The sequence below is a fragment of the Rhipicephalus microplus genome, chromosome 5 (assembly GCF_043290135.1).
Source record: "Rhipicephalus microplus isolate Deutch F79 chromosome 5, USDA_Rmic, whole genome shotgun sequence".
NCBI classification, from domain to species: Eukaryota; Metazoa; Arthropoda; class Arachnida; order Ixodida; family Ixodidae; genus Rhipicephalus; species Rhipicephalus microplus.
In genome coordinates, this window is record NC_134704.1 from 37,296,908 (window position 1) to 37,424,978 (window position 128,071).

At 45.4% G+C, this 128,071-nt stretch overlaps 4 protein-coding genes and 1 pseudogene across 7 annotated transcripts in view; 3 read left to right on the top strand and 2 right to left on the bottom strand.

Moving 5' to 3' along the window:
- Positions 1–677, top strand: part of LOC142817471 (uncharacterized) — a 2,871-nt gene extending 2,194 nt beyond the window's left edge. The window contains exon 1 of the mRNA XM_075894484.1: positions 1–677. This exon is cut by the window's left edge and continues 2,194 nt beyond it. Coding sequence (XP_075750599.1) covers positions 1–677 — 677 coding nt within the window.
- Positions 678–20,657: 19,980 nt separating this feature from the next.
- On the top strand, positions 20,658–51,401 carry LOC119173916 (atrial natriuretic peptide-converting enzyme). Its single transcript, XM_075895219.1, has 10 exons — positions 20,658–20,946; positions 24,131–24,254; positions 25,249–25,410; positions 31,588–31,827; positions 37,018–37,140; positions 39,607–39,717; positions 41,956–42,090; positions 43,688–43,807; positions 47,931–48,053; positions 48,692–51,401. Exons 2-10 carry the CDS (start codon positions 24,179–24,181, stop codon positions 48,718–48,720), a joined length of 1,119 nt encoding a protein of 372 aa, XP_075751334.1. The 5' UTR covers positions 20,658–20,946; positions 24,131–24,178; the 3' UTR covers positions 48,721–51,401.
- On the bottom strand, positions 48,585–69,846 carry LOC142817730 (sodium/potassium-transporting ATPase subunit beta-1-interacting protein 3-like). The gene is made up of 7 exons (XM_075895220.1): positions 69,438–69,846; positions 69,109–69,246; positions 68,938–69,018; positions 67,270–67,464; positions 65,379–65,439; positions 50,897–59,044; positions 48,585–49,286 (listed from the first exon to the last, which is right to left on the bottom strand). The coding sequence occupies exons 1-6, from the start codon at positions 69,489–69,491 to the stop codon at positions 58,584–58,586; spliced, it is 990 nt and encodes a 329-aa protein (XP_075751335.1). The 5' UTR covers positions 69,492–69,846; the 3' UTR covers positions 48,585–49,286; positions 50,897–58,583.
- A 373-nt stretch (positions 69,847–70,219) lies between these two features.
- On the top strand, positions 70,220–71,270 carry LOC142817731 (COMM domain-containing protein 2 pseudogene; annotated as a pseudogene).
- A 2,345-nt stretch (positions 71,271–73,615) lies between these two features.
- Positions 73,616–121,384, bottom strand: LOC119174706 (uncharacterized). Of its 4 annotated transcripts, none has more exons than XM_075895221.1 (13): positions 121,263–121,384; positions 113,846–114,148; positions 111,917–112,008; positions 104,039–104,120; positions 101,211–101,395; positions 99,903–100,068; positions 95,561–95,989; positions 94,654–94,772; positions 93,611–93,715; positions 93,318–93,414; positions 85,760–85,873; positions 82,895–83,085; positions 73,616–82,083 (listed from the first exon to the last, which is right to left on the bottom strand). In XM_075895221.1, the coding sequence occupies exons 1-13, from the start codon at positions 121,264–121,266 to the stop codon at positions 81,931–81,933; spliced, it is 2,040 nt and encodes a 679-aa protein (XP_075751336.1). In that variant the 5' UTR covers positions 121,267–121,384; the 3' UTR covers positions 73,616–81,930. The 4 variants fall into 4 exon arrangements, with proteins under 4 accessions (XP_075751336.1, XP_037281636.2, XP_075751338.1 ...); XM_037425739.2 differs by having other exon boundaries at positions 111,878–112,008; XM_075895223.1 differs by lacking the exon at positions 95,561–95,989 and having other exon boundaries at positions 111,878–112,008.
- Between the last annotated feature and the right edge of the window lie 6,687 nt (positions 121,385–128,071).

The window sequence follows — 128,071 nt, forward strand, 5'->3', positions numbered from 1 at the left end:
CGGCCCTGCAGACCCTGGCCAACTCCCGCCGTGCCGGACTGACGGCCTGCCTCCTGAGAGCCAAGGTTCGCGCCCTCACCGACACCGGGGTGTCCGTCTCCTTCCACTGGCTGCCCTCCCACGTGGGCATCGCTGGAAACAAGAAGGCGGACACCCTCGCCAAGGCTGCCCACCAGCCTGGTACTCCCTACTCCTGTGCCGTGGCGGCCAGGGACTATTCACAGGCCCGTCTCAAGAGGCTCCTCATCACAGTCCACCCAGACCCGAGGGTGGCCAGCGGGCGAGGACCAAAGCCTCTCCCAGAGACGGGCCTCACCAGGAGAGAACGGGCCTCCCTGTTGCGACTGCGGACTGGCTGCGTGTGGACGGCGGCCCGCCGCCACGCCAAGGGACTCTGCCCCTCCCCGGCCTGCAGTCGTTGCGGAGACCCAGAGACCATCGAACACCTCCTCTGTGCCTGCCCTGGCTTAGCACAGGAACGCTTGAGGGCCTACGCGGCCTACAGGAGACAGGGTCTGCCCGTCTCCACCCTGGAAAACCTGCTGTTCCCGTCTCATCCACATCCAGCAGCACTCCGCAGCCTGGCGGAGTTTGTGGAGGTCAGGAATTGCTGCCTACCGCTGACCCCAGGAGCCCTGCTGCCCTTGCCCTTGCCGACGGCCTGCTGCCTGCGCTGAAGCGGACCGGACATCCCTCCTACACACCACACACTATTTCTCCTATCCTCTTTCATCCCCCTCTACCCCACCCCAAAGGCACTGCGCCGTGTCGCCTGTAGGCAGACAGAAATTAGGTGCCTTCTTCCTTTTCCTCATGAACCACTAACAACAACGGTTGGGGGCCATGACTAGGTGAGCTCCTCTCTGCAGGTGCCCATTGGCATTAGCCGCTGCCCGGGCGCGCTGGACCAGGGCCTTTTGGCTGGCAAGGTCCGAGCAGTCGAGCAGGGCCGCCTCTCAGTCCCCTGGGTGGGGATGGGGTAGGGGCGTGGGGGAAGGTTCGGTGTTAGCCGACATGCCCACACCATGTAAGAGACGTCCGACAAACCTTCCACACAGTATGGGCACCTCCCTGAACACGCAGGGTCGAAATGTTTCCGATATTAACATCTGGGGTCCATCGAGTGAGACAGTTGGGACGCCACACTTACTTCTTCATTTTCTCTTTGTTTCAAGGTGCTTTCGAAGCATCGTCATCTGCTTAATAATAAACAGTAACGCGCTACGTGCGTTTCCTCCTCGACGTATATACGCGAGTTCTGCGTGCCAGCCGTCGCCAGATGTATTCATCTATTTATGAGCACGGATCTCTTCGTCATGTTCGATCATACCGTATACAATACGCGCAACATTTCCGAAGGGGCGCACTTTACGCGCCAAAATCACTGTTTCGTATTTCGCACCAAAAGGTATATCCAAATCACACTGACAAATAATAAGCTTTAGCCTTATTTTCGCAGCTGGAACGGGCTTTTTTGTCCCTTTTCTGACCTTTGCAGCATACGGTGCTTTTATTAAGTGGTCCGTTGGATGGGAAGCTGCATACTGCAGGAAAGTCAACTTAAATTCGCGCTTCCTTCAATGCCAGGAACGACGTTTCCCCTAAGGACAGGCACAGCTCAGGAGCGGGGCCAGAAATTTATGTTCATGCGTGCGATTGTATGTGCGTGTATATATATCAAAGTGAAATTGAAAATTTTCTGGCAGGGGGTTTAAAAATCCCCCCTGCCCCCCGCTTGCTTCGTCGGTCTAAAATGGTCTAAAAGTAATTGTAAGGTCCGCCCACAGCCCTCGCTCTCCAATCCACATAATATTTGCCTAGGACCCCCGATGCACTTGTATTCACTAATTTCTGTGACGTCAAGCACCTTTGCCGAGCTTCATGTAAGTGATTTTACCCAGACAGAAATATGTTTCTGCCACTAATTCTCGGTCGAAAATCTTGAACTTGCCGACAAATTTCAGCAAGGATTCCGACATCACTCTCGTGGAAACGTAATATGAGGAAGACGAATTTTTAATTATTTTAATATGCGCTGTACTTAATTAACCAGCAAAAAAAGAAAGAAAGAAAATGTTACAACGGAAAACAGCTGACACAATTGTCTCACACAGATTAATGGTGTCTGTGTTTATTCTCGGCTGTAATCGACCACTGTATCGAAAGTTTTTTTTTTCCCGTTACAAGGATTTATCTTTCAAATATGAAAGCCCTGCATGAACGATGCGAACCTGACATAGAGTGAAAAGTTGCGGTGCCGTTAGGTTCAGCCATATATGGAGAACCCTGACCACGCATATACTGGAGGAACTTAACAAAACATTAATGCGCTATCAGAAACCCGGCTTTAGACTCAATATTGATTGTTTAAACGCAAACAGCTGGTGTAGTTAAAGCAACTTTGCGCGCATTTCTCTTGAACGCCTTGGAAACAAGCGCAGAAACGGAATGCGGACAGCGCCGAGGTGTGTCTTTCTATCTTCTTTTTGCCGGTGTCGTTTTTGCACTGTTTATAAGGTGTTCCGATAACTATTACCAACCAATACTATTAATAATATCTGGGGTTTTACATCCCGACACCACGATGTGAGAAAGTTTGACTGTCCGGTGTTCGTTAACATGCACTGTCATATCACATTACTTGCCTCCAGCATTTCGCTTCGATACAAATGCGACCGCCGCAGCCGGAGTCGAACCCGCGACCTTCCGTTCGGCAGCCGATCACCGTAACCGGCTCCGTGCACCGCGGCGGAAAACTAGTATACTAACTAGTCCAGCTTTCACTTATACTACTGCTTAAAGAACCCCAGGTGGTCTAAATTTCCAGAGCCCTCCACTACGGCGTCTCTCATAATCATATAGTGGTTTTGGGACGTTAAACCCTACATATCAATCAATCAATCACTTATACTACTGTGCGCGAATTAAAGTGCGCTGCACCGAACTGCTTCAAGTAAAAATAAAGAACACGAGAAGAAAAAAATTACAATAAAATACTAGCTTATAACTCTGTAACAACGGCACTGCAGGCTGTTGACTGAACCCGACTGTGCGCACACACATGCTCACCCGTGCCAGCTATATATATCCCGATTGGCCATGGACAGCTGCGGGCTATGGCTTGTTTGCAAACTTGCGCGTATATGCAAGTCGAGAACTCTTCGAATGAAACGAGACTGGCGACGCTCATTATGAATGCGTGTAGCCGTTTATTTATTGCCGAGCTCGCACGGGGCCTCCAGAAGTAGATTGCGAATCATTAACGGGAAGCAAGGTCGGGCCGAAACGAGAACTTCCTGCGAGTCGTCCCTTATCTGGACTCGATTAATACAAACTTACACACCCTTAGGCTCGGACGCGTAAAGAAATAAATAAAAAAGAAGGGGCAATAATTATAGTATACTTTGAAGAGGTGATAAAGACGGGAGGATGAAAAATGATAATTAAGTTTTAAGTCGAGGCGGGCATTAATAAAATGATAATCCAAAGCCGAAATAAAAGCTCGAGTGACTGTCGGGAAACGAACACCATACCATGCATGCTTGACGACCACAACGGTGTTGCCATTTGAAGAGAAAGAAAGGGTGTTGTCGGAGAGGAAAAGTAATTCAACGTGGGAGCAGCAAACCACATCAACTAATGAAAGAAAGAAAGAAACTCGCGATCGAGTGTCGAAGAAGCGAGAAAGGCCTGCCTTTTAGGGCGGAGGGGAACTTAGTTCACGTTCAGACGCTGAAAGCCGCCGATTAGGACGTCCACGACCATGAACAGGTTCCCACCGAACGTGCACTTTAGATATCAATATTGCCGGAACGGCGCCTCGGAATCGACGTGTGTAGCGCGAAGCTTCAGCGCGATATCTTCGCGTGTGGCACGTATTATACATACTATGTAAAAAGATTTCGACTTCCTCAAAACCGACGTCACCCCGTTGCATCCGTTCGTACCACTCGGACTCATTTTGAGATGTTTGCTTTATCGCGGCCTCCGTTTCTTCGGATCCGTTTTGTTTTCTTCCTGCTTTTCGCCCTCCCTCGAAGAGTTCTGCTTCGCACATTCGAGAGTGGTGAAGTAGCGCGCGTGTGGTCCTTTAAAAATTCATTTTAGAAAACGTTACGTTCGGACAGCTGGAATTGACGAAAAATAGCGAGATGGCAGTCGAGAGATTCGATCGCCTCGGGCGCTGTCCGTCCGACCGACCACCAAGAGAGAGACGAAAAATGAACGCCCGTCACACGCGCCGACTTGATGCGCACACCCGACCAGCACAGAACTTGGAAGGAGTGCACGCATACAGCGGCTCTCTGACAAATGTACGTAATATTTATAGCTGCAGGAAAGAAGACCGCCCCGAGCCGCACTTCCTGCTGTAACGAATCGCATAATGAGGTTCGTAAACGCTGCCAGCGTAATCGACTCTAAAAGAAACCATTCGTTCCTTCTTTTATTCTGGAGGATCAACTTGAGACCGAATGGCATCGCCAGGAGCCTCTGACACATTGAGAACGCTGAACTAGATAGTCGACACGGCGGAGTTAAACCTGAATTCAAGCTCTCTGCCGATTGCTGAGGAGATGTGGCATAAGGTCGGCCTGAATTACATCATGCACGCCACCTTGCCACCTCTCTCGCGAAAAGCAAGCCTAAGGCAGTCATCGATTCTAAAGGTTTGGGGAGAGAGAGAAAGAAATCAAGGAAGGGGAAAGGTATTGAGAGGACAAGCAGACCAGCGCGTCGGGATTGCCGCTCTGAAGAGGAAAATGGAAACTCCGAAGTAGGAGCATGAGACAGTTATCACCTTGCGAAGAAATGCTCAAGCTCTCCAGGGCGTATGTGGCAGACTAGCAGCGCCATCCTATTAGGTGCGTGCACAAAAAAAAAATGGGGGGGGGGGGGCGTTCTTTATCGCATTAGCACTGCGTGCCGATACGGGCCTGAGTAGGATGTGGTCATTTCTTCAAGTTTTGGTAAATGCATAGGCGTGCGCATGGGGGGGGGGTAAAGGGGGGGCAACCGACCCCCTAATAACCTAAGAGGAGGGTGCGAAAAGTAGGCCCCACATTGACACATTAAGGGGACGATGCAACACGGGGAAGGGGGATGGGCGCGAAGTCAATCTCGTACAGTGACATAATGACGACTTAAGGGTCTCCTTTATTGACATAATAAGCTTCTCCCCCCCCCCCCCCCGAAGGGGAACCCTATGCGCGCCTCTGGTTACACGGAAACAGCTCGACCTACCTAGATTAAAGGAAGGAAAATATGCGGAAAAGAACGGCAGCGAGGTTAACCAGCCTATAGGCAGCCGGTTTGCTACCCTGCGCATGCGATGGGGGAGATGAAAGATAAAGGAGAGAGGGAAGACAAATAAACGCAGCACATTAGGCAGCACACACGCGCAAACTCAGTCATAGTCCAGTCTTGTCTTTCGTGGTGTGAGACATTGCTGTTACAGCCGTTTGTTCAAGTCCGTGTCGCGTAGGAATTTCAACGGTGCTTTTGTCGCCTTCTGTTGCAATGTCATCTCTCGGGCACTTGAAAGAATAGTGTACACAAACATTTGGCTGTTACTACATGTTATGTATAGGCCTTAACATATTTTACATAAGTGTATTTAATGTAATACCTAATCTATCCAATGGTATGTATGTATTCTGTATTCATAATGAATGTCGTGATGCAAGGCCGTACCCAGGAACTTTTTTTTTTCGAGGCATGCTCAAGTGTAGAGTGGCCTAACTTGGGTGGCTGGTGGTCGATGTGAAGACTTGTCGATACCTTAGGATCACCCGAAAAGTTAAAGCGCGAAAAAAATTGGGGGATGTCTCAACTCTCTACTCCTCTGTAGTTACGGCCCTGTCATGACGTCTTTTTTACGCACCCCCTGCGTATCAACCTCCCAAGGGGTCCCTTAGTATAAATAAATAAATAAATAAATAAATAAATAAATAAATAAATAAATAAATAAATAAATAAATAAATAAATAAATAAATAAATAGGAGCCGCGAAACATCGCACCCTTCTCCTTCCCTTCCTCCTGCGTACACCCATGGCAACGCACACAGCTTTACGAGCACTGGAAGAACTATTGGTGGTATCCGATGAGCAATCACTGAGACGCGATTTGCATGAAAAAAGAGCCAAACTGCGCACGTGCTCTCCACATGTATGAAAGGCGCGATTGAGATGAGAAACAAAAAGATCGGATGCACCTGAAGATGAGCTCGACAAAGCGCTAAGTAACGCCCGGTCAAGCGGTGAAGCAACGTCACACTGTCGTTTCATTCCTAAAGCCAAGCGGAGGCGAAATGCTGGCGATAAGGGCAAGCTCTGATCACCGCACATTTATCCGAAGGGCGCGGTGCCGTTTGGTTCGGTTTGGTTACTCCTATCACAACGTGCTTAGGGGGCGTTGATCGGTGAGATGATCCCGAGAGAGCTTTCAGGGTGTGGTAACTGATTTTGAAGGTGCCAATAAATCCGTTTGTTTTGGCGCGGTTCATGAATTTTGGACGAGCAACACAAACACAACGAAAACAAGAACGTCTATGACATTCACGATCATAGAGGTTCTTCTTTCTTTTTCATGTCTGGGCTGCCTGCAGCGAAAAGCTTCGTGACTGTGGAACATTTCACGGCGAGAACTACGATGGAAGAGAAGGGTAGACGCCAACCTCCCCTTAATGGCATTCGTTTAAATGGTATCTCTGAGGAAAGTAGTAACATACGAACCAGGACGAAATTCTCGATGACGTCTGCAATTAGTTACACGACAAGCAAGCACGAGCTCAGTGACCGATGGTGCCAGGAGAATCAACAATATTCGTTGTCAAAGAACACCCGTCAATAATGGGAAGATCCGAAGTGCCCGCATGCACTTGGCTTTACCAGGGCGACGACACACGCGAACTAATACCGAGAAACGCCGTGGAATTTAATTGTTATATAATATTGTGGTACGGCAAGCTATAGAGGAACCCTGGCCAGGTACTTGATTTCGTAGACACTCTGCGGTGATTTCATAAGTGAGCTATTATAGGCATGCGTGCAAGGTATGCGGGGGGGGGGGGGGGTCGCTTTATTTTTGCATTCACTGCCAAGCTTCTTTTGCTCGAACTTAACGGACAGGGAGGGGGGGAGGGGGATCACGATAAGTCTTTGCCCCCTGCCCTTTAAAGATGAGGAGCCTTGTCCACGCCTGTGACGTGAATTACGTGAAGAGTTCTTAACCGCATCCAAGCCATCCAGAAGTACTTAGGTCAAAATGCCAATTTTGTAGTGGAGCCGCAAATTCGGTCAACGAGGAGTAGACATGTCCGACTCATATGACAGCTCGTACACACTATAATAACGGGAGACTCTGTTTCAAAGTCCAGAAACCAGCGTCCGGCCGGACATAATCGGTCACATCTTTGGCATCCTTATATAATGTGTCAACGACCGCCGTACCTATCGGTCTCTTCGGCACCGCTTCGCAAGGTGATGACAAGGGCCTAAAGCTTGCTTGCCGAAACTGGTTCAACTTCGAATAAACGGTCACCTTCCCGAAGGAAGCTCGCGGAATGGGGTGCTAGCCTCACATGCCAGCTTCTTCGACATGCATGGCCGCAAGAGCCGGCGCGAGCTGTGTTGTTCACTTCCGGCATAGCCGCGGCAGTGAGCTAGTCTTCGCAGCTAAATCTTGCAGACCGATAAAAGCAAAGAGAAACAACCGCAGGACCACAAGCAACCAAGACGACGGCGCGAACAAAGGTGCCGTGTATACCCCAGCTTTTTCATACATTATACAGGAGATGCAGTGCAATAAAAGTCCGAGTCGAATTCCGCGAGAAACAATGAAGCAAACCAAAAGAACGAGAACGAGGGCCAGAAGTAAGCCGGTGGTGCATCTGTATACCGCATTCACCGACTGGCAAGAAATTACGACCGGGAGAGAAGCACCCAACCTGCGAGCAAGGTGGCCGGGGCGGTTGATTGCCAGTCCGTCGGCGTCTGCCGCACGAGGCCGAGTGTGCAGCGCATTTTAACAACGCCGCCACCAGCACGTGATGATCTGAGAAGCCGCAAGAGCTGCGGTGGCCGTTCCGTCAGCAACAACGGTGCGAGGCCATGGATCTTCATTCCTGAGAGGGTATTTCAAGCGGACGAGAACCCCGGCAATATTATGCGACGTGTAGGCTTCTTTTGTACGCGAATATGATTGCACGAGAAGCATCAGCTCAATCACGAACTTATACCTTTTCAGGGATACCTTCGTGGGCACCGCCATAATCATCTGTGGTCCATTGTGAAGAGCGAAAACCCAAACATGGAGTAGAAATGGAGACGGCACAGCACTTCTGCTTCACTCTATATATGTCTGGGTCCTCGCGCTGTTAGCCACAATGAATCTGCGCCAACTCGCTTAACTTTTCATCTTGCATCCTCTGTGGGCTGTAATAGGTGTGCCCCCCCCCCCCAAAAAAAAAGCACTGCCAAGGCGGTGACGTCAAACTTTGTACTCCCGTACACAGCTCAGCACGGTGGCGTTTTTTCTCTCCTGAAAATTAAGCCAGGAATTTGCGTTTGAAAGATAGTCATTGGCCAGCGCTAAACGCCAGCGAAAGTTCTGCAAGGACAATGGCGACAAGACCAGCAGACGGGGGACACTCCACGATCCCACCATACCGTAGAAAATCGCCATTTTGTACGCTCTAATTGGCTCAGATGGCTGGCGGCCCTCCCTTATTGGCCCAAAATTATACGCATTTAACAACGCGGAGGCATATACAACAATGTTACAATCCTTGGCCGACTTTACTCCCTTTGTTCCGAGAAAGCACCTCACATCCACAGGGCCTCATTATAACCTCCCCTACAAGCCGACACACATTGAGGACTGTGTATAGCGTCCAATTAATGCGTTCACTTTGCGCCACCGCACAGCAGCATATGCGCATTCACCGTAGGTGCGGGGGGAAGGGGGGGGGGGCACCAGATTTTTGACTGAAAAAAATTAGGGAAACGAAGCCCACCCTTCCCCCACTTTTATCTTCTTCTTTCGGCAATAGTCACCGTCTGCAGCACACTGGGAAACCATCAACTCATGCGAATTCGTTACTTCTAGTCAAAAATCCTTTAATTTACAAGGAAATTTCCCCTGCGCTTCTGTCGTGGTCTCTCGTGTCTCACGACCACGCGCTGTGGGTTCTCTGCAATGCAGGGCGCGCTTTGACCTGAGCCATTACAGGGAAGGCTATCGCGTATAGTATGGGATCTACAACGTTATAGCCCTCTGACGTGATTTTATTTTGCTCTGCCTGGCCTGAAATTCACGTAAATGATGGCGAAAGTAACGATAAGAGCCAGTAAACGCTCTACGGACCAATCAAACGTATTTCCTGTTTTAGGCAATTGTCATCGGAATGGGATATACTTGAGGCAGACGTTCTGGCAGGTTTGTTGTGCCATGGCAGTTCATCATCATCAGCCTGACTGCGCTCATTGCAGGGCAAAGGCCACTCTCCCATGTTCCTCCCATGTTTATTTATTTATTTATTTATTTATTTATTTATTTATTTATTTCGCGGGCATCTGTAGTAAGCAGGAGAATACTAATATCTAACAGACAGAAATTTAAAAAAACTTTCTATACAGACGTTTAGCGAACCGTTTCAGAAGTTATTTCAATAAAGTGGCTTAATTAGGCAATTAATGAGAAGACATAGAATAGTGTGATGCAGTCTATGCAATAGTCAGCAACATGCAACATGGTCGCGTCGTCACTGAGTGTGCTGGCATATTTTTTAAAGTCTGGCTAGATAGCTGGGGAACCGTGTATAAGTTCGTGACAGGAAATTGGCGAGCACTGAGTTTTCAGGAAAGTAAAAGCAAGCGAGCAAGCCAGACGACAATTATCGTTGTGTCTCATAAGGACGCCCCAAAGTGACACTGTGCTCACAGAGGGAACAATGAAAATTTACACCGTACAGGATGTATACTTCTCAAAATGACGCGTTTCATCCTGTTCAAATAGAGTAAGCATGCTCCAGAGAGGCGTACAAGCATTCTCTAACATGGAGTTGGATAAGCGACTGTTCGTATACTCCCACAAAAACGAGTCGCCATGGTTCTTAAGAGTTTTCGGGCAAAGCAAATGTAGCAAGAGGCAACTGGTGCTGCAAAAGATTAAGAAGAGGGCCGTGAGAGTCAAACCATGCATCCGGGGTCGGATGTGGACCATGTGCAGACAGGAATCAAACTTGGCGTTATACTATTCAGATTTTCATTTTGTTCAAATTCATTAAAAGAGAACTTTGACGATTTCGGCAGTGCGCGTTTTGTAATCTTATTCTCTGATGATCATTATCCAAACTAGCGTACAACGAAGACGTGGACCGATGCGACTATTCAATGCCACTGCAATTACATTTGTAAAATGTTTCTTTCTTTCTTTCTTTCTTTCTTTCTTTCTTTCTTTCTTTCTTTCTTTCTTTCTTTCTTTCTTTCTTTCTTTCTTTTTTTCTTTCTTTCTTTCTTTCTTTCTTTCTTTCTTTCTTTCTTTCTTTCTCTGGGAAACTGCTCGCTAAACACCCAACTTCTCGCCGCAGCCAGCGCGCCCCTCTTCTGTGTGTACAAGCCTGCGGCCCCACATTCGGAGCCCAACAAAGCTGCAATTAAAGCAGCGCTTCATCGCCACGCTTCCCAATACTGGAGCCCGGCCGACAGCTTAGAACGAACGGCTGCGAGTACAAGACGTCACCGAAATGATCTGAGAAGTGTGCGCCGAGCCGCCAGTGGTTCCTCCGGCGCAATGGGCAATCAGCGGCGGGACCGAAGTCGGCCACGGCACATCCGAAGCGAACGGGAGCTCTCTTGTGGAGCTGTGCCCCCGAGCTGTTTGCTCTATACGCGCTCTGTATGGGTCCTGCACACGGAAACTCGTGGGTCCGGCTACGTGCGCGGATGACATCGCTGTCGGTGCTTGTATAAGTGTATGTGTAACTCCGTTCCCACTGACCCGATAATAGTACTTAAGCGTTGCCCTTTACGTTATCGAAGCGAATAGAACGAGGAAATATAGTGAATAAAGGGTATAGGAATAAACAGGTGATGGTTAACCAGAAAGAGTCCGGTTTTCTGTAAGTGAACGAAGGTAAAAGCACACAAAAAAGTTTCAAGAGATATAAGATGACAATGGAGGAAATATGGAAGTGGTAATAAGATAACTAAGTACTGCGGTTTTGAAGGTGTTAATCACGTCGTCCTGCGGCACTCGTTTCAAATATCCTAATCTCGAGTGAGCATGCGTAGTATGCATGCGAAACGCATATTAGTCAAACATTCTAAATTTAGTTTGGTTGCACTGATGAGTTCACGGACTCATCTGATCAAGATGCCGGTGTTCGTCAGCGTATACGCCGAGTTAACATCTCCAAACAAGCGTACGCGTTCTGTGCAGTGAAGGTGTTTTTGGAATGACTCGACACTACGCCGCACGGTGGTTGATTGATTGATTTGTGGAGTTTAACGTCCCAAAGCCACCATATTATTATGAAAGACGCCGTATAGTGGAGGGCTCCGGAAATTTCGACCAGCTGGGGTTCTTTGAAGTGCAACCAAATCTGAGCACACGGGCTTACAAACTTTCCGCCTCCATCGGAAATGCAGCAGCCGGGATTCGATCCCGCGACCTGCGGGTCAGCAGCCGAGTACCTTAGCCACTAGACCACCGCGGCGGGGCGGTAGTCCAACTCTCATCGCAGTAATACTTACGCTGTCCCGCGCGGTATCAGTTGCAGGAAACGCGTGGAACAGTGTACGCGGAGTATCTGCACTCGAGAGTCGCGCAATTTTACGTCTTCCTTTCGTGCTTTACTGTCTTTCACATCTTGCCGCCGGTTTTATGCGAACAAGAATTTTGCAGCGCTAGGAATCAGCCGCCATTTCCATAGAACTGGTGCGAAAAGAAAAAAAAGAAACAAAATATTGACGGAAAAACGACCATGACAACGCTACGCCCATCCGTGCACTGCCGCGTCCCCAGGTGAAAGAGTGGTCTCTTAAAGCACTCGCGCATCACCAATGCCTTGTCGGTGTCACCAGTTTAGTTACAGAGCCTCAATGTGTTTTTTTTTTTTTTCGAAAGTGAGGCTCAGACGAGCTCGGTGTACACTGTCAGAGCCCCCCCCCCCCCCCGGTCTCTCATACACATATTTCATTTCATCCTTTCGACCAAACAGCTAAACACTATAGACGGCGGTCATCATCGTTACCGGAAACCCCTAACGGTTTACTACGCGCCGCGTTAAACGCTGTCTCTCAGCACAAACAGTCACATACAGCGGGGTGGGGGGGGGCACGCAAAACGTCCGCAATTAAAGCAGACCGTTACCAGCGACCAGAGCCACCACTTCGGGTGGCCAGCGGTGACGGCCTCGGGCTGCTGCGGCAGGCAAAGGGGTCGTTCGCAACCTTTTGCACCGACGAGCGCTCTCAAGTTCAATGAAACGATTCTCGCGCACTCACGTGAGAGCTCACGAAAGAGAGAGAGAGCGGCGGTCCAAGTTCAACGCTCTCCTCGTCGGCCGTCTTAATTGGGCCCGCCGTCTATATGGCTCGACCCCGCCGCGGTAAGATGGGCGCGCACCTGCTGGGCGCCCTTGAGGCAGCAGCGGAGCCGTTTATGCGAGCGGCGGCCCACTCTGATCGTTTTCGGCGGGCCGCGGTGGTGCTTAGATGCGCGCGCTCTATGGTTGGCGACGACAGGCGCGCCTGCGGTCTGCCATCCCGGAAGCGCATTGCAGAAATGACCCCCACCACCACCGCAGCAGCAGCAGCAGCAAACCGTCAGAGGGCGCTTTCCGGGTCAGGCCGAGTGGGGAACGCGATCACGGGGTCGGAACCCCTTTTGTTCTTGTTTATTGGGAGGTGGTAATGGCGGCGCGCTCTGGCCGGGCCACCCACCCACGTCTTTTCTGTAGGACCGTTTGGTATGCCTCTGAACCGTATAGCAGCGTTTATACCACCCATACTTTTGAGGCATGGGCGTATGTCTACGTGTTTCTTTGCAACATTGGAGTGTCGTTGTGTGACGTCATTACATCTCGCAACGATAAACAAATGCTGGCGACGAGAACAAAAGGTGCAATAAACGCTGTCTGCAAGCGCGACATAAGTAACGTTGATTGTATTAATGGCGCATGCAGGCTGGAGTGCGCGCGAAGAGTCCCTCGGAAGGCGATCGTTCTCGCATTTTTACGAAAGAAGCGGCTACGCTTGCTCTTAGCGGGCTTGATGGAGCTCTTCGTGAGATACATGAAGATCTTGTACAAAATAACACGAAAAAAAAAGCGACGAACGGCAAGAGGGGAGAGCGACAAGCACTTGACGTTGTATTTTACCATGCTTCCGCGCTATTCTACCAAAGATCCCGCACTACCAACTGTACACTCCGAACCATCATCCCTTTATGCTAACGAAGACTTTATGGGGCACGTTCATGGGGCCTAAAAGGCAGGAACGTTCAGCATGAAAATCTGCAAAGATTTCTGGACGCGGATTAAAAGGGACGAATCAAGCGCAATCTATCATACAATGCAGTCAAATCTCGTTGTAATGAAGTCGTACCTGACATTAAAGTAAGCTTATTATACACGAAGATTAGTAATAAACGCACATTCACAAAGTCTTAAGGACAACACTGTTTCTCGTTAACTTCGTTATAACCATTCATTTGCTGTATTAGTATTCGTTATACCGATGAAGTATATATAAACATCCTGGAAGAAATCTACAGGGGATCAACTGCTACCATAGTGCTTCATAAAGAAAGCAACAGAATACCAATCAAGAAGGGTGTAAGGCAGGGGGACACACTCTCCCCAATGCTATTTACCGCGTGCTTACAGGAGGTTTTCAGAAGCCTAGAATGGGAACAGTTAGGGATAAGAGTTAATGGAGAGTACCTTAGTAACCTGCGCTTCGCCGATGACATTGCATTGCTGAGTAACTCAGGGGACGAATTGCAACTCATGATTACGGAATTAGACAAGGAGATCAGAAAGGTGGGTCTTAAAATGAAGAAAACAAAAGTAATGTACAACAACCTCGGAAAAGAGCAGCGCTTCGAGATAGGTAATAGTGCACTTCAACTTGTAAAAGACTATGTCTACTTAAGGCAGGTAATAACCGCGGAGCCGAACCACGAGATTGAATAACTGGAAGAATAAGAATGGGGTGGAGCACATTCGGCAAGCACTCTCAAATTATGACAGGTAGATTGCCACTATCCCTCAAGAGGAAGGTATATAACAGCTGTATCTTGCCGGTACTTAGCTACGGAGCAGAAACCTGGAGACTTACAAAGAGGGTTCAGCTTAAATTGAGGACGACGCAGCGAGCAATGGAAAGAAAAATGGTAGGTGTAACCTTAAGAGACAAGAAGAGAGCAGAGTGGATCAGGGAACAAACAGGGGTTAAGGACATCATAGCTGAAATCAAGAAGAAGAAATGGACATGGGCCGGGCATGTAGCGCGTAGACAGGATAACCGCTGGTCGTTAAGGGTAACTAACTGGATTCCCAGAGAAGGCACGTGGGTTAGGGGGAGACAGAAGGTTAGAGGGGCAGATGAGATTAAGAAGTTTGCGGGTATAAATTGACAGCAGCAAGCACAGGACCGGGTTAACTAGCGGAACATGGGAGAGGCCTTTGTCCTGCAGTTGACGTAGTCAGGCTGATGATGATGATGATACCGAGGTTGGACTATAAAATAACATGTGACCCGTGATGAGTATATGTGCCCCTTAAAACTTCAGCTCAAAGGTAGCACTCGTTTTGCATGTATCATGCCGTATAGGGATATGCTCAATATAATGATTTGTGGGGTTTAACGTCCCAAAACCACGATATGATTATGAGAGACGCCGTAGTGGAGGGCTCCGGAAATTTTGACCACCTGGGGTTCTTTAACGTGCACCCAAATCTGAGCACACGGGCCTACAACATTTCCGCCTCCATCGGAAATGCAGCCGCCGCAGCCGGGATTCGAACCCGCGCCCTGCGGGTCAGTAGCCGAGTACCTTAGCCACTAGACCACCGCGGCGGGGCGATAAGCTCAATATAAGAGACATGGTCGTCGCTATTGACCGTCATAAGCGTCAGCGGTGTCAGCACTAGTGATGAAAAAAAAAATCACGTTGTGATGTCACGCGTTTACGTCATCACATGAAATCGTCGCTAGGCCGTGGGCTAACGGGTCAAAGGCGGACCTCCCTCTCTCCTCTAGGCATCCCTCCCCGAGGGAAGCCTGGGGAGAGAAAGGGAGGAGCGAGTGTAGACTAGCGGACGCCGTCTGTAGGGTGGCTACCCTACCGTCTGCGTTTCTAGGGGAGGGGAATCGCAGGAAAGGAGAAAGTGGGGGAGGGAACGCGCATGCGCAGTGTGGGTGCTCAGGCCGCACACCAGATTGAGCTCGACCACAAGACGCTTCGCATCTAAAAGAAAAGGCCTCCAGTGCTTCCGATCCTGGAGGCACTGGAGGCCTTTTCTTATATCATTTGAGTGTCCAATTTGAGTGGCATTCAAGATCCACACGCTTGTCACGTTTTCGCTCGCTACGAAGCCTGAAACGTCCAACTGCGGCAGGGACGCGGAAAATTCTAGAAAATATAACTATACGCTACACCTGTCCACGGCGCTTGACCTTGTCTTGTGTCATTCAGGACAGGCGTGTCACAGTTTTGACGAACACTCGGGACCATTGTCTTTGGGCTGATCCGCGGATTGTTCCGACGACGCCGACCTCTTGAAGCGGTAAAATGTAACGGCAGTGCGGAAGCAAGTCGGCTCGACGGAAGCCATTGGATTCGGCAGCAATGCAAGATAACAATGCCACGCTGCTTCGAGCGACGACCGACGGAAAGCCGTTCGAGCTGTTACTGAAACCGGGCTTCCCTCCTTTATAGCACGAAGAGGAAACTCCAGAGGGACGATTAAACGCTCAGGTCATGGCGCGTCGCTGTGCCCACACACGAACCATTGTTCATTCATGGTTTTTCTGCCAGAAGGACCTTCCGCCGGTTCTTGATCCAAGGTAGGGGTCACCATACGGCTTCTCCCCGCATTGTACGCGCTACGCGAAGGTTGGGGCCACGGTGGTTGAGGCCTTGTCATGACTACATTTATTGTAAGGATGATTGAAAAGCGGCTTACATGGTTCTCTGGAAGTTTTGAAAGTTGAATTTAAACCATTTAAACCAAAGAAAAGAATCAAAAGAAAGGGGGAGTATCGTTGTCTACTGCCGTGCGAAAACGCGGAAACTCGACCCATATATATATATATATATATATATATATATATATATATATATATATATATATATATATATATATATATATAGAACTTGAAGGGAAGGCACGACAGGTCCGGGTATTTTCTATATTGAAATAACTTGAAGATAGCACATAAGAAAAGGATCGTATTTACTAACGTTTCGGCCGTGGCACGGCCTTCGTCAGAGTAAGAGCCGTGCCACGGCCGAAACGTTAGTAAATACGATCCTTTTCTTATGTGCTATCTTCAAGTTATTTCAATATATATATATATATATATATATATATATATATATATATATATATATATATATATATATATATATATATATATATATATATATATATATATATATATATATATATATATATATATATAGAGAGAGAGAGAGAGAGAGAGAGAGAGTCTGGCTAGAGTCTGACCTTCATCATCCTGATGAAGGCCAGACTCTAGGCCGAAACGTCGAAATAAATCACGTTGTGACCGCTCATGAAGGATCTACTTGGCCATATATATATATATATATATATATATATATATATATATATATATATATATATATATATAATGCCAAAGAAAGTATAGGGGAAGTTACTATACCAAATTGTAATGTAAATATTAACGAAGAAAAGTGGTTGAAAAGATGACTTGCCGTGGGCAGGAACCAAACCTGCGACGTTCGAATAACGCGTTTGATGCTCTACTACTGAGCTACCCCGGCGGCTATCCTCCCAGCCACTTTATTAGGTATGTAAGTGAATTTAAATGTGGGAGTGTCAGTCACCGCCATCTGTAGCCATGGTGGCGAGTGTGGCACACTCTTTATGACCCTGTGTGGCATGACGTAGCAGGTTAACTTACTACGATCTGGTAGCTGACCAATAGTCCCTCGGATACAACCTAAGGCCCCAAGTCTGCCAGTACGAGACCATCGTTAATCAATAAGGGAAAAAAGTGTGTACTTAAGGGCTCGTCTTTCCGTGTTTTGACACAATATTAATGAGATTTAACAGACAACAATGTCAAGGAAAGTATAGGGAAAGTTATTAGGTCGAATTGTAATGTAAATGCGATGAAAGAAAAGTGGGTGAAAAGATATATATATATATATATATATATATATATATATATATATATATATATATATATATATATATATATATATATATATATATATATATATAGTTGACGACGGAATGTGCACAGCATCTACCAATATTAATATTGTCGGGGTTTTACGTCCCAATACTATATTATTACGAGATACACCGTGAGGGCTATTTAGACCACGCACTTAAATCTGGCTTCTATCATTTACCCTCCACCTAAATGCAAGCGGGATTCAATCCCGCGAGCTTCGGGCTGGGAGTCAAGCACCAAATCCGAGAGATGGGCGACCAGCATTCACGGTTACGATTGGCGAATGATTGTAGCGTGATGAATGACACATATGGCGAACTCCAGGTTGTGGATACCGTTTAGTGACGTCAAACACAGCCGTGAAATTGTGCTGAGCAGTGTCAGTCTGCACATGGAATTTGGGGACACGTAGGCCGTGGTCCATATTGAGCTACATGTCCTCTGAACATCAGACATACGTCCCGTTCTTGCACCCAGATTATAGACATCACATATGAGCAGTTCTAGTCGTTGGCTATGAGGTTGTGACGTGCACAGCTGTCAAACTGTGTTAGAATAAATAACACCACAGCCACCATTCGGGGATCACAGACCGCAGCACAGATTTAGTTGTCCTCAGAACAACCTGTACATACCTCATGTTCTTGTACTCAAACAATGATTATAACATATAATGAATGCCACCTGATTAACTGTGACGTCACACGCATATGTGTCAAATTTGTGTTAATCGAAATGAGTACACAGACAGCATTCGGGGACACGCATACTATAGCCCAGATCGAGACGTGCCCTCCGAACAACCTACATACCTCGTGTTGTTCTTCCGCCAGTCTTGTCTTACACAAGAGGTCGCTTTTGCTGACGTCTGTATCACACGTTGCCCGAGCGGGATGACCCCTTCTGTATTAGCTTCTTTGCACGTGTTAAGGTACCTCTTATCGACACGTCTTCATATAGTCGAGACCCTCGTGTCCTCTTAACGTGGGGATCCGTCTCCATTATCTTACAGATGTAGCCCCAGCGTACGATGGCCGAACCATTTGTCTTTCCTCGTGAACTCCGACCCCGCGCCCTGCCAGCAACCGTGCGTGACTTCTGCTCGGATGTAATCGCGACGATCTCCATCTTTCTCTGTCACTCAACGCATCCGTCTTGGCAACCTCATTCCAGCACTCCGCTAGCTGAACGCCAGATCCGTTTGTTGTGACCGCGTCGCGATAATCGCAGCTTGTAAACATTGTAATTAACTCGGCTATTTCGTACTGTGGCAGTAACCACATGAACATGGGTTTCCGTCCAACTCTCTGCTTCAAACACGCGAATAAAATACTTGAAAACTATTTTTCGGCTCTCTAGCTTGGTGGTCTTCGCGGTCGACTTTCCTTAAAGCGTATACGGCTCTATGGCCCTACGTGAAATTAGCCGTATTTTTGATCGTTTAATTCACCGAATCTGTAATTAAAGGCCCCCAAACAGGCTTTTTTTGTAGGCATACATACTTCCTGCTGCACTACTGTCGTCATCGTTACCAGAATACTTTCTCAATCCTTACCTCAACTGTCGCCACCTGGGCAGAGAAACAAAATGAAGAATCCTGTCCTCAAACTCGAGCTCATTTTTGGCCCATTTGATACTTGCTATGTCGACGTAATCGTGGGTAAAAAAAGCATAAATTACACAATGCCATACGTGGTGTTGCCTTTGTGTTTTAACAACGCTTTCTTGTATGAAAAAATAAATTCACTACTGTGTCGGCAACAGCCTAAACCCGCAGTAAATGGACAGACGTATAGTCGCGGGATCAGAAATGCATCAGCTTAAACTAATCCTTCCAGCCATTGACCAATCAAATCGACAACGACGCCGCGACCAAGCACAACACCGAGAGGGATCCTATAGTTTGCACAGTTAACTGACTATCAGAGAAAACTACGCCGGCACATCGTCTTCTGACCGAGATCATCCCGACGCATGAGACAATGTATAGTGAGGTTTACAAAGTAGCAAAACACCATAATTCTGTGGCGCTATGACAAACGCGAATTAAGTCCCTTATTTCTATGTAGTTCTCCCGACGTGTCTTCAGTACGCCTTTAGCGCTCAATGCAACTGCAGGTGTGTGAAGAGCCTGCAACAAACGCCATAGGTTCATTAACAAGCACGCCTGTAGTGTACGCTCCGAACCGCATATACATGGGAGAGCAGTGAATGAAGCTCTCACGAGAAACACACAACATCGACGCGTATCGATGCGTAAACACACAGCAGAACCGCTGAGGTCTGCGAGTTCCCGCTCCGCTCCGGAAGGCGGCTAAGCGCGCAATTCGCGGTTGCAATAAGCAGAAACGGGGCCAACGAGCGAATCAAAAGTAATTAACCCGAAGCCAACAACAACGTTGCGATGGAACGGCGGCGTGAATTGGTCTCCTCCCACGTTCAAGCACCGCGCACACAACGCGTGGCACGCCGCACAATTATACGCACTATATACAAGAGGAGAACGAGCGGCGCATACAGTTCAGCCAGGCACCGCGGTCCCGCCCCTTCTTCCTGCGCGTACACTCTCCGTGTTGAACGAGGTAGGCATCGTTCGGAGCTGCACGCGGCGCAAAACGAAACTATAGCAAGAATCCGAGGCGAGGCCGTACGGCCCACGCACGCACCCGCGCTGCACTTGGCCTAATCCCTCTTGGGAGGCGCGAACGGGCCCCACGCACCGCGCGAATCCGGATCAAAGCGATGGGACCCCGGGGCACGGAGCCCCGTCTGGCGCGCGTTTTGTTTGAGTAGCGCCGCCGACGCAGACCGCGTGGTGCCCCAAGCTTCCATCCCCTCCCCACCTCAGGCACGAGCGCCAACATCGGTAAAGAACAAAAGAGCAGGAAAGGAAAACCCGTTGTTCTCGTTCCTTTTTATGCTTCCTCCTCCTCTCTCTCTTATCCCTCACACTTTTCGGCTGGTTCCTTCTTTCCTCCGGTTCGTCGAGAGGTAGCACCACCGATGAAGCTGAGGATCGGAGAAAGAGAAAAGAAGGAAGCGATAATGGTCTTCGTAAAGAGGGAGAGAAGAAGGCGCGCTCTTCGCAGCGACCGATGCTGCATCGGCAGCAGCATCAAAAATAGCGGAGGAACGCGCGGTGGTCTGGCGCGCCGCCGGAGTCTTCACCTCCTCTCCTCTTAAGAGCGGCCCCAGTGACCCGGGATGCGCCCGACTTTCGAGGGAGGGGATATTCGCCGTCAGTGGAGGCGCCTGCAGATCCTCATCACCTGCGCTCAGCGACCGAGCCTCAACCGGCGCTTGTCCCCTTGATCGCGTTCAACGCTCTGCGGGAGTTCCATTGACGGCGACCGCCACGCGAAGGAGCGAACGAAGGAAGTCTCGTCGGGGTGTCCGAGCGACCCGCCACACCGTCGTCGTCGACGGCGTCTGAGAGAAAACGACCAGGACTGACCGGCCGGCACGCTTCTTCGGAGGAATCTCTTCACGAAGTGAGTCGGTGTGACCAACAACACGCGCCCGCTCCCACGCTTCCCCCGGCGCGCGCCCCGTCGCGTGCCTGCGCTACGCGACGGTCACTTTCCCTGCATTGCGTGCCGACGTTGCGGGAAAAGCGAGAGCTTTGTCAGCTGCTGAAATGTCAAAATACTGCGAACGGTATGGGAAGAGTTTTCTTTTGCATTCCGATCGGACTCTATAGAGGAAGAAAAACAACTTTTATAAGGGGAATCGGCTTGAAAGCTAGATGGGTGGGGCCCCACGCCCAGGACCCCAACTGACCCGTGTCGAGCCGGACCTGGTCCAGAAGCAAAACTGCTATTCGGCCTAGTTGGAACATATTCATCTTGAAATGTTTGCGCAAGCACATGGGGACAGAGAAGAGAACACATACGGGCGCGATGTCCCCGTGTGCTTGCGCAAACATTTCAAGCTGGTCCAGAATGGCTATAGTTACGTACTTTCGGGTCCGAGCTAGCACAGAGAGCCTCGAGTTGTTCCAAAGTTTTCCATACTTGAAGCTTCCTGTTATGAAATCTTTTACTACAACCCCATGGCGTTGTAGAGGGTCGGTAGAGAGTCGCGACACCAACGTTGCTTGTTCGCTTGGTTGGTTGGTTTGTGAGGTTTAACGTCCCAAAAAGACCTGGGCAATGAGAGACTCCATAGTTGACGTTTTCGTCTTAAAAACAGCGACATGAACATTTGTCTGCATAAGAATACCAACATACCTGTAACCCAAGTAATTGCCGTAAAGTGCTCGACATCATGGAAATAAGAAAATTTGTTTCAATAGAACGATAATGGCTGTGGGTGTACCTTGTAGTTATTTTTAACGATAATATACGCGTTCGTACGAGCCAAGACCACCATATGATAATGAGACGCACTGCAGTGTAGGCCTCCAGACATTTCGACCACAGGGGGTCCTTTAACGTGAACTGGAGGGCCAGCAGCCTAGCAGCGCAACCAGTGGACCAGAGTGGTGGACCACCCCGTAAAAGTGTGAAGAAAAACATGGACCAATCTCGAATGAATTGAAAACTAAGATAGCGCATCACTAAGTGACGTGACTGCAACTGCTGCATTCGCTCGCCATCCGCCAGAACTCGTCATCACCAGTGCTGGTTAGTGCGCTGGCTTCTCTTGGCTACAGATGGCTAAATGATTGCAAGAAACTCTGCTTGATAAGAACGCAGAGGGAACTGCGAGCCGTAATGAGTATGATGCGAATATAGGCGAGTGCGCTGTTGCGAGATAGCGAAGTTCGGACAATAGCCTGAACGCAAGTGTTCCATTTAGTATGGTGAAGGCTTAGGTTAGGTGGCATTGTTATAGCGCGAAATCAGGAAAAAAAAAAGGCTCACCAAGGCGTGTGCCCTTTGACGTCTTTGTGTATCTTTCGTCCTTGTTCTGAGTACGCGCTATTACAGTCATCATGTTCCATTTATTAGCGGAGCCTTTTGTTACATGTATCTGTTCCAGCTTGATTCATTGATTTGTGGGGTTTAACGTCCCAAAACCACCACATGAGAGACGCCGTAGGGGGGGGCTCCGGAAATTGAGACCACCTGGGGTTCCTTAACGTGCACCCAAATCTGAGCACACGGGCCTACAACATTTCCGCCTCCATGGGAAATGCAGCCGCCGCAGCCGAGATTCGATCCCGCGACCTGCGGGTCAGCAGCCGAGTACCTTAACCACTATAGACCACCGCGGCGGGGTTCCAGCTACTGTTCCAACTGTTGCATTCCCCAAATATACGTCATCAAATGTGAGCGAACTGCTTCCCACACGTTGCGCTGCAGCGTAGTATGGTATATATAGTATACTATCGTATATTATAGTGTATTGTAGTGCAGTATAGTGTAATATAGTATAGTATACCATCGTATATAGTACAGTACAATATTTGCAAGAATCCATTTCGCAGACAGATTCACAACTGATCAAAACACGAGCAAAAAATTTTTAACAGCGAGGCTGTTTAAGCTGTCAGTAACGTGTTCCCCGTCATAAGAAACTGTCATTATCATCATCATCATAAATCGGCACGCGCTTTCTTCATTCTCTTGGCAGGGCAGATCTTGAGGATATCAGCAAGTTGTGCTCTGTCGTGTGCAAAACTCCATGGGTCGGCATGCGCCACAGGAGTGGGGCAAGCCACACTATATACCGTGTACAGTACAGCAGAGGCAAACAAAAACGAACACGCGAAAAAAGTGCAAGAGAGACATAAAGCGATAGAACGAGAAAAAAATGAAGGAATAAAGACATAAAACTATAAAAATAAAGAAAGACACATAGAGAGATAGAGATATAAAGAAAAAGGAAACGATACAAAGAGAGAGAGAGAGAGAGAGAGAGAGAGAGAGAGAGAGAGAGAGAGAAAAGAAGAAAATAGAAAGAAACATAGAAAGAGCGAGGTACTGTACGGTGCGAAGAACTTCATTTAAAGATCCGGAGAAGTGCCACCTCTTACACAGCGGGCTACTGCCACGTGGAAACAGCTAGACCTATCCGAACCGCCGCATCACAGGCTCTCTGGACAGCCCAAAGTTGATACTGATATTCCGAGCTCCTGAGAGCCCAGCTCCACTTCTGCTCTGTGAGGTCCTTATCCACACGTAACAAGGGGCGTCGCCAAAGCATGTGATCCATGCAAATCACACGTTCCCGCCGCGATAACTCGCGTTATCAAAACAGCCCTCATGTTAAAATCGGTTCGAAGAGCTTTTTTTCTTCTTTTATGTGTATATATATTTTTGCAACTAAATTGAATCGAACAGTAACCCATTTATCTAAACCAGAAACAAAACCTCGAAAATAATAAAACTGGTTTTACGCCTCCGTCTTCGCGTTTCGGGGGAAAAAAGATGCGGACTCTTGAACATTAGACAGTAGCCACTCCGACGAGGATGCTAATGGAAGTGCTTTGGGTACGACTTGTCCTATCGTAAAATAAAACTGCAGTGTATTCCACCATCGAACAGTGTCTTTTTTCAATGAGCGAGGTTCACTCGAAGACACTTCCAAGGCCGGTTATAAATAAGCTGTGTGTGATGGCTCTTCCTTTCAAAAAAAAAAAAAAAAAAGGTTTGCGGATTGTATAGACCAATCATTTCGTGTCGAAGGTGGGAATCGCCTGAAGCATGCACGTTCGTTCGTCTCCTGCAGGTGACCCCGTGCACCATCTCGGCCCGCAGCTGAGCCCTTCTCGAAGCCATGGACGGAGGCCGGCGTGCGTTCGCCATCCTGCTGTTACTCGCACTGGTCGGATTCGCCTCCTGCTATTTCAACGGTGAGCTGTAGCCGCAACCACTGCGACAGAACTGAGGCGCCCAATCACTTTGTTAACGAACGCTCTCCGGACGCCGCCATATCTCCTTCTGTTAATATATTAATAAGTGTGACCCCCCTCCCCCCAATTGCACTGCCGAGGCTGTGAGATCAACTTCTCTATACTGCATTATATCAGTTCAGAAAGGAAGTGATCTTTCTCTCCGTTGAAGAGGTCTACAGTTCATACATGCCGTATTGTTCTCGTGACACCTAACAAAATGGGCCATGCACTGAAGATAAAAAAAGAGGCCTGGCAATACAATATAACTTTTTTTTAAATTATATGTTGCAGTTGCACAAGCTGTCAGTCAACGTACAGCTCATGAGATGTTGTAGGGAGACTGGAAAGGGAGGGGGGGTCAGTGTATGACAGGATACTTTATAGCTGCTCTTTTTTAAGGGGTACATATTAAAAAAAAACAAAAAATAAGCGAGGCGTCAAAACATCCGAACCTCCCCTTTGTATCCACCCGTGAGCGCCGTGTGTATTGCCTACAGAGACAAGTATAGTGGCAGCAGCCACGCAGCTATAACATGCATGCATCTGAAGTTCTTTTGTGCCAACCCGACTCGTTAGTCACTGTAAACATGCATACTGTGAATGTTCCGTAACTTCCCAGGGGCATCCTCAGAATTTTTTCCAGAGAGGTGCATCGGCAAACAATATGGGGGGAGGGGGTGTCACTAAATTTCCGTGACATGACCGTACAACGTGCAAAGTTGGCTACCAATCCTGAAAGCCATTTTAGGTGGATAAAAGGGCCATGAATGTGCTAATTAAACTGTGTGGTCTATTTGTACTGCATAAAAATAATCTCCGAAGTTCCAAGAGTGGGGGGGGGGGGGGGGTAGCCCCCTTCCCTTTGTACCCCTTTCGGACACTTAAGGAACCTCCGTAGAGAACGTTTAACAGAGCTGGCGTGCTCACTCGTCTCTCTATGAACCCGACGTAGGTGCCGAGAACTCTCTGTACACGTTGGACGGCCTGGGCCTACCGCTGGTGCTGCCCGGCAGGTACCCGTCGAGTCGCAGCCACGCCAGGAACGTGGCCAAGTTCTACGGACACCCCGTTCTACCGAGGACGAGGTGGATGACGGAGAGCTCGTACAGGTCAGGTAGGTGTCGAGAATAGAGATGCGAAGGGCAGAGAAAAAAACAAGAAAATTCCGAAAAAGAAACCTCTTTTTTTGGCGCACTTGGAAAAATTGGCTGAAATTTTCGAGGGGTAAAACGTACAGAAATAAAGCCTAGGCAACACCCAGCGCTGACCGCGAACCCAAAACGATACCAAAACATCAAACGACGGCTGGCCACTCGCCATCGACATCGCATTAAGTCAGTTTCAGCGTCAGCTTAGCTTGAGTCGTTCGGGTGTGGTCGTGTTAGGAGCGGTTTCGGATGTGTTTGGTGCCCGTTGTTGTTCAGATTTGACTTTCCCCCGTACACTGCTTATAAAGCCGTGTGCAAGCAGATTCTGCAATGGTTGGAATAATCCATCACGTGTACATGCATATACTTCACGGTCGCTATACGCTTTTCCCATGCAACGCGACATCCTGACATGATGAAGAAAGCTACAGATGAAGCCAGTGGTACTGACTCTGAATAAGAGTTTGAAATTCATATTTTGACCATCTTGATCAACGTTTCTATAGTCGAAGCCACCACGAAACAGACATTTCTAGGTTCTTTGTTCTAACTGCCGTAACAATTCTAGGAAGCCGCACCAATTCACAGAGAGCTAAATGAGTTCGCGGTGATGTTTCTCCCCTGCATTCGATCTGTTAAATGCCATATTCGTTCGTGAGAAGAGAGAAAGCATTTAATTTCTGGTATTTACATAATGAAAATTAATGCTTTTGACACTTGGCAGTATACGATTACTATATAAAAAAAGAAAATTTGTTCTTTTCCATTTTTTACCAAAATTTTAGAGAAAGAGTGAAAAAAATTTCTATGCTCAATATTTTCGAAAATTTTGCGAGTCGACAACGGAGCTGTATTCAGTTATATCGTCGAAAAATGTGACTAATAGTTTATTTCGACGTGCAAAATACCGCGTTAGACAGCCAGCTTTTGTGAAGATGAAGCAGGGTTACGCTCTCTGGAGTGCATATATAGGTAAGTTTGTTGAATTCCTTGATATAAATAATAAGCTGAAGCAAAATTTTCACTGGCCGTAATCGCAAGTATTTTCCTGGGCATGGTATGGAGTATGCCATTGGCCGGCTACACTCAGTATACACAGTAACACGTACGACATCATGATTGGCTGTCATCTCCTGCTAAGTAAAGTATATAAATGTAAGAACATAACCGCGAAGACGCATGGCAATGTGATGACATATCGCCTTCAACGTCGTATAAGTGTGTGAATGAAGTGTCTCATTTTATATGTATATCTTTATAACCGAGTCTTAGCAATAACGATCGCGCGAACTAACACTGAATTGCATTAATTGCACGCGTAAGCATCAGCAGCGAAGCCAGCATATGTCCGCATCAAAGGGTCGTTTTCAAGCAAATCTTAGATCAATGTCGCGTTCACTCTGTGCACGCAGAGTCGGATACCTCGAAAAAAAAAATTCGAGGCAGAACGGCACGACAATTTAGACGACACGCACGTAAAAACGCGACTATGGGACAAAATTAAGCATGACACAAAAAGGCGTTTGTATGCATGCTATTATTGTCGTGGTACGATCGACTCTCTCGAGTACAATCGATGACTTGAAGAATATTCGACCGAAAGACAACACGTTCACTTAACTCTCTGAGGAGAGCGAGCAAGTCTCGTCACATGAAGTTAGAACGGTAAGAATCATTAGGCAGTGGAAGCAAACTGACGCTGAGCTGGTTGAAAGACTTAAACGTAATTAACCTCGTTGTCAACTATAGCACGCGGCAAACAGCGAGGCACTGCATCTCTATCACAATCTCAGCTCAGAGACTCAATTAAGAACAGAGTAGAAGGTTGCTACATATTCTACACAAATTAACTCTACGGGCGCTTCTCAGCCAGAACCTCAATAATTATGACCTGTTTTGGGCAATCAAAAGCAGTGTATTCCTGACTTGCAACCGCATAAAATACAGGTAGCAGTTTGTCCTTCAACAGTTTATACCCTGGTTGAATTTATAAACAATTTGTTTGTTGTTGTTTTTTTCTCAGAGCAACGAGTATGCATGGCGAGACGGTTAAGGAGGTTTAAGAAACACCGCTCCCACGAACATAAGGAAACCACTCTCGAACAAATTTCTCGATCTGGTTCTTGCCCTGATGCCCCACTAAAGGGCGCGTTGCGCCGATTTCGTCTGCTTTTAACATTCATCCTAACCGGGGCCCTGAATCACGAAGGGGGAAGACAATGTCCATCTGTTAAAACTTTTCCTTCTCACAGACACCGTACACGAGAACGCGCCAACAACAACAAGAGCGCCATGCACATGCATTTAGTCTAATCGCGTATAAGCGAGACTGCGCGTTGCGCCCCCTCCTCGCCCCAGCCCGCCCACCCGCCCGCCTTCTGCCGAACCATCAATTAGTCACTTTCCTGCAGTGAACAACGCGCGTGTATACAGAGCAATCGCTGGCTGCCGCTGCATATACGCGATGCACGTCAATAGTCCGTGAGGCGTACAGGGGGGAGGCCCTTGAACCCGAGCGGGTCGATCGGCAGCGAAGACGAAGTGGCGACCGTGAGTAAAAGAAGAGGAAGAAGGATGCGCATTATAACGAAGGACGCGTATTAGCGAAGGACGTTGGCCAGGGAGCGGCGCCAGCGACCGATTCTCCACGCGACTCTGCGCGCAGCCCGTCCCCATGCACGATCACGCCGCTGCGTAATATTATTACGGCGAAAACGGGGGCGCCGCAGGCGAAAAAGGGCGAAAACGGAGCCGTTGCGTGGTTACACGTGAGGTCCGTACTATATAGCGTAGCCCGGCAGAAGAGACCACAAACGGGGTCGCGTTTCGCTGCGATGCCGTCAAACAACGCGTCACGGGTCTCGCCGATGCCCTTTTTTTCTTTCTTTTTTTTTTCTCCGACAGCTATCATAGTACGGGATCGCCCGATTAATATGCGCGCAAGCGCGCACCCGTGGAGCCTAATCCCGGACGCTCCTTTCCCTGCTGGCGCCGCGGACGAAACTAAAATCACAGGAGCGGCCGTCCCCTCACTTCTCCCGCTGCATCTGCGACCACCGCATCATGAAACATCCGCGATGACAGACTTGGGTTGCCTCGTTTGCTTGGTTGCTCGCCCCGCTGCATCTATTCGCGTTGCGCGCAGCGGGTAATGAGTATCGTCTAGCGTGGGACAGCTCCCGCGTGTGGGGGGCTTCGACTCTACTCGCACTCTTCCAGGTTAATCGTCTTCACTGGCCGCCACGTGCACGTGAACGAGGGGGAGGAGTGGGGTGGGGGGCGACAAGTGACCTGACACACAAAAAAAAAAAAACACCCGCTTGGTGGGAAGGCCGCCGGGAATGCGTCGAATATGCGTGAACTGCTTGTACGCGTGTGTATACATCTCGTGACCTTGAATCGTCCCATTCCTTAGCCCCGAGAGAAAACGGCGTGCCGCGTCCCGGCACACAGTCCCCGTTTTGTGTTCGCACGTCGTAGATAGATAGCCGTGTTTGTCGATGCGGGCGATCGGGCCCGAGCGACCTGGAGCCAAAAACAAACGATGCGAAAGCGTGTCGGCTCCGGTTTAGTTTCGATTGGTTTGCTAAACGCGATAAGGGTGGGAGAATCCGGGACGAACCGAAACGGGCATCACATACAAGACTGTACAGCTCGGCTCTCAGCGGAATAAACTGCCTGCGCTAGAGACAGCAGCGTCCCCTCGTGTTGTTATTCTTCGTCTGCCGGTGCTGATGAACAGATAGGAATACTCGCCTTCGCTTTGAGACTACGAGGCGGGATAGTCAAAAGGGCGACACGGGTACTCCACGTGGTATAACACCACAGATGAATGTATATGCTTTGCGATCAGCAGGGACGCACCGTGCACGATCTGTTCGCGTTCCGCGAGACCGGTTTCACGCTCTACGCGTGGTGAACGTGGACGAGACGGCATATATATGGATGGTCGCCCGCTTACTGTGTCACACACTTCGTTTGTGTCCGTGTGCGTGCGTTCTTACGCGGAGATTCAATCGCGGATGTAAAAGTACGATGACGTAAGCAGAGATGGTAGAATACCGAAGGAACACTTTTGAATAGGCACGTACCGGTGACACGGACCTTGTGACAACCATCTACGCCCCCTCCCCCTTGTTTTTGTATCATAGCACAGAAAATAATTTCGGCACAGGTGAAGGAGGGGTGTACTAACATATATGTATATCCGTGCGCATAAGCGTGGCAAGGTTACCCTTCAGGGGAGAGTCGAAGGTTTTCCACAGCGCGACCCCCTTCTTATTATGTATTATTATGTAAATGCATAGTGCAGACATCGCCCCCCCCCCTTTCTTATGTGACTAACGGAGAAGGCCCTGCCCCCTGTGCGACCGCCTATATTTGTGCGTGGTATATATATATATATATATATATATATATATATATATATATATATATATATATATATATATATATATATATATATATATATATATATATATATATATATATATATATATATATATAGTACCTTCTTCTATACATTACTTGGCATTATTGTCTGTTAGATCTCATTAATATTGTGTCAAAACACGGAAAAACCAAGCCCTTAGGTATCCACTTTTTTCTTAGGTATCCACCACGACATGATTTTGAGAGATGCCTCGGTGTTGTGCTTCGTCGGAAATTTTGACTTCCTATGGTTATCTGAAGGGCTCCTAAACCACCCAGAGGCCGAAATTCAGTTGTGGCGAGGAAGTTCTGCTTGAGCGTACAACGAACACAGCCGTGAGAATTTTTCGAAACGGTGCTGTAAAAGCGGAGGTCGACGCGTTTGATTATAAAAGCGCGCGCGGTAGCTGCTTTCGCTTTTTTCTTCGCTACCCTCCGCTGATATCCTCTCTCAAAGCCGCTTTGCCCTCTTGGCGAGTATACCCCTCACTCCGCCCATAGCGCGAGTTTTCTTTTTGCTTTTGTTTTGCCTCCTTAATCAAAAGCAATAGTGGCGGGTAACAGTGGAATGCTCGACCCGAGAATGCAATAAGCGAGAAGTTATATATATCCATTGAAAATTCCGTACCGCACGACAAGTGAGAGAAAAAGCTAATTAATCAAATACATAGAATAGAGGTCGGTGTAAGGTGATGTGTGATGCAGATAAACAAATGAACCATACGATGATAGCGGTGATGGGTGTAGTGTTTAATTATACGGAGTTTTGCGTGTTCTTCACAAAAACAAAAACTGTGAGATAGCATGTGGAAAGTACACAGCTTTTTTATACGTATTCAAATCTAGTTAATCTAAAGACTGTGAACGTCGACCTTACACTTTTGATAACATATTGACCTACAAAACACAGACAAAAAGCCTGAACAAGTTATATGAACCAGTAGGTAGAAATGTGGTCGGCACACTAATAATAGCAGCAGAACTTGTTGCTTCCCTTAAAACTTCCGGTGAATTCAGTTATCACGCTCTAATACCGAAGCATAAGGTTCGTTTTTTAAGTTAATTGTGCTTGAGGGAAAACTCTTTCTCCGCTTTCACGCAAAATGAAGGTGGTTAAAGTTAAGGACTAAGTTTTGTAATGTTGTGCGTGGCTTAAAAGAAAATATATTGGAAATCTTTTGTTGGTCACAGAGAGAAAAGCATTCAAAATGAGCGAGCTACTCATTGAAACTTTTATTGCCCGCCAATCGTATATATACTTTGTTGAGCCGGTTTACAAAACTGGAAGCCATCCAAAACAGAGAATAGGCGTATAACTATAGAAGCGTTTAGGTTTTCAAACCGGGCTGAACCTGAGGTTCCATCACAGTTTGCGATGCTGGCGCACTTTCGCTCACCTGCAGCAATAAGCAATGGACACCCTACACTACTACGCTGGACACTGTCGAATTCCTTCATGTTGACAAATTTCGTGATGGCCGCATTTTGGACCGATCAGGTATGACGCGTCAGCCCTCTGCGCCAGTCAGAACTGACGAGACGGTGAATTCGACAGTGTTCAGAATCGTATACTCAAAGGTCGGGTCGGGGAACGGACAGTGACTCTGCACAGTTTACGCATGGACGAGATTGTTCTCTGTGACAATAAATTCCCAGAGATATCACTACCGAACGTGCCATCTCTTCATGCACGTGCCGGCCAAACAACGCAGTGGCCGTGTGCCGCCCTCGGCAGCTGTCGCTGTGCGACGACGTGCTGCCGTACAACTCGACGCTGCTGCCCAACCTGGTGGGAGACCGCGACCGCGTGTCCCTGGACCGGACGCTGCTCTTCTTCGCCCTGATGCTCAAGACCGAGTGCAACCCGAGGCTCAAGCAGCTCCTCTGCTCGCTGCTCGAGCCGCCCTGCCGCGGTGGCAGGACGCTGCTTCCGTGCCGAAAGTTCTGCAAAGGTATAGTATTCATTCAAACTACCAGCTTGTACGCCACGTCTTTCTCGCGGTATCTCGTTATCCGTTTGCTCATTGCAGATCGAACGTTCAATCGCATACAAAAGGACCGAACGAATTAGAAGCAACGTGTGCAAAGACAAATTGATTAACCTCCACGAATGGCATTATACCTTAAACTAGCTGGTACAGTCCTTGCACGAGCTTTGGTAAACTCGTTTCTTTTTAATTTTTTTGTCGTTTTATAGCATGCTTCAAAGTTGTGACCTGCACCTAAGTCCCGTCCAGGTGACCGTATAGCGCGGCGACCGATCACTTTCGTGACTAAATAAATTACTCTGCTCGTACCAACGTTACTAGAATGTTCATACAGTGAGCAATGTTCTGGTCAACAGGTTGCGCGGCTCATGGCGCCAGACTGCACTTTCTGCCCGTTCAGGCAGGCCTGCGTTACAGTGCACTCTACCTGCGTGCATAAGCCTTTGAAGAGGAAAGGCCGCAGGCTTGTAAAGTATCTGACTGCTGCGTCGTCGAAACTGATCGAAAACCGTTGAAACATATTGGAAACTCCTTGAATATAGATGTCGCGTATACCCGAGCCTTATGGCTAATCGCCACGCAGCATCCCTCTGTCTCTTGAATAGAAGTTTCACCATGTTATTCCGCGTTAATATAGAGCGTCGTTAGTCAAAACGAGCAGAAAAACAGAATAATATATTAAAATTGAACGTCACTCGTTACTTTTACGCATTCGTATATATATATATATATAAAAACATCTCGACCATCTCACAACATCTAAATTTCTGGCCGCTTATCCGACGTGATCAGCGCTCAATGTTTGACCTACAACGCCGAGTAAGCCCTAATCCGTGTGCCTTTGCGGTAAGGTATGAAGTGCAAGCTGCAGAAATTACTTATTTGGCACGTTCCACATTTTAAAGTATTTTCTAAAGAATGACACGAAAAGCACCTGTCCTGCGTAAGATTATCAATGTCTTATAGGCAATAAGAACCAGGGGCATCGGCAGAATTTTTTTTTTTGGGGGGGGGGGGCGGTATTCTCTCTCCCTGGCTACGCCACTGATAAAAACACCTACCCATACCAACGGCAAAGTTATTTAGTTCTCTATCTCTCTTCTTTGAATCCCCCATTCCCCTCCAGATGCTTCCTTCAAAACGAACGTGACTATCTATCGACCTCCCACCAAAGAGGAAGCGCTCAAAGAGCACGTAATTCGACCACGGCCCTAATGGCTGTCCGAACAACACTTACGAGAACGCTGCAGTTCTATAATCGAGTTCAAGGTCGACCCGCGGAGTGATTTATTCAGCGAGAGTGCCATGGGAATCGGTACAAACGTCGCGTTGCTACGCATGCGTCCTCCTGGACTACTTTCGGCCGCGCAGGAACGTTCTCCGCCTTCTTACAGGAGTATTACGAATGCACAGCCTCTTTTCGCAACGCGGAGGTCAACAGAGCAATCGTGGCGCGATACGTGAGGAACGATGGACGACCCAGAGGGAACGAACAGCTCCTTTTAATGGCGTAGAGATCGTGGGCAGGAAAGAGACTTGCCGGACCACGCGACCAGGCGGAAAGTGTCCGTCCGCTTTCTTTCTTTCTTTCTTTCTTTCTTTCTTTCTTTCTTTCTTTCTTTCTTTCTTTCTTTCTTTCTTTCTTTCTTTCTTTCTTTGTTCGTATACGCTTCAGTGTGTGTCCGGGAATGAGCCTACCGGACAAGGGAGATATGATGTCGAAGTGTGGGCAGTGCGAGCCCTTGAACATTTTTTTCTTTTTTGACATCTGGCGTTAAAATTAAGCGCTGACGCCGAGGATGTGGAACAGGCACAGGAACATCTCTGTATCTGTTTCCGTTTCTCTTTGTGTGTTGGTACATTCCACACAAGTATAGCACGCGCACGTCCTCCTGTTCAACCCTCACGGGTTCTCCACGTCGCATTAAGCGAAGCATGAAGCGACTACATGTGGAATATCAAACATGATACGCGTGACCCTGAGATTGTGTCCAGGAAAACTTCGAGCAAGCAGACATTTTGAATAAAGAAACTCCGCTACAGTGTCGTCGTGGCAGTTGGATAGCAGGCGCTCCTTGGTGCGCTCATCGCAAGTTTATATCCAACACCGCAAGCCGATGCGCGACCAACAGCATCACTCTAGCAGCTTTAAAGTTAACGAGTACTATACGCGAAGCTTAAACAGCTTTCCGTGGATGTGACAAACAAGTGCGCGCGATCATCACAGAGGTACCGATATATCTCGAAGATTTGCCGCCGACAAAGACAGAAGCCGATCTCAAACGTCAACCATGTGGTATCAGCAAACAAATGCGTGCTTCGAAAAGAAACGAGAGCCAACGCGCCGCATGCAGGTCTCGCGGGTGAAGGTCAGGGACAACTAAGGATTCGTGTCGGCGGCAAACAGAGGTCGACACCATTTTGTCTCTCGCATCGTTACTTGCTTCTGTCTCTCTTGCATGTCTTTTCTCTCTTTCTCCTTTGGTTTATCGGGCGCGCGTCACGATGCACTCTGGGCGGGGAAATTCGTTCCCCGTTCGTCGGTCGGTTGCAGGGCGGTCTTCTCCCAATATGCAACCGACCCGTCTTCTCATTGTTTCGCATTATGTCTCCCCTTCGGGCTGCCGTGGGTCGGCGCGCCGTCGTCTCGAGAAATAATCCTTTTCGAAATCCCCGTCGCGATCGATCGACTATAGCAGCCTATAACGTGCCGTTCCGATGGCCTGCTTCCGAAATTACCAAAGCCCCAAATTGTACAGTCCGGTCCGGCAATATATAGTGCAGAGCATTTCGCATGCCAAAAGCGAGGAATCACTGTAGCGAAAATGGCGCAGCACGTACATATAGAGCCAACAACGCATTCAGGACAAGGATGTGTACTGGCGGAAACATGCGCAGTGCAAGTGTTCCGTCTTTCTTGTTACAATGTCCCTCAGCGTCGTTCACTTCGGTGACGGTTTGTGCATGTTGGTAAGACATGACTGAAACTAAAAGCGCACACGATGAGGACGCGGAAGATCCTCGAGACGCTTGAGCTCTATTTTGTTGTAAGTAGCGCTCGGGCGTCCATTTCGCGATTGCATTGCGCTTTTTGGCATATGGCTCTATAGAGCCACAAAACATAATTTAACATTATCATCGTGTGTCTCAAGACCCTCCTCTGTAACCTGGCGAACTATTGATTGATTGATTTGTGGGGTTTAACGTCCCAAAACCACCATATGATTATGAGAGACGCCATAGTGGAGGGCTCCGGAAATTTCGACCAACTGGGGTTCTTTAACGTGCACCCAAATCTGAGCACACGGGCCTACAACATTTCCGCCTCCATCGGAAATGCAAACCTGGCGAACTAGGCGTGCAGGCACAAATCACGGAGGGAAGAAGGCTGTCTCGTCTTGTGCGTTTCTATAATGAACTCTTCTTCTTCTTTTTTTTTTTAAATCTGGGATTTTACGTCTCAAAACTACGCTATGATTATGATAGACGCCGTATAGTGGAAGGGAAGGCTCTGAAACTTTCGATCATCCGGTGTTTTTTGCGTGCACTGATGTCGCACAGCGTACACAGGCCTCTACCACTTCGCCACCATCGCACTGAGACTGCCACGGCCGGCATCGAGCCCACGACCTTCGTTTCGGCAGCCGAGCACCGTCGCCGTTTCATGCACCGCAACGGGGACACACAGCAGCTTCGTAAATAGTGGACCTTATATATGTATAGCGGCTCGACGTGGCTCAAACATGGGCGACTCTGTGATGCGTGGTGAACGCCTCATGTCGTAAGTGTGCACACGGTGGCGAGCGGCCCCGATAACCACGAAGGAAGCCCCTACACGCATGCGTCGTACACGTGATGAACGGGTTACCTCAGCCGGGGGGCTTGCACGCTGCGCCTGCCCGCTGGACGGCGTTCGCACGCTGACTGACTGATCTCGACTTCGCGGAGGTTGAAGGACACTCCCCACGCCTCCGGCTTCGAGGTGCGCTTTGGTTTAGCCTTGGTTCGTTCTTGCGGGAAAAAAAACGCGGTTAATCCTGTCGGTGCTCACGAGCTGCAATTATAGGTCGATGCACGCTTCAGCTGACGCACCAGCGTGGGCTTTTTTTGTAACGTGCTCTCCAAATACGGAGCAGGAAGTTCCCATGCGTCAGCTAGCTATCCGAGCGAATCGAATTTAATGTGTCTCGGTTGAATGATCCTCAGCATGGAAACCGTATCGTGTTGCGTAATGCGTCCTCTGAAGAGTGCCCGTTCGTTATATTGTCTCGAAAAACGATGGAAGAGGCGGAGAAACGGTCCCCTGCAAGCTAACGCAGAAGGTAATTGGCCTCAGGCTTACTTCTCAGCGATCTACAGCCCTGTTCTCAGCAAAGCGAAGAGGAAAGAGGCAGAGAATGGATATTGTATGATTGGTGGTGACGAAGACATGGCCATGTGTGAGTCTTATAGCTGCATAATCCATTGTTAAAAAAATAAAAAGAAAACAGGAAAACAGCACAGCAGCGGACGACGGAATAGAGGAAACGAACGGTCTCCCTCGACCCCGTTATTAATGCGTCGAACGCTGTTACACGGTGTTTCCTTTTTTTTTTTACGTCGAAGATAAATCATCGCAGAGGTGTGACAATATGTAATCAAACGACCGATGAATTTGGGTAGATGATCGTTTCCAAAGGCGCACGCATATTACCGAAAAACCGCGCATGAATCATATAGGCGTATAAGGCGCAGGGCTCTCCATTCGTTGGGGAGGGGGGGAGGGCGAAGTGTCATCGAAGTAAGTTTTTCTATCTGAGGAATACGGTGCAATTACCTTGTTGCCTCTACAAGCGGTCAGACGACGTTTTTTTTTTTATGAATCCGTGTACGTATAAGTACCCCTTCGCGATTTCACAGAGTTGATTCGCCAATGTGTATAACTGTAACATGATGTGCAGTCGCACCCAATATGAGTTGCAACATGCCACTCGTGGTCAAAGCGGAGTCAACGCTGCACGGATTTAGCGCCGACATAGAAGACAATCACTGGCGTGAACATTGTTTCAACAGTGGTATTCGCTTAACGAACTTCGCGTATGTCGATTCCACCGAGCTGCAACTCATATTAAGTCGGGGCGGGCCGGATCTCTCTGACCGGTTTGTTGTGTGCAGTGGCGACGGAGAACTGCCAGAAGCTGATCCCGGCGACGCTGGCGTTGTCACGAGTGTTCGACTGCCGCCGCTACCCAGACTCGGACAGTCCTGGAGTTTGCCTCAACCTCGCCAGAAGCGCCAGTGAGTATAAGCGCATATATCGCACCGTATATAGCGTGCACTTAAAGCTGATGATACATACCGCAAAGTCACAGAAGATATAGGGGACACTGTGGTGTTGAACTACCTATAGCGTACTAATTATGACGAAATAGCAGCATTGTCGCCAGTAAGGACTCATCCTACAACCGTCGGGTTACACATCTGATATTGTACAAATTTAGCTAAGTCGGCAATCGCTTTCCCATTCATTCAACTGGATACTTCCATGTAAACATGGAAGTGTTATCCAGCGCCTCTAGTCGCGGCAGCGAGTGTGGAACATTTTTTTTTTTTTTTTGACAGATAGCCCATGATTTTTTTACGAGCTGGTGGCTGCTGTGCCTTCTCATAATACCTTAATGCATCGAATCTCTCCAAGCGAAATCCTCATTAAAAATTAGCGAAAAAAGGGAACAAATGCGGGGCTCTTTTCATAGTTGGACACATCTTAATGAAATGAACTGCCAATGAAACCAAGGATCATATAGTGTACATTATTTGAAGTCCCCTACAACGCCACGCCCCATAATCAAGTCGTGGTTTCTGGCAGTTAAAATCCCAGCATTGTATCTTTAAGACAATCTCAAAACTAGTAACCCTCAAGAGAAAGGTATATAACGGCTCACCTGCCTACGGAGCAGAAACCTGGAGTCTTACGAAGAGGTTTGAGCTCAAAATTGAAAACGACGCAACAATACATGGAGATGAAAATGATAGGCGTAACCTTAAGAGACAAGAAGAGGGCAGAGTGGGTCAGGGAGCAAACCTGGGTTAAGGATACCTTAGTCGAAATCAAGAAGAAATGGATATGGGCTGGGCACAGTGCGCGAAGGCCTTAGAAGTAACAGACTGAACTCCAAGAGAAATCTTTCACCCGAGGGGAAAGGCAGGGGATCAGGTGGCAGATGAGATGGAGAAGATATATAGCTTTAAAAAATGGTCAAGTTGGTAGCAATTCGTCGCTGATACGGAGGCAAAACAGCGCACAAGAAGAAGAAATAAGAAATACATTTTACTAAGTTTAAACAGATTCTATTAAGCACACGAATGTATTAAAGGGCCCGTACACCGAGTTCGAAAACGAGACAGTATATAGTTTATTCCTCGCCTACTCCTCGCCACTTTTGTCTTCAGCTAGAAAGCACGTGGAATGTCTGAACTATAAGCATTGAGCCAGTTATAGATTTCGCGGTTTTCGTCGAAACGCTGATATATCTCCGTCTCATCAAACGCAGAAAACGAAGTGAAATGAGTTTGTCATGCGAGACAAGGCAGAACAAAATGCGACTGCATGGTAATGCAGGGCAGGCTACCATTCGCAACAGATACCTCGCCTACATCGGCCAATCAAGAGCTTCTCTCATCCTGACGTCGAGCGAACGATCGGTTGGCAATATGGATCGCCCAGACTGCGGGTGCACCGTGAAATTTTCTCGGACGAGGATTTTTTGCCGCCACCACTAATCATTTCAGACGTGAAATTTTTTAGGCCGACAGAATATATAAGGCAGGTCAGCGTAACCGCGTCAGTCAGCCGTCAATCGCACTCCAGGATAAGAATTTTCTAACTATTGTAATCTTTAAGAATATTGCGTTAAAGCGACACTAAAGCGAAACAGTGACTTAGTTTATATTGATAAACGGCACTCTGCGAACTCTAATGTAACAAGTTTCACTAAAACTTGAAGTATCATTTTTAAATATAGAGCCGAAATCTCCGCGTGCAAGTCACTTATTTCAAAATGTATTTTTTTCGTATTTTCGCCACATGGGCTCGATTAAATTTTCTGCGACTTCGTATCTTAGGTCTATGGCACCCCCAGATGACAATGTATACACTTCATTACCACTGATTAGAAACTATGTACGACCCAGTAGTAACGTCATATCAAAATCTATGACGTCACGTTGTTTGGTGCGGGAATCTCAGAGTGGCGTTCTTTCACCCGTTTTTCCGCCTACAAAAGCGTCATCTAGCGGTTGAAGTGCCATTTTCGGGATTGTGAAACTGTACTCCACCAATACACGAAAAATCATTTTTCTCTTTAGTGGCCCTTTAAAATTAGTTGTCTTGTATTTAGCCAGCCGAGCCATCATGAGTTTTCTGACCTTGTAAGAGCATCCGCAGTTTGATGTTCCTTCTATATATTTTTAATTTGAAAGCGCTTGCGTTGCGTCCTTTAAAGTCCTTGTTCCTTTGCACTGTTTTGCCTCTACCAGCCACGAGGTTAAGTTTGCAGAGATAGCATGGTCGCATCAACCGGGTTGATTGGCGAACCACGAAGAAGACATTTCGGTGCACGCAGTTGGTGCAGCCAGACTGACGTATACGATGACGAATAGCTGCATTATTGGACATAAGCTCGGTGTGTTGAACGCGTTAAACGAGGTGCATTCGATCATTTCTGTACGATATGACCTGTATTTGCTTCTCGCCCGCTCCAGCGTGCTTGCGACAGGAACACCAGTGTCCCGACCTGACGTGCATCCCGAAGCAGTGGCGGTGCGACGGAGTCCGGGACTGCCCGCTGGCCGCCGACGAGGCAAACTGCACTGGTAAGCATTGACGCTGCAAAAGGGGGGCAGCCCCCCTGGTCACCTAAGAGAGGGGCGCAAATCTGCTTCATGCATTTTGTTTATTTATTTTTGTTGCCTCAAAGACCCCAGTTTATGGGTTTTACGTGAGGGGTGGTCAACAATACAACATAAAAAATGTTTGACTTCTTTTTTGAGGAGTGCCGAGCTGGAGTGGTCCACTGTACCGGCAGGGACAGCGTTCCAGTCTTTAGGCGTGACATAGAAGTGTGACAGCTTGGGCTAGTTCGTATGACATGACGATAGTTATAGCACGAGAACAGAACGACGACACAGAGACTTGTCTCTGTGTCGTCGTTCTGTTCTCGCGTTATAACTATCGTTTAGGCGTGAGCACGAAAAAGGAGGATGCGTGGGGCTGGCGAATGGCTTTGGAGTGGTTGAGTCTGCTAGAATTGCGACGAGCTGGAATGATCACAGATGTACGAGGGGTAGCGTGGTATAGTTTATGGAAAAGATAAAGGCGGGTGATTTGGCGACGAACAGCAAGATTGGGAAGGTTAATACGAGGCACTGACCTAATAAAGAGAGGGGTACGCTGCGATGAAGCCTCGCCTTGCGCGACTTAGTACAAAGTGCACGAATTGCTTCCCTCCACCGTTTCTGTGGGGAAGGGGGGAGTAAAGGGGGAACAGTACAAGGTGATCCGATACAAACGGGACCGTCAGAACAAAAGTCTGCGTTATAGAAAGGCGTGCGGAGACCCCACCGCAGCGTTTCATGACTTTCACGCTAGAGGATGGGTGTATGCACCGTAGAACCACGAAAAAGAAAAAAAAAAGTGGGTTGTCGCGGATTAGCAAAGCTTCTGCTTGAGCCTGAAATCATCAGCGAAGAAGCAATAACGCCCAATAAATAAATAAATAAATAAATAAATAAATAAATAAATAAATAAATATAAAAAACACTGATTGACCGAGGCGCTCTACGTTAAACGAGAGAAACGAAAGATAAATGACAATCTTTTGCTGGGGTAATTTAATCTACCAAAGGTGCTAACCAGTATTCGAGAGTGCATGCCGCAAATTATTTACTTTGTTTTTTTTTTCTAAAGAGATGTATCTAGTATCTACCTAGTACAATGAAACCTGGGTGATACGAATTTTTCATTGGTCCCAGCCGAGGCCCATTGGCCCGCAATGTAATGAAGTACGCTTGTTGCGAATCACCACGCGACGTTTGATAAGAACGTACGCCACCGCGAACTTACGAAAAAGGCAGGCTCATAGCCAGAAATTCTTTTGTGGTGGGGAGCACCTCTTTGAGTTCGGGGAGGGCAACCCCTTGGGTACGCCCCTGTGAAGAGGTGCGCTGTCTCGGAAGGCGTGGCTAACATGCGCGAGAACTCAAACGTGGGCACGCGGACCGTGAAACCACGGCGGATTAAACATTCAGCGACGTGCCTCCGTGATTGCGCGTTCGTATATTAGAGGCCTTTCCCCTTAGATTACAGATGGCGTTGACGTCGCGCCTTTTTTTTAGCATGTCGGCGTGTGATGCTGTCATTGTGCTGTGTTTACAAGAGCCTTTTTCACCACTTTGCAAGTTATGTTCCCGCGCAAAAAAAAAAAAATCCAACGATAGGTGTACGAGGGTCGAAAGTGTAAGCGAACGGTCTTGGCGAAGGAGCCTCACAACGTCCACACACACAATTGTTGGGGACGCGAACACTTGCCGATTCTCTGATTGTGCGGGCACGGCCGTAAATCTCGCGAAAAACATCCCCCACACCACCGCGATCAGAAAACAAAAAAACAATGAGCAGCGGTGGCGCTTTTTAAGTCACTTTCGCCGCCGTACTCTAGTGTGACGTAAAAAAGTGTACTACAGGTAGGAAGGGGCAGTCTCAGCTCATAACACACCTGGTTGAGAAATTTACACACGCGCACACTGGCCCTATGTCTCCGAGTGCAGTTTTGAACGTTGACGTCTAAAAAAACTTCACTGGATATCAGTCAGAGCTGTTCGGGACGTTGTTCTAGCACTAATAAACAATAAATAATCGTCACCCCCACTTTTTTTTGCATGCTAATTAACCACATTTTCTGGTGATACGAATGTTTTCGGTGACCCCTCGAGATTCGTATCACCGAGGTTTCACTGTATAAACAACGCACAATTCGGGTGCACCGCGTCATGCCTTAGAACAGACACAAAGAGCGAAAGAGAGAGATGACCTTTTGCTATCTCGACCGCCAGGCCGTGGCGCGTCCAAGGTTTGCAGTCACGAGGAATTCCGCTGCGACTACCGCTGCATTCCCAACACGTGGCGCTGCGACGGTGAACCGGACTGCCAGGACGCCGCCGACGAGAGGCACTGCCCGCCAAAGCCAGGTGAGTGGCGTATCAACCTCATTCCGCGCGAAAACCAGCATCGCGTACGTGGTACGTCGGCTGGATTTCTCTCGCTCAGAGTGTAATACACACTGTAACGTTTGGCCGAGTTGGGCTCCAAGCCGGGAAAAGACGCCGCGAGGAGGTAGAACGCACTTGCCAATGCAGCATGTCTGACTCGGTGGAACAGTGCTCGGCTGCTGACCCAAAGGTACCAGGTTCGATCCCGGCTACGGCAGTCGAATTTCGATAGAGTCGAAAAGGTAGATGCCCGTGTACTGCGATATCAGTGCACGTTAAAGGACATCAGTTGGTCGAAATTTTCTGAGCCCTCCACTACGGAGCCCCTCATGGTGGTTTTGGGACGTAATACCCCAGATGATATTCACTGCAGCATGCTTGCCGAAAGAAGGGGCACAAAAGGTCTCACGGCGTGGTCAGCAGTCTTTTATAAAGGAACGCGGGGACCAAGGGGGAAATAAACACATCGGCGCACACGCGCGGAAACAGATTATCGTTTGGAACAGATGAGCCAGACTTGGGCGCTGGCTGATAAGCGTTGAGCGGTACGCAAACGTAGCAGCACACACTCGGGGCACACAACAATGCGAGACGTTTCGCACTCCTTTTAACCCTAGCAGTGCCAATCAGGATTTGATTTGATTGATTTGTGAGGTTTAACGTCCCAAAACCACCACATGATTATGAGAGACGCCGTAGTGGAGGGCTCCGGAAATTTCGACCACCTGGTGGAGTTCTTTAACGTGTGCCCAAATCAGGGCACACGGGCCTACAACATTGCCGCCTCCATGGGAAATGCAGCCGGGATTCGATCCCGCGACCTGCGGGTCAGCAGCCGAGTACCTTAGCCAGTAGACCACAGTGGCGGGGCGTCCGTCTCACCCCATAAGCTTGCACAGGGTTCCTCTACGAGGAAAATTTATCGCTGCCCCCCCCTCCCCATCTATTAAGTGAGTGTACGGGGCAGTCATCACACCCACACTCAGATTCACTGTAACGAAAAGTTCATCGCAGTGCCCCCCCCCCCCCCCCCCCATGTACAGGCACGGCGGCTACACGTATGGGGCAGTGATCGCGACCACCCTCTCAGGTGACCCACCCCCTGATCCGCCAGCCCCCCCTTGTGCGCATGCCTATGATTCACCCGGTTTTTTAACTAGCTCCCTCCGAGATCGGCTCGCTTTTGAAGAAACGACATCGCTTCGAAGATGCAGTTAATCGTGTCATCACGTGTATGTAGTCAACAGTTGATCACGTGACTTCGAAGATGTAGTTGATGACGTCGTCACATGAAGTCAACAGCTTTTGTCACGCGATTTTGAACATGTAAGTGTATGCGGGGTTTAATGTCCCAAAACCACCATATGATCATGAGAGACGCAAGGAATATGCGATCGATGACGACATCACGTGAAGTCTACACCTTCTACTACCACTCGTGCTCACGAAGCCACCGTTTTTTTTTTTTTTTTTTTTTTTGCAAGTTGCGCGAGGCATTCACTTCGATGGACGACCGCTCACTTCTGTAGACTGCCGCAGGATTCGCCACTCACCGTCTTCGTCCCCCGTTTCGCAGTGTGCGGCACGGGACGGTTCCAGTGCCGGGACGGGTCGGGCTGCTTCCCGCAGCGCTGGGTGTGCGACGGAAAGGCCGAATGCCGGGACGGCAGCGACGAGCAGGACTGCACCAACAAGAGTGAGTGCGCCCGGCATTTCGTACGAGCGGCCAGCACTTAGATCGCTACAAGCTGCCAGAATCGAAACTGTGCAGATAACCAACGTATCGCACACGCAGTCATTTTGGTAACTCGAAGTTCCAATCTCTGAGCACGGGAACCCTAAAGAGACGTTTAAGTGAAACACAAAATCACCCATGCTGATAAATTAGTCTTCTGTGTGTCTACACATGTTGGCAACCAGACAAGGAAATGAGGGTCTATGTTATACTTAATAAAAACTTGTTGTATCGAGTTGGCGATTACGTGTAACATGGTGATTTTCGGCGCTACAATAGATTTACACACGTGAGAGACGGAGTCTGTCTATACTCTGTATCTCATGTGTACGTATTTCGTAGCGCCAAAATCACCATGTCAATGTTATATTTTTTTTTAGGTTCGCGCCGAAGCATTAGCTGTTCGGAATTCCGAAGGCTTCGTCCTGCCTTCCCGCCGTACAGACGCCGTCGTAGAAGCTCATCTTCGCCGCCAAATTTCACGGGTCGAGAGGAGGGCCGCCAACACAAAGTCAACGGGAAGGGGGTTTTGCCCGCACAATTACCACGGTAGCTTTCGTGGGACCGGCTACGATCTTTCCTTCTTCCTATTCTACTGATCTCTTTCGTTTCTAACCTTGTAGTCAGTCCCCTTCAATAAACCAGTCTTGAAACTGTCACCAACGAGTCGAGTAGCTCTTTTTCGAGGCTCCTGCGCGCGCGGCCCAGCCGCCCTTCTAGTCACCGCGCAGCGAATAATTAGCTTTCCAATTAGAGTCAGCCGACGAAGATTGGAGCGAAAGTAGTCATCGACATTAGCACCTTAATGGCAGTATAACGCCTCGTTGTTCGAAATTTAATTGTTTCTTTTTTTGGTTGATGGCATAGGACAGACCAACTAAACCGCTGGTTTCAATGATATTTTATTCCTCCTCCTCCTGTACTTATTTATTTCTTGTCGGAGGGAGGAGCTTATTGACCTCTTAGAAGTGTGGTTACCTTGTTTTGCTGTACCTTACCCCTACTTTTGTTCGATGGAATGGTTGCATTTATCTGCAGAAAAAAAGGTGTTTCAATTGGCTCATGCATAGCACCTCTACTCAGTGATCTACTATTGGCAAAAGTGGGCAATAAACTTCAGAAGAAGTTAGAGGGCACGCATGTCGTCAAAGTATTCAGATACGTGGTTGATTTCTTGGTTCTTCTAAATTGTAACCCTTCTATGTTCCACTCGATTGCGGCTCAAACGATAGGTGTGTTTGAAGATTGTTTAAAGCCTCTTGTGTTAACGCATTAAATGCCCGAGAATGACAAGTTACGTGTTTTGGATTTAAGACTGTTTTTTTAGCTCACATCACATTTGTTGGTGTTATGAACCATGTGCGCAGAAACCTTCACTTCCTTTTTCTTCCACTCACAGCAAGTTAGTTAAGCGAGGCATAGCACGAACCTGTTTTGAGAATGCCTTAAATAGGTCGTGCGCCCACAACATCTCTGCGAGCTTCAAGGCCCAAGTTTCCAGGCTTAAGGCTTCGGGTTTTCCTGACGAGTTTATCGCTTTTGTTGCTGAGACTATCCTGCGGACTAATAGGGTAGAGCAGAGGCAGCGACAGGATCTGAGTAACAGGGACACAGAGCGTGAAAGGACAGCCGTGGTTCCATACAAACACCAGATATCCCACAGGCTCAAGAAAATCGGAAAACGAGTGGGAGTCCGTGTCCTGTTCTCTGCCCCGTTCAAATTAATCCGCCTCACCAAATCTACTAACCCCCTGAAAACGCAGCCATCAACGGAATGTAGAGTTCAGCATAGAAACAGGTATGCGGCATGCTCCCTGGAAGTTGTCTATAGGACCCGCCTTTCATGCGGTGCTCGTTATGTCCGAACGACCGGAAGGTGTCTGAACGATCGACTGAGAGAACACGCTAACAATGTTAGAAACGGGAAAGATGGTTTCCTTGCTCAGCACTGCACTGAGTGCTGCTGTATGCCCCTTTTTAAGGACACAGGGACGCTTACAAGCACAGGGATGAGCGCACCCGAGTCATCGTCGAGGCCGCGCAGATGGCACGCGAACAGGTGTCCTGCATTGAAGCCCTCCGTGTCTCTGTCCGAGAAGGAACTAAGGTTCCTCGAAGGTTTCGGTGCGCGCAAGTACTTATATTACTTTTACTTTTCTGTTTCATTTCCTCATAGACTTTTCTTTGCCTTTTTTGTGCTTTTGTTGTTTTTCCCTTACTCATGTATTGCTCTTTGTGCCACATGGTTTTTGTCACATGGTTTACTGTCTCCTCTATATATTTTCGCGCTCTGCGCAATAAACTCAGTTGGAAGTTAGCAGTGCGGCAGCTTGGGCTAGTTGGTATTACATGACGATAGTTATATCGCGAAAACAGAACGACGACACAGAGACAAAACGGTGCCCTTCGTATGCTTCTTGTTTGTGTGTCGTCGTTCTGTTCTCGCGCTATAACTATTGTCTTGGAAGTTAGAGCTCGTGTCCTTCTTGTCTTCGTGTCGTCGTTCTGTTCTCGCGCTATAACTACCGTTATTCACCACAGTGACTCACCAAGGTTGCCCGAAACGTGGTGTGTTGTGTGTGTAACTCATATTGCGCCACGCGAAGGTAAAAATGAAAAAAAAAAAACGCAGCATATCCACAGAGTGAATGATAATGAGTTGGGCGAAGCGTTGGTCTGTCCGTCTGTGTCTGTCTGTGGATATGCTGTGCTGGCTACGCCGGAAGAACAGGAGCTTCGCTTCTAAAATAGGTAGAAAAAGCGCGAAAAGATAAAGGGAAAAAGTAAACGGCATGGGCGAGTAGGAGGGGTTTCGAAGACTACCTGGGAGAGCTAACGCACGTTTTTTCTTTTTTTTTTTTTTACTGTGATGTGTGCGGGCCTCCCTAGCAGTTATAGCGCAAGAACAAAACGACGACACAGAGACAAGAAGGACATGAGCGCTTCTTGTCTCTGTGTCGTCATTTTGTTCTTGCGCTACCAACTAGCCCAAGCTGCCACACTCCCTAGCAGACCAGGCGCAGACAAGGGGAGCGATGCTGTCGGCGAAAAGTGAGACTTAAATGACACACGTCACGTCAGTGCCGGGGAAAAGCGTTTGATCCTTCCGCAGAAACAGGAAACGGTTGTTCTTTCGGCGAAAAATGCACTTGTCGAGTTAGACGGGGATGACCTTCAAACGGACGTTAACCGATAACCGAACTAAGCACTGCCGAAGTGGTCGCGCTGAAGTGAAGAAGGGCTTACTATAGTCACGACACCATTTGCCTGATATTCCCCCTCGTTCCTACAAACTGAGGGGCACGAAAATACGGCACACAAGGAAAATAAGGACACAGACGACGCTCTACTAGCAGCTGAAAAATATTTTGTTCGGGAAAGACATTTAAACCACCGTGCAATCATACCAAACCCAACGAGACGACGACAAAAAAAAAAAAAAAAAAACCCTAAGAACCTTGCGCTCAGCTATCTCTCCTTCCTACAAACCGATGCAATCCAGCCCCTCTCTCTGGGTAGCGAAGGCTTCCCACTTCACCTCTTGACTCCCTTCCTACCGGCAGTGCTCCAGAGTAGGAAAATTTGATATGTGGGTTAGAAGTGTGGCAGTTTGGGCTAGTTGGTATGACATGACGATAGTTACAGCGCGAGAACAGAACGACAACGTGTCCTTGTCTCTTTGTCGTCGTTCTGTTCTCGCGCTATAACTATCGTCGTGATATGTTGGGTTTAACGTCCCAAAACCACCATATGATTATGAGAGACGCCGTAGTGGAGGGCTCCGGGAATTTCGACCACCTGCGGGTTCTTTAACGTGCACCCAAAATCTGAGCACACAGGCCTACAACATTTCCGCTTGCATCGGAAGTGCAGCCGGGATTCGATCTCGCGACCTGCGGGTCAGCAGCCGACTACCTTAAGCCACTTGACCACCACAGAGGGCCCAGAGTGGGAAAAAGGAGATGGGGTCGATTGGCGGAACATTGGAGAGACCTTTGCCTTGCAGTGGGTGCAGTAACACTGATGATGTGATTATGTGATTATAAATGTGACTTAGCTGTTTCTCGTACCGCACTGTGCGCAGAGTGCACGGCCGGCGACTTCCGGTGCGACAACGGCATCTGCGTGCCCTCCCTGTGGCGCTGCGACGGACACGACGATTGCCGCGACGCCAGCGACGAGCGTCACTGCGGCACTTACGTAAAAGGTGCTTCCATTTACCAGTAGTGTTGCCAATTTTAACGGAGAAACGCGCTTACCTCAAATGTGCCTTGATTTCCAGCGGCGCTGTCAACTGTAACGGACAACTTTAGCACATTGTTGCCATGTTGCCGCGGGCACTCCGCCGGCACGATCGCTTTCCACAACGTCGGTCTAAATCGTACCTCTCTTACCGAAACGCTCACAGCGCTGCCCGATTTGAAACGGCAACCTTCGAGCGCATGATAAAGCCGATGGCACTTTTGATCCCTGCAGCGATAAAAAGTGTCACGTAAACGTGTCCTTAATGACAAGCACGAAATTCTATTCGCAAGTCAGACGCTCAGATATTTAGTTCATTCGGTGTCACGCCTGATTTATAACATGTCGTATTTATAAGTTCAATATCACCCGACTATCGAAGGCTGAAGCAATTCATAACTGTATCTCGAAACGGGTTTTGCCAATGGCTTATCCGTTAGCTTAGCGCGTGACGGTGTCACACAATGCGTTTTGTCACATTAATCACACACGTATGCCAGTTTGTAAAATAAAACGGGTTTATTCATCCACGCGATTTAACAGTTGTAGATTTCGCAGTTGCCGTTCCTGATCGTTTCGAAAATGCGTTTTTTCGTGTTTCAGTGAACGGCCGACCGAGTACGAAACACTGAAGCTGGGCAACCAAAGAAGACATCGTGCATCAAGCAGCGCTTCTCGCAGGCCGGACAAGGACAGTCCCAAGACTGGTTCTACGGCGACCCGTTCATTGAACTCAGTTTATTTCCATTCACGTGGACCGGGGCGCGGGAACGTACGGAGCTAAAAGAGCCACCGTTAAACTAAGAACCACTCTTCGGACAGGCGTCGAATGAGGGAATCGTACGAGTCATCACACAATTGTAACACGTCCAAAACGCGCAAAGAAAACGAGCCTGGTTCAGGTTGTGAAGCGAGGAAGTCGACAACGGAGGTCAACAATGTGCAGGAGACAGTCGCAACGGGGCTATCGGCGTTTGGGGTAACGACACAGTCTTCACGTCTCTTATTGGCGTCCGCTTGGAGTCCTTTCGATGAGGTTATCCGAATAGCACTTGGGGCACTTGTCCGTGTCCATCAAGTGTATGACCTTGGGATGTTCACCGCAACTCCTTTGCGCTCTACCCTTAAAGCTGCAGCAGCAGGTTCCACAAAATACGACGGTCATGGGCCGATTGCACAGGCAACTCTGCTCCGATGCCTGCGAGCAAGGAACGTCAACGCTCAGTACGAAAAAAAATAATAATAATAAATGTGACAGACCTGAGCGATCGCAAAGAAACTTTAGTCGGTTACAGCCGAAGAAAAAATGCAAGCTCCGCCTACAGCGGTCACCGTCCCATCCAGGCAGAATTCGCATATGCGCCCCACTGAATGGCAGTCGCTTTTTGCATAACGTTAGTTAGATTACACAGATTTAGGCCACATCACTTGCCCGTACAGTGACCATATTCATTTCGCTAGTTTTAGGTCGAAAATTTTTATTTCTTGGCAAATTTCATTAAAATTTCCCTCTTCACTGCTTTGGAAAACGTAACTTTTTAGCAAGAAACGACGAACTTCTAATTTATAATATGCGCAGTATTTGCATTACCAGCGAAAATGTACTTATGGTTAGAACGGAAATCATTTTTCCGTTGCCCAGATGATAGAAAGGCGTGCTGCAGACTGCAGTACTGGGGGCGGAGCATGTATTTATTCGTAGGTTGCAACCGACTATAATATGAAACAAGACTCAGTTAATATTGATAAATTGTACTCTGAGAACTCTAAACGGCGTTAATGTTACCAACGTAGGTTTAGTAGTGGAAGAGGATATAGAGGTCAGAGTTAAATTTTAAATTTTCGCGCCAAGACATTCAGACATGGCGTCGGTGATTTCAAGTCTACGTCCTCCTTAGAGGGTAATGCGCTTAATTTTTGCTGATTGGATCCACCCGCATTGTCTTTTCGCGGCGAGCGAGGCGTATTTGAAATGGCGAAATTGTAATTCACCGATGTGACGAAATCATTTGTCCATTTAGTGTCTCTAAGAGCTGTAGGACGTCAAGAGTCGCACCTGACCGTGCTGGCTCGTAGGCGCGCGCCAAAACGGTGTTCGAAACGTCCCTCATTTGACGGCCTAACATTTAGCGATCTCTCGGTGGCTCTTTCGAGTTTCGCTTCTCAAGCCCGTTCCCACGGGATATGTAAAGTACTACATTATGCACGCACATTGTCATACCGCGAACGCATCTATCATCTGTGCTGGGTGCCCCGTAAAGGGCGGGGGAATCGGGGAACCAAAATAAATGTATTTAAATGTGATAAACGGCGATGGGCAACGATTTGAGCAGTACCGTACTTCATCCTGCTCCAGCTCGTTCACAACTTCACATTAACAGCAATCATTCACACGAGCCTCCAGCCTATGTTTCCATCCCGGCACGCATATACATTTTGAAATACCTCGTCTACACATTAATACAACAATGAGAGGCTTGCGCATTGCTCAAATGTCAACCTTACCGAGCCACCTCCACCGAGATCGTTCCAAGTAAACGTGACCTGAACAACTCCCAGCGAATGTACGCATACGTCAGTAGCCCTTGTTTCTCGACGCGACGTCGGCAGCATCCCGAAAAGAAATCACGAAGCAGTGACAGTTCAACGAAGACATGCAACCGTATAGTGGTGTCGACCAGCCCAACAAAAGAAATCGCGGCGAAGCAGTCACAACTACGGTCACTACATGACAAGCGACGCTTTGGTCAGGCTGGCCAAGAGGCGCGATGTAAACACAAGACGACGCGTGCGAAAGGTTGCACTTACCCGCGTGCTCCGAGCAGCTTCGAGAATTGCGTCAGCGAGCGCGACTCGTCGAGACATCACCAAGCCAGCAAAACGACCCCGTACAGGCAAACACCGTGCAAGGAGGCGTGCTCACGAGCGCTAAAATAAAGATAAAACGCACGCGGGCGCAACACAGCACACAAAGACCGAGACAGAAAGTAACCGACGCGCCCCCTGCGTACCAGCGATAACAGCACGAGATATGCGACCCTTTCGATTGCGTAACAGTGCGACAATTCAAACGAACTCGTGCGACGGGGTTTGTTTTCATAAAATGATAAACGATGTGCTCCTCAATAGTAATTGACCGCTTACGAAACTGCCCGCGCACGAAACCGAATCTTAGACGCGAATCCGAAACTTACGACCCACGCCCCTAAACGCATCGACAGCGAAAGTGCTGTCAATCATTGCCATCATTTCCGATATACTGGCGATGAAATAGTGCCGAGCATTGGGTTCAAAATAAAGTACTTTTTATTTATGCAGGGTGATTTACTTACAAACTGGCAGTGAACACATGAAACACTTGTAGACGTCTAACAGCATAACAAACACACACTAAGTATGAAGGCAATTGCCGCGTACAGTAACCATCTTCGTCTTTCAGTGAAAGAGTTGTTTAGCATGCAGATTATCTACGCCTCTAACTGCACTATACTTCGTTAACAGGGGGGCCGAATCATCAAATATCTTTTTATTGAAGGTACCAATATGACCTTCATGGCAATTTAAATTGAGAGAGATATCTGCAGGATCTCTTTTTTTTTTTTCAAATAGAAATAACAAACTCTAGTAGAAAAATCAGCTTTCTTTTTCTTTCTATTCAGTGCATATGGCATCCAACAGCAGCCTCATAAAGCAAAACTCAATAAACACAAACAAAATTTGATGCAATTAAGAGAAGCACATTTCAGTGGCAATCACTTGTAAACGAATTTATTTGCAACCTTGAAGGGTATGAATTATGACAATCCAAGATTAAAGCAAGGTAGACTTACTATTTTTAGCTGCAATACAAGAATCGGCCAACAGTTGACAAGGTCCCTTCAATGGTTCACGACAGTTTAGCAGCATCTCGATTCTAAAAACAGCCGCATGATATAGTGGTGTACGAGGTACTTCTGCCTAAAGCATATTACTTTTATCGGCTTCTCCTGCTTAGACTACTAAAATATATTTTTTGTTGAAAATTTCTTTGTAAGTCTACTATACTTTTAAGCTCAAAATTTCAATCTATACTTTCCTTCATAAATAACTAGAGTTACATGGAAAGAATTTGTCACAACGAAGCCATTTTCATTTCAAGTACGACAGATTTCATCCATGTCAGTTATGCCTAATGCGCCGCTTCCATATTTCATGTAATTTAATATGGGTGGCCCTAGTAATGCTTGCTATTCAGTCTATGGAATGTTTATTGAGAACACTCATTTACTAGCAGCAACTCATTTACTAGCTCCCAACTTCATGTGATGTCTAGTTACAGGTGTATAATGAGTATGAAAAGTGTAGAAGCCATGGCAAAATACCTTTCTGCTACGCATATATCGGCAATAATTCATTTCCAACAGCTATACAATTATCTCGTCACACTCAATCCATCCTGCAATTCTATTGAGATCACTAAGTATGTCACATAACCACAAGCAACACCCATCCGTACTCTCGCAGCGAGCACTTCCTCCGAAAATTCTCTTAATGTACAAAAAACGCAGACGCAATTAAGCTCTTAACCTCACAAAATGACAGAATTGTTACCACTCACAACATCATCATTGGAATTTCAATAGTCTTAAAAACCTGCCGTACGATTCCAACATCAACAATTTCCACAGTCTTCTAGAAACAACAGCCTATGCGATTCGCCTGATTCCTTGAGCAACAGTTTCTCGAAACCTCATCACTGTTCGAGAAGTACGAGGGCGACAGACATAACGCTTGTTGAGAGTTGCCCATACTTCAACATCTGTGGCTCTAAATAAATAAGTGCTCACTTCAAAACGCTTTCTACAAAGACAGGTGAACCAGGGGTTATTTACATGAAAGCACACTGATTCTGCAACACTTTCAGAGCCAACCACAAAACAGGCTTACTAGGCAGTAACATCTGTTGCAATGCACATGAACTTCGTGCAGTGGAAAGTTCTTCAAACCTTTTTCACTGTCTGCCATACAAGATACAGCAATGTGAATGGGCAAAACCCCCCAAAAAATAACAATAGGTATGATCACCCGTCAGAGCACGAAAACAAAATGATACAGGTAAAATATTCACACAAGTACTTTCAAAGATTCTCCCTGACAGGCAACTAATGAATTCGGGGAGGTCGCCATTCGAAATAATTGTACTGAAATGAACGCTAACAGAATGAATTTTAGCGAAGAAATTAAAATGTGATCATTTGTTCTCTTATACTTCATGTTAAAAAAAACTTCTGTATCAATCACAAAATAAAAAAAAAGTGGAGCCCATTCACACAACTATTGGTTATGCAGAACAATACTTATCAGAGTACAGCAATAATATGCAAACTATCATTAAAAAAGCTACTCACAAATGCCCCCCTTCTAAGCACTTTACTGAGCTGAATGAAAATTAAACCATTTTTAGTGCTTGCACTATGGACTGAACAACAATTAGAGAAAAAATGCGCAATGACACCACAACAAAACGTACACAGCCATGCCTCAAGTATGGCTGCAACAACTGCTAGCATCTACTTATATCTGTGCATGTTTCCCATCTTAAATTTTGAAAGTATGCTCCAATTCTGACTTCATTTGTTGTATCAAGGTTTGACTCCATTCTGTACATATCTAAATGCTATTCAACACTTCAGTTATGCATCAATGTAATCTAGAAGCATAGAAACCATACAAAAAATCGAGTTCCCCTTTGTGTCTCCATCCATGCCTTCTTTTGGGGGGAGGGGGAATCATGTGACATATGATGGGATGGATGGTTTGTATAAGAAGAGAAGAAAGAAGTCAGAATAGAATAAACATGGCGTATGAGCCAGGCCATGTCTCCCATTCATCATAGCGTCACATAAATAAGCTTATTCAGCCGTTCTTCAACAATTTGCCTGAACGATTCGATCTAGCTACTACCCATCTAGCCTTTCCTAAGTAAAAAAGCAAAAGGCCTAACGCCATCATAGGTAGCAGGTTGAATTTGGCACCAAAACTACAATGATATACTACAAACACATTTCAATAATGTGCAAATCCTGCCAATCACCGAACATGGCACAGGTGTTCTAAATGCTCATAAAAACATGTACTTTCACATGCATAGACAAAGTCGCTGTCAACTAGGTCATGCAGAGCTTCACAGCATTTTTATCGCGCAGAACAGCGGCCAGGTTGTGTACTCAACTGTCATCCACAACCTCTACTGATCCAGAGATAAACCTGTCAAATAAAAAAATTATCTATTTTTTGTACCATACTGAAGCATTCTCTACTTTTTTTGCTTAGGAGTGTGAAACATGAAACGGCAACATTGAAAGGTGACCAAGTAGACAGGTCTGGCACACACATGAAAAAAAAAAAAAAAGTCCTGCTTGAATGATTCCCTGTGACCAAGTAAAATGCTATCAAGATGAACAAATGAGTAATGAGGGTAGTTCACATGAAGACAAACATTTTCTGTTTTTCTTTGCATCACCTAATACTATTTGCACGATGACTCATCATGCCAAACAGCAATGTCTCATCATTAAGCAAACTTTTGACGATCATAGCACATAAGTCTAACAATCTTCCCAGTTCATCAATATTTTCTTGTGGGAGGGGGCATCTAAGTGGTTTGCACTGAAGCTGACCTACAATGTGAGCAACCCCTAAATTCGAGGACAACTGGTCTAAAACCGCATATATACAAGAGGAACCACTGTGCGTTGGTCATTAACCCAGTTTCCATCTGATTTGTACAGTGACCACACCCCAACCTTTTGATTCGTGACACCCGACAACTCCCGTGACCCAAGTACCGCGTCGCAGCAGTCTCCCGCACACGTCAAAAGGAATGATACAAGATTGATACAGCTATACAGGAACAAAATGTACATGATGGCACAGTCAATCGCCGTACAAGGATCTTGATGGCCGCGCAGCAGAATATTTACAAAACATTAACTTGTGGAAAAACATCTCAAGGAAGCGAAACAATGGACACAATGCCAGCGTACCTTCTTTGGTTCTTGGAAGACTGAGAAGTCTCCTCTGAAGTTGAAAGCATCATGGAAGAATAACGCACAACTAATGCAAAAGGCATGCTAAACTAGCAGCATTTAGTTAACGTCATCAAGAGCGACCACCGTGTATGGGGCCTATTCCAAAGCTCAGAATTGTGAATGATTGCATCAAAAATTGCACAGAAAAACAGGTAGGAACAGCAAGAAGTCCAGTATTCAGAAGAAAGTACATACACACCATGCTGTCGATTATTTAAAGGGCCACTCACCAGGCTCCATAACGAATTTTATTTAGACAGTGGAAATTGTTGGGTGTCCGATGAGGAACGTTTTGCCACAAAAATGTTTCGAATCGGTTCATTACGAACGGAGAAAACAGGTTTTTTGAAGCGGTGCAAAATGAGGGTGAGAGGCGAGCTCGAAACCCTTGCCGCTCCTCCGCGTAGCCTTCGCAAGCCAAATCTCTTGCCCACCCTCTCTGGCATCCGACCAAGAGGTGACGTGCGCATGACGTGCCCGAACAAGCCCAGCCCCCGTGCACGCGAGCGCCGTTGCTTTGTTGACCAGCGTTATTTTGTGGTCTTCTGCCTGTTTCTGCGGGATTGTTTGGAAATGCTGTCTTAGACGCGGTGGAGTAGATGAGCACAATGAGTGAGTGAACGCGTAGGGGCGTTCCACGGTGGTCGTCTGCTCAATGCGCTCACCACGGGGACCCGAACGCATGCGAAACGATGGCACATTAGACCCGCATCTCGTAGCATTTTACGGCAAAAAGTGTAAGAAAAACGCGCACAATTTTTTATTGCGTCTAAGTATTTATTTCAAGTTTTATTCATCTCTTAAAGCAACATATACATAAACTACGCATGTTGTGTTAAGTAAATTTTGCCATGTCACGTGGTATACTGTTGACAACGTCAGAGCAGAGTAGTCTACGTAGAGGACCAACGTCACCGTATTGCCTTATACGTAGGGCCATTCTTACGCCCATGTCATGCCCTCATTCTCTACGCGTGCACCGGCAGAGGTGAGGAGAAGCAGCTTTGATCTTGAAATTTGACCCATTTCCGCGGCAAATGGGTCAAATTTGGCAGACGTGATCATGAACGCCTCGTCACGCATTGCGCTTGTCAGCGCAAAATTCTCAAACCTGGTGAGTGGCCCTTTAAAGGTGTTGGCTACTTGTAAACAAAAAGGAAGCTAATTGCAATGCCCAGACAGATCTGATAAAATGTAGCACTGTTCTGCCCCGAAAAAGTAAAAAAATGGTATAGCTGTTCCGCCAGCTTATAACTATTAAAAAGAAGGCTAAGAAGTAAGCCACAGGAAAAAATTGATGTGACCATGCCATAAATAATTAAACACAAATTTTTAAAAATGCTAACAGCATGAGTTTGTTATCGTCACTTCAGTGCAAAGTCAGCTTTTAAAAGCTAAACTACATTGTGCCATATTTTGTGCGTATGAATGTGTGATGCTAAATGTTTCACACATCTTTCTCACATGATCAGAAATGAGAACATTGGTTTTGCAATGAATGCAAAGCCCCATCACACAAGGAGTACAATAAATATGCAAAGTGAAGATTGAAGCTTTGACACGAGCAAGAAACTGACAAAACTCGGGAGGTAGACACGGCAAAAGAAAGCTTGTAGACACTGTCAAGCTCTGCCTTTGAAAACAGTCAACAGCATCAACATCTACAGCCATTAAAAGCTGATTGCCCCAAGATGGTACGAAAATGAGCAGACTAATGAAAGAATCTTTTCAAAAATTATTTTGAATATACAAAAACAGATGTGCCTTGAGAACTTACAATTTGCAGTCTACTCAGTACCCAGGAGCACAGATTTTTTTAAATGAGGCATTGAAAGTTTTGAATGCAATTCAGCTAGAAACAAAATTATAAGTTCTCACAAAAGAGTAATCCAAGCCACGGACATGCTACCATGTTGGTCACATACAGCCCATTGTAAGTGGGCACATTCCCACTATTCCCAACTTGGTCTAAAATGCTCTGAGGGGTTCAGCTGTGCTTTTGTGAGAAACAGGAACGTTTCACTTATGTTATTAAAAATCCTGTTTGAACTAAGCCACCTCAATATTCAACCAAAAGAAAGTGGGCCAACCAAAACCTTGAATTATGTTTCAAGTAAAATCACGGATTTTAAATTTCTGAGTTAGAATTACTATGAACCATCTATATAGAAGCACGAAAATAGTGTTCAAAAAGCAAGTAACAGAAGATGAAGGCTGAGGAGTATCACCTTTGCACTTCTGAAGAAATTACCTTGCCTTTTCCTTATTTCCTGCTTGCAGCACAATGCTAGAAAGAAATGAATTAATTTTAGAATCTCCAAACTTTGTTCTTTGGTGAGAGCAGCTATAATGCTAAAAACTGATAGCAGTAATACATTTTGTAATTGGTATAATCATGAGATCTATACCAGGCAAATTCATTTGGTGAGGTTAAAAAGGCTGGCACCTTCATTAGCTTCCTTGCAATAAAAGTGAAACTGCTTACGATATCACTACTTTAGGCGATGCGTGCCCGCACCATCACTGAGATATTACTGCGAAACAGCCCGCAAAATCACGAACGAAAGCCGAATTGTAAAGGGGCGGTTTAACGGCACTTCTCAGTTGACGAATGCAAATGCCAAGCATAGTTCGCAACCACCATGCAGTCTAGCACACACAAACAAACACAAAAGAAATAAAGCAAAAGAATAACAACAAGGACAACAAGAATGCACCTAGCAATGTCAATGACCCAAGTACATGTGGTAAGTGGCATGACATGGCTGTGCTCAATGATGTCTCGAAACAATGCAGAATGCCTTTTAAAAAAGAGTCCAATAAAAGTGGCTGTACATGGGCAGAAATTTATGACAATAAATTGTAAGGATAACAATGTTCAGGTCAGTATTCTGGCTTCTGCTGATATAAACTCAAGGAATATTTCATCCCCTGTGAGCACAGCGTATCGTATAACAGATTTTCTTTTGCAACTGCTTTCTCGCTCCCTGAAATTCATTCCTTTAGTATAGCAACACTGCAGAAAGTTGCTGTTAAATAAAGTACAGCCTTCAATGTCAACACGGGTACACGAGAACAGCGGCTGCGCAGTCGAAAACAGCACAGGGTTCTACACTAAACTCACTCGCATGTTTAAAGGTAACCAGATGGCCTTAAGCAGTTACTACACTCAAGCCTAGGGCCTATTCATCTTCTGTTCTTTTTCAGGTGAGGAGTTGAAACCTGAATACTCTATCCTACCGACCCCTATCTACACATTCATTTCATACTGCTAACCAATGTGCATATGGTAATATTGTAGGAATGGTCATGCTCTACCACCTAACGACCCACCAGAAAAAATATGACGTCTTGCCTCTAAGCACTGGGCACAGCTTCATGCTCACACGCACACTTTTGCGAAGGCACAATGTGCTCCACACCACTCATATCATTGTCTCAGAGCTGTCCACGTAGGGCTGGTGGCGCCCCCTTGTGGAGTGCCTTGTAGAGGGCAGCCCTGTAGTGGCGCTGTGCTGGTGGGTCGTCCGCAGAGGCCCACTGAGGTTGGGGTTGGCCTTGCCATACAGCGAGTGGAGGCTGGTGCGGGATCCCAGGTAGACTGGGTTGCACTGACCGCCAAAATGGGCGTAGCTGTCGTTGCTCGACGTGTCCAGGGACCGGTCGAGCAGGCGCGTCACAGGATTCTGGTACTGCGTCTGGCCCGACGACCGTTTGGAGCGAGTTGAACGCCGCTTCACTCGTCGAGGAGTCATGGGTGCGCGGCCCAACCCGACACCCGCAGAGGGGCCGCCACCGTCTGCAGCAGGTGGGTCAGTACGGAACTCGATGCTATAAGGCAGGCTGTTCAGTGGTTTTCTTTTGCTGCTTTTTCTTCTGGGTGCAACTGTGGTCAGTAAAAGAAAACAAAAAGAAAGAACATGAAAAAGGCTGAAAAATATACGTAAACTCCCGATGGAAATGATTGGTGATTATTTTCTAAGTTATGCACGAGCATCCACACGCAGCACATGTGGCAGCCATGGATTGAAACGCAAGTACTATAATAATTGCGATGAGCAATTTCTTGTGACGACCTCAACAAGTCATTGCAAATCTGGCTGCTCTGATGGAAGTGCTTAAATCAAAATTACACCGATATGACATTGGAAGTGAAAGTATCTGCACTACTTAGCCCTAGATATTTACCATTTCATAACATGAGTACTCTACATCGCTCAACTTTCATTACTTGTGATTGACTTTATTATAATTATACATGCATTTGGCTTCAGTGCTATTGCATCAGAATCATTGTACATCTCTGGTGACTTTCGAAACCTCCGTTAATGAGAGCCGCACGATTGGCAAGAGACCCCTGGATGCAGACATGTATTTCCTTGTCACAGTTAAATACACTATCAAGGTGCAAGCTGTACCTATCTGTGTCGAGATAGCATAATGATGGCAGTGCTTCTCTGCTTTATTGTGACACGTATTTCACACTCCTACATGACTGTTAGGTGCGGCACAGGATAAACCTATCTTGCTACAGCTTTGGGCTCCCATTTGTTGTAGTGGATATATTTTAATAATTTGTCAGTCATTACGTCAGAGACATAGATCCAGGGCAGTCTAACAATTGATCCTGCATTTAGGGCTGTGCTAATTTTGTCACAAAAGTTTTCGAACATTATTAGGTGCAAGTACCTGCAATACAGTCCAGAAGTGCTCCTTATTTTGGCTAGATGACATCATGGTGAATTGATAGCTGACCAGAAAATGACAAGGGGTGGAGGAGGCAGCACATAAGGTATGCATTTCATGTATTCTTTTCCGCAGTGTTTTAGCTCCTTTAGCTTTTTACCTTATAAATAATGAATATATAGCTGCAGAACCAGTAACTAATCTACTGCAACATGCCGTAATTTTAAGTGCCAGGTACCAATATGTGTAACCTATTTTATGAGTATTTAGATATACAGTTGAACCGCGCTACAATGAACGCTGCTTTAACGAAATTTTTGCTACAACGAAAAATTCACGGTTCCCTGTCAGCAGTCCATAGGAGTCAATGCATAAATATTGTTGCCACAACAAACACTTTTTCTTATACTGTCCCGCTTCAACGAAATTTCACGATGCAATTCCAGGCTTGGATATTTATTGCTATACAGAAAACCCAATATTTAACACTGATGCATCTTGAGAACCTAAAAATACGTCAACGAAGTATAAAACATGCGTTGGTACCACCAGAAACCGCCGCTGTTCAGCAAGCATGAGCGCCACTATTGCTCGAAGCGATGGCAATGGGACTGCCCTGCTGCATGGAGGAAGGCCCTGCTTTTGCCACTGGCTTGCTTTCGAGCCGCAGACGATCCGAAGCTGAAGCTCAGTCGCTCAGTTCATGGTTTTCTTCACGCAGCTGTTGCATGCAACCACGTAGCGACGCCTTTTTCGATTCCAACGGTTATCATTTTATTCACGCTTGGCCAGTGTGGTACCTATTCAAAGCGGCTGTTCGTCCGTATTATCAACCAAATCAGGTAGCCGCGATTGATGGATGATAAGAATAATATAGAATAAGGCAAAAGTCATTGCTCCACGATTCCCTGTCTCCATCTCGGCATTGTCGGATACACATGACAGCGGACGGCTGCTAGTGTTAACGTGTTAATGCAACCGTTTGGTACGTTTACGAGAGCGGTTGTAGGTGTTGTTTCAGCGTGGTTTTCACCATGACCTCGCGATGCATGGCTGTGAATCGCGTCGTGACGCTGCAGGGAAAGAATAGGAAACAGCGGACACATTTTCAATTTTAAAAATAAATGTTCCTTTACTTTGCTAGCTCATATGAGCTTTATTTTTTTATTTTACAACGAAATTCTCGCTTCAACGAAATATTTTCGCCACACCATGAGTTTCGTTGCAGCGGGGTTCAACTGTACTCATATATATAATATGAGTATTTTAGAGTAACCTATCAGTCAAGATCTCTTACAAGTCTCCTTCAGAGGCCTTTTCAAGTTAGGGCTTAACATCACACAGCGGCACGAAAAGTGAATTGAAGATTAGTTATGTGCAGCAGGGTGGGTTGTTAGTGGGCAAAACAAAGCACACCAGGAAAGACACCAATCCCAAGCACAAGAAACAAGAGAAGAGAGAAGCAGAGAATACATACATTGTGTTCTGCATGCGACACGGCTTTGGCGGTGTTATGTAGGCAGAGTAAGAGTCAAAGCCCCCAATGAAATCAACTGAAAAGTAGAGAGAGGCGTGTGATATTTTAACAGACTCAAATTCATTGAGGCCATATACGACTTACAAAGCCAGTACCCAAGCCACAAAAGCAATTTTGACACCATAAAGTACCTACATCCTGAAGTTCCCATAATTATGTGAGCCTTGTAGCTTAGCAGATTAATAACTGGAATGCTATATGTAGCTTTCCGACTAGCAGACTCTACTTTGGCCTTTCAATGTGGCTTCACTGTACTATAGACTCAATTTAAGCCACAACTCATTTTAACGAGACACAGCAGTGAAGACTAGTATTGGGAGTTTTCTGATTATGTAGCTGATTTTATAAAAGTTGTTGCATATTAAGTTACAGGAGTACCAAAACAAAAATTTTGTATCATGCTTCTTGCATTGCGATAAGCGCCTAATGACCCAGTTATTACTGACAGAAACCTCAATTTAGAAGTTTTGTTCACTCCAGTTTGCAATGGTTAAATGGACTTAAAATCACTGTTATAGTACCCCAGTATCAGTTTCAGTTTTGCAGGTAAATGACAAAAGCAGATCCAGAGACGCTTGTAAGAGCAGCTGGCCACACTATCACATAAATCGGTGACATACGTACCATTACAGTCGTGCATGCAATGGTCTCCTTCATTGTCCAAAAATTATGAAGACTGGATCATAACCAAAAGCTCTTGATGTAAGTGGCTGCAGTTTGTTTTAGAAACAATGAAGTCGATGTTGTGCGGCGCCACGTTTCGCGCAGTAGCACAGCTTACTTTAAATTTATTTTAAATAAGCTCTATGCTTGATTTGACAAAAACATTTTGTAGATGATGAGTGTCTCTGTACGAATCATCCTCACAAGTTATTTTGCCTGCAAATTTTCTTGTCAGTACCCCCTTAACAGTGCAGGTCACGTGGACAAATAGCTGCATTATTTTCTTCCAATGAATGTAAATGAAGGTACGCCAACAGGTGAACGTATGGAACTTGAGGAGCGAGGAATAATAATAATAATAATAATAATAATAATAATAATAATAATAATAATAATTGCTGGAACCTTAAGGTGCCAGAACCAGCATATGGTCATGTGGCACGCCGTAGTGGAGGACTCTGGATTAAATTTCGACCACCTGGGGTTCTTTGATGCTCACCTAAACCCAAGTGCACGGGCATTCTTAGCATTTCGTCCTGACGAAATTCGCCACAGGAGTTATAATTAGTGATGAGATTGTATACACATTGCTTTTTATAACTTTTTCTGAGAATGCTGTCTGAAGTGGTGCTTTGCATGAGGCTTAGGACGGTTGATCCACAAGGTGCCTGTAGCCCTAAGAGCACTGAACGGCAGTTACAAATACTGAAACGCTTAACAAGCGTGAAGTTAAGTATCTGTGATATACCTTCTTTTTCAGCGTTATCAGAATAACCCGCTCACATATAAGCTTGTAAGACAGGGAGCACAGGCATCAATGCATTTTCATTAATTCTGGAATTGGCAACCTGCAAATGGAAACCAGGCTACCATTAAATTGATCTTTACAGCAGTGCTAGGCATTCAACAAAATTTGTTGTGCTCCCGTGGCATGAGTAAAAGGCTTTAGAAGATAAGAATTTCACTTCAGCATGACAACAAACACGAGGTCAAGGAACAATTGTTGAACAATCCAAAGCCTCGAAAAGCTGTCTTGTCTGTGAATTTCATTCGACACACATGCTCCAAAGATACCCATTCCTCAGCAACCTTCGGTCTCTTCAATCCATCTTCTTGCAAACCGCAGTAAACACACCGCAGTAAACCAAAGTAAACACAGCAGGTACATACATACTGCATTTACTCGCGTAATCCTCACACCTCCAACATTGCCCAACAAAAATATGTTTCTTTTATCGAGTAATTATCGCACCCCCAAAAATTTCAGCCATAATGTCGTCTGCTCCTTCCAACCATTGATGATGATGATGAAAGCACACACGCACGAAGCTCCAATTCGACCCAACCCAACCCAAGGCAAAGTGGCAAGTGCGCATTGCGGCACGCCTGTGGTTATGCTGTGGGGTGATTCGGAAGCTACATGGCTGCTTTCAAGTTGAAAGTGATTGATCGTGCACTGAACAACGGCAACAGGGCCACCAGTAGGCACTTTAGAGTTAAAGAGGTTTGTGTTTCTACTGGGTTTTTGCTACTGCTACGATTCCGTATTAGATGACCATCAGTCTGAGGTTGATCTCTTATGTTGATCTTCTGCGGGCTCTTGTTGGATAACGAGCAGTCATGCTATGTCCGCAAGCCTTGCGTACGCTATTCCAAAACTCTCTACTATTTACTTGCAGCTTTTGGCTCTCAAATAAATGTTGCCGTGTGCTGAATTTGTGGTTTTATTGTTAAGGTAAGGCTTGATGAGTACCTCTTGAAGCTTGTAGTTAGTTTCCAGTACGAGAATTCCGATTTGTGGCCGCTTCGTTGTTTTTTTTCGCTCACTTTGTTGTTTTCACAGAAAATTTTCCTCGTGTAATTCTCACACCCGTCATCTTTTCATCAGTTTTCCATAGAAAAAGTGCAAGGATATTAAGAGTAAATACGGTGTTGTTCAGTTAGATAAGTTAGGGCACTTTCTGCAGATTCTTCCCACAGTTGATATTTCTGACCTTGTATGTGTGCCTTTAAGTTTACTCAGCTGTTGAAGACTCTTGCAAGTCATTTACATCTTTCATTTCTCAACATGGAAAACTGGCATACAAAGCTCACATTCATTTTTAAAGAAATCTCTACTAAAAATGTGAGGTTAATCAAATCTTAGTCAGAAAATCGAACCAACATTACTGTCAGACTTTAATGTTGCTAATGAGGTGTCATGGTGTCATCAAGGGGCACTCACTGAAACAAAGAGGCCACACTGTTTGGGAAACAATTATTTTAACTAATGGAACTAATCAGCTTAGGTCAGCATCTGAATATTCATATTTCAGTGTAGGTTTCAATTTTGTACTGAAAAACAGCACTCCATGAGACTATCCGTAACAAGGCAGGAAAAAAGGCAGAAAAGATATCTAGTCTACTGATGTTAACTAAAGCCTATCCATAAATAATGTACCTAGATGGCACTATCTTTCAATGATGATGCAGTAAAGGAACAAACATTTTAAAACCTGTTTGATAACAGGAGGCTGAACTATTTAATGAGACAACAGTTCTTAAAAACCTCATTGATAACAGGAGGCTGAACCGGTCATAAATGAGACAACTCTAAGAAAAAAAAAACAATTTTTCCTTTACTTTAGTCACTACTCGTTTGATAAGTTGCATTCACAATCAGATCAACAATCCTGAAATACACAATAACGCCCCAATGCCAAGGTGCATGTTTGATTGGCAAAGCGTGAAAGAGGATCTTAATCAAAATATACGCCCATGGACAACTTTTCTTGGCAACGAAGAGAATACCAGAGGGCCAAATCATGCATTTCCTGCCACTAATAAATGCAGTCACACAACTACATCCCTGTTTTCTACGCGAGATATTTAAAAAAAATATATTATACGACATCTGCTACACGTAAGCTCTTTGAGACAGGATGCAATTCAGAGCAGAGGCGCACTCCTTGTGTTTCCTTTACTTTATACACTGTCCCGTTGCGTTTCTGCACACGTGAGAAATTCCCACCTTTTACGTCAAACGCTAAGCAGCGTCTGCACTGGTATGCAACACTGATCGTGAGCAGCTATCAGTCGCTTTCCTTAGCAGTACGAACTGCAAACCAAACCAGACTACTTGGTGTAGAGTACAAGTGCAGAAGCTCTGCCCCCCCCCCCCCCCCCCAGCTTTCCTTTCCTTGCCAAGAAAAGTTGTACGCGAGTACGAGTTTTGTTTTTCTGACTCGGACTTCAATAATATTGCCAGTACATCAACTAAAGCACTATAACTCTCAGTAGTGTGAATTCAATGCAGACCAAATATCATCCCTAGCAAACACGTTTCAAAACTCACATGAATCATCTTCCTGAGTGTAAAGGTAGATCAGGTAGCAACCTCCAACAAAGCCCACAAACTGCAACGAAAACGTGAGCAAAAATTAAGTTTACAAACAACAATTCTGCGTCTGTGCCCGCACGCACAATACATTCTAAGCAGCTCTACTAACTCACGAGCGCCATTCTACACATATCATTCGAAGCTATTACTGCATAAATAGCAATGACCACTATTCTTGCACTAGAACCACTGGCCTCTGTAATGTCTACTGAGCCTGAAGGTAAATATATAAATAAGTATCTTATGTCCACTGCACGATGAACACCCCTACCCTAAAATCTCCAATTTATTTTGTCCTCTGAAAGCTGCCTCCATTTTATGCACATGAACTTATTTTCATCACTCCAGCTAACTTTCTGCTTCCCTTGATGTCGTTCCCTATCCCTTGGTATCTATTCCACTGCTCTATCTAAGCATCAGCTATCCGGTCTTGTGCAACATACGGCCTACCCAGGTCCATTTCTTGCACTGAATGTCAACTAGATTATAAGCTAAACCTGTCTGTTGCCTGACCTACTTGCAAATGCTTCAAGTGAGATAATCAGTGATGCACGCTCTACTGAAACATTCTTTGACAAGCTTAAGCACACTCCACGTTTCTTAAGCAGGCTACAATTTAATGTAGTTTATGCATAAACTCATAAAAAATATGAGCTGTCCCTTGTGAAAACTAGGAAGGTGTCCTCTCAGCTAAGTTATTTGCACAGAGAAGGAAGAAAAAGTTGAGTAAACTTTTGAATTTAACCAGAAATCACTGGGTTGGGGATTATCATGGCAAAATTAATTATAAAGATCAATGCTAATTGTAGAAATAAATGTGAACAAATGAAAGACATTTTAGTCCTCCTATAACACATCTGTTCTTGCCTTAGAGCTGCCTCAGAGGACGTGTTCGCCATCAGACTGTGACCCACAGAGCCGGAAATCAAACATACGATTGCAATTTTGGCTGCAGAAAGAAATAGCCACATAGCCTGTAACATGCAATAAACTATATCCACATCCTACTTCAACGTCTCTCTCTAGAAAACAGAAACATATCTTGAAGGTTATGCTTTTGTGAGGTGCATGCACTAGAAGCAATTATGAAAAAAAAAAAACATAATAGTTATGCTTTATATACAAGAGACAAGCAAAGCTTTCTCCTCGTACTGTTTTAACGAGAGATCGTCATTCTGCTTTAGCGTGAGTTAACATGTTGGCCGTTCAGTCCCAAACACTGACTTCTCATACAATGACACAGTGATGTACCCTTAGCCTAAGCAGGTGTTTGATTTCCACACTTGCTTTTGCAACTCTCCACTTGCGAGATATCTCACAGTTTATTTTAGCAGTAAGCAGCTTCTCCAGAATGTCCTAAAGTATCCTACTAATGCTTTTAAAGGAAAATATGATGCCGCAGTCATCATCGGCACTGCGTAGATTTGTCCAATCCTGCTGCTTCAAATGTCTTTCTGACAAAACTAGTCACAGCTAGCTTTTCTAAATTTCCAAGCAGAGCACACGAGGACAAAAGTCTGTATACACCAATATTCGCTGAAAAATTCCATTTTTAGCACAATATTTCATAGAGAGCAATGAATCAGCCGAGTCACAAGGCTGCTTCAAGTGAAAAGGTTGAAATTGAGACAGGTCCTTGAATTACACATTATTCTATTGCTTGCGAAGCTGCCACATCTGTCGCTACTTCAAATAGCAGGACATTTACTTACATCAATATTCAAAGTATGTTCTATGTAGCCTACAATGTGGTATTACCCACTCTTATGAACTGTAGGTGAGGCGCATGCTTACCGCTAATAAATATTAATTGCTGGGGTTTAACATCCCAAAACGGTATGCTTACCGCTAACAGGCACTGCACGCCAGCTTGAATGCATTCCACATAGTAGTAAGGAAGCACACATCCCGCCACCGACACCGGCTTTGTGACAGCCAAGATGTCGTCGGAAGAGCTATAGTTGAAGATGGCCACGCAGCCAAAGCCGTTAGCCTCCCACCAGCTTCGACTTCCAGTGCCCATGTCCAGAATACTGGAATCCTGGAGAGAAAATATCAATCGGGGCACATTTTTCTTTTGCACTCAGACATACAAAAAGGGGGACAAGGATGAAGAACGAGTGCATGGACTGAGCACCAAAGATAATCCCTGTACATTCGAAATGTAACGCAACCTTTCTGAATGAAACTGGCTCACTGCAGTGTTTGTACAGTGCCTCAAGTGTACCGCAGTTTGAGGGCAGCCTCCGCAGCGGTACTATGGCGACATGAGAGCTAACAAACACGTGTGCAAGAAGTCAAGGGAGTTTCACAATATCACTTAATATATTTGATGAGAACAGCACAGAGAAGTACACGACAGGGCGCGTGCCTCTGTATTGTCCTTGTCAAATGCAGTGCTACAATAACTTAAGTAAGAGTGCATCGCCAACTAGCCCCATAGGGTGCTTTATTATGCATTAGTGTTTGTTCAGTTTCAGTTCACAAGAGCAAGTTTCTTTTCTTTAAGATATGGCTGTATGAAAGTATGGTGCATAGTGCATGCATCCTATAAGTCAATGCATGCACTCTTGTTGTTCCGTCTCTTCTTTTCCACACTGGGCAGTTGTGTGACAACTAGATCAAAATTGTCCTTCACTAATTTTGAAGTTTATCCTGGATAACAATTAAACAGCATGCAAATGAAGTACGAAAGGCTGGAGGGCTTAACGCTATCGTTCAGTAAAGACTAAATTACATAAGCTTTTGCACTAATGCAGAGCATGAGCATCTGTAAAATGCACAAAGCAACAAACAAGTCATTCTGACAAAGGTGTTTTTGGATGCACTTGCTACATATATATACATAAAAAAACAACAGATGGCTATCATTAAGAGTGCTCAAGTTCCTTGTCTGACATGAATTTATCATTGTACCTACGGTATTTGCACGTATAAATTATATACAGGGCAATTTTCGATCTCGGGTTATGATTAATTGTTTCGTGGTAAAGATGTTTGTGTGAATTTCAATGTGGTGGCAGTCAGTTTACTAGTTGCATCTTCTGATGAGGAAGCCCGACGGAAAAGCAAGCGCAAAAATCCATGACCTGGTAACCCTCAAAAACGGCTAGACAATGTTTTTTTTTTGTTTTTTTCAACAATATTAAGCACGTAAAACGAATGTGATGAACGCGCCACCGAGTCACGCATGCAATAATGCTAAGGCACGTTGCCGGGCTAGTTGGTTGGGGTTCATCATTTATAAGTGCATAGCGCACCACAACAAGGACACAAAAAGAGAAACGCACACACACACACACAGCGCTGTATGTGTGTGCGTCTCTCTTTTTGTGTCCTTTTCGTGGTGCACTATACCCTTATAAATGATGAATGCAATAACGCATAAGAACATTGTGTCCTTTTCGTGGTGCACTATACCCTTATAAATGATGAATGCAATAACGCATAAGAGCATTGTGTCCGTGCACTGGTTTATGCTCACGAGCGCTCAATCACGGCAAATTGCTCTCACCCTGTTCAGGGCACCGATTTCCATGTAAATGCAGATGACAAAGAGATTCCATCCGATCCACAAGAGAGTCCAGATGATGTACTGCAATGAAAATTTCATACCCCTCGTTGAGCGCACACTCCCATCGGTTTCGAGCCTTATGGGCCAAATGACTTCAATCAATACACTCACGGCAACGACATATCTTGGCCGGTAGTGGTACGTTCCGAAGAAGCCGAAGATAACGAAAATGATCTGGAAGAAGTTGGCCAGGATCGGCGCCCACATGTATCCCAGGAAGTCGAAGACTTGGCGTTGGAATGTTGCGATCTGCAGAATAAATAGACATCACGCTCAGAATACGCAGCACAAGGCGCGGGCGCGGACAACGCGAAATAAAGAAGCGGGCAATCGGCAACGAGAAAAACAAGTGGTTCCTAGTGCTCTTCTAGACGTTACATGATAAGGGACGTAGTGGCGTTCATCGCGATTACAAGAGCGGCGATGGTCGCCCAACTTACCAGCTGAATGATGCAAATCGCCAAGACCAAGATCCTCGCGCCGCAGCAAGACATGCTTTGCAGACTGTGGTCGCACGGTGCCTAACTATCCATACTCACAAGAACGTGGACACACAACGAACAACAATCGTTGTCTGATGCGGTCGCAACCGCAGCACGGCTGCAGGTGACACTAACATGGCATCCACCGCATCACGAATTCACGTCACATACTATATTCGTTCCAGCATCGTAGAGCTCCGAGTGACAAAGAGGAGTCCCACTTGAGAGGCATCATTACTTCGTAAGCCCTGACTTCCAGTTTTGTTTACAGCATTGCCCTGTAGAAGCGGCACAAATGCACGACACAAAACAAAACACCGTGTACACAACGGGGCAACTTCAGACCAATGAGCATGCGCGGAAGGAATGTAAAGCGACGGCGTCGCCCTCTGTAGCAAAATATTGTTATAAAAAAAGTGAGATAAAAAAACATTTGCGCACAATGTGAATTATGACGTCAATCCTCACGCAGAACAATAGCCTCTGAGATCTGTACATACTCAAAAAACTTTTGAGCATATCTCTATGCTTTTGAAATTTAAAGTTTGCAATGAGGCAAGAGCTCAAGCATCACTGTTGTATAAAACAACCTAAAATTTTATTTCACAAAAAAATTGCTATAAAAATAAAAAACAGTGCATCATCTGAAATTACCCACTTCAAAGCATAAGAAATTAAAGAGCAGAAACCAAAACAAGCGCCTTTTTTTTTTTTAACATCTTAGCTTTTTGTAACACAACCGGAACTTCCGTTGTTTGTTTTAGAGCATGAGAACACGCTCTTTTGACTCCTACGTGTTTTGTGCTCCTACCTACTTCCTAGCGAACGTGTTGTGGGCGTTTCATCACAGAACACCCACCAGTTGTTTCATCGTTTTTACGTTTTGAATAGGAAAACGCCAACTTGTGTGCGAACTTGGACTCCTCGTGAGACCGTGAGTCTCAACGAACATTCTTCTCGCCACGTGCGACCCCTGATAAGCGCTAAATTAAACCAGGGCTATCATGTTGCTCCTGCTAGACGACGATCACAAGCAGCACCTCCAGTTTATTACCACCGTCGAAGAGCCGGTGGCCAAGGAGTTCTGCAAGATCGCCAACGAGTTCCTCGTTCGCGGTATGAACACCAAGGTGTACCACTCCGCCGCGCAAAAGCTCCAAGTCGACCACGAAGTCGTTCAAGGTGCCGTCGAGGGCCTTTCCCACCTTCTCAGCCAGGCCGCAAAGCTAAAGCTCACCGAACAACACTTTCGGGAATCGCTGCTGCTGCTCAGCTTTTCCGAGTCCGTGTGCGAGGAACTGGTCAGGTATCACTCCGAAAACGAGAAAAACGTGCGCAGGTTGCTGTCCGAGAAGTCCATTCCTCGCTGGAGCTTCTCGCACCTCCAGTGGAGGCTGGAGGCAGAGATCGCCACTCGCTGCCTTAAATCTCACGTTACGCCCCTCGTCACCTTCAAGTTTCACCTCAAGCAAGGCGATGGCGGCGAAACCAGGGAAGTGGTGCTGCAGACGGACCCGCTGAACTTGTTGCACATCACCGAATCGCTGGAGGAAGCTCTGCAGAGCGCGAAGTCGCTTCACATGCGGCGAATAGCGAAGCACGTCAAGTGATGAGAACACGCGATCGACGCGCGTGACCTGTTGTTCTTAATCTTACCTGTGTTGTACCGTGGCGTTCCTCACGCAGTAGAACGGTGTAATGAAAGTATTTGCTGCGACGCATTGGTGCCAGTAGGAAGATTACTCGCCGCTTTGCACCAGAAGTACGTCATAAAGGCACTCCTTGACATGATTGGTATTCGAGTTTTGTTTCGGCATAAACCACACTCTGAAACTGTCGCCGTGTTTCAATGGAGGCGAAATACACAAGGCTCGTGTATGCTTAGATTAAAGCGCTCGTGAAATTCCGGAGATCACCTCTAAGGCGTCATCACCATAGTCACATCGTCTTGGGACGTGGAGCCCCAGCCATTACTATTACTGAACCACGCTCGGTGCGTGTTATTCAAAATGAAAGCAAGCATTGGAATCCAACAGAAAAGACCAAGGAAAGCATAGGGGACGCTAATTTGTCTTTTTCCAGTGTAGCAATTGCAATGAACGGAAATGAACGAAAATATTGACACTAAGCTGTGCAAGGCTTGAGACGGAAAAACTGGACTATTCTAAAATCTAATCTAGTTGCTTCTAGGTGATGCAGGTTTTATGCTGCTGTTAGGTTGTTGGTAGGCTTTATCTAGGTATGCTAGGTTATTTCCATTTTGACTATCAACGCAGTGGGGTTAGAGTTAAACCACAGACAGTCAAAGACACAACCAAGTCGCCCGAATTCCAGAGACAAACTCGTGCTGAGAGCAAGTGCTCACTCCTCCCATAGATCTATGGGAATGTCATTGTTCGCATAGGCTTCCCAACGTTAAGGGCCTTCTTGGTGCTGCCATTGTGGTTCCTGTTCCCTATCATTCTTTCATACATACTCAGGAGAGGGGGGTTTCTGGCTCGATGTTATCACTTCGCAGGTAATTTGTTGGTCTGCCTGTTGCCTTCTGTAAGCACAATATTCACAGTGTATGACTATCTTCTTTATCTGTATATAATCATTATGACGAAAAGCGTAGTCTTCGTTCGAAGCATTGACCAAGCGATTCAGCCTAATAAACACCGTCGCAACCCCAACGCTGCTACTGCCTCGCAGAGCGGTGGAGGCTGCTTCGATCCCAAAGTCCTCTCCGACGTCATGTTTCCCCAGAGCTTCGTTCGGGCCGCCGCTTGCTTCCCCCGTCCTCTGTCATGGCTCAAGAAATACTGCCCAGAACATCCAGCATCCCTGTCCAACAAACCATTCCTGCTTGGATCGTCATCGTCTGGCAGCGCGACCCACCTATCTTCTCTGGTCTTCCACGCGACGACGTTGAGGTATGGCTGAAAGAATACAACATGACCAGTGTTTATAACCAATAGGATGAGCCTGAAAAACTTCGTCACGTCGCCTTCTATCTGTCCGATGTCGCGAAAACGTGGTTTTTTAACCACAAGAGCAGCTTCCCGGATTGGCTCAACAAGTTCGTAGGATTTTTGGGAAACCAAACATCCATTCCGAAGTGTCGAACCGAAAGCTCGACGAGCGTGGCCAACATCCCCGGGAGACATACACTTCGTACATTGAATATGTCCTTGCCCTTTGCCACCGCGTGAATTCTGCGATGACAGAAGCTGATCGTGCTCGCCACATCCTCAAAGAAATAGGCCATGTTGTGTTTAACGCTCTGGCTGTGAAAAACCCCACCATTGTTGAGGACATAATCACCACATGTCAACAACTCCAAGCTATTCGACAGCACCCAGACACCGGTGAGAGCCGGCCTTTCTCGGATGCACACTCTGATTCGCGAGGAACTTCAAACGCAAGGGTTGTCATGTGCACACGCCCCTCAGCCTCACTCTCCACTCCATCTGCTGGTCTGCGGGACATCATCAATGAGGAGCTCTCATCCATGGCTTGCGCTCTCCCATCCAACACTCCGACGCTACCGATGTCGACGCATGTGCATGCCACTGCCACGCCACCAGCCTTGGTTCAGCACACACATCCGTTCCCGTGCAGTCCAACATAGCAGCATTTGCACCACACTCGCCTGTCCCAGTTCCAGCACTCTATGCCCCCTGGCACGAGACGGTAGCAGCGTTGAGGTTGCAACGGTGTTTATTAGGCTGAATTGCCTGATCAACGCTTCGAACAAAGACAGCGTTTTTTGTGATGATGACTATATACAGATGAAGGTCAAACGCTGTGAATATTGTGCTTACACCTTCTTCACTTTCAGCGGACCAGTGGAGAGTTGTGGGAGGTGCCCAATTTCCATGGCACATGCCTGTTTATGACGCCGGTAGTTTTCTGGGTGGCCACAGAGTGTTGCATACCTGTTATGATGTCGGTTATATGTGAACGACTTGCAAGGAAATATTTCCTAAACAGCGTCACTGTTAAAACACTCTTTTCATCGATAGGTTATGAAGCTGTAACCTTCAAATCGCGCACCCACAGGGAAGTCTTGCAGACATCGCTGCAAACGGGCACTGCTGCTAAAATAACCAAAGCGAGCATGCAAGACATGCCAAGCAGAACACAAGCTCAAGTTTCATTCAGTTGTTATAACATTTATTTGTACGAAAGGGCTACACATTCAGGTCACCTACATATCTTCTCTTTATCATATATATATATATATAAATCTATTATATTACATAGACTGAGCTCAGTAGATTGTCACACTGTGTATGCTTTCTTGTGACAGAAAAAAAGGGAGGTGGGGGAGGGGAGAGGTGCCCTGCTTCCATTTTTATTGTAGCGTTGGGGGAAATGCTTGGCAACTAAAACAGTACTGTAGCCATATAAAAAAGACGTGCGACACACAATCCGTTAATGAACTACGTGCAACAATTCACTTGGCCACGCAGAAGCAGCATTTCGAGGAAGTGAAGCGAGTGAAGTTTGCTTAGACTTTGATGTGTGACAGCATAATACTATCACTACAAGCAATATCAGCAAACAAACGCTGCCACATTCTACAAGTTCTTCTAATTGTGTGTTCATGACAACTTAACAAGCAAAGGACTGCACTGCCATCAACTAAAGTTGACATTGGACTTCATGACGCTCCCCGGCAATTCGCTAGTTACTATTTCATTAACAGAGCTAATTGTTTACTCAAAGGCACTAAAGTAGTTATACTTTCAAGCTACTCATTATTGCAATAATCAACAAGCAGCATAACCAAATTGTCCTTACTTAAGTTCAAGGCAGTACTGTCCTAAGCTTGGTGGAGTTGAAAAAGTAGAGGCAGATTCTTGTACAGAGGAGAGGATTCTTAAGTCCTTAAGCTCGCCAAGCTGTACAAGCCACGACAACAGTGCAGATTCTTAAATAAAAATACGCACTTTCAGAAGGGCCGTGCAAAAAAGCAGGGCTTAAAGAAATAAAAGCAGACAGCCTGAGAAACGGTTCACAGCATCTAGCGAAATAAATCTGGTAAGAAACACTCATGCTTGTGCCTACCCAAGACAGCTGAAGTTGCTTTTCAGCAATACTGTTATTCTGTCTTGACCGCTTTAGTCATGTGCCGAACACATGATTCAATACATGAGCAAAACACAAGAACACTATTGTACAAGTGGACACAGATTAGTGCAGCCAAGAACGACGGAGTGATACTAAAAACCAAAGCTAGCACACACACGTATACAGTAACATACAATGCGACACACAAGTTGGTGTATGGCATAAAATGTCCACAGCTCTACACGCCAACTAGACCAGTACCCACGTCTTTATTGCTAAATTGCATCACAAATATTACAATAACTATCTAACAATGTAAGTCAACGTACCTAAGTCATTGGCAATATAGCTTCTTTTTAGCACACTAATATCGTGTCCCATAATAGGATGCCTGTTTGAGCTATAGCACATCAGGGCCACCTTTATTTTTCTCAACCGTGTTTCTCCTAGCACCTGGTAATTAAGAAACCCATTTCGACTGAGTGGAATGTAGGAACATGTTGAAGTTTTATTAAGTACCATGAAACTGATGCCACGCTCACAGCACAGGTGCCCACAAGAACCGCAAGTAGTACTTCTACAAAATAAGGAGGCATCTTCCACAGAATTCAGTGCAGCATATTAAAGCAGGATACACTCCAATCCAAAGTGCTACCAAATACAATGCTCAAGTGCAAGTAAATGACATTTAGAAGTGTAAAACAGTAGTTCTTAAAGAATCACTGAAGGTACAAACCAGTCCAGAGTGATGCAAGAGTCATGCAAGCATCGCTTAAACTTGCACTTTTAAGAACTATGCACTCAGTGTAGTGACTTCGTAGTGATGGAACAATAAAAACTTTTTTTTTCCAAGTTCGTGGAATTCAACTTTTGGTTAATTTGGAATATAATGTATTCACAGATAGGCAATAAAATAAGACAGAATAAGAACTATAATCTATTATTTTGCTCCGGCACACTTTTGCCCCTAAAACTATTGCTCGTGGAACAAGTGGCTTTTAGGCCTTGTTGAATTCACCAAAACTTGGCATACCTTTAAGGGAAAAACTCAAGGGACACTGCTCAGTTTGTTTGCTAAACACTATTACTCACAGAAAGCAGGCAACTTTTCTAGTGAATGCTAAAAATTTTTTGAGTAGCAGATACCACACTGGGTACTAGTCTGCAACAAACAGGTGTGAAAGAATAAAAAGGCTGGGCTTGCTTTCCGCTTGCCTCATAAAATCCAAATTACACGTTCAATCTTACATGTTGCCTATAAATACTGTAGAAAACATTCACAGGTAGACGAGACTCCAGCGCCAATGTTTGGCTGCAAATGGATATGTACCTCTGTATATGCCTAAGCTAGCTCTATAACAAGATGCAGAAGAGACCTACTATCTCCTGAACCACTCACTAGACTATTCAAGTACAGGAACATCTAATAGCGCCTCATACATATCGGTAAGCTCACAAGGGTGAATGATGCTTAGGACGTTCCCATAACTTTTTTTTTTTTTTTTTGAATAAAGAATAATGTGAATGATACATACGCCCCCCCCCCCCCCCCCATAAATTTATGCCCTTGTGTTAAAACTTGTCGTTTGTACGGTTATCTTTATACGGAATGTTAAGATCACAATAATGGATGGATACACGTTTGAAAGCCATCACTTTTATAAAAACAAAAAATGTGAGCACTCAACAGCTGATGATTTGCAGAGCTGATAAGTACAGGGCAAGAACGACCCAGTACACCGATCCTTGCAATGCACAGCTCCAAGTGAAGTAGCAAAGTTCCTCAAAATATGCCACAAGTTCAGTCACTAAACCAAGTTATATGCTCAACATACATAAAAAGTCAAATTTAAACAATTGGAGCAACCGGATGCAAAGAAAAAGTGGGATGATTGCACATGGAAAGCCTGGAAAAAAGTGGCCCTGAAAAAAATATGTATCGATCGTGTAGTAACGATCCTAAAAATAGCTACCTGCTTTTGAAAGTGTGGAGACGCCAGTTGTAAATTTTTCGCATGGGTACAAGACAAGACTCATTTCTAGCTCCAGGGTGCAACCAGTGTTGCTGTCATCATGGGCCCACAGACCACAGAGTAGCTACATTTCCGCAACACACACAACATCCTGAGAGTCGCTGGCATCATCTAGGCAGTTGCACACACGTCCATCCGCTGAAATGGGCAGCACAGGCAAAAAAACGGGCACTCCCGCCGATAGTGCCGGCAATGTCACTCAGTCACGCTGACAGTGCCAGAGGTGTGCGCGTATACGAACAGCTATGAGATGAGCACAATATCAGCGAGAACATGAAAACTTGCAGCTTGCACTCCACAGAGCTCCAGTAACATCTAACTCTCAGCAGCACTAGTGAACACAATGTTAAAGGCATTGTGCAGGAGTCCATGGCAGGTATTAAAGATAGCTCCAGTCACAAAATCTTCCGCCAGATTACTGTTAGGTTATTCGTAAAAAGTTTATGTGCCATGGGACCTTCACAAAAGCAAAACTTTGATCACCATGGTTCAATTGAGTTCTCCTATGAATACATCTCAATACATGATAATGCGCTAAAAGGGACACTAAAGTCAAATAAAAATTTGTCGTAGTGAAAGCTCAATGTATGATAACGTCTAAAACGACAATATTATCAACAGCAGTGCCCTACTTACCGAGAAATTAACGTAAATGCACAAGAACACGCGCTCTACAAGTAGGACATTTGTAAATGATCCCAATGACATCACAGTTACCACCTACAATTAATCACTAGTAACCGAACTAGCCACACTAAATAAAGAACCTTCCGTGCATTAAGAGACTTGACAAAATGCTGCTTGTTTGTTTCTGTTTGATTCATGAAAAGAACTGCAATACGTTACTATGGGGAATGGCACAAGTGGTTCAAGAGTTCAATTTTCGCCTGGTTAAACTAGACGTATTGTGTCATCTAGCGGGGCCCAGTTGAACCAAGCACGTCTGCCATCTCGGAGGCCATGCCAGAAAATCGTTCAATGGCCGTTGTTGCTGCAGTAGCTCCCGCTACTTTCGCTCTGCTGCTACTAGTTTCGGTGGCCGTGCTGTAAAGCCAAACAACATGCACGACAACGGTAATGTGAAAGTTTCCACTTTGACGGTAATGTGAAAGTTTCCAGTGTGCTAACGTGATGCGGACCACTAAAACACGATTTTGTTTCAAAATAAGCACTTCCTTGACACAAAAATAGCACTACGAGGTTTCTGGACCGCTATTTCTGCAATCAACATCGTCTTTAGTGTCCCTTTAAATTAAATGTTTGCGGTAACAAACATTTTTCAGGCCTTGTGATCTTTGCCAACTGTATGCATATGACAGTGAATGAGTACCGCTGCTACCTTCGAAGCATCATACTCCAAGGTTGTTGGTAACTATTTATAAATACGGCAATTAGTGTTTTTACGACCTGTAAATAATAGGCAGTTAGGAAACAGATTAAAATGCAAGAGTTTTCTTCCCAGAAAGACTTCCAGTGCTTCACCCTGAAGCATAAAACACAGCTGAGGTGGTGACGGCTGCACTTTCACAATAGTGCTGTGTATAAGCAATGCATCGATAAACATTTGTCACTGCTGCAATGTAGAGTGCAAGTTCTACAATTTTGCGCATTTTCACAAGGTGCAATGAATAAATGCAAATCTACTACCTCAAAAGCCTTGCACAAGTCGGTGACGGCTGAATATTGAAGAACTATGTCGCGGGATACACAATTGAGGATCATTCCAGCAATGAGTTACATGTGGTTTTCAAGCCAGGCACACAAAATGTGGTACAAGTCGTTGCATAAATTCCATTACGGAAAGAAAGAAATCACATTGCACTCACAGAAACACGATTTTTCTTGGAATATCAAAGTAGTGTTACTGAGTAAAAAGTTTTTCAAAAAATTCAGTTAGAAGTCCCAAAACATGCACTTCTGTGAAAAACTCGTTCCAAAGCCATACAGAGGCCATGTAAAATGACGGTATGTATGTAAATAAATTGGTCGTACAAAAGATAAGCCGCTCAGGCCACAAGGCAAGCCTGCTCCGCAATTTTGTTTTAGTCCCAGTGCTTTATAAAAAAAGAGCACTTCAAAAAAATGCATAATGAGTGGCACAGACCAGCAGGACAAGACTGGTGCATCGTAGGCGCTAATCTAGACAATACATTTTAATATGCCTCTCCTCACAGAGCCATCTTGATGTGGATTCTAGCTCTGTTCAATGAATCTGCAATCCAGGTTCTTTAAAAAGCCTTGCTTCTCTACTGTACCTAGCATGCTATCTGTGGACTTGACATCACAGTTTCGTATGAGGCCACAAGAAAGCAATAACAAGCTACACGAACCCAAACGTATCACAAATCACACGGCTTACCCAGGATACATAGAAGACCACAATTCATAGTGGATAAAAAGAAACAGAGCCATTCACGACATGACAACAGACATGATGCAGAAATACTGAGAGAGTCCACAGAATAAATGAAATGCACCGAATTGGGGTAACAACTCAATAAGCCTAAAATTCATTTTCTCTAGAGTTCACCACCATACACGTTCACCATGCTGATGTTCCCGACCATGCAAGAACGACATAAGGTATGACAGGACCAATGTCCTCTCTGAACGATGCCATGTTAAAATACAATTAAAATGAGAGGATTTGCAGCAAGGCACCGTACCATATTACTTATTTCTGGAAGATATAATTGAAAAGAAGCACTGAGCTGACAATTTCAAAATAGATGCTGGCACCGCCAAAAAATCTGGGAAAGTAAAAAAAAAATCAAAAGAAGGCCACTGCAAGCACACTACTACGTACTTTGCAGGACATTACAAATTATTATGAAAATGAATGAAAACAATTTACCATATATATATATACAGGTGTTCCCATGGTGAATCAAACACATGAAGAGAGAATAAATGCTATTGTGCTTGTTAATTCATTCAATTACGGCACATAACAACACATAAGGTGCAAACCCCGTTCAGAAAAGACCGAGGAATCTTCCATTGGTACAGCAACATCAACGCTGCCTGCAACGTTGGAGAAACGCTGCAGACCCTGTGATCAGCCCCCCGTATTTTGCTCACTCGCTCATCAACCCACTACACATTCACTCGAAAAATGTCGTACGCCACACATCACATTACGCACACATCACAGAAAAAAGTGGCAAGACGACTTTCAACATGAGCAATTTAGATCCCTATTCATACCTGGTGACAGCCCAGCAGTTTAGTAACAGCTTCATCCAAAAACTGAACTGTCTATGCCCACTGTGTGCCAAGCCCATAAAAATGCAGTTCTCATGGGCGCTGACATCAAAATTTCACCTCTGCCCCACACAGACAATGAAAGCTTTTGTGCGTACAGGCCACATCAAAAGTTTGAAAAGTCAGTGGGTCTTGCAGTGTTCGTATGTAGTCGGCAAATAGACCACATGGCACTGGCAAACCAGACCTCTTATAATGATCAGTTGTACGTGATGGTAGTCTTTTACAACACAGAAGAAGATTACCAGTGTCACTGTACAAATATAACACTCGGCTGATTCGTGCACCTGTGATGCGACTGTTATGAAGTGTGGAACACTGTCGTAAGCAGTTACTTCATCAGGAGCTATACATCGCCTTGAAAAACTTCCCCGTAATGTAGAGAGATAGATTAGATGTGGGTTGCGTATTCATGTATAATCAGTCACTGAATCTTATCTGTGACAATTACTTATTTTTACCGCTGAAATACTTGGTTTTCACCAACTATAAGCATCAAATCCATACCATACCAGTGGTCACAGTATCTCAAGCAAGATGGAAAATGTACACTTCTTCAATCACACAGAAAATACACGTAATAAGAATTAATCTGCTCTACCATTACACCTGCATCCAAGCAAAGCGAACTGAAACAACATTTATACTGAAGGATAAAGCTCCCTTCAACAAATACCGCTGTGAGATACATCATGAAGCTTATACATGTGCGTACAAAAGGCAGAAAAAAAAAACACGAGAATGAGCAGATTGTGTATAGCATGTAGAAGACAAAGGCATTCAGCTACTGTAAAAACAAAAAAGGAGATGCGTTGGTGTCGGCATAAATTTCCGCTTGGAAATAAGAAATTCAGACCACTGCACTTACATCCAAGGCCAGCTCCCTCAAAACCAGCATTACATCTAGCCGACAATGAGAAAACGCTATACAAGGTATAGTCGAAACAAAGAAGTCATCTTATGACCTCCATATGAAAAACAGTACTTTGCTGCAATTTCTAGCTCTCCGAACTGTACAGAATACTCAGCAGAAGTGAATAAAGGGCTTGAAATGGAGCAAGTGAGGACTCGGTAGTGCACTTTTATTAAAGGTTATGCGGTAAAGCTATCGCACAAGCCGCAGTCACATCCTTAAGTCCTTCGATCCACGCTGAATTCGCAGCAAGCATCGAAATCTCACCGAAATCACATTCCCAGAGCTAATATTATGCGACAGGCTCGTTAAAAGCGAGATGCGGTGACAACTGTGGTTGCCGGCATTGTGGTAGTGGTAGTCGTGTTATTGTTAAATGGCACGAAATTGGCAATGGTAGTATGGTACTATTATGTGCGCATAAAAGCATGTCTTAGCACATGAACCCATTTTCACACACTTCAGTTTTCTTATAAAGAAAAGATAATTAACTGCATTTCAGCTGTAACCTTTGTGCTCAGCTGTACGGTGGGACAGCCACTTCTGCTCGAGAGCCTACTCGGTGACACTATCTGGCATTGTATTGCAGGCAGCATCGTATTTTTTGGCCCCTAATGTCTTGACTAAAGGGAATGCTCATCATAATGTTAATTACCACCGCAATAAGAGCATGGCTGATGTCTCGACAGCCTCACACACTCATGCTAATGCCTTCCCAGTTTTCTTCACTTGCACTAAGTGAAGGCTAAGGTTAAAGTACCGTTCGAAATCAACGCTGACTGTACCGAACACCATGGTTTCCTCTAAAATTGTTACACCATAATAATAAAAATGCAAGAAAGAATCAATGAAACTTTGCACAATAAAACACTACTGCAGAACTCGGCCACTGATGCGAGCATTTCGGAAAGCTTGGCGCAACTTCTATTCATAAATACTTGCTCTTAGCTGAAGTTTAATACTTAAAAATTTACATGCCCTGAAGCCGCCCGCTGGCAACCCCCCGTTCAAATGCTTATGCGCTTTCCGAGATTCTGAAGGGGGAAAGGATTCACTGGTGTTGCAGTGCTGAGTCGACAAGTTGACTGGAGGGTGGAAGGTGTGCTGGGGGCTCCCTTTGCCCTCAGACGGGAAGGTTGCGCACGCCTGGTTGGACTGCGAAGACTGGTCAGACCGCGCTGGGTCAGACGGTCAGGGTCAGCTTTTTGAGACGGTCTATCTCCACCTGAAGGGTCATGCGCAGTTTCTTCTCCTCGTCGATTTCGGCCATGAGGTCGCGCACCAGCTTGCTGTACTGGTTCCGATTGGACTCCACGGTTTCTTTGAGGGAATTGATCTGTGTGAAATGTTTATCGCCACTTTATTAGAAAACAGACTAGGTGGGTTTAGAAAGACTTTAGGAGCCAAATAACAGGCCCATGTAAACTGTTGAAACAGTTCAAGCATTCAAGAAAGCATTCAAGAAACCTCTGGTGCTTGTTACGTGCCAATGAAGATGTTTAGTTTGAGAAAAAACCCCATTTTAATGGTCCGCATACGAGCATCCATAAAGGGAACGAGCACTCAGGTGTATCTTGAGAAGCTCTAGCATGCCCAAATTCAGGCATTTGGTGCGTGGTTTATTTTGATGAACTGTTTCGCATGTCAGTGTCTCTGCACTTGAAAAAGGTCCTGTTGACTTGTTTTTAGGAAAACGTTTTGGACCATGCTGCCTGAGACCACAGACTTTGATGCCTTCATTTTGTTAGGTTCTTTCACTGAGGTGGTGAACCTCAGTTCGAAGCAATTACAGTGAGAGGGCTAACTATGCATGGCAAAGAACCCCCTCCTCCACGAAAGAGAGAGAGAGAGAAAAAAAAAAGGAAAAAAAATGCCAGTATGAGCACAGGACCCACTTACTTCTTCCTTGGCCTTCGCCACTCACGTAAGCCACTACAGTGAATCAAATCCCCTTTTTAACAAAGTGGAATTAGCGCAAATAATTACTAACCCAAGACGAGGCATACAAGGACAACGATTCGCACTAATTTTACTTCCTTAAAAGGCAGTACCAAAAAGCCCAGCAGTCTGCTTTACTGAATCAAGTCTATGTTGCCCGATTTTCAGTTCATATAAGAATATCATGCCTAGAAGACAATGTCCCTCACCTGCTGCTGGAGGCTATTGAGCTCCTCCTTGGGAACGCAGTTCTCGCGAAGAACCTTCAGCTCATTCTTGAGCTCCTGTACAGCATCGCCATCGGCTGAGCACATGCCCTTCTGGCTCCGCAGGATTACAGGTGCTGCTGTCACCGCCGGAGACTCCTTTGTAATCGGGCTACGCGACAGCACAGCTGATTCTGCGCAGCAATGTCAAAATGAAAACAGGCGTGAATGTTAATGGTGGCCAATGCATGGCTGCACACATGCATGTACAATGGTCTCATAGAATCGGCCTGCAGCAGTCCCACATGTGTTCCATCAGTAGAATTTCATTAAAATTTTGTATTTGGCTACAGTGCCGTGACACGAATTTCACAGTAGACGAGACCCATGTTAATACCTATTGCCTTCAGGTTCCATTAAATGAGGTACTATCGCACTCAGTATGATGCACACTTTGGGAGCGCGTGGCCAAGCGCAGTGTAAGGTTGTACAGTGGCGTTGGTCATGATGTGTTCTAGAGTTATCAAGGGAGGGTAGCTGTTTTCGTGTGTGCGCATCGCCTCCACTTACTTTCACACTTGCCCTTGTTTTGCCTTGTCATGATATCAGCTTTGGAAATGATAACTGCCACAAACGCTTGCAGCCAGAACTTCCAATCTTTCTTCAGTAAAGCTACATAAACAATAAAAAGTACATTTAAGTAAACGAGGGTGAAAGCAAGCGTAGATGAAATGGGAATGATGCACGCTCACGGGAACTACCAAGCTCGGTCCCGATAACTCTAAAATATGTCACGGTAAGCGTCACTGTACAATCTTGCAATGCACAAGGCTACGCATACGCATGGTGTATCTCACGCTTGGCCTACTAGTACTGCTGTATTCTTCAACTCCCCATGGCACGCTTTCACCTACATTGCATACGTGTTGATACACTTGTGCTAAACCTTTCATGGCGTCGGTCGAAATGCAAGCGTCTGATGTGAATGCACACTGTGCCATGTCATGTTTGTTTGCAGAAGTTTCATCAGTAAACAATGATGGGTCAAGGTCTACGATGAAATGGAGTTAATAATATTTGTTGTGGTTTTACATCTCAAAACCACGACATGATCATGAGGCACTTCATAGTGGAGGACTCCAGAAATTTTGATTATTATCCCAAAATGCGTGAGCCTCTAGCATTTCACTTCCATCGAAATTTAATTGCAGGTCACGGGACCGAATCTCGACTGTGGCGGCTGCATTTTCGATAGAGGCAAAAATTCTGTAGGCCCGTGTGCTCAAATTTGGGTGCTCATTAAAGAACCCCAGCTGTTTAAATTTTCGGAGCCCTTCACTACGACGTCTCTCATAATCAGATGGTGGTTTTGGGACGTTGAACCTCACATATCAATCAATAAATCAAAGATATGGCTGCTTTAGAAAAAAGTGCTCTTTTCGCACGATCTCTTCACGTTGAGGACGCAGCACGTGGATGAGTATACGAGCTGTGCACTGATAGCGCATAGATATAGTGAGCATGCCAGCAATTGCGACAGTGCCTCTTAAAATCGAAGTTTACAATTGCTGCTTGACCCCTCATCTCCCCTCTCAGTCCTTGTCTGTTTGTGCTCGTTCAAGACGGGTGGGTGCTTCCTCTCGGCTTAAGCATTTTTAAGCATTTTATGACACGCCTAACATGTAAGGGGATGTTTTTGCTTGCGCCCACCCTCCAAGTGACATGTAGGCCGGCTCGTTTGATCTCTGTGTAGTGAAGAGGAGAAAGAAGATACGCCCGGGCATTAGTTCCTGCGCGCAAGAACTTCGTTCGTGTCCGACCGGCGCTATCATGACTGCTAAGTTTTCAGTGCTACCTGAATGAATAGTCATACGATATTTGGTGGAAGCGGCTGCCATCCCTGACCACACCCTGGAACTTTGAAACCAAACCTTGCCACCAGCATCAACCATCCCAATGACTGACGTTGTCTGACCGTGACCCTCCTATTTTCAGTGGTACCAGTGAGGCCGGCGTGGACGCTTGGCTTTCAACTTATGAACGCGTCAGTGCCACCAACATTTGGGATGAACCGGCCAAACTGCGTGTCGTTTCCTTCTACCTGGTCCGATTTCAATATTGCAATTCCAGGAGCCTTCGGCAACCTCTTTTTTAGAAAACTTCACGCTGAACAACGTTTACGCCAGCATGCCCAACAGCCTGATGAGACGTATACGAGCTAAATCAAGGATGTCATCAATATTTGCTCCTGTGTCAATGCCTCCATGAGCGAAGAGGAAAAGGTCAAACATATTCTCATAGGCATCGAAGACTAGGCATTCCAGATGCTTCTTGCCCAGAACCCGGCCTCTGTCGTAACTGTCGTCACCCTTTGCCAGAGCTTCAACGAGCTGCATCGACAGAGTGTTTGTGCACAGCGCTTTTGCATCTACCACATCATTCTCGAGCCTCACGTTTTCTTCTAACTAGTCACCCGCAACCACGCTGTCTTCTGAAATCGAAGACTTCACTCGGCAGGAAGTGGCGCACCAACTGTCTATGCTCCCTCTCACCGATGAGTCCGTACAGCCTGACGCATCTCTTGCTGCCCTCCTATCCGCGATCCACTCACAGAGTCTGTGAACACCTGTCACTGCACCTTTGACCTACGCTGCCAACATTCGCCTTCCCGGCCTCCTGCATCGGCACCAATGCCATTTTGAAGCTAGCATATTAGATACCTGGCGTACACGTGACAACCGGCCGATATGCTTCGCTTGTAATTTTGTCGGACATGTGGCCCACTTCTGGAATCATCACATGCCACCTGCTCATCAATCGTTGGCCACAATGCCTGGCTACGGACGCTACCCACATGAAGCTACTGACCATGCAATGCCGCCCAGCTACGCCTTCTCGCCACTTCTGCGAAGGCCTCAGACGACAACCGCTCCTCTTCCTCCCGCCGTCGCTCGCCTTCACCCTTGCGTAGTTGGCAGTCCCCTAGCGAGAGAAACTACAGTTAAACTCCTTTATAAGAGGCATGCTCTGGGCAGCAATTATTGTCTCTTATATGAGGAGTTTCTTATAAGCAGGGTACCTCATATGCATTTTCTTATCCACCCGTATTTTACTGTAGGCACACTGGCATCCCTTATACCCATTTTGTCTCCTATATAAGCGTCTCTTATAGAGGGGTTCAACTATAGCCGCTGCATTTCCGCAGACACGAACTGCCAGCTTTGTGACTTCTACAAGGCCTGCACAGTCGCCATGCAACTTAGTCGACGTTATGGTGGAAGGAACTGCCGCAATTGAGCTTATTGACAATGTGACTGTGATATCAATCATAGATGAGAACTTTTGCAGTACACTGCATAAGGTCATGACGCTGTTCTCTGGCATGATATTGTGCACCGCAAGCACGCAATACATAGCGCAGGTTTCTGCACGTACCTGTCGTATATCATCAACTGTGCCTAGACACAGTCGATGATATTTGCTTCAACACGTTATCTGCTTCAACAGTGCTTGTCTTCCCCGCTCGAGCACTCTTCTCCGCATATAAATGGGTGGGAGCATGTTATCAATTTGGACTTTACAGAGAACATGGCGGTGATGGCAAAGACCCCTCTAGAGTGTTTGTGTAATTGTTATCGCAATAATAATGCAGTTTTTTACCACTAAGTAAGCAGATGATGTCTGCCTTCAGTTTCCCCCCCCCCACCTGTCTTTAATTTGTGCATTTCTATTTAGGATATTCATGCTGAAACTCCATATCACAAAAACCTGTTTGTAACAAATTGTTTTGGGAATTTGACAGTTTCGTTATATCCAGGTTTAACTGTACAAAGGCTCTCCTTCTTCCTCACCGCTTTCTCTGGTTTTCTTCCCAGCTTGATGACCTAATTCAATAACTGTATGCTCCAAACCCCCTCAATGTCTGATCAAATTACCATAAACAGTGGAAGCAAACGAAGACTGTGTATGCCAGGCAACTGTCCTGAATAATTCATGCAACACCTAAAGCCTGTGGCCTACAGGATAAGACAGCCTTGTCATATTTTACCTTTGTAAGAAACACTGAATCGTTGCCAACAGAAAAGATCTGCCTGGGGTCTGTCTCTGCAATTATATCCCAATAGAAAAAAAAATATTTCGCGGTGCTCGGCTGTGTACTCGAAGGTCGCGGGTTCAGTCTCGGCTGCAGTTGTCCCATTTCAATCGAGGCAAAATGCTAGATTGCCCCCAGCACTGTGCATCGTCAGCCCACGATGAAAAACACCAGACAATCGAAATTTCCGGACCCTTCCACTACGGTGTCTCTTATAACCTTCATTTTGGGACGTACACCCTTAGATATTAACGGGACAGCGTTGAAGAGCTCATTTCGCAGAAATTACGGTGTCCGTGCTATTGGTTGTGATCGAAAAATCGTCATCTTATGCGTGATCGAAAAATTGAGAATAATGCAAATAAAATAAAAAAAAACTAAGTCACAATGGGGATCGCACCTGGGTTGTTCGCGTAGTAAGTGGATGTTCTACCATACAGTCTCGCTAGTGAATATATCGCAAATAACTTCATCTGCTTGGAAATTCAGTGCAATTAACACATGCTATACAAACACACGCATCCTGTATACAGTCCAGTCCACATATAACAGCCCCACTTAATACGAACTTTCGCTTAGAACGAACAATATCCAGGTGACTGTGAAAATATACATTGGTTCAATGGCACAAAATCGCACTTACAACGAACGTCTCCGAGCGCCACCGATCGGTTACAACGAACAGGGTCAGCATTCAGCCGGCTTCCCGGCAAACCACTTTCGATAACGGATGAGGCATCGGCGAGGCGTCTATATATTCTTATTGTTAAACGCCGACCCTGCCTCCGCGCTTTTCTAGTTGCCACTCTCCCCGACCGCTTTTTGTTATGCACCCCTCCATGCTTTGTCCCCCCCTGCTACTCTGAGCACCCCAGACGAGGGCCAGATGAGGCCTGTGTTTTCACACTGCCACAGATCTTTCAAAGACCGGTCTGCCATCTCCACTGTTTCTAATCGCTCGTACTGTCGTTGGCGTCGCCAGCCTGGAGTAACCAGACCATTTGCCAACATCGTCGGCCACCGACTGTACCCAATGGTCCGCGTCTAGTGCATGCGCGCACGCTACTCCACCGACTCTGATAACTCGCGATTCGTTTTGTGTTTAGGACCTGTTCTCGCTCACTTCGCACTCGGCTCAGCATGCCCTCCGCACGCGTGCGGAGGCGTAAAAACGGCTGTTGATTTGCGTGAAACGAATCATTAATATCGAAGTCGGTGAGGCCACGCAAACCCGCCAGCGCAACAAAAAGATTTTTTCACCACGACTGCCAATTCTTTGAACACCGCTGCGCGCGCCGATCCAGGCGGCCATGCTTTGAGTTCTGCGCGCGAAGGCACTCTTTCAAGTCCCGCGTGTTTTGCTTTTCAAGGTCGCTCTCCCGCTGTGTCTTCCCCCTCTTCACTCTATCGCAACTCTCTTGCAAATCTGCTCTCCTCTTTTGATCACAACCCCTTTGCCCGTCTCCACCGCTCCGCGACGCTAGCCACGCGGGCTCGAGTTAGTTTCGTTTTCTGACTAGAAACGGGCCCAGATCTGTTCCGCACGTTCTGGCATGTGTGTCGCGTGTGCGCGTCTTGCTCGCCCTTGGTGTGCATGTGTGATCAGGATGGCAGACAGGAGGTCTTGCATGCTTTTTCCTGCTGCTCAACAAAACGTCGATAGTGTGACCGCTTGGCTTGAGCGTTATCCGCACGTTAGGTGCCCCATTGCGGAGCCCTTGCTCATAGCTGTTGACCACCCGGCAGCCAACTTGCCCTTCCAGGTGTCCCGGTATTCAATTGTGGAGATGGCGAATATTTTGTGGTTGGTGATGACGGCTACATGCGCACGAAACTGTTTTCGAAAGGACGACTTCGTTGATGTCGGGCCCGATGCCGAGCCTGAAGCTTGCGACCAGGATCATTTCGGCAGCGATTTGTGGCAGCATGCCGTCGACTCCGACATGGGAGAGCGGATGGAACATCTGTTGCGATAGTTACATTACAGCCGATGATGATGCCGACACCGCGGAACTGTGCACGGATTAGGGCATTGTGAATGAAGACGTGACAAGAGCGATTTGGAGGAATCTAATTGCGAGTATGACAAAACTTTGGAGCCAGTCCTTCATGCATCTTATGCCACGGGCCTCGGCAAACAATCACGCTACTGTTAGAAATAAACTAAAGACTGCCCTTATCGCTTCTTCTCTTCGAAACACGTGCATCATGGACTTTTTTGGGCAAAAAAAGTGTGTTTTCACTCGCAATGTTTTAAAAAGCCGTGTGTTATTTACTACGAACTTCGGCATACAGCGAACAGATGCCGTGTCAGGCTCAGGTTCGTTATAAGTGGGCTCGACTGTATGTGCTTCACAATAAAACATAAAATATTGCAGTAATAATATGTCGTACAAGTGCCCATTGCAATCGGGCGTCAGAACATGTGATTATAATAATTACTCCGTGGTTTAAAGCCGTTCACCCACTACAAAAGGCACACGCACTACAGCACCTGTTCACTTAAGGCCACGTAGCGGGCGCTTAGAAAGTTCGAAAAGCTTTTCTGCACTAAGTGTTCGAAGTACGCACTAGGAACAGAATATTGCTATCGCAATAAACTCGTAAGGGCGAAGCTTTAGGGTCCCTTAATTTTTAGTAGTGAAGCTCCTTATGACCTAGGGCAATCCCCCGTCCCTCTCGCGCACCCAGTAGTGTCTCCCTTATCATACAATAGATTGCGCTGTCGCATAAAGATGCATGCAAACTGCAGTTGGGTGACTATATACTAGATGGCGCTGTACGCATTCTGTGTCGTTGCCATTTTTCGTATCGTTTCCAAGATGGCGCTGTCCCATAGAGATGTGTGCAATGTGGCGGTAAGGTGAATGGACACTAGATGGCATTGGAGGTGCTGCTGCTCTCCGATTGGCTGCTGCACAAGGCTGCACCAGTGCACCCGTTATCTCTCATTCTCCTGGATCGTCGCTGTACACTGTGGGGGTGCTAACATACCCTGTAAAGTCTGCGACTCTTCATTTACGCGCTCAACGAGAAGCGGACCCCAGAATGCGAGAGCGGGAAGCCACGGCAAAGTGCGCGCAGCGCCGGGCGGACCCAGATGCTGCTCCTGGGAGTAATCACGGTATCACCGAAAAACCTCCGGAGCTTCGTTCACCTCACCATCATTCACTCCGTAGAGATGTTGAAATTTGGAGATGACCTTGTTAATCTAAACTTGTCCCGCATCAGGCGTAACCGGCGGTATCCCCTGAACAGTATAATAGATGACGCTGTCTCATAGAAGCACACACAAACTGCGATTGAGTGATGATATTCTAGATGGCGCTGTACTGCTACTCATCTATTGGCTGCTGCGCAGGTTGTGCCAGTGTGTACAGGGAACGAGTGCCTCTCTCTGTGTCTTGGATCATCGCTGTACGCGTCGGATTGTTGGTGGAGCATGAACAAAGCGGAGCGGTGGCTCCGGCTCGCTGCCAGACAGACAGATGCACGGACGCTTCGTTCCACTCATTATCATTCTCCATGGATATGCTATGAATTTTATTATTATTATTGATTACAGCTAAACCTGCTTATAATGAACCACCATAAAACAAATTCCTCAATATAATGAAGTTTTTCAATTCCCCGCCATTGCTCCATAGAAGCACATGTATTTGCAACCTATATGTAACAAAGTAACAGCTGGAGACAACCTTGATATAACGAATTTTCTCCACAGACAATCTAAGAATTTCGCTCCGCATTTTGGCACAAGCGTGGATCTTCCACGGCTGCCCCGCCGTCGACAAGGCGCGCACGGCACACCAGGCGAGAGCACAAGCGCTTGTTATTGCGCGCTGCGTGAGGCGGGCCTGCATCCCACGAGCCAGCGTGGCCGTCATTCTCGTTGCCGCGGGCGCATGCGCGAATGTGCCCCCTTGCCCCCCTCTACCTCTAATGCCAAACCAAAATTAAAAAAAAAAGCTACTTTTGCGCGTTGGCAGTGCCACGCTCTCAGTAAGCGTCGCATATGTGGGGCTGCGTTGCCTATGGCAGGCACTTTTTCCGCGTGTGTCGTTCGCTCTCCAGGTCCATTCGTTTCACCTGCACTTCCGTGAACCAGTTCATGGAAGCACTGCACTTTGGCATTCGTTTCACGAGTTCAACATGGTGGCAGCGACACCGTAGTATTTGTTTTGAAAAAGTGCAGCTGTCAGGCAAGGCCAGTTTGTGGGGTAGTGCCGAATCCGTGCAGCACAAGATGGCTGCGGCTGCAGCAGATGACACAGCCGATTGCATTCGTGTCTGTTTTAGCGACTTGCAGCAATTACGACAGTGAACATTTTCCTGCAGACACATGCCAAGCAACGTAAGCGGTGCCGTCTTTTACAAAGCACAGCTTCAACAACCCTCGAGACATCAGACGAGTAGCATAGGGCTTGTACGACATCTGCGCTCTTTTATTCATTCCCGCGTCTTGTCGCTGCTGCACTTACTGAAACGTCACCTGCACAAAGACAGCACCCAGACGGTACTACCATGAACTAGTTTTGGAAGTGCAGAGTGAATCAAATGGACCTACATTTGTTTTAGACGGCACTCACGTGTGCACTTTCTCTGCGTGCGCATGGTGTGGCCTTGACGACATTCAGCTTTTTTTTTTATTGCGATATAGTTATAGGACAGTCTCGATTGATTTTTTTTTTTTCTAGTCGCCGCCGCCATTCCCCACGTGCATGCATGCACGCACGTACGCGCACACACACACACACACACGAAAACTCAAGAAAGAAAGAAAAAAGAAAGCCGCCCCGCGCTCGGTGCACTGCAGCTTGTCACGATGTGTCGACGCGCGCTCATCTATCGGCGGAGAAAAATCGTGCGCCTTCGACACTGACAGGAACAATTGTGTTTAGTTGCCGGACGCACAAAGATCTCTTCACTCGCAGGGCAGGCACCGTTTGCGAAAAGAATGCGCTTTTCAAACACAGCGCAGTAACAACTGAGGCACTTGTTAGTTCACACTCATATCTGCACCTGTGATTACGTTTCGTGCCTCGTTTTTGTGTAAACAGTGCATTAAGTGTCGAGCGATAAACGTTGTTTGTTTGCTCTCGACCTGCGTATGTTGTTTTCACGCTTCAGCCGCGCGCTGCACGTTTCGATCTGCTTGCCGTTCTCAGCGTTACATTTTAAGTTATTGCTATCGCATGTTGTTGCTATCACATTCGTTGCTTCGCGCTTTCCGTGAAACTTTGTCACAGTTTCGCCGCAAACTGTGTCCTCACCACCGCGGGGATGTCAGATTAGGTGCTCACGAAAACTCTTCGTGACGACACATTTTCGTTCCGTCTTGTGCCGCGCCGTGAGTTCGCAGGCTGGTAGCTTTCGCGATTGGCCGAACAGTTCTGGCAACATGACGGCGCGTCGAATGCAAAGCTATGGACGCGATAGCAAAAAAGATTGAAATGCTATTAGAAGTAAGGCTGTCAGCCAGCTCTTTTGGATCCAATATTAATGAACTGATACAAAATGCTCGTTTGAGCAAATACGGCCGCTTCAGGGAGAAGTGCTCGTTCAAGACTGGTGGATTACATTCTGTTTGAGCATTCGACGGCAGTTCTAACACCCGGGAGATGTTATCTTGTGCAGTTTCCAGGCGATATGGGATGTGCCGTCTCCTTCGATCTCTGCTTCAGCAGCGCTCACACACTTTTACCCGCTCGTGAAAGTTACGATGCGCGGGGGCATGTCACGGAACATGGCGGCGATGGCAAAAACCCGCCGAGTGTGTCGATACAATTGCTATCGCAATAATAACGCAGTTTTTTACTGTGAAATAAGTGTTTTGGGTTAGCTTTGCCTTTAGGCCCCCTTTTATTTGTGCATTTATTTTTCAAATTTTTCGGCCAAATCAGCATATAACGAAATTCCTTGTTATAACGAATTTTCCCAGGAATTTATCAATTTTGTTATATCCAGGTTTAACTGTAACTGTTATCATTTTCTTATCTTTTTGCCATGCTGGGAATTGGACTTTTGTTGGTGTGTTTAGCAGCAGAACACTCTAGTTGTTACAGGTAATAAAAATGGTGATGCTTTTATATCCAGACAGCAAAGAAATGCAGCAACGTGAAACTGCAGGTCACATCAATAAAGACGAGATTGGCATACCAGAAAGAGCTGTTTGCAGAGAAGCCCACGATTGGGAAAGAATGAATTACTAGAAAATGGCTCATACAAATAGTGCATTTTAGTATGCTCTTGGCAATGAGTTTTTCGCGCAAGACACCACAACCGAAATTTTCAAGTTACAACGAGCTCAACTCCAAATGTGTTTCCACCAACCTTCTCTGACGGAACCGGCCAGGGGCTTGTGTGCAGAAGGTGGCGACTTTTGTGGATACAGTCTGCTTGGAAGCTCCTTTTCTGGGCTGCCTGCAATCTGGACACAAATCACGCAAACTTACTGATGCGCTACCGTACCTAAAAACAAAGTTGAATTCAACTTGAATTTCTGTTGGAAAAGAGGCTCTGAACTATCGGACTTGTCACATGCAGGCAGTACAGTACTTCACAAGTGTGTTCACTGAACTGCACGGGACACACGGTCAGGAAAATACAGCTCGAGGAATTGTCACCTTCACATCCTTGCCCTCGAATGTAGACTGACTAGAGAATTTGGCCTGGTGCCTCTTTCCAAGGTCCTTCATCCAAGCTGGCTGCTGCTCGCTTGGTTCATTGCCCTGCACAGAGATATGATATGGAAGAACAGGAGACACCATCAAGTACCACACGCAAGGCACTATAATTTGAAGCATTTGAAGTTATACTGTCTTTACACTTTTTTATAGTACCGAAGCAAAAGAATACATTGAAAGCATAACACACGAATGTATAAAATGTTTACCTGCTGCAAACAACACACGCTGTCACTAAGCGTGTGATGAATCGGGGAAGCGTAATCGCCTGATGTTTAGCATGAACTGCATGAAGCCAGCGATGAAGCCAAATAAACAAAGAAAATGAACTCGAATTGAAGCAGTCATTTTTGTATTCATATTTTTTGTGAGTGAATTGTATACGAATAACTCGCTCATTTTTTAAGAGGACTTTTCTCCCACTAGATTTGGTTGCAGCAAACAGCCAAGCAAAATACAGCACAATTCAGTTCTGCGCTATGCGATCATATTGTTATGCACTGGCACGTAGCAATATCAAGTCGCATGATACAAAGTCACTGATGAAGCTCACATGACAACACTTATGCACACGGTACAGATTCTTCGGCATGAATCACCCTTTCTTTGTGAGGAAGGACACAACAACTTTCCCTTGAACGACCGTTTCTGCACTAGGCCACACTGTGATACCTTTCAGACATTGCAGATGCTATCGTCACTGCATAATCTTGTATGTACAGCATTCATATGCAATGCCCAAGAACGGTGTGCACTAGTAAGGTCACTTTGTAGGCTTTGTTCAACTTCCATAGCATAAATGTAGTAACACCAACAAGATCCTAGAGAAGATTACCCTTAAGCTCTGTGTTTTCTATCATTAAACTTCTGTAAACATCAGCAATGTATGCTTCCAAACAGCAAAGGATTATAAGCAACATGGCTGTGCAAACCCAAGTATTGGTACTGAAATTACTAGCATGCCCATGTGGTCATCGACTCACATTTTCCTTGACGATCGTTATATGAGAAGGAGGCCTCCTGTTCATGGGAGGTCGCACACGGTTGGCAGTGGGGTGGTTCAGCTTATTCTCCGAGGGCTCGATGCTGTCAAATGTCGCTTCTGAAATGTACAGTATGCGTTCCCACATATTAAATGAAATCACAGCTGATACAACCAGGCCCAATGCCCTACAAGATGTCTTAGTCAACTCTTGCAGATGCACACGTACACCAGAGTGCCTTCAAACCATAATGAGCAAGTTACGAGATGCAGAAAAAAAAAATATCAGTAGCAGTGTAGTAAAAAAAACTAGACAAGACTAAGTGTTTGTTCGAACAGCAACTTCCCGAAGAAAAATAATGTGAAAACCATAAAAAATTGTAATGCCACTGAGAAGATGCAACATTCCCTCACTGATTGAGTTGAAGAAAAACTGAACAGGGAAACATGAGCGAGGAAGAACATTCCTGATGGGCAATACCAAACCCAGTGACGAAACACAGCCTTGCATGCCTTACGTGTGATAAGCCCAGCAGATTGACCTCTGATCAAGTGAAAGCCAGGCAACAAAGAGCAAGACAGAGAGAAGTGAGCGAGTGGCTGAGAAAGTGTCAGAAGCACAGAGAAAGAGGAAACTCGAAAAGACATGATAGTTTCACTTATAGAAGAGTTCAGAGGACCATCAACCAGGGTTATAGCTGTTTAATAGCAAAGGAAGTCTTTTTTTCCAAAGTGCCCAGTGTCACTAGAAAGCAAGCAAGGATTACCAGCAGCAAAGCGGAACAGCAACACTTACAAAGAGAGGCGAAAGACAGAGGCGACTCCTAGAACGGAGGAACCTCACACAAGCTCATGCGCACGAGCAGGTTTTACCAGCAACAGAAAGAAGGGCAAGGACCTTTGTTTACCCGAGTACTCTTCCTTGCTGGATGATGCTACTGACGACTGAGACTCCTTCGAGTCTGCGACTCCGTTGGCCATAATTCGCCTCACTTGGGCATACACTGGGGCGGGCACAGGAGCGGCCTCTTTTGTTTGCCCTTCAGTTCTTCTAGCGGCAAACAAGGGAGGTGCAACCGAGGGTAAGGCAGGAGTGGAAGTGGGCGTGGCAGTGGGGGTGGGGCTGGAAGGTGGCAAAGGTGGTGGGGAAGAGGGAGGAGGCACGTCTGCATCCATGGAGGGCCACTGGGGCGGGGGCTTCTTGGGGGCGGTACTGGCCGAGGTGGGTGGAGACTGCAGGACAAAGGGCTTCTTGGCTGCTGCCAAGCAGGTCGCAGGGGGAGGGGCAGGTGCCTTGCCTTTCTCTTCCGCCGCTGGTGCGCTGGCCAATGATGGTGCTGTGGTGATAGAGTGCTGGTGAGGCCCCTACCAGAGCATGAATGTGAACTACAAACCCTTCTTTCGTGGAGACTGGCACACACACATACTCTCTAAATTTTATTTTTGTTCCAGTATTCCAGGTTCATCTTCTCACTTTGATTTACATCTGCAGAGTCAATGCCTTGGACTATTTTTTTGTATGCCCCTACAAGAGCCCTACAAGAGGACCACCTCCAACATAACTCCACTATATCTTGCTAGAGGCAATTTATCCTTCCAAAGTTATTAAAGAAACAATACTTTTTTATATGCATATCCAAAGGCTAAAATGATGTACATACTACACACTGAGCAGTGAAACCTTAGTGGACAATCACAGTTTGTACAAATCCTGGTGCAATACGAATAATCCACAACACTATTTGGCTGAAATACACGAGATACGTTGTACCAAAAATTGGAATGTTCTGCACACTTGCAACATCGCTGTGGATAGTACAAATATACGAAACACAGCCCCAACATAGCCAGAACCCGCTATCACAGTTCACTGTCATACCAACTGCCCCTAAGGCTCGTTCCATGCCTGCGACTAGCAATGGTGGTGTGACTATTCGCAACTGGCAACCAATAAGCGACTCAAAGCAACCAATGTACACACCTGCGTACAACTTATACTGATCGCCACATAATATGCACATCAGCTCACTGGGGTTGCATTGTCACTGCTTCGTTAAATTAGCTAACACCTTGTTCCTGCATAGCTGATTTGTTCACGTTTGTGAATGAACTTACAGTCAAACCTTGTTGGTACGTACTCGCTTAAACGGACCAATGTTAAAACGTAGCTGTGACGAATTCCCGGCTGATTCTTACAAAAACTAATGCTTTTGTAGGCCACTTAAGCGGTACTGGTTCGTCTTATGCCTGCCAGCTAGTGTGTACAAACTGTGTAATGCAGTAACATTTATCACCATAAATGTTTACTGCAATGCTGAACTTTCAAACATCACAATGTGCCGCAAACAGCTTTCAGTCGTTTTGAAAAGTGCAGGGATGGGTCGGTCAATTATTCCGATTTCCACGCTATTCCAGCAATGCCTTTGTGCATAATCATGGAAAAAAAACTACGGCGAGGTGGCGGCCACCACGAACAACAAACAAATGTGCCGTTATGACTTATTTCAGAAGGAAAGCTTTATCCCAGTAAGCATCCCCAGCTATCGCTCGGGCACACGTGTGGCGTAGCAGCACTTTAAGCCTACACCACACTTTCAAGCCTACTGCACGCGCTGGGCCACTGATCCCTGCCGCCTCGTTGTGCGGGAACGATGCGCACTGCTTTGCAGAAACGTAAGCAGCTCGCTGTTGCGAAGTTCACAGTGCGGGTCGCGGGCAACAAGAAACCTTGCTGTATTGATGCTAACACACACACGGTACAGCAAGCGTAGTTCTTTTGTAACTATACTGCATGCTTTTATTAGGTGACAGCCCAAACGCGCCTCTGTCCACTGCCAGGACTGCTAGAGCATCACTGAGTGCACTTAATTTACAGGAAGCTTGTCATCGCCGGTTAGCCCAACAGTCTACTCGCCGCGTCTATGCGTGGTCTGAAGCGGAGTAGGCATATTCTGCGGCAAGAGGATCGGCACTCATGGCATTTGCCGAGTCGGCGAAGCACTGTATGCTACTAGCCAGTAAATTATTTGGCTCTCTGTGACTGTACTGTGTTTCAAAAAGACCAGTATCAGTTTATGCTGAGCAGACTGTGGAAAACATTGTCTTGAAGACGGCCAATCATTTCCATTCTGTCGCTATACCATGCTGCGCATCCCGAACCCCACAGTAGTTTGAAAATGCTCCTTTGCATCGCCATTATGTGCTATCAAACAGTTTGCAAGAGTGACTGAATCTTTTCTGCACTTTGGTAAAAAGAAAGCATTGGCTTTGTGGTGGGCTCTCAGGCAATATTTGCAGTGCACTGAATTTATTCCTTTGTTCATGGCGTTGGTGCACGTCGGAAGATGCAAATTTGTAGCTGGTGATTAACGCAGTATGTTTGTTGAATAGCTATACCGCTGTTCCCTCCAAGTGTGTTAACGAGATTTCACTAACGCGATGAAAAATCGAGCAACAAAACAGAGCCTAAGCAGTTGCTTTACGTCCGATGAGGCCATTTGCATTCATTTGCAACGAGTCACCTTATGACTAACTTGGTCGCAGGTGTGAATGAGCCTTTAGTCATGCGGTTTAACCCAAGGTGAGCACCCCAAATCCCAACTTGGTGGTGATCTGTCGCAGGTGCAAAGGCTGGTTAGCTGATGTGCGCTTTGCTCCAGTGCATGTAGCCTCATAGGTTGCATAGTCACGAGTCATAGAGACGCGAAAAATATGGGCAGTCAGCCTACTTCGTGCTGTCTGACAACTGAAGAAACATTCACAGTTCCTGCACATTGACAGTACGTTCAGCCATAGCGAGAAACTTGCATTTTTTTTTCTCGCTTTCCCCTCCATATTGCCATTAAGAACACGAAGACACAAGAGAGACAGAAGCAAATGTATTCACAATATTTACAAGCAACTGCGCCACTAAGCAGCTGCTAGAATCTCGTGCAGCACGCTCTTCTTCGTCTCTTTGTCTTGTAACAGCATGTCTTGCAATAATATTGAAGGTATGCATTTCGATGGTGATAATATCTCACGCCACCCCATGAGATTCGTATTGTTAAGGCCTTGCTTTGTTTTCAAGCAGAATAATCCTATTTGTGATAGCCCAGCTGTACTGCCGATTCAACAAGCACTCACCATGTTGTGCTTTATAATTAACAGGGCTCAGGGCGCCACAGTATTCTTTTTCATACGGTAGAGGGCGCAATACATCAACGCAAAAATGAAATCGAAAGAACAAATATCCTTGAAAATTTCAATAGAAAGGAGAACAGATATTTCTCTTTAGGAAGGCATTAAATAAACTTTTTTGCTTGTGAAAACCTTTATCAATTACATGACACTTTATACTGCTCTTAGTCTGACTAAGTCAGCACGATGTCCACAGAAACTGACACATACCACTGCAGGAACTACAGGATAGTGTGCCAAACACTAGCACATATAGGGCTACAAAGTGCATTTGCAGGCCTAATGAGCTAACGAACCCTCTATTTATGGCCAACTATTTGCGATTGTAGCAAACACCCCTTATAAAAATAAATCTCCACGAGGTGTTTGGCCAAGCTAATGGCAGCACAGTCATTTTTATAATGACGGTGTACAGAAGGAGTTTGCCCGACACAGCACTTATAACGAAGCTAAGCGAGAAAGACAAGCCATGACAAGTGCACATAGTTCTTTACTATGAATAGCGCAGCTCTGGTTAGCTAAATGTGCACTGCAGAAAAAAACACCTGTGAATTAGACAAGGAGTCTGTTATATTTACCTCTTCTTCACAATAAAGAATCGGCGCGATGTCACAAATTGCAAAGCATTTTTTCCTCATTTTGGTGCCATTTGGCTCAATAAAGTTTCATGAAACATGTTGCGCGAGGTCTGGCCCTCCAAAACAATACCTAGCTCATTTCTGAGCACAAACGTTTGCATAGGCTTCAGCAGACACTTGAAATCTGTGACGCTGCTGACAGTTTCTGCTGGATTGTCAAGGTGGTGTTGCCGCGAGAATTTTCTTCTCGCACATTTTTTGCTTACCAAGCTTCTCGTACAAGAATTGTTTCTGTATTATAGAAAGGTAATTTACAAATGCGAGTGAATTTTCTCTATTGTTCCATTAAACTTGATGAGCAGTGCTTAAAAAATTCATCGCGCCACTTACATGTGAAGTTGAGTAAACGTAAGAATGCTGCAGACACCTAGTAAATAAGCAGCACAGACACAGGTAAAGGAAGCAACCTGACGGAGATGAAAGAAACATTCACCTTTCTTAGAAATTTCGGAAGGCTTAAAAGGAGGCACTTTGGAGATGGGCCGGTCCGAGCTGTTGCCATACTCCTGGAAGGCAGGCTTGTCGGGCAGGTCGGGCTTGCCCGCCATCTTGCCGACCGGGGGCTTCTCGGGCCGCTCAGGTTTTACAGGCTGCGGAACCTGCGTGCCATTCACACGGTTAACTTTTTTATTTGAGAATCAGAAAAATGAGGGCAAGCTAAGCATAATGTGAACGTGCCTGTACTTTCTTTCTCTGTGCTCTTTCTTGAATGTTTTCCTTCCTCCATGTTGGGAATTGGACCTTCATCCATGTTTTAACCAACGCAACAGTTGAATTGCAACAGTGTAACAGTCACAAGTTTACATCCAAGCAATAATGAAATGTGGTAACATGAAAAGACCAAATCACCTCGTTAAAAATAAGATTGCCATACCATAAATGTCTTATCACCGACAAGACCAAGATCGCAAGAACATTATTGACTGACAAACAGCACATACAAACACACGCTCGACTGGCATACCTTTGAGGGCCTCATTTCTGTACAGTGGCCGGCACTGGGTTTTTTTTAATACGAACAACGCTGCCACTGAAATCTGTGAGTTAAATTCTGGAGCTTCACATATTGAAAAATAGATACGGTTATGAGGCACACCATAATGGGGGACTTCACATTAATTTTCAACGTAAGCACACAGTTAGCCTTTTGCGTGTTACACCCATTAAAAACGAGGCCGCCGAGGCCGTAAAGAAAACCCACGACCTCCATGCTTGGAAGAATTGTGCCACAGCCTTAAGGCCACAATGGTAGGTGCAAAAAAAGGATAAACTGCGTCCCTGAACAAAAAAGTTCTGCTAGTTTATAAACTATTAAGAAAGGTCACAAACTGTGATTTTTAGCCCTAAATCCACACTATAATTATGGAGCACACTGCCGAAAGGCACTCTGTATTTATTTTGACTAAGTGAGCACTCTTTAACATGCATCATCAAAGCCTAAATACAAAAAGTCTGAATTTCACAATAGATATATGGCCACCATGGCAGAAACTTGACCTTCACTGTCTTGCTTAGGAGCGCAATGATGCAGTCGCTAAGATGCCATGACGGTTACAATATCAAGACTCAGTCAACACGCACACACACATACATAAAAAAAAGAAAGGAAAACAAGTGTCATGCATGAATACAATGAAACATTAGAGTGACACATTCACAGGTGCAATAGGGCAAACATTTGCAACACAACTAACATACAACAATGCTGTTGCCACGCGCATTCCCAGGGCCATTATCTCACCTCCTCCTTTATGAGCTTGACGAAATTGTCCGGGAACACGCCGACTCTGCCATTGAGCTCTCCTTTCCACCAGCCTTTGTCTTCCACTTCCTTTGTCAAAACCGTGATCACGTCTCCTTCCTTGATCGTCAGCTCGTCATCGTTCTGCGCCTCATACGCGTACAGCACCTTGGCCTGCTCCCGTACTGCAAAAGAACAGTTGCGAAGATTTTCAGAGCAGCACAGGCACAAAACCTGCACTCTATGCAGCTGCCCAAAATAAAGAGAGTCTGTTCCAACTAAAGGGCATCGCAAAACTTGTGCATATAATAAGCCCCACTAAGCATTGTTCTGCCAAAGTAAGATTGATGAGAATACCCGAGGTCTACAAGTATAAAGGGCAGCAGCTATCGAAGAACGCCGGACAAATGCAGGTTGTGTCGCAGAGACTGCATAACGCATGGCCTCGGCTAGGGAAACTCAACGAACACGAGGAAGTTCACACACACACTCTGCAAAGCACAGTAAACAAGGTGGCAACTGGATATGTCAGCTTTTTGCCTTTCAGAAATTTGTTGACATCGCAAATCAGCACAAAAGCTCAAACATTACTTGGAGTGGTTTTGAGCAGCAAATCTAAAAGAACCAACCTAATTTATCAGCTAGCTCAGCAAGAAGTACTTCCAATGAGCAGCTTTCTGTAAAATTGTTTCTTGACATGACAAATGGCTGGAATAGATCCAAGACACTAAGTAGCTGTCTTGCATACTGGAACGGGTTAGTTCAGCAGAAAAGACTTCCCCAGAGCATTACAACTCTAAGTGCTGTGATCATACCAACAAAACTTAGCTGAGCTCATGGAACACTGCATTGAATACCAATGTAGGGCAGTGTAAGGGGGAATGTTGCAATAAAAACTGTTTTTCGTTATCTGTAGAGATAAAGTGATGAAATTGGGCATGCAGATGTCATTTGTTGTCATGATATCATTACTGAAATTGGTTTTGAACTATTTAGTGTAGTTTTCAAATTACAGCACTTGATAGACTCTCATTGTCATGCCAAAATTAATTAGAACTTCTATGCCATAATGGTATTGGTATTTTTTTTTTCTTAATATTCAAGTAAGCTGCCCCGTCGCGGTGGTCTAGTGGCTAAGGTACTTCGCTGCTGACCTGACGGTCGCGGGATCGAATCCCGGCTGCGGCGGCTGCATTTTCGATGGAGGCAGAAATGTTGTAGGCCTGTGTGATCAGATTTGGGTGCATGCTAAAGAACCACAGGTGGTCGACATTTCCGGAGCCCTGCACTACGGCGTCTCTCATAATCATATGGTGGTTTTTGGACGTTAAACCCCACATATCAATCATCAATATTCAAGTAAGCACACGAAAAAATTTTGAAATGTTTGGGGCATATTGTCTGATGAAAACATTTGCAAAAAGCCAATTATAAAAACCTGCCTGATGTGCACATAAATGTGGACAGCTTTAGTGCACTCACCAATGTTTCAGGTTCTAAGTGCAGAAAACGAAATGGCTATATCTTCATTTGTTGCAAAATGGCACAGGGATAATAGACAGCAACTACTAAAAAAATGAAAGCTGAAAAAATGAAGCTCAAAGAAACTGGAGCTAGGAGATGACAAAACTATGTAGCGGGCTGGCTCTATTTTTCATTGGGAAAATGCAGCTTTGTGGCTATCTTGAGCTCCGGTCTGTCCCCTCTACGATGATGTGATTATATTGGCACTGTGCCTAGGGAAAGTTGTAGATCCGCATTTTCTAAAGCACCATTTTCTCATAGCTTTTGACAACAATCCACCAGTAAAATTCATTTTTCTCCATTTCTACAACTTATTTTGGCCTAATATTTTACCATGATGTAAAACATGGTCTCAGGAATGCAGAAAAAAAATTAAATCGAAAAATTGAACACTTTGACCAAGCTCACCATTCCAATTGCCACGTCTCCCCCCCCATTAACTTGTGTCACTCACACTTCATATCACTATACGAGATGCAAAGCACGCAGGACCACGTGATCAACAAATGCAAAGTGCTGAATTGGTCTGAATGGTACCACAAGTTTAACCTTCACACTTCAGACAGTTATGACACAGACAGTGTACCTCGCATACCATAAACAGGACATAATTTGACATGAGATCAACTCCATGATGGGTTTACTTCTATCACTACTAAAGCAAAAATTTACAGAACGGCCTTTCTTGCATCAAAAGCACTTGTGGTGTTAGTCCATAACGCTGATAGTCGGGCAAAACTCGATCTTGTCCTAGCTCAAGGGCAGATAGTCGTTCATGAAAGCATAGTGTTGATATTGAGGAGTGTCAGAAAAGGTAAGCCAATGGCCAGTACAGTCGAACCCCTTTTGTAATAGACACTGATGCAAGAGACAAATGGGTATAAGAGACATCTACATGCCGACATCAAGGAGTAATAAATACATACGCGGTGCTCTGCTTATAAAAGACAGACACCTTATATAAAAGGCAAGATTTGCTCCCCAATGCATGTCTTTTATAAAGAGGTTCAACTGTTTACCAACTAAATCTCTTCTACAATCCTAGAAACTGAAACAGCCCCAGCCTTGGTTTTTAAAAATTAACCCAATGTTTCGGGATTCATTTGGTCCCTATTTCAGGGGCTTGTAAATGCAGTGTCGCTTCTTACCCTTTCACCTTGAGTTATCCTTTCCATTCACTTTAAATTTAAATCTGTTCCACGAGTCTATCTTTATATACATACACTACCTTCACAGAGCTGCCTGCCAAGTATGCAATGAAGCATCATTCATATTTCATTCTTCCGCGACACAGTTTAGCTCACCTGGCTTGGGAGGCAACTTTGGGGCTTCTGTTGAAGTTTCCGATGGCACAGGGGGCGCAGGTTTCTTCATGGGCCCCAAAGCCTGCAAGAGTGTTTCACATTCACACGCACTGGTCGGTACAATCCTAGCTACCACACTACGCTACAATTCTTTGCTTGAGCCTCAACATGCAGTCATGGAAGGCTAGGAAACCACCGAGGCTTACAATATGGTTTCAGGAGAGTGTGAAATCGCTGCAAGAGCTCCCCGTTGGCAGCTCTTTTTTTTTCTTTTTCTGAAAAGCAAACCACTGTTTTTTTATATTTCAGGCGGTTTGAGTTTGCGCTCACCAGAGCATGCACACAGGTGCCACAGTGCTTTTCAGCAAAATAGCACTGTTCCATACCAAGTGAGACCAGTTTAAACATGCCATGCGAAGCATTCCAGTTGCACTTGTGATTGAGTAGAGTTCTCCTGTGTGTGCATGCACATGTGCATACATTCCTTTCCGCCTTTATCAAAATATGTTCGTCTCCTCCTAGGGTTTCCTACTCATGTGTACTTCTCCTGCTATACCTCTTCGTAGCCTTTTAAATCTGGCAGCATTGCATTTCATCCGTGAATCTCCACCTAGCCTCAACACCAGTTCTTAACTTGGTAAACTTTCAGGTGACAGATAAAATTCTAAGTATACGGAACTTTCTGTACTTACTGGATGCGTGAGGTATTTGAGGCCACAATAACACTGTCAGAAATAGGAACTCTCCATTCTATGTAAGGCAAGGTTGTGTATACATTCACTTTAGGTATTTCTTCCATGAAACCACCTGCGATCTCAAAAGATGACTGAAGCAACAGCTGTACATTCGCATTAATTTAGTGCTTGTAGATACTGAGATATGCAACAAAAATAGCTAACTTTCACAAGGTTTGACTTTAACCAGCTGTTAAGTGTCCCTTTATGTGGTGCCCACACACATGATAACACTGAAGGTTTAAAAAATGGAAACAATGACTTTAGGCTACAGTAGGGTGATGTGGCCACATAAGTACACACAGCCACTACTCCAGGGTTGGACTAAGCAAGTCCCTCATTTTAACAGTGCTGTGCCCAACGGCCTATTGCACAGAAAGCTTCACTATCCACTCTGCCATCTAATGATACTTGGCATTTGCTGAGACAGTGGCTGTCACTGGCTTTTAAAGGTCTACCACTCAAGATAGATTAATGACCTGCTGGTGAAAGCCTAATCTTCTAAACGAAATATGATAAGTGGCAGCCTTTCTTTGCAGCATGTGTGTACAAGCCATGATCTCTTGTCTCACACGGCAAGCAAAGCATCTGATACATCAGACTGGAAACTGCTACAGTGAAAGATATGCTAGGTAGGTTGAAGAGAAAGCCATGTGTCCTAGACCAATATATAAAACTATTAGTGACCGTGGCGATCAAAAGCTCTGTTAATTTATTATTGTTGGGGTTTAGAATTCCGAAACTACCATATGATTATGAGAGACACTGCAGTAGAGGGCCCCGGAAATCTCGACCACCTGGGGTTTCTTCAACGTGCACCCAAATCTAAGCACATGGCCCTCAAGCATTTTCACCTACATAGAAAATGCGATCACCACGGCCGGCATTCGGTCCCGCGACCTGTGGTCCAAAGCTCTGTTCTCAAATACCTCTCGCAACTTTTTTTTTTTGCCCAAACTGAGATAGCGCATTTTAATTTCAGCAGCAAGAAGCACGTGCATGCATTTACAGACATGCACGTGATCCCATAACGCAGCGATGCCAAGCCTGTAACCAAATGCTGGCAGCTAATCTGAACATTCCATATGGTCAAATATACCTCTTTTGTCTGTTAAACAGCTCAGCACTCATTTAACAGCAAAGCATACAGTAAAGAGCAAAAGTTTGAGGAACGTTCTTGCTCCAGTAAAACATGTCTGTGGTTTCAGTGCCTAGCCTGGCACTGCAAAATGTGCCACAGTTACCCAAGATACGAAGTTTACAGCATAATTTGTCAATGCTAGGTTGCATGGCACCGTCCACAAGACTGCTGTGAGCTCTTTCCATTATTCCCTACAATCCACAAACTTTCGTCTCTGACTGTGCATATAAGAAAGCAACAGAAATCGCATTAATATTCACCTCAAGAGATCTGAATTTTTTTCTGAAAAGCCTGAACCCCCGTTGAAAGAAAATCTGAAAGTATGAAATTTTTGTTAAGAGGAGGCCATGGTTTGGGACCAAGGAGGTGGCAGAAGGCAGATGGGATTGATGATGTGGAGAGATGAGTGCAGTTCCTCCAATTTGGTGCAGATGCTAGGTGGGAAGATGCAACAATGGTGCAACCTGTCCGCAGATATCGATTCAACGGTCTTTGTGCTGATGTGCGGAGGCAATCCACTGTCAATTCACTTTTTTTATCTATATGCGCAAGCATTGTTGAATGCAGCATAAGAGGTGCTACAGTGAATTCTGAATGAAAAATTCATAAGAAGTGGTGAGCAAAAAGTTAGCTTTTCGTTCACAGAAATTCATAATAGTGTTAAGTATGTTCTTAAAGAATTTAGTGAAACTTACTAACCATGTGCCTCACTTCCTCTATTATGCATGTTCATGCAGCATAATTAAGCACAGCCATTGCTCAATACATTTGTTGGATTAACAGAAGCAGTGATGCAAGATAATCTGCCCTAGAAATCAGTAGTGAAATAGAATGGTAACACATGCCCTTTAATTCTAACTACTAAAAAGATTAATTAATAGCACCCAGAGCAACGCTGCAGGCAATGGCAGCTGCTTTCAAGTTGGAAAAAAAATTTCTGTTGTTCTCTGCATGTGTTACATTTAGCCAGAAAAATATTTTATACTGACGTCTCAAATGTTTCAATATTCAAATTATTACCAGAGCAATTTCATACGCTGGAAGTACTGCAGTGCAATACATTTCAATCTCTTTTTGCGAAAACAACTTTTGACAAGAAAGCCCTGGTTTCCTGCTGCTAGCAACATACTGTGAAAAAATGTCGTTCATTCCACAGATTCAGTGCCCTCTGTGAGCTCAAAGCGTTCATCGCAATTCTAGGCATTAGTTGGCGAACAATGTGGAGCTCACTTAGACTCGCTCCTGAAATATGTTTTGCCTGAAGAGCTCACCTGGACTCACTAAAGCTTTTCTGAGCCGGATTTATTCGAACTCATACCAAAATATAAACTCGGACTCGTGGCTCGATCCGAGTCTGAGCGACTCAACTCATGAGTCCATTAGTGCATCTTTCAACAATGGAGTCAATGCTCATTAATACAAATATCTTACACAATTATTGCTCTACTAAGCACTTTTATATCTCAAACCTTCAAATACGAGTTATCAGTGCATTTATTCAAATAAGAAGATTTTTATTCATAGAGATGACTTACATTGGACATTTTTATCAAAAACTTACTGATTAAGTTTGTGAGGAGAAGAGCGGGTCAAGGCAAGTCTCCTCCACCTCGTGTAACTCACGCCAATCAATAAATATTGAGCTGGCCTATAAATGCCAGTGCGTCGAGGTATGTGTGTGTAGGCGCGAGTATATAAATAGTTGACCGAACGGGGCTACAGTTTGGCAAAAAATGCAGAGCTCACTCGGACTCGGAATCACTGAAACTCTCCTCAACCAAACTCGCTTGGACTCAAGGCTCAATCTAAGTCTCATGAGTTGACTCGCGAGTGAGTTTGCCATGCTATAATTCCAGGCCCATATCAAATTCCATTTTTTTTAAATGTAATGTCTAGCCTAAAACTGAAGGGAGAGTGCATTGCGATGCAGAAGAACAGTGCACCTTGAAGCTAAGAGATGGGTCTTGAACAGATGAACAACAATTTAACAATACCGTGCAAAAAATATGAACGATGAGAACAAAACAAAGCAACCACGCTGCACAAAACGTCAACACTTTGCATTTCAGTGTAAAATCAATCTCAAAATAAAATCAACTCAATTCTTTACCTCCTGTCGAAGAGTTTAGCATGTGCACTCACATCTCAAAAACTCACTGCCGTAGAGTGGCTGAAGTTGTCAGCAACAAAATGTCCCAATTTTACCAAAGACGACTTGAGCCAAGTCCACACATCTGGTAGTTTTTGTTCTGATGCACAGATGTTGCTGCAATGTTTCAACAACAGCTTCCACTACAATACTGCAAGGAAAACTGACTGCAAGCATTGCAGGGGAGCCTGACATACTTCACTGAATAGTTTCTTTATGTTCTCAAAAAATAAATGCTTTTGTAATCGATTTCTGCCTCTGTATAACGTACTTATTCAATGCAGCACTGAAAAACTTTAATTTGGGAAAAGTAATTCAGAAGGTCACAGGGTTAAGAAATTTCTTGAGGTAACGTGTTAATAATTTAGGAGGGTCGCACTGCTATGACATTCACAAGAGGGGGCACACAACACCGGTGGCTGCAGCAGTGTTCAAGGTCTGTAGTTGCAGCTTATTAGTGACACGGGTGAGGAAAAATTGCGTGGACATGCTCGTTTCAGTGTTGCCATCCTCTAACTCCGTACCACGTGCCATGTGTCTTGGTCCTCCAAAAGATCTTTGTTACGCAGAGGGATCCACCCATATAGCTACAAAGATGGACAAGGTGTGCGTGACGTGAAGCTGTTGCCACGTGCAGACACAGGAATCACTTTATATAATATGCCTTGCCATATTCATACATGATTTCCACTTGCGTATGTGATGACATACTTTATCTGTGATGCAAAATGAGCAAAGGTTGTGGGTTCAGACCTCAATGACAGAGAGGGTGCTTTTGTCCACTTTAGTTTGTTTCAATTTAAGTAATAATCATTACAACACAGTTAAGAAACCAATAATATGTCCTTTATGCTCTTCTCGGCTTAGCAGACCCTTTTTATCATCGTAGGCGTGCTTCTTTGTGCTGCGTATTTACCCAACTAATCGCGACACCTGTCGTCCTTCAAGTGGAGACGAAGTCCTGGTGGCCCGCGCTATGTCTTGTCTATATTGTGTGTTTATATCAAGGGAACCCAGTACACATTTTCCACACCACAGGTTAACCAAACTGCACGTGAATATGCTGTTTCCAGTGAGCGACCAGCAGCAATTAGTTAGGCAAACCACATTGCAAAAAAGCTAGTTTTAAAATTATAAGGTGGGTCTATTTTTTGTCAGTTTCATTAGTTATGTTTAGTACAGTGGTACACCCCCACAAAGCACTGTCGTGCACCGCAGACTCTAATTCACCCCCACCCCCTATTAAAATGTTTTTTTCTTTACAACCAGATGCACCATTATCACAATTTCCAGCCAGCAAGAAGAAGTACTCTCCTTCTGATCTCCAGCTTACACTGTCCTACATGAGCCAATTCCATTTCACACACATTTCCACACTTTTTGTGGAAGCTGGTTCAAAATGTCTTGATTTTGCCACTGCATTTTACTCTCTACCCTCCACGAAAGATTTTCCCATCCCTTGGAAACAATCTTGTTGCTCTTACCACCCACCGGTTGTCTGTTCTATGCATTACGTGTTAAACTGGTCTTTGGTGACCTTTTAACATAATGCAGGTCACCAAAGCAAAATGCTGCCACAAAAAAGACCACACAAAAAATTGGGGGACTTTTCTATTCACCTTTAAGACTTGAACGCGATAGCGACATCCTGTGTCTATGCATACTTTAAACGCTTAGTGCATTAAACCTTTTCAAACTTGCTATGCACCCACTACGTAACCTTGATAGAATAGGTGCAGTAACCTGTGTGCCTTTAGTAGTGGGTTATCGGCTTTAAACCACAAAGTCAATACAATAATCACATGTTTTGACGCCAGCTGGCAATGTACGCTTGTTCCACACGTTATTACGGCAATATTTCATGCTGTATTGTGAAGCATGTATACAGGACGCGTACGTTTAGTAAACCATGAAAGTTATTTTATCTGCATGTCCAAGCAGAGGAAGTTATTTTCACTGCATTCCCAAACAGAGGCGTGGTTGTGTGGTAGAACACCTGCTTGCCATGCAAACGACCCGGTTCGGACCCCACACAGACCCGAAATTTTTCATTATTTTATTTGCACCTTTTTGGATTGTTCGGTCATGCAAAGATGATTTTTTTCGCTCACAACCAACGATGCCGATAGCGACGCCGACATTTTTGCGAAGCGAGCTCTTTAATGCTATTGCGCTAAAAAATGTGCAAATGCAAGCAGAGTGCTCTAGTTGAAAACAACACATGCACCTACTTGAAATATCTGCACAAACCTCAAATATGAATGTTATCAGCGAGTATCTTGAGCAAACTCGGCATGATGAAGCAATGGGCTGATTATGTATCCCTGCTGGCTATTTCTTTGGCTGAATCAAGTAGTACTGACTTTTTCTTTGCTGACACCAGTTTCAGAGGTTGAAACTTATTAAGCGATGACAACGCCTTTGCCAACTTATCTTGCATCCTCGGACCAACACTCAGGCATGCCAATCAGCCTACAAAGTGGTGGTTCCAAATGTAAGCTTTGCCGCAATGCAGAAGTGTTATGCAGCCAAGCACACACATATACTAGCAAGTGGTGCAGCATACCAAGAATGGAAACGGGGCCTGTGATGCGGGGTGCAGTGCATTCTTGAATAATGCATATGCAGACCCACTACACCTTGACACAACACACATGCCAAAATGCCAAACAACTGTACTGGGGGGCATTTAAAACTGTTTTCAATGTGGAGTATTGATTTGAGCTCATGAGGACAGTAAAAAATGCATGCATTTTTTTTTATTTGCATGCATGCATTTCTCTTTACCCAAAAGCATTGGTAAAGAGTTTTTTTGCTTCAATACGTTGCTGGAGACCTATCAGTTCTCAAGAGCAGCCACCAAATAGTAGACGTTACGCTTTAGCCAGGCATCTTCGAGCACGGCCGCAGTGGTGATATTGAGCAAGTGTGAGGTTACCTTCGAGTCAATACGACGTCAGTGTCACCAAGGCGCAATGTATAGCACTGGATCAAGCACGTGAACTTCAAAGTTAAATATATTATGCTTTCAAGCTGTATTCACTGTTCAGATTTGGTAGATAATATATGCATATTGATGAGAATGGATGTTGCATGCTATTTCTTCAGGGAAATTTTGTGTCAGTACCCCTTTGAGGGCTACCAGATATTTCAAATGATTTCACATATCCTAAACAGTCCCAAAAAGCCAGAGATGGTGTGTATATAAAAATATATATATATATTGGCTGTACAAGAAGATCTAACAAGACAAGAAATGCACCATTTTCAATTTTGCATTCATATTTTACAAGGTGAAGGCCCAAGTAAGAACTACATGGAGAAATATTCTTTCAGGAGGTGAAAAACATTTTTTAAATGTTAATTAGTGTTACTAATTTAAAGCATGCTACTATGAGGTAAAAGCTTACAACAGCCTAACCTTAGGTCACCCCAATTTACTTGGCTCTCTTAAGCTTAAGCCTTCAGTCCCCGAACCCGTCACAGGTGCTGCCCTCAATGGGTTCTTAAGAATTTTCTTCCCAGGATGCAAGTTCATCTGTCTGTCTGTCTGTCTGTATTCGATCCCATGGCTAGTCAAGAGACCATTGCAGTAGAAACTGAGTGAAATGTAAATGTACAGAAAACCAAGAAACGATAATGTAATGGAAAAAGTAAGTGAATGCCACCGCGTTCTACGTTCCAAGTGTTTACCCATAGCATTTTCATTTTCTGTCATGCCTTGGCTTTATGCAATTTAGTTCCATTTGAGGAAAAGCATGCGCGGCAGTGTGCCAGTGCTAAAGCAAGGCAACCAGAGTAGCTCCCGAGCTCACGCGTTTGTCATTGGGCGAGTCAGTGACTTTGCTTTTGACCTTGATGCGGTTCTCCGGCAGGATGTTGCCGAATCCGATGCCTTTGGCGACGGGCTTGGGCTTAATTTCTAACGAGGCTAGCGAGTGGTCACCTGGGGGGTCAAAAAAAAAAAGACAAAAGGCAATGTTAGCAACGTTTCATTTGAGGAAATCGCGGGATGTTACATGAGAGGACCACAGTATCCAGTTGAATACCATTACAAAGGACACTAATACACCTACATTCAAATAGCGGTTATTCAAAAAATAATGCGGTACTCTTCTCATAAGAGACACCTCATAAAAAATACAGTAATCGCTCTCCAGTGCGTGTGTCTTATAAAGAGGTTAAACTGCAATCATGAGGCAAGCTGTAGTAATGACTCTAGATAAATTTTGATAAACTGAAGTTCTATAGAGCACACTACAGTTCAAGCAGGTACATGGTGCACCCATCCTGTCAAGCACATTTCTGACCTGTCCTCGTAAAGGATAGTGCTGCAATATTCTAGTAAGAATACACCCACGGTGTGTTTGGATTTGCCCCTCAATGAGATGCCACCACCATGACCGAAAACGTAACTAGCACTCTTGAGCATCACAGTACGATATCTAGGAACTTGACACCCACAGCGCATAGCCATGCTTCATGCACCACCGTCAGTAGCTCAAAATTTGGGGCATGTCAAGTATGAAAGGAACACACTGCATTCTGCATGGACTAGTGTGGTATATGTCTTGCCGTTACTAGTCTAGCTCAACGCTTGCCCTGCTTGTGCAAGAACAGCCACAATAAATAAGAAGTTATTGCACAAAAAAACTTGCTGCAATAAAATGCATCTCGTTAGCAGCATGTGCATATTATCTGTTCTCTCCTCGATGTTCTTGTTCATAGTGCACTGTGTAGTCTGTTCTGAAGTCCCATCATCAGGCGCAATGCGTCTTTTACATTTCCCTGAGCTGCCCCCTTCCTCTTTGGTAGGGTTTTGTTAATATCTGGGACAACTGGTATGGCAAGAAAAAAAAAAAAAGCCACTGAGACCACGAGATGTTTTGTGAGCTTTCCGCAAGTGTTTCCACTATGGCGCACATGCCGCGGCATTTTGAAAAGGGCAAATTAACAACCTTCATTTCCACCAGCAATGAATGTGCTGTGAGAGCTAAGCCAGTGGTGTGGTCATACGAGTGCCACCCTGTGTGTCCCCGAGAGTTGTTACATTGAAATGGTGAATCAAAGTGTTCTTCAAAACAACTTGGTGCGTCACAATCGCAATTTTCAAATGCGTGATCCAGTCGGTATCCACACTGCTGCTCCCTTCACTTACCAAGTATTTTCTTGCACAGACAGTGCTGCTTCTGATATTACAAAACATTAATTTACTAATACTAGTATAATCAATTTTCATTTTGGTGAGGCTCTAAGCAAACAAATTTGCAACTGTGGAAGGATCAAAAAGAAACCGTGCGGTTTCACGATCGAAAACACTATACGATTATAAGGCCTGAAGTTATGGGACACTTTGGACCAACTTCATTCTCCTGAGAGGTCTCTAATTTGCATGCAGCATACATCTAGATATTCGGGTGGGTTCATGCATTTTGTAACCATCTATGTGTTGCATCATGGCTGGAAAATAGCTTGTGTCTTCAATCTTAGCAGCATGACCTTTGAAAGGGTTAGAAATCAGGAGTTTTACGTCACAAAACTATGATACGATTACGAGAGATGCCAGGTAGTGGCATCTGTAAATTTTTACCTTTAACGTGCACTTAAATACGCGAGCCTTTAGCGTTTCGCATCCATCAAAATGTGGCGGCCCCCCGTGGCAGGAATTCGATCCCGTGACATTCGGGTCAGAAATTGAGCACTGCAACCACTCGACCGTTACAGCAGGTTACCATGAAGGGTCAACGCAACAAACATTAGTAAAAGCAGTAGCTTTCGCCCACCTGTGACGTCCCCCGAGGACTCCGGCTTATCGGAGTGGAAGTCAGAGGTGACGGAGTTTCCCCAGCGGGTCTGGTTGTTGGCAGTGGCTGTGGAGGCCGCGCGTGGAGAGGCGGGGGCTCCGTCCTCGAGCACAACAAAGTTGGAGGGGAACACACCTATGCGGCCCTTGAGCACGCCCTTCCACCAGCCTTCCTCAACCTCCTCGAGCACCTCAATGACATCCGACACCTCCAACTGCAGCTCATCCTCGTTCTGGGGTTGGTAGCTGAATGCCACCCGAGCACGCCTCCTGTTCAGCGCCTCTGCACGTTCAGGATGAGACAGAAGTTCAGAAGAAGATGAAGGGTTGAAGTGACAAGGAATGCTTAAACGGAGCATGTAGCATGAGACAACATTTTGACAAGTGAACTTGTCCTCAACGGGGAGCAACTATGCCTTCCTTAGCAGAGCATGTGCTCTGCTTTTTCTCCCAACCAAAAAAAGTGGAGTAGAAAAGCAGGTGGGAAAGAAAGAGCAGAGAGAGAGAGAAAAAAAAAAAAGGAATTGATTGATATGTGGGGCTTAACGTCCCAAAACCAGCATATGCAGAAAAGATGGGAGGCAGTCTTTGAGGAGGGTTGGCTTCTGTAGGTCCTCCGTGTAGTTCTAAATCCCGCACTTGATGCACCTCTGCAACCGAGAAACCTGCGGAAGTGCACAGCACGGGCAACTCGGTGATTCCCTTCATGCTTGCCACCACTTTGGCGATTGTGTACATGCCGAGGCGGGGGCACACTCTCTTGGACAGTGCAGATACCCCCTCGCATGGTTCATATGCATTTCTTTTTTACTTTTAGGAAGTTATTGCAATTATTCCCACCATACCACGTTCCTTTCTCGCATTACGGGAAAGAAAAACTTGATTATGTACTCGCAACCACACTAAATGAACTAGAACAAAGAAATGTTGACGTTCTTAACTTTACAAACAAAACCTTACTGATCTGTTTATGTAAATGTATTAAAACTACTCATGTTTGTATATTTACAGTAGCTAGTTTTACTAACGTGACTGTAACTTAAAACATACATTGATGTTTTTTTTTTTTTCATTAGAACACCGTAGTCTACATAACTATTTTTGGTAATCGCATTGTATATACTGTGGCTATATAGACTTGTTAGATGTTTTGCCCTGTCACTACTGCTGTACGGGTGACCAGAGCTAAGTCAAGCTGTGCAAGCACAGCCTTTTCTCTGGTCCCCTATTTTCGCAGTGACAATGCGCTGTATTGCCTGAAGCAAAAATAAAATTTTGATTTGATTGATTGATTTGATTTATTTCTGTAGATTATGTCATTTTAGACATTATTAGTTGATCTAGCACTGGTTTTCAGCATTGTTAGCCTAGCTGTAAGCTGGTATCAATAACTGAGAGACCATGCAACCTCAGACAGTGAATAAACGAGAAGCCAGGCCCTTGAACTGCTACGCACTAGAAAGAAAACTAAGAGTTGGGGGAGGGGGATACTTAGGTTGCTTAAGGGTTTTATTGGTGCCCACAGGTTGTGGAGGTTTTGTACGGAGTCGTGTATCACCCGAGGTTCATAATCACCATGATTTTTTTACATGCTCAATAAGGGTTCACTCCATTAAGACTCACACAAATCGGTAAATAAAGGAGTACAGGAACGTCGACTAAACTTTTCTGTATCGGTTTTACAAGCACGTTGCACATTCCCTACTCAAAATTTATCTATTGCTCGGGCGAATAATACATCAGATAAACTAATCATCAGTTAACCAAGCTTGTTTAGAACCCCCTCCAGTCTCCTAACAAGCAGTTTAAAGAGTGCTAGAGACGTAATATACACCAGTAAGGTCACAACATTACAGGGACTCTGTAAAGCTGCATGCTGGAATTAGTGTAATGCTGAATGCTGAAGTAAACGCAAAAGAAATGATCAAAATCGGTACACGGTAACGGATGTTATTAGCATTCAACCTTCAAAAATCCGACAGATGACGCGAAAAAACATTTCCTTGTGCACTTCACTCTCCCACTGATGTTAAAGGCACTTTCCAATCACCAAGCACCTCACCAGATGACCCGCCTCCTGGTGGCCTTTGTGCAGAACACCTAGCATTCTCTTAGTACCTGAATCTTTTAGTACATGAAAAAATAATGATTGATATGTGGGGTTTAACGTCCCAAAACCGCTATATGATTATGAGAGACGCCGTAGTGGAGGGCTCCGGAAATTTCGACGACCCGAGGTTCTTCAACGTGCACCCGAATCAGAGCACACGGGGCTACAGCATTTTCAACTCCATCGAAAATGCACCACCGTAGCTGGGATTCAATCTCGCAACCTGTGGGCCAGCAGCCAAGTACTTTAGCCACTAGACCACCACGGCAGGGCATATCTGAGGAAATAAAAATAAAGAGGGCTTTTATATCTTATAGTGCACAATAATGTCACCTATCCGGGGCCGTATGTATATTACGCACAACTCTCTGCAACGAACCGATCAAAACAAACGGCCTATGTTGTCACTCGGACGGTGTGAAGTGTCACTTCCGATCGCAAGAAATGGCCACTGTGTAATGCTCTAGTCTAAACACAGTGTGGTTTCTTCACAGAAACAAAATTACAACAGCTTTGTTTTTGGTACTGCCGCTCGCACAATTATATTGGTGCATTCCGAAGTTCGAGAAGAAGCAATGAAAACACACTTTACTTGTGTCACAGGGCGCTTTAAGCATAGCTCAGAAAATGTAAAAAAAAATAGTATGTAAAAAGGCAGGCGGGGACGCAAATGAAACGTTAGTGTAGTTCGATGACCTGAAATTTTAAAAAGTCTATTGCAGCAAAACATAAATCTGTCGAAACATGAATATTTTAAGGTAGCTATTTATACAAACAGGCATATCTGTATCATAATACACCTGTCACATGGTAAAGCTAGTGTAATTTCCAGCTAATGTTATTCGTTTAATATGTAATTTGCTTGCTGTCACACGAGTAAAGATATGCCCCCCCCCATTAGATGAAAACCACAATTTCAGCTGAATGAGTTCCCGAAACACATTCACATCAAATTTCAGATACAATGTGTATTCTTCACGCCAGGGAACTTTTAAGTTGATGGTTATCGACTTATGTACATATAACTTTTGTAAATCAAAAACAAGTTTATTTTACTAGATTAACCAAATGCTGGTTTATTCACGCAAAAGCACCCGTGAAAGTTTCTAAAAGAAATCTACTCTCATCTACAGTGAGTGAACGGGCAGGACGCCTGCCATGTTTCAATTGTGCTCTGCTCTCATTGTTGCCTTGAATGCGGGTGTTGATAGCTCGACAGCATGTTCTATGGTGATCAAGGTGGTGAATACACAAATTAGCTGCCGCTGTATCATTTCCATGGACGAAGTATTAATAGTGCCCCACGCTCTGTTATATACAGCATTTGTCATGTCACCGGCCATGTAGGTTTTCCATTTGCTCTTGCCTTGACTTCGTTTGTGTCGTGCAGTTGTGGAAAATTCCATAAAACAGCTGCGCTAATATTGTTTTAGCGGCTTTTTAGTCATAAAGATTATTTCCAAGGATACAGCATGTCACATGAAAGTTTTCTCTAGACCTTTATTTTCTTCCCATGTCCCGGCTTATAAAGACTATGGCCATCGACACCATTTTGAAGCGATATATATTTTCTTCGAGTGACAGCAGGCAGGTAAAATGACATTATGCTCACCTTATGTTATTCATAATAAATGGCATTACATTTTCCGTGAGACAGGCGTTTCAAGATAACGTAAAAAGCAAATTACTGACAGATGTACAGCTGCGTCTACGTCTCGTGTAGAGTGCACGAGCAGCCGGTACTGCTCTGCGGGCCGACATCTTGCGGCACTTGCGGGCTCTGACATGGTGTGCCCAGGAGCATGCACAGCCAAACAGACATGCTGACCTGCTTTTCACAAGTGACAATGCAAAGGTGCGCTAGTTTAATCAAAAATGCATGCTCCCTCTGGGCACTTTCGGCATTTCAATTCCAAAAGATGATGTGTTTGGACTGATAAAACGCGCATGAATAGATGTGTGTTATCAGTCCAAACATGTCATCTTTTGGAATCCTTGGTTCAACAAGCACATCTGTCTTTATTGCCAGTCATGCAAAGCAGGTCCCCATGTCTATTAGGCCACGTATGCTTCTGGGCACACTACATCACAGCCCGCAACTGCCGCAAGGCGTCGCCCCGCAGAGCGATGTCGGCTGCTTGTGCGTTCTACAAAGATGTGGACGTGGCTGTACATGCCAAACCAACGGCTTCCTTCTTCCTAGTTAGATATCTTGCTAATCATGCATACACATTAGCTTGTTCTGAAACTTTAACTAACTTTTTAAAGAGCAAGATTGTCAAAATCTTCATTTTCAGTGAGTATACAAGGCACAGATAAGACCAAAATCGAATCATCAAAGTTTAATTTAAAACCAACAAACAAAAAAAGAATTCTCTTAAATTTCCATCTATGAATGTGATGACTACATTAGAATTAATGCAGAATTAACCTTATCAAGACCTCACAGTAAAAAAAAAATTAAACAGTATTAGGCTTGAAATTGGTCTGCTCACTGTTTAATCGCAAAGGTATTAACTGGGAGCATCATTTGCCCATAACCTACTAAGTCTCCCCATGCGTTGATCATGGTATAAAATGAGAGAGATAAGTTGTGGAACGAACTTCTTTAGGACAGCGTTTTTGGTTAAAACAATTCACGACTAGGACAGACTGCTGCACGACATCACCACTATTATCTCCCCTACTGTACTTTCCTTCTTTTTGCAGAATTCATATTGTAATTAAAAACTTGCTTTCCCCCAGTGGGCTGTATTTGATTGTGCAGTCTACCCAACTGGATGTTTACTTGTATTTAGCTACTTGTCTATGCATATTTGCTCATTTACCTGCTTTTGGTTGACTGTCAGCATCCCCCCTCCCCCCCCCCCCATTTATTTCAAGAAGACGCTATAGGTATTTTACTAAATAAATCAATAAATAAGTAAAAAAGTCATAAATGCAGTCTTTTGTATTTTTAAAAGGGGCCCTGCACAGCTTTTTTAGCATAGTACTAAACACCAATCAGTAGCCAATGCTCCTAAGAACATGCGGGTCAAATATTACAGCACAGCACGCAACCTAGGCTTTGCAATCTCAAAGTCAGCTAAAAATCATTCCATCTTCTCCCTGCAAATGACGCCATTTACTCGAACAACCGCACAATATACCCAAATTCACAGCCATTGGCTGATTTGAGCATCTTGGGCTGCATAGTTACAGGGAGGCATGGCAAACGCCCACCGCTAGAAGACAGCACGTGCTCATATGCACTCATTATCACACTGAATACAAGTCACGCGTTCAAAGAAAAAAAGAAAGAAAGTGTTCATATGACTCGCATGTGACATAGGTTGTTTCCCCTGTGCCATCTCTCCTCCCTGCTTAGCTTCCAGCGAGTTCACCAGAACAAGACGATGGAAAAAGCAATTACAGCATGTGACAAACCTCTAACTTGCTGTTACTTATTGTACTCTAAAAATTTTTGGCGCAGTGTATTAGCAATACAATAACCTCATTTACTGTAGTAGTTTGATGATTAATCGGAGAAGCGTTGCAAGACCTTTCAAAGAGCCTCCAAACAATTAAGAATTCAAAACACGGGCTTGCCCATCCCCCAGCTCCGTACTGTGCCAGAACTTAAATCAAGTTTTTTGAAAAGTAAAATGAGCTTCCCTATTCGGCTTCACTCTATCAATGCTTTCAAATCCACTACATAGTTGATCCCACTTCATTTACTCTTTACTTTGTTGAATGAGTATACGTTTGGCTTTTTATTAAAAAGAAGCCTCCACTTATGCATGCATAACCACGTTATGCTTTTTGTACTTTCTTGCTTCGAAAACTGGGGCTTTCCACCTGCAGTATTGAGTAAATAAAAGTTATACTAAAAGGAATTTTCGTATTTGCGCCTTTCAGAGAGTATTTTTGCCCGACATTTGTAATCGTCAAGCGGTTTGCTCGCGCTTCCTTTCCTGGAAAACTTGGCGCAGTCTGCGAACTCCGTTAAAGCACGGATCGTCACGCATGACACTCGATTATAGCAGAGGGGCAGAAGGACGCCCCAATGTTTGAGGCTACCTGATGAGTACTACGTTACACTTCGCATCAGGCGTAAAATAGGAGTCAAATTAGTACTACAAGGATTTGGTCTTGGCGTTAAACACGGAACTTTTTTGCCGCACTTTCAGTTCCGGTTTCCTTCCACGCGCTTATTTACGCCGCGAGAGTTTCTAATCCCCGCCCATGAAAGCCATCATCGGTTCGGTGATAGGCATGTGGTTCCTTTCATCCCCCGAGAGTTTCGCAAGATAGCTCGAAGGTCGTTCCATGGAGACGCTTCGCCTACTCGGTTCCTGCGTCAACGGCTGGCTCGTTGAAGCGTTGCTCGCGGCACACTTGACGCATTGCAACTTCTTCGACTCTCCTTGTGCGACACTTATCCCCGCCGAAGAGGGGGGGAAATGTTTTGAACGTGCTATGGTCCGCCCGCATCAGTGCAACATAGCGCGAAAACTGCACGCACGGCAAGCAGCTCAGTACTCCTTCCTGTCAAACCGGGAGTGCCACAATATACGCCGTAGCTCGATATGCGGCTTGGTCGAAGCATTTCGTCCCACAGAACTAAGAATGAGTTCGCCGCAGAACAAAATCCGTTTGAACTAAAGTACACGTTACTAAGGCGCTCACGAAAACAGAAAAATAGCAACGATGCTCGTGTAGCGCTGCCGCGTAAAAGCCGCGTGAACATCAAACTCGTAGTTGACGGAAAGAAGGCGACGTTCCCGCTGGAGATGCGCCCGCTCAAAACAACCCAAACCCGTCCGCCAGTGTGGCCCCTATTCGTTATCAGCTGAGTTGACACAATTATGCCCCCCACTTCCTCTTGTTGAACGGACAGACCAGGCAGAAAAATAAAGAGAAAAATCGAATCTGGGACAAACAAAAAACAGTACACGCTTTATTTTCCCCGTTTACCGACGCTTGCTCACACTGGACGCTCAACTGAACGTTCATTTAAATAAAATCTTGCTTCATATAAGCGGACGAGAGCACACCGAGTGCGGTGAACAATCCGCGGCGCTGTCAAATCGCTTATATTTTTGGCCCTGAAAAACTACAAAGCTTGTCGGCGGCGGGCTGCTGGCGGCCCGCTGGCTCGACGATGGGTGGAACGAGGTTTCAAGTCTTTCACTGACAATCTCCAATTATCTCATTCCCCTCGGCTCGAGCCCCACACATTCGGATCACCCATTAGCAAGAATCAGTCGCTTTATATCGCGAGAAAACGTGAGAAACGCTTACGAACCCATTCCAGTTGTCTTGTCATCAGCTTTTCGATTTTGTAGGTGTAGTCCCCAGCGGAAGTGTCACCGACTTCCGGCAAAGGCGCCCCCACCACTGCTTTGACACGTTGCGCCATCTGCCCGATAGAATATAGAACCGACGTAGTTGGTTGCATGACCTACTACACTCCTGACCTGTTCAGATAGCGGGGTTCCTATGGGAGCGCGTGTCCCCGCTCTCGTTCAATCGCTCGCCGTAGGTGGCGCTACCTATAACCTGTTCGTCTGCTACTGTGCGGCCGGCAGGAGGGCGACGGACTGATACCATGCGTCTGCTTCTGTGACAAACTGCCTATACGTGTGATTGTTTTTTGCTGAAAAGGCTAACGTGTGCTATGTGTTACATTTTAGTAGTTAGGCTATACTGGTTGATTGACTTCTAAAGCTGTATATTTGCGTAGAAATGTCTTGCTGCATGGTTGTTTTTGCCATTCCAGCCTAAAAAAACTTCAATTTAGTATTCATAAAGCTTTTGACTAATAATGTACTCATTGGTAATAGAATATCAAACTGATTTTAGGTTGTTTAGGACGCGTCAGGTGAAACGCAGTGCCCCTGTTGAGCACTTACCTTGGACACTCGCCCTGGACAGGTGTTACACTTGTAGTCAATTGATAGAAGAGAATAATGCACATACGCCCACGGACGCATATCAAGGAGAGACACAGGAATTGAAGCTTTAACTCTTACTGTGACCTACACAACAAAAATTGTGCGTCAAATTTCGCTACGGGAGTTTGTCTGCTGGAACGGGGAGCGCTGGCCGATGCGCGTTTCTATGATTTTATATGTCCGTGCGATGAGACGATATGGTAAAGGCAGTGATGTGCCTATCGAGGGCAACACATTGCGACCCCAATAAAGTTTTTATCGTCATCATTATCATCATCTTGTCGAGCATAGTTAATAATAATAATAATAATAATAATAGTAATAATAATAATAATAATAATAATAATAATGTTTTATTTTTCATCAATAGTTTGATGAAGGACAGCGGCAGGTAAAAGCTGCTCTTCGAAAGAGGCAGCTTGACATAGGCCCACAGACGCCTTTAGCACGACAGCACTGGCAAACAGTTAGCAATGTTATCTAAGCAACAATTACAAAAATATCAAGTTCAAATTCTAAAAATAAAAATAGCAACCATGATAACAATGTAGCAACTGCAAAGAAATCTTGAAAACTATACATGTGTATATCGTGCAATTGAGTTCGGGTACAGAGTAAGAAATCTATGCCAGCTTTCACATATTTATCAATTAACGTAGAAACTGTGTAGAACAACCTATCTGTGGAGTAGTTTGTTCTCGAAGTTTTTATTTTCCATGTTTCTTTATGTCATGTTTCGAACAAATTATTTGGCTGCAGTTTCGAGAGGTCGTACAAATAATGTCGACTTTCTTGAAATTGACGCCTGACCACCAATGCTAACTTAAAATCGTAGAGACGATGTAGGGGTGGTATTCCAGCCTGTTGAAACAATTCACTTCTGCGAGCATCATACGACCAGTAAAAAATTATTCTAATATACGTCTTTTGCATCAGGTACAGTTTTTGTAAGCGCGTGTTAGTCGTAGTCCTTCATACCAAGAAACAATAAGCAAGATGCCAACAGAACAGTCATTTATAAAGTAAGAATTTTACCTTGTATAGTAGAACAGTTTTGCCACTGTACACCGTGCCCTCTACGCGAGATAACTGACCCAGCACACTGTAAATGCGATCGTTTCAAAGCATATTGCTCGAAAATGTAACTCCAAGAATTTTTATACAATTTACTAACTCAATAATAGTATCGCCATACTTGAAATGTATGTTTTCATTAACAGACTTATTTTTAGGGCGGAATAGTACCGCCTTTGTTGTACTAGTGGTTATGTTTGATTGATAGCGCCCAAGGGCGACACCCGCAGTTGGGGCGCGTACACATGCTGAAAATGTGCCATTATACTCGTTTGTCAATGAAAAGCAGATCCCTCAAAGTGATATCAAGGTTTCTGCTAAAAGAATTTGGCGAGTGTATGCGTGTGATTCGAGCAATGTTACAGCACTTCAAAATGAAACAAAACACATTTGTCGCTTTACTTATGCGTGCCACAATATGCCAGTTAAAGCTGATGTTTCAAACAAAGTTTCTGCACTTTCGAAGAATATCCTACTTGCTGGCACACAGTGACGGCTTGTGTCTGCAATAAAGAAAAACATATGTACGCGTACAGAGCTGCGTGCATTTGGGTCATAGTTCAATAAAATGTGCTAGCAAGGTTCTGGGCGCGTACATGATACAATGGAGGCATGCAACTAAACTTTTAAAATCTTGCGAGATTTTGGCTTTTCGGCTATTCTCTTTCTCTTTCCTTCTTTGGCTGTTTTGTCCCGCACGTAGTTTGAGAAGAAAGGACGGCTAAATTTTTGCAACACTAGCCGCGCCATGGCTTCTCGGTGCTCGCTAGTAGCGCCTTTATGGCTGAAAAGAGGGTTCAAGGCCACTGCAGGTAGCACAGTTTGCACAAAAAGTGCCATCGGCCTCTTTTTGGAAATGGCCAATGGCGCAAATGCTTCCGCGGCCCTTTCTAGAGTGCTCACAAAGGAAAGAAATGAGATCGTTGGGTATGAAAGCCCTCCCCTGTCTAAATTAAATATCACAGCAGTAGCTGGTCCAGATGAGCTGGGAGCCTTGATTTTGCCGATGCAGTCGTCGCAAGTAATGCAATCCTCAGCTGCTTTCACCAGGAAGCCCGCTATAAGGCCAAGCGTGCTGGCCCTTATGCCTGGCTGTGGGGCACCTGTGGGAAGGTAGAAATGAAAAGTGTGCAAGAATTTTATCAGTATATAGATAAGCATGCATGATTAAACCGACACGTGTCCGTATACAAAATATGAGAAATATATATATATATATATATATATATATATATATATATATATATATATATATATATATATATATATATATATATATATATATATATATATATATATATGGATGTTAATGCGCTTTCAGATAACAACTGTTGCCCCACCGCGGTGGTCTAGTGGCTAAGGTACTCGGCTGCTGACCCGCAGGTCGCGGGACCGAATCCCGGCTTCGGCGGCTGCACTTTCGATGGAGGTGAAAATGCCGTAGGCCCGCGTTCTCAGATTTGGGCGCACGTTAAAGAACCCCAGGTGGTCGAAATTTCTGGAGCCCTTCACTACGGTGTCTCTCATAATAATATGGTGGTTTTGGAACGTTAAACCCCACATATCATCAAGATAACTGTTCATTCAGCCGACGTTTGCGTCGGGAGAGCCCCGTCTTTTTCAAGGTATAATAATATTTACACATTTTCCGCGTCGATTTATAGCTTGTCACGACAGGAGGGAAGAAGTCCGGAGAATAGTATAAACAACAACATAAAAAAAACTGAGGGAGAAACGTTTAAAAATAAAAAAAAATCTAGGAGAAGAAGCAAGAGAAAGACGACGGGATTAGGAAGGGACAGCATCTCAAGAGAGTAAGGCGAACGCAAACGAGCCATGCCATCATCTGTGTGCCAGTTATGACAGCGATTCAAAACCGCCGAAAATTTCTTCCCCGATTGCGGGAAAGGGACGTCGGTTAGTCGAGTTGTGTGGGCGCCTGGTGAAAGCATGTTATATTTTTAAATGTAAGCCATAGTACCTGCTTGTACCATGGACTTATCGTTACATACATACACAGTATAACTGATTGAGAAGCATGTTTTCATCTACATCGTGCACTGACGCAAACGCTGCCTCACGCGGCTTGCATGTAACACAGTAAGCAGCGCAGAGTTTATAATATATGCATAATATCGTATAGTGGGGAATTGTTGGACGGTGTGTAATAATTTTTAAATAATGTAAATCATTCCATTACACGGAATCAACGAGATATGAAAAGCGCACCACGGCAAGTCTGCAGGGCTTCTAGATGTGGCCGCATCGTCTGGGTTATAGTAGCAGATGTCGATGCCGCGCACTCGCCTGACGACCCTTGATTCTGGTTTACTAGCGAGTGCATTTCCAGAGGTTGTCCGGCTTGCTTTACTGCTGTGGAGCACGACGCCTGCCTTGCACTGGGCGATCCAAGAGGAGACGTTGTTTGCTCTGTACTGCCGCTTGGTGATGAGTGCATCATTCCCATCACGAGGACTTTCTGCAGTGATGAAAGCGCAGCACGGGCGTCTGTCTGATCGTTGCTTCCTTGAAGCTGTCTGATGGTGGAAAAAAGTGCTTCGACAGGGTCACTGGAGAATTTGGCAGTCAACACGTATAGGAAACCTGAACGGATGAGAAATTGTGTGCACTGTACTGTGGACATTGTGGTCAGTTGGAGAGCTTCGTATGTTTCAAGAGATATGAATGCCCTCTTATGTGGTGCCGCGGCTTTCCATGCTGCGAAAAAGGGCAGAAATTCCTGCTCCAGCCATATCAACCTGAAAATAAAGCAGTTTATTGTAGAAAATATGAAACCTAGCGGGATAAATGGAATGTACCTGTCATCATCTGGGGAACTGAACGGCATCCTGTTTTGGTCCCGGCTTACTACGTGGAAGGTTGTATTTCTTATGTTGTGTATGGTGAACCATTTAAATATCATTTCCATCAGCTCGATGGTTGGCAGGCAGTCTTCAAACCCGAAAATGCCAAATCTGCGGCCGTATTGTAAGAGGTATCGTAAGGCCGATGTCACCTAGAAACCAAGGAGACGCGACATATTAAAAATGATCGGAATTATTTAGAGAGAGGTTTCTAAGCTTGGACGTTCGTATACAGCAAGTGAGACGAGTTACAAGTGGCACTGCAGTCATCAATAACGTGCACTTTTAAGTGAGTTTGTGTTAGTGAACATATATTTATAGAAGCTCTAATGATACGTAATTATTGTGTGGTAAGCAATACGCGCAGGTACATTCGTTAAGAAAGGGAAATTGTATGTTCAGATAACCATGCGCTGTTAGCAGCAGCAGTAGCAGCAGCTCATGTGCATGTTTTTATGTGACCATACTGATAAATATGTTAGCAGTTATATACGTATTGAATTACATTTTCACCATTTGCTTCCGTTTGGGTTCTACAAACAAATAAACCAGAAACTAACATGAATATTCACGTATCGTTTGCGGTGAATTACTATTAAAAGGCAGTTTTTGTACTGCTTCATTTGAACGAAAAGCTGCAAAATTTTTTCTGCTTCTGCATGAACATTCACTTGACGTAATATGATGTAAAATGAGTTGTGGCGTAATATTAGCGCATAAAAGTTTGCCCGAGCGCGCCAAAGAATTTGAGAAGTATAAACGTCACTACTGATAGAAAACTGCGAGCATGATTCTAGCTCAATTAGATGTATTTTTTTGTGTAATACAGGTTGCAGGAAGCATACATAATTTACAGCTAACGAAAAGGCATTTCCTGCATGACCTGTGTGCGTCACGCATTGTGATGTCTACAAGGAATACAGAGAATCTGGGAGTGTGTGACACTAACGCTAAATGGGTTTACACCTTTTCTTATACATGCCTGTGGAGAGAACACTTCAACGGCCCTCTTCACGCTTAATTTCTCGAAGTTCGTCGGGTAAACGTGCTTCTGCGTAAGGTTCCGAACAAGCTTGAACGACGACTGTTTTTCTGTTATGTCCAGCAACTTTCTCAAATACGTGGGGCTGTAGTAATGCCCATTGTTGAACAGAACGCGTTTGGTGGACAACATCTGGTTGCGGAGATTTTTCAGGATGTGGCAGTGGTCAAAAGAAAGGAAGAGCCTCCGATTCATATCCATTGGATGTCTGCAACAACAACAAAAAAAAATGAATAAATAAATTGGAGAAAGGCGGCGTTTGCGGTGTGAATAATTAGTTGCATATACGGTTTTCTGTTTTTTACCAAAGTAATGTAAATGTTAGCCATTCGAAGGACGTGTGCGTTGTTAATTATTACCTTATTATAAAATTTCTCCACTCATGCCATGATCCTGCAGGTCTGTGTGTGTGTTTTATTGAGATTACCTACACCTTAAATCTTCCGAAACTTTGAGTATACTCACCCATTCATACAGTCGCATGCAGGTGCGCATACATTACGCAAACGCGTAACGTCAATTGATTTGTAAAGACGGGCTATTTACAGCGATTGTACTGTTGATAGCAATCTTGTTATGGACACGGCTTTCTTATATGGCAGCGCTGATTAAAAAAAAAGAAGGGGGGGGGGGGGCTCTGATGCTGATACAGGCTTTTTTTTTTGTGCGACCAAGTCTTTTGTTTTTTTTTTCACTCAAACACGGCATGCATGCGCGTGCATACATTGATTGATAGATATGTGGGGTTTAACGTCCCAAAACCACCATATGATTTTGAGAGACGCCGTAGTGGAGGGCTCCGGAAATTTCGACCACCTGGGGTTCTTTAACGTGCACCCAAATCTGAGAACGCGGGCCTACAACATTTCCGCCTCCATCGGAAAAGCAGCAGCCGCAGCTGGGATTCGATCCATGCATACATTGAGGGCACACTGCGAATACATATAAAAAAATATTTACACTAGGCATTGCGCACAGCTTAATGCGAGCTGAGAGCAAAAATATATACTTAGCAACTTACGGCACAACTGGCATCATACGACCATTCCCTAACATGGTGAACATCTTTTTGTTCGAAGCGTGGTTGTCAGCTACAAGTCGGACCACTTGGAATCCTGCTTCTTCGATGGACTTAATTACTTCAAGTGTTAGTTGATGCAGGTGGTCTCCTTTTACTGAC

Coding starts and splice junctions, on each gene's coding strand:
- LOC119174706 (XM_037425739.2), bottom strand. Junction 93,716..94,653: donor TAACGATCGTCAAGGAAAAT/GTGAGTCGATGA, acceptor ATCTCTGTGCAG/GGCAATGAACCAAGCGAGCA. Junction 82,084..82,894: donor TCAATAGCCTCCAGCAGCAG/GTGAGGGACATT, acceptor CATTTCACACAG/ATCAATTCCCTCAAAGAAAC.
- LOC119173916 (XM_075895219.1), top strand. CDS start 24,179: ATGGACGGAGGCCGGCGTGCGTTCGCCATCCTGCTGTTACTCGCACTG. Junction 31,828..37,017: donor GTGCCGAAAGTTCTGCAAAG/GTATAGTATTCA, acceptor TGTTGTGTGCAG/TGGCGACGGAGAACTGCCAG. Junction 42,091..43,687: donor GCACTGCCCGCCAAAGCCAG/GTGAGTGGCGTA, acceptor CCCGTTTCGCAG/TGTGCGGCACGGGACGGTTC.
- LOC142817730 (XM_075895220.1), bottom strand. CDS start 69,491: ATGTCTTGCTGCGGCGCGAGGATCTTGGTCTTGGCGATTTGCATCATT. Junction 69,019..69,108: donor GGCCAAGATATGTCGTTGCC/GTGAGTGTATTG, acceptor TTTTCATTGCAG/TACATCATCTGGACTCTCTT. Junction 59,045..65,378: donor CACTCAGGAAGATGATTCAT/GTGAGTTTTGAA, acceptor TACTGACCACAG/TTGCACCCAGAAGAAAAAGC.